Below are 144,179 nucleotides of genomic sequence, written 5' to 3'. Positions count from 1 at the left end.
CCACCAATAAAGTCTCAACGTTATTTTAAATAGCAAAATGCTAGCTATAATCTGAAAGTCCTTTAATATGGGTTTCATTAATCAGTTCATTACATTCATCCAATGGACTGTTGTACACCTACTTTGCAAAGATTAGTTTAAATATAATATTATGAAAAATTAAGAATGAAAATGTGGATTTCCACCCTGAGCCATAATGAAGTGATAGAGAATAGACGGCCCCTCCATCCTTCAACAATTGGAAAACTGAGGAAATTTCTCTGGCAGTCCAGTGGTTGGGACTTGGTCCTTTCACTGCTGGGGCCTGGGTTTGATCTTTGGTCAGGGACCGGAAATCCCGCAAGCTCTGTGTTGGAGCCCCCCTCCCCCGCAAAAAAAAAAAAAAAGAAAAGAAAAATGAAAAACTGGAGAAACTATGTGAAACAATGGTTTTCAGACCACAGGTAGACCTCAGATCATACACAACTTTGATCCTTGAGAGAAGGGAAACAAATGGTAGGTGAATCCTGAGTTCTTATTTTCTGTTGGAGGTAACTTTCAGCTCGCAACACCTAGAGATTTTACTGAGTTCAGGAGGCAGAGACCATAGTTTTATAAGGTCAAGGTGATTAGAATTTACAGTCAGGGTACCAGAAAGAAAGGAACTACACAATATCAGTGCTCCAGATATCTGTAGCTGGATGTCTTTAAGTTTGGTTGAATACAAACCTATACATCTACAAGAAGACATTTACCCAAGGGTGGGGAGGGAACACCTGAAAGGCAATAAGCTTAATAATTCTTGGAGTTAGTATGGGAATGAGTAGAGTTTGTGATTTCAGCAGCAAAGTGGAAAGATCTTTTAATATGTGGGGGATTTGGCAGATTTTCCCTACTTCATTCATGACATACTGTTCATGACCATGGTACAGGAGGCAGTAATCAAGACCATCCCCAAGATAAAAAATGCAAAAAGGCAAAATGGTTGTATGAGGAGGCCTTACAAATAGATGTGAAAAGAAGGAAGCTAAAGGAAAAAGAGAAAAGGAAGGATATACCCATTTGAATGCAGAGTTCCAAGGAATAGCAAAGAGAGTGATCAAAGTGATCACTTCCTCAGTGACCAATGCAGAGATACAGGAAAACAATAGAATGGGAAAGACTAGAGATCTCTTCAAGAAAATTAGAGACACCAAGGGAACATTTTAATGCAAAGATGGGCACAATAAAGGATAGAAATGGTATGGACCTAACAGAGGCAGAAGATATTAAAAAGAGGTGGCAAGAATACACAGGAGAACTGTATAAAAAAAGATCTTCATGACCATATAACCATGATGGTGTGGTCACTCACCTAGAACCAGACATCTTGGAATGTGAAGTCAAGTGGGCCTTAGGAAGCCTCACTACGAACAAAGCTAGTGGAGGTGATGGAATTCCAATTGAGCTATTTCAAATTCTGAAAGATGATGCTGTGAAAGTGCTGCCCTCAATATGCCAGCAAATTTGGAAAACTCAGCAGTGGCCACAGGACTGGAAAAGGTCCATTTTCATTCCAATCCCAAAGAAAGGCAATGCCAAAGAATACTCAAACTACTGCACAATTATACTCATCTCACACACTAGTAAAGTAATGCTCAAAATTCTCCAAGCCAGGTTTCAACAGTATATGAACTGTGAACTTCCAGATAGATGTTCAAGGTGGATTTAGAAAAGGCAGAGAAAGCAGAGATCAAATTGCCAACACCCATTGGATCGTCAGAAAAGCAAGAGAGTTCTAGAAAAACATTTACTTCTGCTTTATTGACTATGCCAAAGCCTTTGACTGTGTGGATCACAATAAACTGTGGAAAATTCTTCAAGAGATGGAAGTACCAGACCACCTTACCTGCCTTCTGAGAAATCTGTGTGCAGCAAGAAGCAACAGTTAGAACCGGACATAGAACAACAGACTGGTTCCATATTGGGAAAGGAGTACATCAAGGCTATATATTGTCACCCTGCTTATTTAACTTATATGCAGAGTACATCATGAGAAACGATGGGCTAGAGCACAGGCTGGAATCAAAATTGCTGGGAGACATATCAATAACCTCAGATATGCAGATGACACCACCCTTATGGCAGAAAGTGAATAAAAACTAAAGGTCCTCTTGTTGAAAGTGAAAGAGGAGAATGAAAAGTTGCCTTAAGACTCAACATTCAGAAAACGAAGATCATGGCATCTGGTCCCATCACTTCATGGCAAGTAGATGGGGAAACAGTGGAAACAGTGAGAGACTTTATTTTGGGGGCTCCAAAATCACTGAAGATGGTGACTGCAGCCATGAAATTAAAAGACCCTTGCTACTTGGAAGAAAAGCTATGACCAACCTAGACAGCATATTAAAAAGCAGACACATTACTTTGCCAACAAAAGTCCATCTAGTCAAAGCTATGGTTTTTCCAGTAGTCATGTATGGATGTGAGAGTTGGACTATAAAGAAAACTGAGCACCAAAGAATTGATGCTTTTGAACTGCAGTGTTGGAGAAGACTCTTGAGAGTCCCTTGGACTGCAAGGAGATCCAACCAGTCCATCCTAAAGGAAATCAGTCCTGAATATTCATTGGAAGGACTGATGCTGAAGGTGAAACTCCAATACTTTGGCCACCTGATGTGCAGCACTGACTCATTTGAAAAGACCCTGATGCTGGGAAAGACTTAAGGTAGAAGGAGAAGGGAACGACAGAGGATGGGGTGGTTGTATGGCATCACCGACTCAATGGACTTGAGTTTGAGTAGGCTGTGAGAGTTGGTGATGAACAGGGAAGCCTGGCGTGCTGTTGTCCCTGCGGTTGCAAAGAGTCGGACATGACTGAGCAGGTGAACTGAACTGATACTTCATACTTGGGCTGAAATATCCTAGACTATGAGTTGCTCTGTACCTGACCAAACCTTATAAACAAATGTCAAAGTGGGTACAAATGACTCTAAATAAGTTAAAACATGCAATCACAAAGCCAAGCACGATTGGAATATAACAACATCTAAGAAAATGAAACATTAACATTCAAAATATATATTGTCCAGTGCAAAGTTACCAGATATGCAAATAAGCAGGAAAATATGACCTGTAATGAAAGAAATCAAGCAATGGTTACAGATCCAGACATAATACAGATGACAGAATTAGGAGGCAAGGGCATTATACAGATATAACTATGTTCCACATATTTAAGAACGGAGAAGAAAGTTGGAACAGGATGAGGAAAGAAATGGAATATTTGTAAGACCTCAGTAGAACATCTACAGATAAAGAATACTATACTTGAAATGAAAAAAATAGATTAGATGGTATATTACTTTACTAAGCCTACTGTAATACAGTGACCTAAACAAGAGAAATTTATTTAGAAGAGGTTAGAGGTCCAAGATCAAGGTGTTGGCAAAGTTGGTTTTATTGTGAGGCCTCGGTCTCTTTGCCTTACTGATAACAAACTTCTTCTGGTGTCTTCACATAGTCTTTCCTCTGTGTCTTAGTTTTCTCTTAAAAGGACACCAGTTATATTGGTGTAGGCCCTCTCTCAATGACCGCATTTAACTTATGTTTCTTCTTTAAAGACCTTTTCTCCCATTACAATCACAATCTGAGATTCTAGGGGTTAGGATTTAAATATATAATTTTGGGTGGGGCCTAAGTCAGTCCAGCCTTCCCTGATGGCTCATGGTAAAGAGCCTGCCTGCCAATGGAGGAGATGCAGGAGATGCGAGGTAGATCCCTGGGTCAGGAAGATCCCCTAAAGAAGGAAATGGCAACACATTCTAGCATTCTTGCTGGGAAATTCCAAGGGTAGAGGAGTCTAGCAGGCTACAGTCCACAGGGTTGTAGAGTCAGACACGTCTGAGCAGGCATGCATCTAAATCAGTCCATTACAGATGGGATTAACAAAAATTCAGACACTGGGAGAAAAGATCAATGAATTTGAAGACACCAATAAAAACTATTTAAAATGAAACACAAAGAGGAAAATGATTGAATAAAATGGACCCAACATAGGTGAGCAGTAGAATGAGGTAAAGTAGTTCAACTTATGTGTAACTGGGTGGGGATATAGAAATGTCTGAAAAATAATGGTTAAAAATGTGAAAACTACAAACCCACATATTAAACACATCCAATGAATCTGAGCAGGAGATCAGATCAAATCAGATCAGATCAGTCGCTCAGTCATGTCCGACTCTTTGCAACCCCATGGATGCAGCACGCCAGGTCTCCCTGTCCATCTCCAACTCCCGGAGTTCACTCAGACTCACGTCCATTGAGTCAGTGATGCCATGCAGCCATCTCATCCTCTGTCATCCCCTTCTCCTCTTGCCCCCAATCCCTCCCAGAATCAAAGTCTTTTCCAATGAGTCAACTCTTCGCATTAGGTGGCCAAAGTACTGGAGTTTTAGCTTTAGCATCATTCCTTCCGAAGAAATCCCAGGGCTGATCTCCTTCAGAATGGACTGGTTGGATCTCCTTGCAGTCCAAGGGACTCGTAAGAGTCTTCTCCAACACCACAGTTGAAAAGCATCAATTCTTCGGCGCTCAGCCTTCTTCACAGTCCAACTCTCACATCCATACATGACTGTAGGAAAAACCATAGCCTTGACTAGACGGACCTTTGTTGGCAAAGTAATGTCTCTGCTTTTGAATATGCTATCTAGGTTGGTCATAACTTTCCTTCCAAGGAGTAAGCATCTTTTAATTTCATGGCTGCAGTCACCATCTGCAGTGATTTTGGAGCCCAGAAAAATAAAGTCTGACACTGTTTCCACTGTTTCCCCATTTATTTCCCATGAAGTGATGGGAGCAGGAGAAAACCACACCAAACATTATAATCAAATTGCTGAAAACAAATAACAAAGAGAAAATTTTGAAAGAGCTAGAGGAAAAGATTCATTGCATTCAGATGAACAAACTACAAATGATTTCTTGCCAGAAATTTTGCAAGACAGAAGACAAAGTAGTAACATCATTAAAATTCTGAGTGAAAAAGATCTGTCAGCATAGCATTTTGTACCTGGCAAAAGTATCTTTCAAATATGAAGGAAGAGGAAATACATTTTTAGGCAAATAAAAGCTGAGAGAATTAATAGTAAATTTTCACTGCTTTTAACTTCAGGTTAAAAAAATTATACCAGGTGGAAATTTGGATTGATTTAATAGAATGAAAAACATTGAAAGAATGTGGGCACATATAATGGACATTTTTCTCATTTTTAATTTCTTTGACAGTTGATTATTTTAAACAAAGATAATAAAATTTTATAACATGTGAAGAAATGTATGACAAGAATAAAAAGGACAGGATGGGAGAAATATACATGATACGGCCTAGTATTATTTGGTGTAGACTGTGATACATGAAAGTTATAAACTAGAACCACTAGAAACATAAAGTAAAGAAGTATATTAATAAGCCAAATGGTAGAGATAAAAATATTAAAGTGCAATAGAGTGTATATTTCTTTTATAGAAATATTATTTTGAGAATATCAGAAGATATTAACTGTGATTATATTTTGAGTAATAAACTGTAGGTGGAGAAAGAGAAGTATTTTTTACATTTCATTACATACTTTTTATTGTAGTATTTTAACTTTCTTCAATAATGAATGTATTAGTTTTAAATTTATTTATTTAGTATAGTTGTTTGCTGGACGTATGAGCCATTTTGATTTTTTTATGCTTTTCTGTCTTCAAAACTAATAATTGTCATTATTTTAAAAATACACATTAAAATAATCCACAGCCTACATTTTACCATAATATTATGACAATGGCATAATTATAATCCTACTTCACAAGTTAAAATTCTGTGCCAGAATAAATTCACTTGAATTAATCTTCGCTCTATATGCATATATTGATCTTCTCCTTATTACTTTTCTTTTTATTAAATACACAAAAGAGACTATAATAGAAAAGATTACATTTAAAATTTAACTGGATAACAAAATATTATTTGTTGATAAAACACAATAAAACTGAATTAAACAAAGTCTACTGGATTACATATGAGATTTTCACTTAGCATTGTGAAGCCACTACTTCTTGGGAAAGCACATGTTTTGAGATGACCATCACAAAGTCTTCCAAGAATTGTGTAATAAAGAAGAATCTCTTTTATTCCAGGTTTAGCATTCAGTAAGGGAAAAGTCACAGTGGGGATTCTGGAATCTAAATTCCATTCTAATGGGAAGAATATTGACTTGGGCATATTTCATGCCTTGAAACCACATCTAATTTTGATAAGCACTTATCTTTTGTATCTACATCTACAGTGAAGTCTAAACATATAATACAAAGAAACAGGGTTTGATTCATTATAATACTTTACAATAACAAAGTTTTTATGATTATCTCATTGCATCACATGACTGCAAATGGACATAAGTATGTGAAATGCTATTTTAATAGACCAAAGTATAAATGCCACATCATTATAAGTAGAATGCCTTCTCCATTGTAAAGCACATAGCCACCTTAATTTTTCCCTTTACACAGAAAATACATTTTTGTCATTCTTTAGTTTCATCATGAGAGTGCTTAGAGAGGTATGAATGTTGACAGTGGACAATTGATGTGTAAATCTGTTTCTGGATCTCCTTCCCCGTAAAGTCCTGAGGGGAGAAAGCTGAAAAGAACCGAGTGTAGATAAGTACTGAGCTGACTGATTTCCCTGAGAACAGAACCTCTTCTGGCAGAAATTTCATATTGTGGTCTCAACTCCTTCCTGAAACAAAAGAGACGCTTGTACATTGAGGGGTGGGTAAAGAGAATAGGGCTTAAGAGACCCAAACAAGTCTTCTACCATGTGTGTGCATGCTCAGTCATAGCCAACACTCCTGTGCCTTTTGGACTGTAGCCTGCCAGGCTCCTCTGTCCATGGAATTTTCCAGGCAAGAATATTGGAGTGGGTTGCCGTTTCCTAATTCAGGAGATCTTCCCCACCCAGAGATCAAACCCATGTCTCCTGCATCTCCTGGATTGGCAGACAGATTCTTTACCACTGTGCCACCTGGGAAGCCAGTTTGTATCATATCTTCTGCAAATACATCTTCTAAGTATAATATGTTCGATTTGCCCATTCATTTATTAATTTAATTATGATATTAGTGACATATTTAATGTAATTAAGTACTTTTTACATCACATTAGGAAGTTTGAACTTCATTTCACAGGTAAAAGGTATCTACCAGTATTTTTTTAAGAAGAAGAACTATATGGTCAAATTTGTTTTCTACAAAGATTCCTCTAATAGCAGAATGGAGATTGAATTGGCAAAAGGTCACTTTAAACAAAGAAGAATGCAATAGGAGAATGTTGCAGTGTTCTAGTGAAAAATATTTAGCCAAGGGCAGTAAGAGTAGAGGTGGAAATAAGTGAATTCAGGGATAATTGGAGGCTAAAGCAACAGGAAATTTGGATGGTACGTAGAATAGGGAGGGGAGATATAAAATAGGGAGGGCCTGGCACGATTGAAGTGACTTAGCAGCAGCAGCAGCAGCAGTGCTCAGTTTTAGTCTGGGGAAATGGGAGACTGGATGGACAATGAGCCTTTCCTGAGACAGCAAAGATAAATAGAAGAGAAGATTTGGGGACAGAGAGAGGATTGATTTAGCTTTATGAGTATATATTTGAAAAACCTATAGGATTATTTATAGAGAAAAGTCTAACATATAGTAATGAGCCATGACCATTCACTTTAAATAGCATTGGTTATTTTTCTCTGATTTTCAAAGCAATATATGTTCTTTGCAGATAGTTTGGGAAAAAATAAGAAGAAAAGAGAAAATAACATTCATCCATAAATTGTCCATCCTGACATGTGATACCTCTCTTTTGAAGTATTTTTTTTTTCTATTGATTTTTTTTCTTCACACAATTGGGAAATACTTTTTTTTCTTGATTTTAAATGAAAACTTCCCATATAATTAAAGATTCTTCCAAACACATTATTTTAAAATATTTTATTAATTATATACAATAAAAATCACTCATTCTGATGCTCAGTTCTTTGAGCTTTGATAAATACAGAGTTGTGCAACCACTACCATAATCAAGATACAGAGAAGTTCCCTCACTACCCCCAGGAAATTCCCTATGCCTCTCCTTTGAGGTTAATCTCTCCATCAGCCCCCAAACTGGCAATCACTAATTTATCACCAGCCAGTAATTATCACTTTGTCCTGGTCCATAATATCATATAATGGCATCATCTTAGAGTTACCCATGTTGCTGCCTTTTTATCGCTGATTAGCATTAGATTAAATGAATGCACCAGAGATGGCTCATCCATATATTAAATGAAGCACATCTGAGTTGCTTCCAGCTTTCAGCAATTATGAACAAAGATACTAAAACATTTATATAGGTTTTTGTGTGAACATAAGTTTCATTTCCCTTGGATAAATATCTAGGCGTGGGATTGCTGGATCATTAATATTTAGATATATGGCAAACTGGCAAGCTGTTTTCCAAAGTGGCTGTGCTCTTTTTCACTCTCACAAGCAAGGTATGAGTGTTTGGGTTGCTCTCTATCCTCATCAGCACTTGACAGTATTTTAAAACCATTTTAATAGGCATGTAATGTATGGTTGTAGTGTTTTATTATGTGCTTATTTGGATCCATATTCTACTTGGGTGAAGTGTCTATTTAAGTTTCTATCCCAGTTTTTAAATAGGATTTTCTGTTTTCTTATTATCAAGTTTTCAGAATTCTTTAGCTATTCTGGGTCAAGTCCTTCATCAAATATGTGATTGGCAAATATTTTCTCCCAGTATGTGGCTTGTTTTTCATTCTCTTAAGAGGGCAAAGTTTATATTTTGATAAGGTCAATTTATAACTTTTCTTTTATGGATTGTACATTTGGTGTATCTAAAATTCCTTTGTCTAATGCACAGGATAAAGTTTTTCTCTAGCATTTTCTTCGGTGTTTTATAATTTTAGCTTATATATATAGGTCTCTGTATTAATTTGAGTGATTTTTTGGTCCAAGGTGTGAGGAATGTATTGAGTTCAGTATTTTGCATATGTGGATCTACTTGTTCTACCACCGTATGTACAATAGGCTCTCATTTCTCCATCCCATCAGCTTTGCACTTCCGTCAAAGTCATTTGCCCTTAGGCAGATGGACCTATTTCTTCACTCTGTATTCTGTTTCATTGACCTGTGTCTCTGTCTGTCCCCCAACACTACACTGTGTTTATCACTGTGACTTTTAAAATAAATCTTGAAATCAAATCATATATTAACTTCAATGTTTTTCTGTTTTTTAAACAAACTTGTTCTTCTAGTTCCTTTGCTTATTCCTATAAATTTTATAATCAGCTTGTCAGTATCTGCAAAATATCCTGCTGTGAATTTGACTAAGTTTGTAATTATCTTATTGATCAGTCTGGGAAGAATTAACATCCTAATGATATTGAGTTCTCCAATCCATGACGAACATGATTTATCTCTCCATTGTTCAATCTTTGATGCTTTCTTTAGTGTTTTTAGTTTTGAGGGTGCTAATCCTAGGCATTTTTGACTTTGTATTCTGTGACTATACTAAACATAGTCTGTGCTTAAACTGTGTTTAGACTGTGACTAAACTAATACTTGTTAGTGACAAGTGCTGTTTGGTCAATTCCTTGATATTTTTATGTAGAAAATCATGTGTGAAAATAAGGTTTTATTTCTTCTTCCCCAACCTGTACTCTCTTTAATTCTTTGTATTAGTTTATTGCATTACCTTGGACCTCCAGTATGATTTTGAATAGGAGTGGTGAGAGTGGACATCACCTAGTTCCTGATCTTAAAAGCAAGACGTTCTAACTTCACCACTGAGTGTTATGTCAGCCATAATTTTGCATGTATATATGTATGTATGTATGAATGTATGTATGTATGTATTTTGGTAGATGATTGTATTAGTCAGAGTTCTTCAAGGAAATAGAATCAATAGGAGGTATAGATATATATCTCACATATATATGGGCTTCCCTTGCGGCTCAGCTGGTAAAGAATCCACCTGCAATGTGGGAGACCTGGGTTTGATCCCTGGGTTGGGAAGATCCCCTGGAGAAGGGAAAGGCTACCCACTCCAGTATTCTGGTGTGGAGAATTCCATGGACTGTATAGTCATGGGGTTACAAAGAGTCGGACACAACTGAACGACTTTCACTTCATATTTCTTTCACTTCATATATACATATATATATATATGTTTGTTTATTTATTTTGGAGGAATTAGCTTATGCAATTATAGAGGCTGAAAAAAATTCCATGATCTTCTGTTTGAAAGTTGGAGGCCCAGGAAAGTTAGTGGTGTAATTTCAGTCCCAGTCTAAAGGCCTCAGAACCAGGGGAGACAGTAGTGTAAAATCCAGTTCAAGGGTGGGAAGAGACTGATGTCTCAGCTCAAGAAAACAGGCAGGAAGCAAAAAGCATAAATTCCTCCTCTTCCACGCTTTTGCCCTATTCAGGCAGTCAGTGGAGTGGATGATGCCCACCACATTGGGAGGGGAGCGATCTACTTCACTGAGTCCACTCATTCGAATGCTAATATCATCTACAAACACCCTCACATCAAACCCAGAATGATATTTAATCTGGACATCCCTTGACCCAGTCAATGTGACATGCATAATTAACCATCACAATGTCCTTTATCAAACTAGGACATTTTTTTTTTTTTGTAATCCTTACTTACTGAAATCATGAAAGTATGTTGAAAATTTTAAAAGGCTTTTCTAGCATTTATGGAGATGATAATATATTTCTTATATGTTAGAATGTTGATATGGTTCAGTTCAGTTCAGTTCAGCTGCTCAGTCGTGTTCAACTCTTTGTGACCGCATGAACTGCAGCATGCCAGGCCTCCCTGTCCATCACCAATTCCCGGAGTCTACCCAAACCCATGTCCATCGAGTCGGTGATGCCATCCAACCATCTCATCCTCTGTCATCCCCTTCTGCTCCTGCCCTCAATCTTTCCCAGCATCAGGGACTTTTCAAATGAGTCAGCTCTTTACATCAGGTGGCCAAAATATTGGAGTTTCAGCTTCAACATCAGTCATTCTAATGAACACCCAGAACTGATTTCCCTTAGGATGGACTGGTTGGATCTCCTTGCAGACCAAGGGATGCTCAAGAGTCGTCTCCAACACCACAGTTCAAAAGCATCAATTCTTCGGCTCTCAGCTTTCTTTATAGTCCAACTCTCACATCCATACGTGACTACTGTAAAAACCATAGCTTTAATGAGACAGACCTTTGTTGGCAAAGTAATGTCTCTGTTTTTTAATATGCTGTCTAGGTTGGTCATAACTTTCCTTCCAAGGAGTAACCGTCTTTCAATTTCATGGCTGAAATCACCATCTGCAGTGATGTTGGAGCCCAGAAAAATAAAGTCTGACACTGTTTCCACTGTTTCCCCATCTATTTCCCATGAAGTGATGGGACCAGATGCCATGATCTTCGTTTTCTGAATGTTGAGCTTTTAGCCAACTTTTTCACTCTCCTCTTTTACTTTCATCAAGAGGCTCTTTAGTTCTTCTTCACTTTCTGCCATAAGGGTGGTATTATCTGCATATCTGAGGTTATTGGTATTTCTCCCGGCAATCTTGATTCCAGCTTGTGTTTCTTCCAGTCCAGCGTTTCTCATGATGTACTCTGTATATAAGTTAAATAAGCAGAGTGACAATATACAGCCTTGTACTCCTTTCCCGATCTGGAACCAGTCTGTTGTTCCATGTCCAGTTCTAACTGTTGCTTCCTAACATGCATACAGATTTCTCAAAAGGCAGGTCAGTTGGTCTGGTATTCCCATCTCTTTCAGAACTTTCCACAGTTTATTGTGATCCACACAGTCAAAGGCTTTGGCATAGTCAATAAAGCAGAAATAGATGTTCTTCTGGAACTCATTTGCTTTTTCAATGATCCAGCAGATGTTGGCAATTTGATCTCTGGTTCCTCTGCCTTTTCTAAAACCAGCTTGAACATCTGGAAGTTCACGGTTCACGTATTGCTGAAACCTGGCTTGGAGAATTTTGAGCATTAGTTTGCTGGCGTGTGAGATGAGTGCAATTGTGTAGTAGTTTGAGCATTCTTTGGCGTTGCCTTTCTTTGGGATTGGAATGAAAATGGACCTTTTCCAGTCCTGTGGCCACTGCTGAGTTTTCCAAATTTTCTGGCATATTGAGTGCAGCAGTTTCACAGCATCATCTTTCAGGATTTGAAATAGCTCCACTGGAATTCCATCACCTCCACTAGCTTTGTTCATAGTGATGCTTCCTAAGGCTCACTAGACTTCACATTCCAGGATGTCTGGCTCTAGTTGATTGTGAGTGATCACACCATCATGATTATCTTGGTCATGAAGATCTTTTTTGTACAATTCTTCTGTGTATTCTTGCCACCTCTTCTTAATATCTTCTGCTTCTGTTAGGTCCATAGTATTTCTGTCCTTTATTGTGCCCATCTTTGCATGAAATGTTCCCTTGGTATCTCCAACTTTCTTGAAGAGATCTCTAGTCTTTCCCATTTTATTGTTTTCCTCTATTTCTTTGCATTGATTGCTGAGGAAGGCTTTCTTATCTCTCCTTCCTATTCTTTGGAACTCTCCATTCAAATGGGTATATCTTTTCTTTTCTCCTTTGCTATTCACATCTCTTCTTTTCACAGCTGTTTGTAAGGTCTCCTCAGACAGCCATTTTTTCTTTTTGCATTTCTTTTTCTTGGGGATGGTCTTGATTGCTGTCTCCTCTTCAGTGTCATGAAGGTTGGTCCATAGTTCATCAGGCACTCTATCAGATCTAGTCCCTTAAATCTATTTCTCACTTCCACTGTATAGTCATAAGGGATTTCATTTAGGTCATACCTGAATGGTCTAGTGGTTTTCCCCACTTTCTTCAATTTCAGTCTGAATCTGGCAATAAGGGGTTCATGATCTGAGCCACAGTCAGCTCTCAGTCTTGTTTTTGCTGACTGTATAGAGCTTCTCCATCTTTGGCTGAAAAGAATATAATCAATCTGATTTCAGTATTGACCATCTGGTGATGTCCATGCGTAGTGTCTTGTCTTGTGTTGTTGGAAGAGGGTGTTTGCTGTGACCAGTGCTTTCTTTTGGCAAAACTCTGTTAGCCTTTGTCCTGCTTCTTTCTGTACTCCAAGGCCAAATTTGCCTGTTACTCCAGGTGTTTCTTGACTTCCTACTTTTGCATTCCAGTCCCCTATAATGAAAAGGGCATCTTTTATTGGTGTTAGTTCTAGATGGTCTTGTACGCCTTCATAGAACCATTCGAGTTTAGCTTCTTCAGTGTTACTGGTCAGGGCACAGACTTAGATTACCGTGATATTGAATGGTTTGTCTTGGAAACAAACAGAGATCATTATGTTGTTCTTGAGACTGTAAATTATACTAGTAGATTTTCAGATGTTTGCCCAGCCTTGCATCAAGACAGATACCACTTGGTTATGATATATTATCTTCTTCATATATTTCTGGATTCAACCTGATATTATTTTGTTTAGAATTTTTGTATCTATGTTTGTGAGGAATATTGGTCTGTAACTTTCTTTAATTATTATTGTCTGGTTTTGATATATGGATAAACATACTTTTTAATAGTTTCATTATAATCCACCTTACAAATATTCTAAAATTTAGAATTGTTTTTCTATTTGGGAACATTTTGGTTGATTTCATTTTGGGGGAGTTTCATCTAAAAACATTACAGAGAACATTATTGAAAACAAAAATTTCTCTACATATCTGGTTATTTAAGAATAAGTTCCTTTAATTTTATTCACTAAGTTGAAACATATAAGCATTTTTACTGCTTATATGTTTTTACATTTTGACTTTATCTTGCAAATGATGGGACACATGTGCTATAGTGACTTTAGCTGTTTTGTGCTTTATTCAAAACTCTCTGGTGGTCCTGTGAGGAATGGGCTGAATGGGAAGGAGCTGCAGGTAGGGGGATCATTGAAGGGTCAGTTACAATGCTTTGAGTTAGAAACTCTTAAGTGCATGAACTATGGCAGGTGAAGAGGAGGAGATGGCCTCTGAAGTTATTTTCGAAACAGAATTTTGGTGACAGAGAAGACAGAAACTTAAAATTAGTCAAGAATGACCTGGGCTTTAGATGACTCAGTGAGCCAGGGAACAGAAAGCAAGAAGAATAAAATGTGCTTACTTGGAAAATTGTTGAGGGGTGTGGTAGTGCTCCAAGAAATCCAGGTTTCAGTAGCGATGAGGCCATAAATGAAATATTCAGTGGAAAAATTTCAGGGAACTATCATAGAAAATCTCTTTAGAATACCAGGGCATGGTGGTAAGGAATAAGATAAACATCTTTAAGGATAAAGCAAAAAAGCAAAAGGAAGATCTAAACTAAATGGAAATGAGGCTATGAGGGGAGGTGAGTGACTAGAGAATGAAGTTTGGAGATAGAAATAAGATAGCAAAATCTGAAAAATCTCCATTACTCGGTAGATCTGTGGTCAGAGGCATTTCCGGTGATTGCCACTCTGTTCCTCAGATGACTATGAAGGCATTAATCCCTCCGCAAGGAGTCTGCCTCAGCTTTGTGGTTAGGTCACTGGCAGTTTGCTGCTGCTGTTAAGTCGCTTCAGTTGTGTCCAACTCTGTGCGACCCCATAGACAGCAGCCCACTGGGCTCCCCCGTCCCTGGGATTCTCCAGCAAGAACACTGGAGTGGGTTGCCATTTCCTTCTCCAGTGCATGAAAGTGAAAAGTGAAAGTGAAGTCACTCAGTTGTGTCTGACTCTTCTCGACCCCATAGACAGCAGCCTACCACGCTCCTCCATCCATGGGATTTTCCAGGCAAGAGTACTGGACTGGAGCACTGGCAGTTTATTTGTCTCTAAAAATCCTACCTGGTAACCAGCTGGTGACTACTTCTGGTTCCCGAACTTGTCTCCCAAATTCTGTAACCTCCATCCTCACCCATATGCTGAGACTTCTGTCACTGACAAGCTATTTTTTTTGGCACTTAGAGAACTTAAACACTGCACCTGGCAGGTTGTGTGACTTGAGCACATTGCTCAGCCTCCCCCAGGCACAGCTTCCTCAGCTGTAAAATGAAGAGGCTGGGCTAGATGATCTCAAGGTTTCCTTGTGGCTCATTCTTTAATTATATCCTTAGCATAATCATGTGTGTGAATCTGTTTTATATACATTTGGAGAATATAAATAACACAAGCTGTTTAGTCAATTACGCATCCAGTCCTTGATCATGAAACCATTTCATATGCATTATTACCAGACTCAGCAAAAGCTTGCAGACTGAAGTATGAATATTAGACAGATGTCTCTCATGGACAAATGGTGGGTGAGGAGTTGTGGATGGGGAGGTAGAAGCTGTGCTAAATCTTTCCAACCCAAGCTATATTCACCAAACTGATGCCTTAAGCCCTGGCAGCTAATAGTACTTGTTTTGCAGTTAACTAGTAGTAGAGGCAGGGTGCATGAAATTCTGAACCTTTAATGCCTAATATAAGGGCAAATCAAACACAGGGAGCATTTAGGGAGTGATTATAATAGATGAGTAGGAAATAAAAATCAACATACTGATATGGAAGTAACGCAGTTATTTGGGTTTTAGCAAAGACCCTCTAGAGGTTCTCATGAAATATTTCTCATATCTACACCAGGAATGACATTTAGGTGTGGCTCAACTGGATTTAGAAATATTGAGATACTTTCAGGTCTCCTGAGAGCCCTCCCAATATCCTGGTTGCCTGGGTCCCCTATTGGGATTTTCTGAACCTCCTTATGACTGAGCAGCTAAAGGTGTAATGCCTGGAGTACTCTGCTCCCATGCTGTGGGTGACACTGACATCTGTCTGTCTGGATTATGTAGGTGATTGATGGTGTAGAGTCACTAAATTGTGTCTGACACTTGTGACCCTGTGGACTATAGCCCACCAGGCTTCTATGTCTGTGGAATTCTCCAGGCAAGTATACTGGAGTGGGTGGTTGGTGTTCAGTTGCTCAGTTATATGTGACTCTTTGCAACCCTAAGGACTGCAGCACGCCAGGCTTCCCTGTCCTTTACCAACTCCTGGAGCTTTCTCAAACTCATGTCCATTGAATCAGTGATGCTGTCCAACCATCTCATCCTCTGTTATCCCCTTCTTCTCCTGACTTAGATCTTTCCCAGCATCAGGGTCTTTTCAAATGAGTCAGCTTTTCACATCAGGTGGCCAAAGTATTGGACCTTCAACTTCAGCATCAGTCCTTCCAATGAATATTCAGGATTCATTTCCTTTAGGATGGACTGGTTTGATCTCCTTACAGTCCAAGGGACTCTCAAGAGTCTTCTCCAAGACCAAGTTCAAAAGCATCAATACTTTGACGCTCAGCCTTCTTTATGGTCCAACTCTCACATCCATACATGACTACTGGAAAAACCATAGCCTTGACTAGACGGACATTTGTTGGCAAAATAATGTCTCTGCTTTTTAATATGCTGTCTAGGTTGGTCATAGCTTTTCTTCCTTGGAGAAAGCGTCTTTTAATTTCATGGCTGCAGTCACCATCTTCAGTGATTTTGGAGCCCAAGTAAACAAAGTCTGTCACTGTTTCCATTGTTTTCACATCTTTTTGCCATGAAGTGATGGGACCGGATGCCATGATCTTAGTTTTTTGAATGTTGAGTTTTAAGGCAGCTTTTACACTCTTCTCTTTCACCTTCCTCAAGAGGCTCTTAAGTTCCTCTTCACTTTCTGCCATAAGGGTGATGTATCTGCATACCTGAGGTTATTGGTATTTCTCCAGGCAATCTTGATTCTGGATTGTGCTTCATCTAGCCCAGTATTTCACATGATGTACTCTGCATAGAAGTTAAATAAACCGGGTGAAAATATAAACCTTGACATACTTCTTTCCCAATTTGGAACCAATCCGTTGTTCCATGTCCAGTTCTAACTTTTCCTACTTAACCTACATACCGTTTTCTCAGGAGGCAGGGAAAGTGGTTTGCTGGTCCCATCTCCTGAAGAATTTTCCACAGTGTGTTGTGATCCACACAGTCAAAGGCTTTAGTGTAGTCAATGAAGCAGAAGTAAATGTTTTTCTGAAATTCTCTTGCTTTTTCTATGATCCAGCAGATGGACAGCCATTCCCTTCTCAAGGGGATCTTGACCCAGGGATTGGCCTATGTCTCCTGCATTGCCGGTGGATTCTTTACCACGAGACACCAGGGAAGCCCTTGTAGGTGATTACATATTCCAATTTTAACTCCTGTCCATACTTAGAAGTGTTTTGTTTTAAACCTTTTAAAATGATTTGCCAACATTAAAACATTAGGATATTTCATATAAAATTAGGATTTTCTATTTTTCTTGATAAATCAGAAGATCTGTTAAGACTAGATCTAAATCCAACATGCCAATAATTAGAGGAAAGTACATAATTACTGCAGTCTCCAGATCAATAGAGCATTCCCAAACTCCACGCCTAGACAAAACAGACATACTTGTGCTTTATTTATTTATGTTATCTGCTTTTCTCCTAAGGGATTGTGACCACATGTCCTGGTTTGCCTGCATAGTCTTAGTTTATCCCTGTTGATCTTTAATTCATTAATATTATCTGCTTTGCTATAAAAAATCTCCTGGTGTGGATGAACAATTATATGGTCATGTTATTCAGAGGGATCTGAATCTGTGTTCTCCGACATAAGAAAGTGACAGAGTTAACTGTTGGGAATTTGTATGCTTAAATAATATTCTTATTTTGGATATAATCTTTTATATACAAATGTTATTAAACACCTACTGATAAGCTGCTGTGCTAGAAGCTGGGGATAGTGTAAGATCAAGAAGAGACAGGTTTTCTTTTCTCATAATATATGCTGCTGCTTCTAAGTCACTTTAGTCGTGTCCAACTCTGTGCGACCCCATAGACAGCAGCCCACCAGGCTCCCCCATCCCTGGGATTCTCCAGGCAAGAACACTGGAGTGGGTTGCCATTTCCTCCCCCAGTACACGAAAATGAAAATGAAAGTGAAGTCTCTCAGTTGTGTCCGACTCTTAGCAACCCCATGGACTGCAGCATACCAGGCTCCTCTGTCCATGGGATTTTCCAGGCAAGAGTACTGGAGTGGGGTGCTTTTGCCTTCTCCCATAATATATGCACTGTATTGGAAAACCTAGAGAATTACCTAAGAATTAAAATAAAGTCTGATGAGTAACTTAGAAGAAATACAGGGGACTATAAAGAAGAGAACCTAAACTTATCTACACAACAAGGAGAGGCTTCCAGAAAGAAGCAGAGATCTGAAGGATGTTAAGGATTTCTTAGGTTGGAAGAGAGAATGGGAGAAGGTTTTACTAAAGAGTGGAAATGACATACATGGTCTCACCATGAGAATGTGTCAGGTCAAAGAGCAAGGAAAAAAGTATCTCTGTCACTCTAGGCTTGTCTAGAAGGTAGAGATAAGGAAGGAAGCTGGAGATAAAGGTGGGAACTTGCAAGCCATGTTTAAACAATTGATCATTTATTATAAAGGCAGTGGGTAAGGATTTTGGCAGTAGAGTGAAAGGAAAGGTTGTTCTAAAGCAAGTTAAGTAGAAAGGAGAGTTAGGTAGCTGTTGCAGTAGTTCAGGGAAATAGTGGTGATATAGCCTAGAATAGGGAGAAGGCAATGGCACCCCACTCCAGTACTCTTGCCTGGAAAATCCCATGGTTGGAGGAGCCTGGTAGGCTGCAGTCCATGGGGTTGCTAAGAGTTGGACACAACTGAGCGACTTCACTTTCACTTTTCACTTTCGTGCATTGGAGGAGGAAATGGCAACCCACTCCAGTGTTCTTGCCTGGAGAATCCCAGGGATGGGGGAGCCTGGTGGGCTGCTGTCTATGGGGTCGCACAGAGTTGGACATGACTGACACGACTTAGCAGCAGCAGCAGCAGCAGCAGCCTAGAATAGAGATGGTGAGATGGAGAAAAATGAGTATCCTACTCAGTATTTAGGGGATTAATTGGCACTATGTAGTGGTTAACTGGGGCCTCCCCAGTGTCTCAGTAGTAAAGAATCCTCCTGCAGTGCAGGAACCACAGGAGACATAGGTTCGATCCCTGAATCAGGAAGATCCCCTGGAGGAGGGCATGGCAACCCACTCTAGTATACTTGCCTGGAGAATCCCATGGAGAGAGGAGCCTGGTGGGCTACAGTCTGTAGGGTTGCAAAGAGTCAGACACAGCTGAAGCGACTTAGTAGCAACAGTAGTGGTTAACTACTAAGTGTGGGGAGAAATAAAGGATAACTCCTAGGTTTCTGGATTAAAAATGAAGTGGGTGGAGCTGTCTTTCATTGAGATAGGAAAGACTTGAGGAAAGAAGTAAATTTGGGGTGGAGATGATGAGTTAGTTTTGGACAAGTTGAGTGTGGAGTGCTATGAGGCACCTAATAAAGATATCCAATATGTAGTTGGAGACACCTTGGATTGGATTATAGGGCAGAAGGACAGACTGGGACTATAGATTTATGAACCACGTATGGATGAAAACAGATACATCATATAGACAAAAACAATCATAATGTAATGTGATAAGGGTTAAATAGAAGAATGCATCAAGTAGTAGCAGGACATTATTTCATAAGATAAATACATATTATTTACCATGTATAAAACACAGAGAAAATGTTTTCAAGGAAAGTTAGCTATGAAAGGTAAGTTTGGACAATCAGTAGAGGAGGTTGTGAGATTGAGAGGGCTTTATTTGCTTATTCGTTTTAGACAAACAATACACTGATCATGTTTAAATGTTGATGGAAAGACACCAATAGGAAAAAAAAAAAAAAGGTGAAGAACCTGGTGAGAAAGCAGAGAGAAGAACCAGGTAAAAGATGGATGAGAGGAGTTGAGAAAGTAGAATCAACAACTCTACATATTGAGTTAAAATTCTTTTCTTGATCCAGAGGGACTATCTCCTGTTAATTGTGAATTATGTGATCAGCTTTTTAAGTAATATAACAAATGCAAACAAATCTAGTGCATTTAAAATCCATTTACAAACAACCCATTCCCCTGTCAAAAAGACATTTTTTCATCTGAGCTTGTCTTCTGGGTCACCACATTGATGACATCTTCAAAGCTTTATAAAGTTAAATCCATCCACTTGGAACATAGATGGCTTCATTAACAGCTATTTTTCCCAGCTCCCCCTCTTTACCTCCTATATTCTTGAAAGGTAACTCTCAAATTTTGTCAGGACAATCTCTCTAATGCTCACATCACCTGCTCCTACCACTATTTTCTGAATTCTTATTAAGTTAATCTGACAGTGCATACATGTTCAACTTATGGAAATGAAATCAAAACACCTTTCTTTTTTTTCTGGAAGCCAGGAGGTAGAACTTAAATCATTAACTGACCTCTATTTTTATTTAGGCATTGAAGGGTGGCTTAATTCTTCTGGAAATGAACATAATCAAGTCTCAGTCAGCTTAAGCAAGACATCAAGTTAAAGGAAGGAAAACAGAGTAGCATAACTTTTATACTTAGTCTTTATTTTTCCTCCAAGGAACTCAAGGGGCATCACATGCATACACTCATTAACATCTCAGAATTTTCTTAGTCTGTGGAAAGTATTTTATAGTTACAGCAAGAAGCTATTTGAGTAGTCTTAGGAAAGTTTGCCAGAATAATCCAAAGTAGAATAATAATTCTTAACTTCTTTGGTGTTTTTTTTTTTTTTCTTTTTACTGAAACATCACCGAGTCATTGAAGAATAAACTACATTTTTGTAATTTGCTAAGAATCTCCTGCTACCAGCATACAAATAGTTTCTGTTTTTTGGAACAGTCTGCTCTCATCAGATCCCTCTTTTCCTATCCAGAAGGGGATGGAGGCAGGTTCTGGAATTAGAGACATGAGGATTCCATTCCCAGGTCAGTAACCACAGGATCTTGAATGTTTTATTTAATTCTAGTTCTTTAATTTGTAAAATGGGAAAAAAATATTCTCTCATATGGTTGCCATGAACATTAAATAAATTATGATAGGGCTTGACACGGGTAGAAACTTCATATTGATATGTTTCCTCCTTCTTCCCAATGGAAACTAAATGTTCAGACTAATGCACTCTCTCCTCTCCCTGCATCCTCCCATCCTATTATGCCCCAGATAATCACTATTCTTTACACATTCCCATACCCATATTCTCTACTCCACCTCTAATTCTTTCATCTTTCATAAAAGCATCTGAATAAAGAAGAGTAGGGAATGTTACCTTTAGGAAGCCAAAGCCCGATTTATAGAAACTGATATCTTTCATGTTTCTAAAATATTTTCAGCAATAGAAGGACAAGCCACACTAAGTTACACCAGGTCAACAAATTAAAGAGAAAATTTTGGTTCAGAATTTGAAATTTTTACAGAAAAATTATATAATACTGTATTTGTTATGCTAATTTGGCAATTATTTTAAAATCTGGCAAGTAAAATACATACATAATAATTCAAAGATGAACTTTTAAATTGTTCATTTTCTCTAGTTTTTTCCCCTATTGGACTGTGGAAAATTTATACCAAAAAAATCCCTTTCTGGGTGATTCCAAATTTCTAGAATGATTGCTTTCATAGTTTTCTTCCTAACTTATAGTTAAAGGTCCTAATTTTATTTTTGAAATGTGGTATCTCTAAAGGTAGAAAACCAGGTAACTAAGAAAAGGAGAGGAAAAGAGGGTTTCTTTCTCTTTAATATAAAAATCATTTTCATGAATGTTGGAATGGAATGGAAGGCAGAGCTAGTCTAGTGATGATTGTTCGTTTAACTCCCATCAGACAGATTGATACTGATCCACATCATTGCTGTTATGTTAGTGGATTGTTTTCAATACCCACATGTCATAAAATTGCATACCAAGAAGAATATTTTAAGCATTAAGGTTTTATTTTAAGTTTTCATTATCAAAAGATTTTTATCATTTTTTTCTTATACTGGTAAATCTTATAGGAAATATCAGATTATTTAATTCTTAAGTAATTAACTATCAGTTTAATTCTTCAGTGATTGGACAGTATCGCTCTCTTACATGCCTACTAGAGCGAGAACTTATTAGAGAGTTAGACCACCATAAAGAAGCATGAGCGCCAAAGAATTGATGCTTTCAAATTGTGGTGCTGGAGAAGACTCTTAAGAGTCCTTTGGACACCAAGGAGATCAAGCCAGTCCATCCTAAAGGAAATCAATCCTGAATATTCATTGGAAGGGCTGATGCGGAAGCTCTGATACTTTGGCCACCTGATGCAGTCAGTTCATTGGAAAAGACCTTGATGCTGGGAAAGATTAAGGGCAGGAAGAGAAGGGGATGACAGAGGATGAGATGGTTGGATGGACTAACTGAGTGGACTAACTAACTCAATGGACATGAGTTTGAGCAAACTCTGGGAAATGGTGAAGGACAGGGAGGCCTGGCATGCTGCAGTCCATGGAGTTGCAAATAGTTGGACATGATTTAATTACTGAACAACAAAGAGGATGAGTTGATTGAGATTAAAAAAAAAAAAATCAACTCTACATCATTTTGGGCTCCATAATTTTGCACTTATAAGCATTGTTCAATAAATATTTGGTGACTGAATGCATAGATAAATGAATAAGTGAATGAAAGCATTAATGATATTAATACTGAATATTTACCCACCAACTTTAAGAATTCCTGATTGTCAGGTGACTATTTTTTCTGGTCATGCCAACTTATTTGATCTCTTGTTCTGAGGAAGGGAAAGAGGGAGGGAAGAGACAATTATAGTAAAAACAGAACCAGCAAAACCTTGGAATAGCTTTACATTTCATGGAGCCGTCAACTCTTACTATTGGTCTTTTCCAGAACAAAAAGTGTTTAAAACTAGCTGTACTCACTACAGCTGTTATTGCAGGGTAAGAAAAGAGGCATATTTCTACCTGAAACACCTGTTCATCCACTCGGTGTATTGTTGAACTTATTCCTAAAATAATCCTTTTGAATAATTTGAAATCATTGCTTTATTTTTGAGGCATATGCAAGCATTTAATTATAGTGAGCAGTGACTTGGGGGTTTTGTTTTGGTAAGTGACTTCCAATCAGGGGATGGAAACCTGAAAATTTATGTCTCAAATGGTTTTATAGTGTGGAAAAAAGACTAATTTATAAGAAATGTTTACAACAATTATACAAACACTTGACTTAGTAATTAGTTTCAGACAACTGTCTGCTTTAAGGAAACATAGATTTGTCTAATTTCTCACCAGATTAACAAGACTACATAGTCAGTGAATCAAAAAATAAGGGCTGTAAACGATCTTAGAAATAGTTACTGCTGCCTTTTCTCAGGCAGATTGTTCTAATGTCTATCTTCAAATGCTTCTTTGAAAAGAACATCTTTTCTTAAACTTGCATTAAATAAATATGGACTTGAAAAAAGAAATGTGCACAGACTAAACTATTGACCAACACTGGGGTTAATCCAAATATAATTTATATTTAGTCCTCTGTATCTTCAGATTCGTCTGTGTAGTACTGTGTGCTAAGTCTCTTCAGCCGTGTCCGACACTTTGCGACCCTACGGACTGTAACCCACCAGGCTCCTCTGTCCATGGGATTCTTCAGGCGAGAATACTGGGGTAGGTTGCCATTTCCTCCTCCAGGGGATTTTAGCAACCCAGGGATTGAACTTGAGTCTGCTGCATCTCCTGCATAGGCAGGACTATTCTTTACCACTAGTGCCACCTGGGAATCTATTTACTTTTTAAAAAGTTCCATATGTAAGTAGAACCCTGCAGTTCAAACCCATATTGTTGAAGGGCTAATTGTACTTTGTTAGATTTTTATGTAATATCTATATAATCTGTATCTGTGTGTTTATATGAACATATAACTAATATATGGGTGTGCAGATGTGTGTTATTATGTGCATCTGTGTGTATTACACCATCGAGATCATCTGGGTCGTGAAGATCTTTTTTTGTACAGTTCTTCTGTGTATTCTTGCCACATCTTCTTAATATTTTCTGCTTCTGTGAGGTCCATACCATTTCTGTCCTTTTCTGTGCCCATCTTTCATGAAAAGTTCCCTTGGTATGTCTAATTTTCTTGAAGAGATCTCTAGTCTTTCCCATTCTATTGCTTTCCTCTATTTCTTTTTGGTGATCACTGAGGAAGGCTTTCTTATCTGTCCTTGCTATTCTTTGGAACTCTGTATTCAAATGGGTATCTTTCTTTTTCTCCTTTGCTTTTTGCTTCTATTCTTTTCACAGCTATTTGTAAGGCCTCCTAAGAGAGTTATTTTACTTGTTTGCATTTATTTTTCTTGGGGATGGTCTTGATCCCTGTCTCCTGTACAATGTCATGAACCTTGGTCCATAGTTCATCAGGCATTCTGTCTGTCAGATCCAGCCCCTTAAATCTATTTCTCGTTCCTACTGTATAATCATAAGGGATTTGATTTAGGTCATACCTGAATGGTCTAGTGGTTTTCCCCACTTTCTTCAATTTCAATCTAAATTTGGCAGTAAGGAGTTTATGATCTGAGCCACAGTCAGCTTTCAGTCTTGTTTTTGCTCACTGTATAGAGCTTCTCCATCTTTGGCTGCAAAGAATATAATCAATCTGATTTTGGTGTTGACCATCAGGTGATGTCCATGAGTAGAGTCTTCTCTTGTGTTATTGGAATAGGGTGTTTGCTATGACCAAGTGCATTCTCTTGGCAAAACTCTATAAGCCTTTGCCCTGTTTCATTCTGTACTCCAAGGCCAAATTTGCCTGTTACTCCACGTGTTTCTTGACTTCCTACTTTTGCACTCCAATTCTCTATAATGAAAAGGACATCTTTTGAAGATGTTTTTGGGTGTTAGTTCTAGAAGGTCTGGTAGGTCTTCATAGAACCATTCAAGTTCAGTTTCTTCAGTATTACTGGTCAGGGCATAGACTTGGATTACCATGATATTGGATGGTTTGCCTTGGAAATGAACAGAGATCATTCTGTCGTTTTGAGATTGCATCCAATAATACACAGAAGAATTGTACAGAAAAGATTTTCATGACCCAGATAATTATGATGGTGTGATCACTCACCTAGAGCCAGACATCCTGGAATGTGAAGTCAAGTGGGCCTTAGGAAGCATCACTATGAACAAAGCTAGAGGAGGTGATGGAATTCCAGTTGAGCTATTTCAAATCCTAAAAGATGATACTGTTAAAGTGTTGCACTCAATATGCCAGCAAATTTGGAAAACTCAGCAGTGGCCACAGGACTGGAAAAGGTCCGTTTTCATTCCAATCCCAAAGAAAGGCAATGCCACAGAATGCTCAAACTACTGCACAATTGTACTCATCTCACATGCTAGTAAAGTAATTCTCAGAATTCTCCAAGCTTCAGCAATACATGAACCATGAACTTCCAGATGTTCAAGCTGGTTTTAGAAAAGGCAGAGGAACCAGAGACCAAATTGCCAACATCCGCTGGATCATCAAAAAAGCAAGAGAGTTCCAGAAAAACATCTATTTCTGCTTTATTGACTATGCCAAAGCCTTTGACTGTGTGGATCACAATAAAGTGTGGAAAATTCTTCAAGAGATGGGAATACCATACCACCTGACCTGCCTCTTGAGAAACTTATATGCAAGTCAGGAAGCAGCAGTTAGAACTGGACATGGAAAAACAGACTGGTTCCAAATAGGAAAAGGAGTACATCAAAGCTGTATATATTCATCCTGTTTATTTAACTTATATACAGAGTACATCATGAGAAACGCTGGATTGGAGGATACACAAGCTGGAATCAAGATTGCCAGGAGAAATATCAATTACCTCAGATATGTAGATGACACCACCCTTATGGCAGAAAGTGAATAAGCACTAAAGAACCTCCTGATGAAAGTGAAAGAGGAGAGTGAAAACGTTGGTTTAAGACAACATTCAGAAAACAAAGATCATGGCATCCAGTCCCATCACTTCACGGTAAATAGATGTAGAAACAGTGGAAACAGTGGCAGACTTTAATTTTTTGGCTCTAAAATCACTGCAAATGGTGACTGCAGCCATGAAATTAAAAGACACTTACTCCTTGGAAGAAAAGTTATGACCAACCTAGACAACATATTAAAAAGCAGAGACATTACTTTGCCAACAAAGGTCCATCCATTAAACGCTCTGGTTTTTCCAGTAGTCATGTATGGATGTGAGAGTTAGACTATAAAGAAAGCTGAGCACCAAGGAATTGATGATTTTGAATTGTGGTGTTGGAGAAGACTCTTGAAAGTCCCTTGGACTACAAGGGGATCCAACCAGTCCGTCCTAAAGGAAATCAGTCCTGATTATTCATTGGAAGGACTGATGTTGAAGCTGAAACTCCAGTATTTTGGCCACGTGATGCGAAGAGCTGACTCATTTGAAAAGACCCTGATGCTGGTAAAGATTGAAGGCGGGAGAAGACCAACAGAGGATGAGATGGTTGGATGGCATCAGCAGCTCAATGGAGATGAGTTTGAGTAAACTCTGGGAGTTGGTGATGGACAGGGAGGCCTGGTGTGCTGCAGTCCATGGGGTTGAAGAGTTAGACAGGACTTAGTGACTGAACTGACTGACTGACTGTGTGTATCAACTTTCTATGTCGGTTATCTACTTTTTTGAAGAAGTGACTCATTTTTTTGATTGAGTGGTGTCTTTGTTTTAAATAGCACCTTTCGTGTTTTTTTATGGGATTCTTGTCCCAGAAATTGATAGGTTGTATTTAACTATTGTAGCAGTTAGGTAGTTCTGAAGGATGTGGAGCACATTAAAACATACTTTTCTATATTTATGATTGTATAAATTTCCTTTGATATGTGTACTGCTGTATTAAGGCATGCTATGGAGATTTATTTTAAATATTTATAAGAGAATTACTTATTTTAACTCATAAGGAAACAATACTTAGCATAGAAATTTGCAAGTTTTCCTGGGGAGATGAGGTGAACAAAAAGCAAAGTCGTTAGTGTGAGTGCAACTCCTTGTTTTAAAGCAGTTGTGTCCAAATCTTTGCGACCCCATGGACTGTAGTCCTCCAGGCTCCTCAGTCCACGGAATTCTCCAGGCAAGAATACTGGAGTGGATTGCCATTCCTAGGGGGTTTTCCTGTCCTAGAGTTTGAGCCCGGGTCTCCTGCATTGCAGGCAAATTCTTTACCATCTGAGCCACCAGGGAAGCTCCCAGCTCTTTATAGAATAGGCAATAATTCACTTTGTGTGCGTGGGCTCAGTGGGTCAGTTGTGTCCGACTCTTTGCAACCCCATAGACTATAGCCTGCCAGACTTCTCTGTCCATTTGGTTCCTTGGTGAGTCTACCCTGTTTTTCTAAAATAGAAAATTGTAAACAATAATGTGGATTGTGGAGCCTGAAGTGAGGTACTTAATCAAAGTACAGAGCCCACACAGACTGCAGAACAAGGCCTTCTCTTCCTCAGACACATAGAACTTTAACCTCCTTTTGCATTCATACTTCCTGACTCCATCTGAGCAGCAATCAGAGCAAAACTTCCTTTACATTAAGGAAGAGGGCTAGGGTTGGGGTAGGGTACAGCCAGATTCTCCATGATAACCCACTCTGCAGACTCAAGACTGTTCTTCTCATTGCCCACAAAATAATCTCAGAAAGTCTCAGTTTATGCAGTTCAGCTTTCAAGCATTTATACCAAATGTTTACTGTTCATGGCAATTATTATGCAACATATGCATGTGTGCTGAGTCGCTTCAGTCGCGTCTGACTCTGCGATGCTATGGACTGTGGCCCACCAGGCTCCTCATTCCTGGGATTCTCCAGGCAAGAATATTGGAGTAGGTTGCCATGCTCTTCTCCAGGGGATATTCTCAACCCAAGGATCAAACCCACGTCTCCTGCGTCTCCTGCATTCCAGGCAGATTCTTTACCATTGAGCTACCAGGGAAGCCCTATTATGCAGCATAGTAACCAACAGTTTCATATATCCCAAACAATGGACCATACAATTTGCATATCATGTTCTAGCATTGAAATGATACTGCATATGATGAATTTGTTAAATAAATATTACTTATACTATGATTTTTGCTGTTTCTTAAAGCAGTATTTGTATCCACCTAGTAATCTTAAGAGCTCTTTTATTCATAAGAAGTTGCCTTTTCCTTTTAAAATATTAGGAAATAGAAAAATAAAAACCCACGTGCAACTTTTAATAAAAATAAGTTTTAAATATAAATATTTTTAAAAGTTAAAAATTAAATAAAACACCATTCAAGAGCTCTGTTGTCATCTAGTTGGTATATTAACCATATATTTTGTTTCCTTACTGTTTATTACCATTTGTTTTCTTTAATTTGATGCTTTGCTATCTGGGGCCTTGGAGAAACACCCTCTCCAAGGGTTAACCAATAGCTAGAAATAATAAACAATTCAGCTGTGAGTGCACTTTTCAAATACACACTAACAATTCAGAGTTCACAATCCAACCACTTCCTTTATTGAGTTCTCACACTCTGGACTACTCTCCACTTGCCCTATTCTCCCAGCTACCAGATAGCTAGGAGCAGTCCTTATACCTCACAGCCATGGAATTATTCAAACTCCCCCAGCCTATGCCTGCTTACTCTGTGTTACCCCCTTTCTTCCCGTAGAAATCATGATAAAGATTCTTGCTCACAGTTCCCAATTTTCCCTCTGCCTCCTAACCAGCCCTGCTGCTTCCCCATTTGGCCCTGCATGGTGTATTGTGCCCCTTGCTCTTGGGAATTGTGAGCAATAAACTGTTTTTTTCAATGACAATATTTCCTGATCTATTGGCCCTAATACAACTGAAATTTTCTATTAATATCCTATATTTTAAAACAGTTGACAGTGTAAAGAACTGGTATGGTGCTTCCAGTCCCCAGTTTGTATCCTATACAAAGTGATTGGGCCCTTGGCTCCTTCTTCTCACTCTGGTGTCTGAGTCTTCTATCATGTTTCTTTCTGAACCAAATTTCTCCAATGGTGGGGATTTTTCTTACTCCATCCACGCAGGAGAAGAGGACAGAAAGAAGGTACACTGTGTCTCCTTCATGGTATAATGAACAGAAGCCTCCTAAAGATTTTCAGAAACATATGTACCTCTAATTAAAAGCAATTGAATGTTAACCATCACCAAGAAAACTGATATTAAATATTGACAATTAGAAGGAATTTCATGCCAGTAAGGAATATAATGGTGATTCACTGGTGGCTCAGTGGTAAAGAATCCCCGGCAATAAAGGGGATGTGGGTTCGATCCCTGGGTCAGGAATATCCCCTGGAGGAGGGCAGTGTAATCCACTCCAGTGTTCTTGACAGGAGAATCTCATGGACAGAGGCACCTGGCAGGCTGTGGTCCATAGGGTCACAAAGAGTTGGACACAACTGAAACGACTGAGTAGGCAGGCATGCAAGGAACCTAGCAGAGTGAAGAAGTTGTCAGAGACATGATCACTCAACACTGGATTCAAATGAGGATTGGGTTACATAAATAAGCAAAAAATTATGTTGGTGAATAGAACCAGATAAAACCCCAAAGAAGAAAAACAATAAGTCAACTTCAAAGAGGAGCTACTTGCCCATGGAGGAAGCTGCTTTTATGTTTGTCCTTCGTAGAGATCATCTTTGTTTTAAAGTACTATGTGGGCCTACACTTTCAGGGATGGAGAAGTAACATCTGTGGAAAGATTAAGAAAAATTAAATATTTATGAAGATATAGTAACAGAAGCAGAACATGTTAAGAAGATATGGCAAGAATACACAGAAGAACTGTACAAAAAAGATCTTTACGACCCATATAGTCACAATGGTGTGATCACTCACCTAGAGCCAGACATCCTGCAATGTGAAGTCAAGTGGGCCTTAGGAAGCATCACTATGAACAAAGCTAGTGGAGGTGATGGAATTCCAGTTGAGCTATTTCAAATCCTGAAAGATGATGCTGTGAAAGAGTTGCACTCAATATGCCAGAAAATTTGGAAAACTCAGCAGTGGCCACAGGACTGGAAAAGGTCAGTTTTCATTCTAATCCCAAAGAAAGGCAATGCCAAAGAATGCTCAAACTACCACACAATTGTACTCATCTCACATGCTAGTAAAGTAATGCTCAAAATTCTCCAAGCCTCAACAATATGTGAACCGTGAACTTTCAGATGTTCAAGCTGGATTTAGAAAAGGCAGAGGAACCAGAGATCAAATTGCCAACATCCGCTGGATCATCAAAAAAGCAAGAGAGTTCCAGAAGAACATCTATTTCTGCTTTATTGACTATGCCAAAGCCTTTGACTGTGTGGATCACAATAAAGTGTGGAAAATTCTTCAAGAGATGGGAATACCAGACCAAATGACCTGCCTTTTGAGAAATCTGTATGCATGTCAGGAAGCAACAGTTAGAACTGGACATGGAACAACAGACTGGTTCCAGATCGGGAAAGGAGTACAAGGTTGTATATTGTCACCCTGCTTATTTAACTTCTATGCAGAGTACATCATGAGAAATGCTGGGCTGGAGGAAGCACAAGCTGGAATCAAGATTGCCGGGAGAAATATCAATAACCTCAGATATGCAGATGACACCACCCTTATGGCAGAAAGTGAAGAACTAAAGAGGCTCTTGATGAAAGTGAAAGAGGAGAGTGAAAACGTAGGCTTAAAGCCCAACATTCAGAAAACAAAGATTATGGCATCCGGTCCCATCACTTCATGGGAAATAGATGGGGAAACAGTGGAAACAGTGTCAGACTTTATTTTTTTGGGCTCCAAAACCACTGCAGATGGTGATTGCAGCCATGAAATTAAAAGACACTTACTCCTTGGAAAGAAAGTTATGACCAACCTAGATAGCATATTAAAATGCAGAGACATTACGTTTTCCACAAAGTCTGTCTAGTCAAGGCTATGGTTTTTTTTCCAGTAGTAATGTATGGATGTGAGAATTGGACTGTGAAGAAAGCTGAGCATCGAAGAATTGATGCTTTGAACTGTGGTGTTGGAGAAGACTCTTGAGAGTCCCTTAGACTGCAAGAAGATCCAACCAGTCCATCCTAAAGGAGATCAGTCCTGGGTGTACATTGGAAGGACTGATGCTAAAGCTGAAACTCCAATACTTTGGCCACCTGATGCGAAGAGCTGACTCATTTGAAAAGTCCCTGATGCTGGGCAAGATTGAGGGCAGGGGGAGGAAGGGATGACAAAGGATGAGATGGTTGGATGGCATCACTGATTCAATGGACATGGGTTTGAATGGACTCTGGGAGTTGGTGATGGACAGGGAGGCCTGATGTGCTGCATTTCTTGGGGTCACAAATAGTTGGACACTACTGAATGACTGAATTGACTGAGTGAGACTGATTAATATAATTAATAGGCAGCTAAACACTTGTTCTGAAGATATTGCCATTGGGTCCAAGTATTTTCCCTCAAAATACTTGCAATGATAACAAGACCTATTGGGTAGATTCTCGAAGCCTCCAATGTAGGATTTAGAAAAAAATATATTGTTGTTCAGTCGCTCAGGCATGTTTGACTCTTTGCATCCTCATGGACTGCAGCATGGCTTCCCTGTCATTCACCATCTCTTGAATTTGCTCAAACTCATGTCCATTGAGTCAGTGATGCCCTCCAACCATCTCATCTTCCTTCTCCTCCTGCCTTCAATCTTTCCCAGCATCAGGTCTTTTCTAAGGAGTTGGCTCTTCCCATCAGGTGGCCAAAGTACTGGAATTTCAGCTTCAGCATCACTCCTTCCAAAGAATATTCAGGGTTGATTTCCTTTAGGATTGACTGGTTTGATCTCCTTGCAGTTCAAGGGACTCTCAGGAATCTTCTCCAGAACCACAATTTGAAGGCATCAATTCTTTGGTACTCAGCAATCTTTATGTTCCAACTCTCACATCCATACATGACTATTGGAAAAACCACAGTTTTGACTATATGGACCTTTGTTGGCAAAGTGATGTTTCTGCTTTTTAATACACTGTGTATGTTTGTCATAGCTTTTCTTCTGGGGAGCAAGCATCTTTTAATTTCAAGGCTACAGTCACTGTTTGAAGTGATTTTGGGGCCCAACAAAAGAGTACATAATAAAAATATATAATAATGCCTTAAATAAAGTTTTGATTAAAGTTACCAAATGTAATGAAAAAGTAAAGGATAACCAGATGACACAGTGTTGCACATGCAGTAGGTACTCAATAAATATTTCTTTTCAGCCCGACTGTAATATTAACTAGCTGTATGACAAAGAGTAAATTCCCTGACCTGTGTGCCTCACTGTGTTCAGGGTAATAATAGAACTCAATTTATAGTTTCTTGTGAGGACTATATGAAGTAATACATGTAAATTTGCTTTAAAAATACTTCTTACAAATAGTAAATCATGTCCACGATATATTTATTTCCTTCTTTTGGAATTGCCTTCAGAAATTGTGGTACATTCTTTTAAAAAATCTGAATGGTTATCTTTAGAAGTGGATCAGGATATTTCTGGGTAGACAAATGTTACTATAAAATGTCTTAAATATTTGTACAGCTTATACCAGTTTTTAAACTGGGAGATTAAAAGGCTGATACTAAGAGACAACTGTGAACACAGGTCTAATAGGATAATAAATCTTAGCAGATTCTTATACCACAAAGTATGTAACTTAGAAGATGTGTAAGAATGTTTAAAGAGGAAAATTTGGGTTATTAGCCAAGTGTTTTTTTGTTTGTTTGTTTGTTTTGTTTTTTAAAGATAAAACATTGAAAAGGACTGATATGCCAATTAGGGCTCAGAATTTGGAGGCCAGAGGAATTTTTATGACTGTCTTCCCAGTGTGCATTATCGGGGGAGGGAGGAAAGGAAAGGACACCCAAGTACTGAGTGCAGGATAAAGGTCTCCTGTGTTTCCCCTCATATAGTTTTCTAAGGCTGCTGGAATAAAGTATCACAACCACATGACTTAAGCAACAGAAATTTATTGTTTCACATTCTGAAGGCTAGAAGTCCCAACGTCTAGGTGTCAGCAGGGTTGGTTACATCCGGGGGTTGTGAAGGGAATGTGTTTCACGGTTTTCCTAGCTTCTGGTGGTTTGCTGGCAATTTTTAGTGTTCCTTGGTGTGTAGAAGCATTTCTGTGCTTCATCTTCAGTCTCTGACTTCATCTTCACACATGTCCTCCTGTGTATAGTCTGTGGCAAATTTCCCCTTTTACTCAGGAATTTGGTCATATTGGATTAAGGCCCACCCTGATAACCTCATGTGTGCGTGGTGCGTGCCACGTCACTTCAGTCATGTCTGACTCTTTGCAACGCTATTGACTGTAGCCCATCAAGTTCCTCTCTTCGTGGGACTCTCCAGGCAAGAATACTGGAGTGGGTTGACATGATTTCCTGCAGGGGATCTTCCCAATCCAGGGATCAAATCAGCGGCTCCTGCATTGCAAGCTGATTCTTTACTGCTGAGCCACTGAGGAAGCCCCTAGTAACCTCCATTTAACTAATTATATCTGCAATGACCCTGTTTCCAAATAAGATTACATTCTGAGGTAATGGGGGTTAGGACCTCAATGTTTGATTTGGGGATGCAGGGGACACAATTCAACCCATAACACCCCTGTTTAGGGAAAATTAGTTGGTGATGGTACTTGGGGTCATTGGAATGTTGAAATTAGGCAGGAGATAAGCATAAGACCTCAAAATAGAAACCAAATGAAGGTCAGTGCTTACAGAAGATAAGCTTGCATTCTTATCTCCCTGGTTTCTCACAGGAAAAACACCCCCTGTTTTCTCCTTCATCTGAGTTCTGTCTTTTAAAGCTGAGAACAATTTCCAACTTCTTCATGAAGTCTTGTTAGAGCACATAAGCCGTTTGTTTTTTTCTACCACCTTTGAATACCTACTGCTCTATTGTTAGGAGATCTTACTTATTATGCATGCGAACCTGGTTCAGCCATATGAAATTGATGGTATTAAGTCATTTTTGACCAACAAAAACTGCAGTTTAATATTTCACTCCTAATACTTGCATTATAATAGTGAAGATCCTGAGACTCTGAAATTAAGTCTATGCCAAACAGTAGACCTAGGACCCAAATCCTGGGCAAGGCAACTATGCCTCAGTTTTTTTAATCTGTAAAATGGAAAGGTTAATATTACCAATCTCAAAGGGTTGTTGGAAGATTAATATGCTAATATCTACATATATCTATCCAAGGGGTCGCAAAGAGTTGGATATGACTTAGTGACTAAACAACAGCTATGACAGTGGTATAATACTGCTATGACAGTCCATAATTGCTAGCTATTATTGTTGTTATTATTGTTATTTAAGATTCATGTTTCATTAAGCATAGGGGTTTTAGTATTATACCCATTTAATAAATATTTGTAGAATGAATGAATGTATGTCCTCTCAATTACATATACTCTAACACAAACAAATATACAATGTAGATAATCATGCTTGCTGAAAATTATTAATCATTAGTACTAATTATATTAATAATAAGAAAAATAAATCCCCAATAAAGCTCTGTATAAATTATAACCCTCATATTTTAATTCTGACTTGTGTTTCTTCACTTTAAAAAATTTTCAAAGTTTAACTCGTAAGTAAAATGTATGCTCTGGATTGCAATCTAAATTAACCAGTCTATCAAGTACAGGCTCTTGGCTCTTCTTCCTTCTGAGATTTCTCATGGTCAATTTTCAATCATCAACAAATAAAAGAACAAAAAAGTCTATAGCCAGTCACTGAGGCACTTTGTAATGGAAGTGCCCCATGAGTTTACTTACCTGCAATGTTTACAACATTCTTGGAAGTTTAACTGGAATCTTTGTCAAATGACTGTCCATAAGCCCAAAACTGATTTATGATTGGTCCCTTGACTCTTTATACTAGTGTAAATCTATCCAAGAAACTATGTACCTGATTTGAGGAAATTTGAACTTAAATTATAATATTTTAAGTGCACATTTCTCTGTATTTTCGTTTTGATAAGAAATCAGGAGTTGATGTCTGAAGTCCAGGCGTCACTTATTTGATCTCATGTCCTTAAAAATGTGTATGCAAGATGCATGCTGCTAGGAAAGAGCTTGAAACAGCGGGAGTAGCCCAGTTTCTTGTATCTATGCAGAGGTAACTATCTTAAGTTCAGAAAACAAGATGGACTCCATCAGACAACTTTTAGAAATCATCTGGCTCAGTGATGTCCGTTCACACATGAGAACACTGAGGTTACTGGTTTGCCAAGTCAGTGCAGTGAATGTGAGAGTGGAACTAGAATTTGGGACTCCAGTGGTTGTAGTTACTCTGTAATACTTTTAGGGCACATCTGTTTCTCAAATGGTTAGAATAAGAGATTCAGACATGGGGTGCTGAAAACTCCCAAACAGAACATATCTCTGAGCTGTAATTACTGGAACATCTTTAGATTATTAAGATGAATGAGGCAATGTGAGGGACACCATCGTGGTGATCTATAATCCAGGGAAGACGTTTAAAAGAGTCCCAGGGAATGCTATAAAATCAAGCACCATAAAAATACTTGTTCATATTTTAATTAGATTTATATAAATATTTTGATAAGTAGAATATAATTAAATTAAAAAGATAAAGATAACTTCATTTTGTGGTCTTTTTAAAACTAAAACTTGAATCCAAGGAAAGTAAAACACAAATATCTTTTGTTACTAAGGCCCTTCATTAGACTAGTTCAAACTGCCAGAGAAAACCTTAATTACAGAAAAAGAAATTGATAACAAAGTACCATGACCCTTAAAACAGTATTTCTAAGTCATAAACATTGAAAGTATTCATTTAGAAATTTTTAATGGCAGCCAGGAGCTATAGGACAATATTGTAATGTTTCTGGAAGATTTTAATTAGACTTACTCAGGAATTACTGCTGTATTTGTCTATTTTAAATAAGCTCTAATAATTTCACATCTGAGAGGCTGGAGGGAGACAATACTGGTGATATCTGATGGCAGAACGGTAGGGGCGTCTGCTAAAGGTTGGGTGAGGTAAGGGATGGGAGTCAGAAGGAAGGGCCATCCATCATCATATGTTTGGAAAATGGTTTGGCTTTATGTTAGCTGGAGGTTTACAAGAGAGCGTGAAATAATATGTGGACAGAAGTAGACTGTTTCTATATATGTTTAGGGGCAATGTTTTCTTTTTAAACGTTCTTAAAGTTTAAGCAATATCTGCCTTAGAAAGCATTATTTTAATTATAAAAGTTCATGCTCATCATATGAAATTAGAGTATTCAGAAAAACTTAAAGAAAATTCAAAATCACTTATAATCCAATCACACAATTATCTCCATTTACATTTTAGCATGTTTTCTTTGTAAATTCAAATTAATGTAACTGAAGATAAAATACACATATAATTTTTGAGATCATTCTTTATAAGATTTAACAAATATTTACCAGTAACTTTATTTAACTCATTTTAGCATATAGCTGTATCCACGTTTATTGAACTACTTAGTGTATTCAATGTTTTGCTATTGTGATTTGAACTGCTGTAAGTCTTTTGACTGCATATCCAGTGTTTTCCTTAAGATAGATTCCTAGGATGGGAAATACTGGTTGAGAGTTTGTAAATATTTTTAAGAGTCTTGACAGATTTTGCCCAGTTGACTCTTCTAACAGGTAAGACTAATTAATTCTCTACAGCAGCCTGTGAAAAGGTCAGCCAATATTGGTAATTGTAAAAGAAGTAATCTGTACAGATTTGAACCAGGCATGGGCAGAGCAGTGCAGAGGCCTCAGGAAAGACAGAGGCTTCAAACAGGAGCATAGAGATGGTCATCAGCCAGAGCTGCGTTTGCGTTTCCAAACCATGGCTACTCAGGGAAAGGCTTTTTTTTTTTTTTTAAACTTTAAATTTCAAAATAATTATATGTTCACAGGAAGTTGCAAAGTAGTATAGAGAAAACCAGTGTATACTTCATGTAGCTCTCGCTCAATGGTTACATCTTACAAAAATGTAGTACAGTATCCAAGCCAGGAAACTGGCATTGATATAATACTTGTGTATAGTTCTATGTCATTTATCAAGTGTTGATTTCTGTAACCACCACCACAGTCAAGAGAGAGAGCTATCCCTTCACCATAAAGATCTTCTCTGTGCTGCTTCTTTCTAGTCACTCTCACCCTCCAATGATTCCTAACTCCTGACTGCACTAATTTGTCTTCCATCTCTATAATTTCATCGTCTTAGAAGTGTTGTATAAATGGAATCACACAGTATTCAACATTTTTTTTTATAAACTTGGAGTAATACCCTTGAGAGTAGTCCAAGATTTTGCCTGTATTAATAGTTCATTCTTTTAGTTGCTGAGTAGTATCACTGGGTGTAGATATACCATTGTTTGCTTAACCATTTACTTTTTGAAAGACATTTTGGTTGTTTCATTCTGGGGCTCTTACAAATAAAACCGCTATGAACCATCATGTAGAGGTTCTTGTGTGAACATGTGCTCATTTCTCTGGAATAAATGCCCAAGAGTGCAATAACTGGACTGCATGGTAAGTGTACGTTTAGTTTATTAAAGAAACTATCAAACCGTTTTCCATCATGGCTGTACCATTTACAACTCCACCAGCAAAGCATGATAGATCCCATGTTCCTGCATCTTGGTCAGCATTCTGTATTGTCACAATTTGAAAATTTTACCTGTTCTCATAGACGTACAAAGTGTTTTGTTTTTTGTTTTTCTTTAATGATGTTTGGGCCCTACACTGGTTTGATATTTAAACCAGAATCTCTGGAGAAATTGGATCTCTCCATTTAAAAAATCTCTTCAGAGGACTCAGATATGTAGTCATTATTGAGCATCACTGAATTAGAGCAGTGGCTCTCAAAGAGTGGTCTCTGGATCGCATCAGCATTTAGCGTTGCCTGGGGACATGTTACAAATGCAAATTCTCAAGCCCCACCGTAGACCAACAGAATGAGAAACTGGGGGTGGGGGTCTAGACATCTATTTTAACAAGCCCTCATGGTGATTCTGGGGCACCCTAGAGTCTGAGAACCACTGACCTATAAGGTGAAAATAAGAATGAGATGAGCTGTTGTGGCAGAAACCATCCTCAAATTGGAAGAAGATGCAAACAAGAGGTAAACATGGACTTGCTGATGTAGACAGTAGCCGTCTGGGATAGGGAGGTGGGGTGTGAGGAAAACATGGAGGAAGGACTATCCCAGTTCTTTAAAAAAAAAAGGGCCAAGGGTTTGGGTTTAGGCAATGTCTTTGGGAACCAATGACAAATACTTACAACTCTGAGGAACACTTGCTTAGATTGGCCATGAAGTATCTAGGAGGGTATTCTTTAACATGGATTAGTTTGTGTATTAAAGTTGAAACAATCTGGAGAACTAAACTTAATTCAAGTGTTATTTTCAACTTTCAACTGCCAGGGTTATTTCAAGGGGCTTCCCAGGTGGCGCTACTGGTAAAAACTCTGCCTGCCAATTCAGGAGACGTAAGAGATGCTGGTTTGATCCCTGGATTGGAAAGATCCTCTAGAGGAGGGCGTGGCAACCCACTCCAGTATTCTTGCCTGGAGAATCCCATGGACAGAGGAGCCTGGTGGGTTACAGTCTGTGAGGTCACAAAGAGTCAGACATGACTGAAGCGATCTAGCATGCATTCGTGCAACCTCAGAAATTCTAACCATCTTTGTTTTATGTTTAACTTGGTATCTATAGTTCATGTAGATCTGTTTCAGTGCAGTTCCTTACTCAGAACAATTATGGACAAAGGTGAAGAAATTAGGCGATAATCAGAGGACAGGAGTAAAGGCCTAAAGGGAGACGGCCTGAGGTAAAAATAGACACTAACTGACCTGGGAAAAATTCTGGCCCAACATGTGGTAGCTGAATGATTTTATGCAAATACATCCTCTCTGTGTCCTGGTCTATAAAATGGGAATGTCTGAGTCTGGCTATGGTGAGATGGTTCATCCACTAGCCTTTAAAAGCAAATTTTGTTTCAGTTCACTTCAGTTGCTCAGTTGTCTCTAACTCTTCGCAACCCCATGGACTGCAGCACATCAGGCCTCCCTATCCATCACTAACTCCCAGAATTTACTCAAACTCATCTCCATTGAGTCGATGATGCCATCCAACCATCTCATCCTCTGTCGTGCCCTTCTCCTCCTGCCCTCAATCTTTCCCAGCATCAGGGTCTTTTCAAATGAGTCAGCTCTATGCATCAGGTGGCCAAAGTATTGGAGTTTCAGCTTCAACATTAGTCCTTCCAACGAACACTCAGGACTGATCCCCTTTAGGATGGACTGGTTGGATCTTCTTGCAGTCCAGGGGACTCTCAGGAGTCTTCTCCAACACCACAGTTCAAAAGCATCAGTTCTTCGGTGCTCAACTTTCTTTGTAGTCCAACTCTCACATCCATACATGACTACTGGAAAAACCAGAGCCTTGATGAGACAGACCTTTGTTGGCAAAGTAATGTCTCTGCTTTTTAATGTGCTGTCTAGGTTGGTCATAACTCTTCTTCCAAGGAGTAAGCGTCTTTTAATTTCATGGCCACAATCACCATCTGCAGTGATTTTGGAGCCCCCCAAAATAAAGTCAGCCACTGTTTCCACCGTTTCACTATCTATTTGCCATGAAGTGATGGGACCAGATGCCCTGATCTTAGTTTCTGAATGTTGAGCTTAAGCCAACTTTTTCACTCTTCATGTCTTTCACTTTCATCAAGAGGCTCTTTAGTTCTTCTTCACTTTCTGCCATAAGGGTGGTGTCATCTGCATATCTGAGGTTACTGATATTTCTCCTGGCAATCTTGATTCCAGCTTGTGCTTCTTCCAGTCCAGCGTTTCTCATGATGTACTCTGCATATCAGTTAAATAAGCAGGGTGACAATATACAGCCTTGGCATACTCCTTTTCCTATTTGGAACCAGTCTGTTGTTCCATGTCCAGTTCTAACTGTTGCTTCCTGACCTGCATGATTCTCATTCCCATCTCTTTCAGAATTTTCTACAGTTTATTGTGGTCCACACAGTCAAAGGCTTTGGCATAGTCAAAAAAGCAGAAATAGATGTTCTTCTGGAACTCTCTTGCTTTTTCTATGATCCAGCGGATGTTGGCAATTTGACCTCTGGTTCCTCGGCCTTTTCTAAAACTAGCTTGAATATCTGGAAGTTCACAGTTCATGTATTGCTGAAGCCTGGCTTGGAGAATTTTGAGCATTAGTTTGCTGGTGTGTGAGATGAGTGCAATTGTGCGGTAGTTTGAGCATTCTTTGGCATTGCCCTCTTTGGGATCAGAATGAAACCTGACCTTTTCCAGTCCTGTGGCCACTGCTGAGTTTTCCAAATTTGTTGTCATATTGAGTGCAGCACTTTCACAGCATCATCTTTTAGGATTTGAAATAGCTAAACTGAAATTCCATCTTTTGTTTATACACTCCTAAAGCTGCCCAATACTTACATTGTCATCTGGACTCTTTGGTTACATTTACACTGCATAACTTGTTTATCACTTAACGTGGTATCTTTGCTAAAATGTTCTGAATGATTCAGATAGAAACAGTGATTCAGATGGAAAGGTATTTAGATGTAAAATCATTCTTATGTGGATGTAAGGCTTTCCTTAGTGTTTCTATGTAAACTCCAGAGTTACTTTGACTTTGTTTGTCTCCATTTAGCTGCAGAGAAGTCAGTTTCATTTAACAGTATGCCCAATACCTACAACAATTACTGGCTCATAGAAATATATATTTAATATATATTTGCTAATCATTAAATGAACAGAAGCATGTCAGAGAATGTTTCTTAGGTAACAGAGTTTACATCTGACTGGTACAGATTTGAAGTTAAACATTATTTTAATTGGAGCCATCCAATGCAGTTCAACCTGCTGATCAGTGTCCTCCCCTGTAACACGGCACTACAACCAGACTTTCAAGTACCTCCTATCAGTTATCATTAACAGGGAGTCTTTGGAAGCTTCTATTTTCCTAATCTATAAAAAAGATGAAGATGATAGAGGCATGGTTTGCTTAGCACTAAAGCTGTTACTTGACCAATGTTCTGGAACCAAGGTGAGCTGTAGGCTTGCCTGTGGGGATACCTAGTTGCAGTTTGCCTCATTGCCTCTTAGACATTGGAGTAAACATTATTCTCTAGCTAACTAGAAAGGTTGCAAAAGGCTAAATATCTTCCTACGTGTGAAGGGAAAACCAACTGTCCATGCTATCCCCAATCCTGGAGCCAGAACTGAACTTTGAGAGTAGCTGGAATTTGAACCATGAGTGAATTTTCCCTATGATAGGTGTGCCTTTGTTGTGATGCATTGAAGAGGCTCATAGACTTTGTCTATCATCAGGAAACATCTACTGTTATTTAGGATTGACTAGGGGATTCCCTGGTGGCTCAGTTGGTAAAAAATCTGCCTGCAATTAAGGAGACTTCCTATAATTCAGGATACTGCCTGCAATGCAGGAGACCGGAGTTCGATCTCTGGGTCAGGAAGATCCCCTAGAGGAGGAAATGGCAACCCACTCCAGTATTCTTGCCTGGGAAATCCCATGGACAGAGGAGTCTGGTGGCCTATAGTCCAAGGGGTTGCAAAGAGTCAAACATGACTTAACAACTAAACCATTACCACCAGGATACAAACCAGTGTGCAAACCTTTTTTTTATTCTTTATCACACAAACTTCTCACAAGTACTAAAAGTCCCTTTCCTTTTATTTCTTTCCTCTTTCCTACTCCTTTCTCTACTTAATCCTATTGCAATCTCCGGTGCTCCATCTGTTAAGCCCTATTTCACGTTGATCCATGTATTTCTGAAAAGAGAGAACATAAGAGATAAAGAAACACTTTGTCTCACTATTATTCATTAGTTCTCATAGAAAGCTTCTGTGAATTATTGAGATTAAATACCCTCCCCACCAGGGGTGAGGCTCGAGTGGGACCAAAGCCTGAAGCAGGAAGAGACCTGTGGATACCATCTCCTGTCTTTTAGACTGGTTAACTGAAATTGTCTTCATGCTCTAATAGTACTTTGTCACTGGCAAATGCCATTTGGTATCACTTCTGATCTCCTCAGATCTTAGTGACTGCTCAAATTTCATGCTGTGTGGAACTTAAAGATAATTTCACCTCTGTGTTTTTAAATATGACTCTCATAGAGGCAGTTATTCTTTAGCTAAATTTACCCACCAGCACATTAATTACTTATGACTGTCTTAACAGGGATATGTTACTAACAGTAAACAGTGGGTCATCAGGACAAGTGGGACACTGAACAGATCGATACTGGAGTTCTCAGGAGCATGCAGCGAGAGGGGGGCCCTGGCAGACTTCTGGGAGCCACTAACATCACTATGTCACATTTGTCTTCCCTTGGGAAGCAGATGAGATGAACTGCCTGACAGCATTGTCATTATTCTTAAATGAGTGATTGCATAGATCTATGTGGTAGGCTCTTTGCAGGAAAGAACCAGGATACCAGAGTAAATGTTTAAGAAATGAGGTACCCAGAAACTGAGTTCTCAGGAGTTTACTGGCTTTCTCAGAGGAGGAAAATTATTCAAATATGGGATGTTCTTTCAGATATTTGATTTAAGTTAAACTTTCTTTAGTGTTACTGTGTAAACTCCAAAAATATTATTTATCTTTTGTCTTTAAAAAGATAGACAACAGGTACATGTATGAAGGACACTGTTGGTTTCTATCTAGCTTTCATTCTTTCTTCTTCCTGAGTGAACCCTTTATAAAAAATCATTTCCTCAATTCACCGACTCTTACTCTCTCCACACTCATCTCACTTCAGCCACACAGGACTTCTTTCTACCCCTTGAGCTTACCAAGTGAGGGCCTTTGCTGTTTCCTCGACCTAGAATATTCTTCCTGGAGATCACTCGTACCTGGTTCTTTCCTTTCCCTCAGATATCAGCTTAAATATTACCTCTCATTTAAGAGGCACCTTTCTCTGATGTTTCCATCTGTAAAAGTTTCCCAGTCTTCCTCTATCACATCACATGCTTTATTTTCTTAACAGTATTTACCACAATCTGACTTCTCATCTAACTTATTGACTTTCTCCTTCCCCTAGAATGCATGTTTGCTGAGAGCAGGAAGCTAGTCTGCTTATTTCATTGCTATATTTCCAGCACCTAGAACTGTGTCTGACACATAGTAGGTACTCAGTAAACAATCACTGAACACATGAATAGGTAAATAAATTCTGAATGGTCCCAACTTTTTTTCCTATATTCATAATTGATAAAGAAAAATAACATTGCTTCTTTGAGTCACAACCTCAAGTTTCTCCAGGAAATCATTCAGTAAACAACATATTCCTTAAGGACAAGGACTGTGCCATTGCTCTATCAGGTCATAAAAAAAAAAAAAAAATCATTTCCAAATATCTACCTCTTCCTCAACCAGCCATGTACCTCTGCAAAAGCTGATCACCACTGCAGCTTTAGTAGAGGACTCATTGGATTCAGGATAGTGATTCTTTGAAGAATGTTTCATGAATCAACCTTGGCTAGTGAACTATTATTAGGGGAATTCTTCTAGGAGGATCTGGAAAGAGTTTTCCTCACTTGTAAGAGAATTCCACAGAAGAAAAACTCTCTCTGAATATTGTCATGTCTGGATATTTTCCTGAAACTGTTGGTTGCCCTACTATTCTATGTCTAAGGATGGAGCCAACTCTTCTGTTGGATCGTTGAGGGTGGCTGAAATGAGAAGAAGAAAGAACTTAGGCTCCCAACTGCTGGATTAACCAGTCTCAAAATCAAATCCAAAAAAAAAAAAAAATCAAATTCAACTGTTGTAAGATACTTTAAAATCCAAGCATTTGGACATTTATTGAGTTCTTTATTTCCTCGGCTATTTATGCAAGAAAAATAAGAAATGTTTTGCTTCTATAGCATTCTTTGTGCTTTCTTTCTTTTAAAATAAATATGCCTTGCAAAATAAATATTTCTTGAATTGAACCAATAAAGATTTGGGAAAATATATCAGGGATATATTAGAGTCTGAATGTTATTAAAATTGACATAAGGAACACATTGTAACTTCTTGTCTTACATCAAATAATACCTATATATTCCACTGCTAATAAGCTTCAGAACATTTAAGGCCTGGGTTAATGGGATTCCCTGATGGCTTAGATGGTAAAGCGTCTGCCTGAAATGCAGGAGACCCTGGTTTGATCCCTGGGTTAGGAAGATCCCCTGGAGAAGGAAATGGCAACCCACTCCAGTACTCTTGCCTAGAAAATTCCATGGATGGAGGAGCCTGGTGGGCTACAGTCCATGGGGTCGCAAAGAGTCAGACACGACTAAGTGATTCCCTTCCCTTCCCTACTCTCTTCCCTGACCCACACTTATGTCTTGTTTCTCTGACTCTCTTACTTTGTTGACATGGTGGTGGTTTAGTCGCTAAGTCGTGTCCGACTCTTGCAACCCCATGGACTGTAGCCTGCCAGCCTCCTCTGCCCATGGGATTCTCCAGGCAAGAATACTGGAATGGGTTGCCATTTCCTTCTCCAGGGGATCTTCCCAACCCAGGAATTGAACCTGGGTCTCTTGCATTGCAGGCAGATTCTTTACCAACTGAGCTATGAGGGAAGCACTTGTTGACATAGCATCTTCGTCTTTTACTCTTCCACTCACTTTCTATGAAATCCAAGTAGGTTATCTCCCCTATTTCATCTTTGAATTTATTTTTGAAATTACTATTCTTTAAAATAGCAGTCATTTCTCTGTTTGAATATAATTATAAAATATTCAAAATATTATTACAAAAGACAATTCTTCATGAAAATATTCTGATATAACTAAAAATTTTAAAGATCTAAACTATGTATAGTATTTCTGTTGCTCAAAATAGTATGTATCCATAGATTTAGTATTATTTTATAGAAAATGTAAGATGCTCTAAATTTTGAAATTAATATTTTCAAAGAGTAGTAAATATCTTGGCCAGATTATAGTTAAGTATAGTTTTAATTTCTATTCCCTAGCAACTGATAGAAAATAATTATAAAAATTTTGATATATTTTAAATGATTGCTTTTACTAGGGATGCTAGTAGAAGTTTAAGGATGGTAAAATATCAGATTTTTTCTCAAGTTCTCATTTATGATACATTTTTTCCATCTTATGCATTTTTATTCTGAAGAATTTCATTTAAAAATGTCACTTTAAATTCTGTAATATTTTATCTTCCACACAAAATTCTACTTAAAAAAATCATTTTACTACCTGAAGAATGTTTAAGGTAATTGAAAAGGAAGCTGGAACAGCATAATACCCTTAAAAAATCATATTTTTGTCAGACTCAAGTGTATTTTGGCATTGAAGAATTTTGTAGTTTTATTTTAAACGTATACATACATGTATGGAAAACAGTCCATGTTGCTTGAGCAGTTTCAAAATGAGTTGCCTCCTTTAGTGATTATGTGTTTTTCTCCTCCCCTTCTCTTTTAAAAAAGTGCTTAAATTATACTTCTTGGAAAGCTACCCTGTGCTCAATTTAAATGAGTTCTATAGTCAATCAAGTTGGAAAAATGTCACATACTATTCCCTCTTCATATTAATAATGCACGCCATCATATGAAGAAGTTTGGGGATCCCAGTAGTAAAGACATTTGTTTCATCCAGCCTTTAATCACGGGACCATTTCTTTCTGTCACAGCTCTGAACATGCTTTGAAACTAAGGTATCATTTAACACACTTTAGGAGGTATCATTCTAAATAAGTCTTCTGTCAATCCAAAGAGTCAGTGGAGCTTCCCTGGTTGAGAAAACATAATTTGTGTAGCCCTTGAATTGGTTTAAATTTTAAAAATGTTTTAATTGGGGATTGCTGTCTCATGTTGTCATGGGAATCCTTGTTGACAAAGCAGCACCGCAGTGCCACAGTTGATATCCCAGCCCCGGAAATTCTGAACTTGATTGGTTATGGCATTCTTTTAACACAGTTTGCTAATTTCCTGATTGCATTCCTTGTTATTGACTTCATATGGTAGGGAAGCATGAGGTCTGCATTATCTTTTCACCTATGGCAATTTTTTTGCTGGATGTTTAATACATAGGAGTAGAGAATTGGCCACATGATTAGTATAAACTGAATGGTAACGATAATTTCAACAAAGCCAAGGGAATTTCCCCCTCCCATGCCAGAGGTCATTTTAAAGCTTTTTTTCCCCCTCGCATTGTTACACATAAAACATTCTAAGGTTGACCGGAGATAGGAAATAAAGAACACAGAGCCACATGTTGACCTTCCTGCAGCCTTGAGATTCTGAAGATGTGTTGTGTGTTCACATGGGCTGTCATCGCATGATCTATTGCTTGATAAAGAAAGAGTCTCTGTTCTCTGACCCCAATTCCTTCAAGCCTAGAAAAATACTTCACATTAGAAATTTTAAATCGACTTCTCAAGTTACCATTAACTTGCCCTGTTAATTTGGGAAATATTTCTCATGTATTTTAAAGAAAATACTTAGATGTTTCTGTTTCTTTTTTCCCATACAAAATATATGATTAATTTTGTTACTTTATGTTTCTAATACTTTTCTGATGTTGTGCTTCCCTTGAGAGAATTTTTCTTTTTAAGATTCAGATTCAGTAAGAGATATTGTTAATGAGTTTTTTAAATTAAAATCACTGTGTGGCTGAAATCAGAGAAATTTTATAGAGATACATAGATAACTAAAGGAGCATTTTCTATTAGGATGCTAGGTGTCTGATTTTTAGAGGTATGTTTTGAAGTGAATCCTGTCAAAATATAAGGTGTACTCCAGAGATTTAGTTTTCTGTTTTAACCTTTTCATGACATTTTATGATTACATTTAAAGGCATAGAAAAAAGAGAGAAAATTGAATTTAAAGAGAGAATTTTACCTTCATCCTTTCATAAATTTGAAAATATAATTATTTACTTGTTCACTTATTCATTGATTCACTGATTTATGCACATTTATGAGGACTTGACTTTCTCAAATAAACTTCCAATGTAATTGGATAGATCTATTACCTGTCTTGTGCCTCCTGGTCCTGGGACTGAGTCAGTCATTTCTGCCCTCAAATTTTTATTCCTGTTATTGTCTTGGGCTATAAGGCCTTCCTTTCTGCTCTGCTTGTTTAAACTTTATGCAAGATCCAAAGAGCAGTTCCAATCCCATCTCCTTAGGAATTCTTCTCTGTCTCACTTAAGCAATTATTTAATAATCTTTCATCTGAACTCCCACAGCACTTCCAAAATGAGCCATATAATTTAGTACTTAATTATATATAGTCTCATATCATTTATCTATAAGAGATTTGTCTTCCTTGTTTCATCTTTATACTGTATGGTCATAAATGCCAGGATTCCTGTTCTTTAGTATCCTTCACAGCACTGAGAACACACTAGATGTCCAATCAATGAATGGTCATCAATTACTGATCATTTTAATTTGTTTGGAGATACAGTTCAGTTTAAGGAAAGGACTATGGTATCAGACTATCCAAACTAAAATCTTACCTATCATTTACTGGCTGTACTTTTGGCAAATTGCCAAAATAAATTTCTTCATCTGTTAAGTAAGAGTGAAAACAGAGTTCCTGCACACATCACACAGGTTGATTATGAAAATTAAGTGACACAGAGCATGTAAAATATATGCATGGTAGTGCCGGGAACCCAATAAAATTCAATGAACATCAGTAGTGGTATTATTAAGGCACCTAAATCAATACTCTCCTTTTTCATCTGAAATGTATTGCTGGAAAGAGGATTACTACACAAGAATCAGAACTGGGGCTGGGTAGATAAGGTAGGGAAATGGAAACTCTGTTATCCTATTAAATCTCTTGCACATCTAATCCTGTTTTTTAAACTTTTTCTTAATTTTTAATTGAAGTATAGTTGATTTACAATGCTGTGTTTCAGGTGTAGAGCAAAGTGATTCAGAGATCTAATCCTCTCTTGATGTCTGTTTCTCAGAGGACCCAAATTAACATACCTGTCTAACTGGTTGTTTTAAAAAATATTGTTTACTTCTATCTACATATCACATACGTATAGGTTTCTGTACCTCTGTTTGAAAAAATGAAAGTGTGAAAGTGTTAGCTAACTCTTTGTGACTCCATGACTGTAGCCCCCCAGGCTCCTCTGTCCACGGAATTCTCCAGGCAAGAATACTGGAGTGGGTAGCCATTCCCTTCTTTAGGGGATCTTCCCTCCCCAGGGATCCCTTCTCCAGGGGTCTCCTGCATTGCTGGCAGATTCTTTACTGTCTGAGCTACTAGAGAAGCCCTACACCTCTGTTTTCTTCTATGATTTTGATTCAGAACATTCTGTTATTTATATCTTTGTTAGCCATTTTGTAATAAGAGATTTCAGTCAGATTCCCCTTCATGGGACTGAAGAATACATAATTAAAATTAATAGACTGAAGATCCTATTGTAAAAAAGTAATAGTTTTTTCCTTTTTCATGGGAAACAAATGGACTAAGAAACATTAAAGCACAGCAAGATTTTATGTCTCTTGTTACTCAGCAAGAGAATAGGACACGTGATTCTCCCAAAACTCCTGTGAGCAGCACATCATTGTCCAGAAATTCTGCTTCTTTAGAGCTTAATATTTTTACCAGAGAGTGGAGAGGAGCTGCCCTGTCATGTTAGCTGAGGTTTGGGTGTCACATGGAACTCACCTCACATGAAGGGAGAGCCATGGCTGGATATCACCTAAGACTCATGGCTTCTGCTGTTGGGAGGTTAAAAAAAAGAACAAGAGGGAAGTTGACCTCTTCTCTTTGAAGCATCTGCCCTTCATGCACAGGAGCTTGTCTGTGAGTGCACCATTGTGTCCAAACAAGCTTATCAACTTAGGGATCTTGTCACCTTCAGTTGAAGGCTGGAAGCAATGCAAGTGTTTGGGTAGGAAACCAAGGAATAAGAGAAAAATCTTCAGGTCTTTGTCCCTGGATAGCTTAAAACCTTTATTTGGTGACATTAAAAAATCACAGCAAATGCCTAGCCCAGATGGGGGAGTTGTTATTCACTTTAGCAAGGTTCTATGACACCTTGATCTATTTCATTTTTTTAAAAAAATGAGGCCCTCACCTCAATCAGCAACCTTGTAAATACTACTCTTGAATATGCACACCACCTGTTAGACGGTTAGGAGTTTTGGAAGAAGATTGTATGGTTATAACTGCATAAATAATATCACTATGCTGCTTTAGAAATGGAAAGAGTAGATAGAGTTCTCTCAAATGGTTTTGATAAGTTTGTTTACTGTGTCCTTTTTGAAGCATTGGCTTTACTTATCCATGAACCATCCACAGAAGAGGTTGGTTGAGGTTGAATAATGTATCTATTTTTACAATTCTGTGAAAAATATGTAATAAAAATTCTTTGATAATGTGGCAGTTAAGAAGTCTAGGAAGAAAGTACATGGGTATTTTTTTTTTGGTTGCCAATAACTAATAATGATAATGTACTTTAAAGAAAGTGAAGTCGCTCAACTTTAAACCTTCCTTTAAATGATGAGCTGTGTACTTCTTAAAGTAAGCCTGAATGAGATGAAGTAATGAGTAAAATAAAAGTCTATTTTCACAACCTTAATTGATTCTGGGTGCATGTGTGTGTGCAAGGTACAAAATGCTGGTTTGTGTGGCTTATCTCTACCTCAAGGTTTCTTTGTGAATTAAAGAATGATACTTAAATAACTGAATTATCTGAATTTCAACAGTTTGTTCAAAAATAGCTGCAGTATCAAGAGAATATGCACACTTAACTTTGAGAGAACTGCAGATTTATTTTTCTATGCAATGTTTTCCATGAAGCTGTTCAACAAATGTTTGTCAACTGCCCAACATTAAAAAAATTTTTTGAAGGCATAAAACAACTCAGTCATTCCTGTGCTCACATATCTTTGTTTTTTCATTTTACGATTCTTTCATTTTGCTATACTAAAATCTCTATCTGGCATTGGCACATGCTTTCCTGCGAATTTCTGCAGATGGCACACTGATATTCCTATAGAATTAGAGAATGAAGAGAGATCTTATCTAGTTTTCAAGTATGGCTTCTACCTGCCAGCATTAATATCACCTGGGCAATATTGGAGATGCAAATTCACAGGCCCTACCCCAGACCCAGAAAATCCGAGAGTTTGAAAAGTGAGCACAACAGTTGATGTTTTAACAAGTTCTCTGGATAATTCTGAGGCACACTGAAGTTCAGGAACCAATGATAATATCCAATCCTTTCATTTTACAATTAACAAAATTAAGACTGAGACTACCTCAGCTCCTTTATTCTGCGTTCTCTCCAGCTTTCATATCACATGTAGCTTTAGTTACTACCTACATGCAGTTGGCTTCCAAATTGTAACATCTTTGACCTTTTTTCCTAAGACCCATAGCCAACTTCTTTACTTGGTTTGAGTGTTGGTTTGAGTGTTGCAGGTACCTCAGATTTACAGGTACAAAGCCTCTATCTTCTCCAGTGTTACACATCTCAGCAAATGTGCATTCTTTTGCACAGCTGTTCAAACTGGAAGCCTGAGAATCCTTTTTCTCACCTCTCCCTCATCCTCCTTTATTTAATTCATCAAAATGTCAGTTCTACTTCTGAAATAGCTCAAAATAATTCTCTCTCCATCTCTACTGCTACAAGCCCAGTGGAAGTCATCATTATTCTCTTTTACTTCCTTCACCCCTTGTTCCTCTTTTGACCCTTCTGGTGCTTTCTATCAAGAGGACCTAAAGCAATTTTTGAAAACTGGTCTTGTCAGTTCTGTTTAATAACTTTACATTGATCAGTTCAGTTCAGTTCAGTCACTCAGTCGTGTCCGACTCTTTGTGACCTCATGAATTGCAGCACCCCAGGCCTCCCTGTCCATCACCAACTCCCAGAGTTCACCCAAACTAATGTCCATTGAGTCGGTGATGCCATCCAGCCATCTCATCCTCTGTTGTCCCCTTCTCCTCCTGCCCCCAATCCCTCCCAGTATCAGGGTCTTTTCCAATGAGTCAACTCTTCACATGAAGTGGCCTAAGTATTGGAGTTTCAGCTTTAGCATCAGTCCTTCCAATGAACACCCAGGACTGGTCTCCTTTAGAATGGACTGGCTGGATCTCCTTGCAGTCTAAGGGACTCGCAAGAGTCTTCTCCAGCACCACAGCTCAAAAGCATCAGTTCTTCGGTGCTCAGCTTTCTTCAAAGTCCAACTCTTACATCCATACATGACCACTGGAAAAACCATAGCCTTGACTAGATGGACCTTTGTTGGCACAGTAATATCTCTGCTTTTTAATATGCTATCTAGGTTGGTCATAACTTTCCTTCCAAGGAGTGTCTTTTAATTTCATGGCTAAAATCACCATCTGCAGTGATTTTGGAGCCCAGAAAAATAGTCAGCCACTGTTTCCACTGTTTCCCCATCTATTTGCCGTGAAGTAATGGGACCAGATGCCATGATCTTAGTTTTCTGACTGTTGAGCTTTAAGCCAACTTTTTCACTCTCCTCTTTCTCTTTCATCAAGAGGCTTTTGAGTTCCTCTTCACTTTCTGCCATAAGGGTGGTGTCATCTGCATATCTGAGATTATTGATATTTCTCCCAGCAATTTTGATTCCAGCTTGTGTTTCTTCCAGTCCAGCGTTTCTCATGATGTACTCTGCATAGAAGTTAAATAAGCAGGGTGACAATATACAGCCTTGACGTGCTCCTTTTCCTATTTGGAACCAGTCTGTTGTTCCATGTCCAGTTCTAACTGTTGCTTCCTGACCTGCATATAGGTTTCTCAAGAGGCAGGTCAGGTGGTCTGGTATTCCCATCTCTTACATTGTACTTAGGGTAAAATCCCGTTTTTCAGATTGCTTATGGAGAGACAGAGGTTCGGTGTCTCTGCCTAATCCATCTCCCAGTGTTTTCCTCTTATTTCCTAAATAGCAGGCAGTTTTCAGGGCTTTGACAAGTATCGTTCTTTCTGCTTTGAAAACTTTACTCTGTACTCTCTACTCAGCCTCTTCCTACCTTCCAATATCAGTTGAAATCTGTGGTCTCAATCCTTGCTTCAAATTATAATCACTTAGGTGAGATTTAAATAAATGATGCTCAGTTCAGTTCAGTCACTCAGTCCTGTCCGACTCTTTGTGATCCCATGGACTGCAGCACACCAGGCTTTCTTGTTCATCACCAATTCCTGGAGTTAACTCAGACTCATGTCCATTGAGTCGGTGATGTCATCCAACCATCTCATCCTCTATTATGCCCTTCTCCTCCTGCCTTCAATCTTTCCCAGCATCAGGGTTTTTTCCAGTGAGTTAGTTCTTCGCATCAGATGGCCAAACTATTAGAGCTTCAGCTTCAGCATCAGTCCTTCCAACGAATATTCAAGATTAATCTCCTTTAGGATTGACTGGTTTGATCTCCTTGCAGTCCAAGGGACTCTCAAGAGTCTTCTCCAACACCAGAGTTCAAAAGCATCAATTCTTTGGCGCTCAGCTTTCTTTACAGTCTAACTCTCACTTCCATACACGACTACTGGAAAAAGCATAGCTTTGACTAGATGGACCTTTGTTGCAAAGTAATGTCTCTGCTTTTTAATATGTTGTGTAGGATGGTCAAAACTTTTCTTCCAAGGTGCAAGTGTCTTTTAATTTCATGGCTGCAGTCACCATCTGCAGTGATTTTGGAGACCCCAAAAATAAAGTCTCTCACTGTTTCTATTGTTTCTCCATCTATTTGCCATGAAATGATGGGCTCAGATGCCATGATCTTAGTTTTCTGAATGTTGAGTTTTAAGCCAACTTTTTCATTCTCCTCTTTCACTTTCATCAAAAGGCTCTTACTTCTTCTTTGCTTTCTGCTATAAAGGTGGTATCATCTGAGTACTGAGGTTAGATGATGCTACCTGAATCTCATTCTTAGATTCAGTTCCTTTGATCTGGTACATGGTCAAGCAGTCATTGCTTTTAAACCTTCTTCAGGTGATTCTAATGTGCAAAATTTAGAACTACTGGCCTAAATATCACTTCCATAGAGAAACCTTCCCTGATTTACCACTTCCTGTTTGAATTCCTAATTGACTAGTATTTATTTATTTATTTATTTAATTTTATTTTATTTTTAAACTTTACAATATTGTATTAGTTTTGCCAAATATCAAAATGAATCCGCCACAGGTATACCCGCGTTCCCCATCCTGAACCCTCTTCCCTCCTCCCTACCCTACCCTCCCTCTGGGTCGTCCCAGTGCACCAGCCCCAAGCATCCAGTACTGTGCATCCATCCTGGACTGGCGACTCGTTTCATACATGATATTACACATGTTTCAATGCTATTCTTCCAAATCTCCCCACCCTCTCCCTCTCCTACAGAGTCCATAAGACTGATCTATACATCAGTGTCTCTTGCACATTATGTGATTATATTCAGTACTTGTCAGTCAAGCTCAATTGTAAGCTTCGTGAGGGCAGAGGCTCTGTCTCTTTGGTTCATCTGTGTTTCCAGCACTAAATAGTATGTAGGTTAAGATTGGTCCATAAATTATTGGTGAATAAGTCAATAAATTAATTTGGAAGGTTTTAAAGCTAGCTTGTGGTGGAACCCAGTCTAAACCCAACCTGCCCTGACTTCTGCTTCTATAGTTTTAGAATGCAGAGGATCAAGTAGTTCTTTGAATCTAATATGCCCAAACGGAGAAAATTCTAATCTGAAACCACTACCTCCTCTGGTGGAAGACAACGTGAGCTGTTAGTTGTACTCCTCTTAATAGCAGCTCCACACCACATGGCTCTGTTTTGCTTCATTTCTGAGCCCTAAAATCCAGATTGGTCCTAATGTCTCTTGAGGATATCCAGGACTGTCCTAATAAAAGATGTACTATTGAATTTTTATGAGACTTATATATGCTTTGACATGAATTTCAATTTAAATCTTGTGATATAAAGAGCTATCAGGAAATAGTAGCTCTTTGGCAAAGAGGTGGTATTAGAAGATTTAGATAGTTCATGTACTATTTTCCTCTTTAATATGCCACCTGACATTCTATTTTATTTTATTAATATGTGGCTGCAACCAAAGGGGAAAAGAACATTCAGAGAGTTAGACAATGCTCCTCTGGAAAGGTCAAATTCACACTTTTGAATAATAGCCCGCTTTTCCCCCAAATTACATTTCCAGTAGGCAATAGTGGGTTTGACTGATAAGCACTAACTGTGGATATTGATTATTATTCAAGGGCTCTTGTTTTTGTTTTTTTTGTTGTTTTTTTACTGAGAAAGGAGTCTAAGCTCAGTGACAAGCTCCAGGCTACACGGTCAGTTTCTGTTGTATAGATATCCTTACCTCATATTATTTATTCATCTATCTGGGTTGTTGTTCTTAAATCAGATTCACAAAATTTCCAGGATAGTCTTGACTTTAGACACCATACCTTATAGTATCACCAACTCAACAGACATGTAAACTCAACAGCAAACTCTGGGAGATAGTGGAGGAAGGAGGAGCCCAGTGTGCTGCAGTCCATGGGACTGCAAAGAGTTGGGCCTGACTTAGCAGCTGAACAGCAACACCTTACTCATGTTTGAAAACATCAAAACAGCACAGGAATCCCTCGGATTTAGCAATATTAGTGGAATGACTCAAGTCAGAGGTTGAAGAGGAATAAAAGTTAACAAAAACATACAGGAGTTTTTCTGTGCTTTAATAATCTCCCTTTCTTCGAAATGGCAACCCACTCCAGTATTTCTGCCTAGAGAATTCCATGGACAGAGGAACCTGATGGGCTACCGTCCAGGGAGTCACAAAGAATCGGACACGACTGAGTGACTAACACAACACGACAACTCTCTTTGAAAACCTCCCTGATGTTAATGCTAGGGCAATTGTGTTTGCCAGAGCAAGGAAAGGCTGAGTCATTGATTCAAGGTGATAGCAATGACAAGTATTTCCAAGTGTAATTGAAGGCATTTACTTGCCTACATTGCTAGCATTCTTTGAAGTGTATTCAAAAGAAATTATATTTCATATTAATGTCAAAATGAATGTAAAAGTCAAGAAGATGTGTACTTTTAAGGCAACTGTGTAAAAGGAATAGCTCATTTAAAAAAACCAGTAATCACAAGTGATGTGCACATTTTAGAAGTGAGATATATCAATATATTGCTAGCATTGGGAATTTGATATGCTTTTGAATACTCAAATAAAGAAAAATCTATTTTAGGCATTATGAACTTACAGGTAGAAGAAGGGAGATCTTGTTTTCTTTGTAAATTCAAAGATGGTTTTCTTACTTTTAAGGAAATAATCTTTTAAATAAATATGTTCTAAAATTACATTTTAATGAGAGTTTGAGAACAGACTAGGTGAGTGGAAAGACTCTATAGAGCAGAGATAGCTAAGAAGATATAAAGATGTTTGGTATGTGAACATTAGGATTTGAAACACATGCAAAGGAATTACATGGATTCATTGTCTCATTGTTATGTATAAATGCTATGATATAAAGTTGTTTTCCCTAAATAATAACTTTTGAACATCAGAAACAAAACATGTATCACTAAAATGTTTGTAATCAAAGTGAAAAAGTACAGACTTGCCATTTTTTTTTTTTTAGGAGAAAAAGCAATATATAAAATTTTAAAAAGCAGACTACAATTTTTATTAAATCTGTTAAGAAGAAATGGCAATCCACTCCAGTATTCTTGCCTGGAGAATCCCATGGACAGAGGAGCCTGGCAGGCTGTAGTCCATGGGGTTGCAAAGAGTTGGACATGACTGAAATGACTTAGCAGAGCACAGTACATTAAGATATTATCATTTTATAGTAGTGGAAAAACTAACATGACAATCTAATTTTAAGTGATTATTTTATTGAATTATGCATTGCATTTCATATAATTTTATTTTTTCAAAAAATGTTTTAGTCATGTGATTGACCCAATTTTATTTTATTATGTGATCTTAAATATTAATTTAGATATGGAAAATATTTTTAACATGTCTCAAATTTTGTCATGAAACATAGGTAGTAAATAACATGTGATAATTTTCTATTTTGACTCCCTTTCTGCATTATAGTAACTGAATTTCTTCACATTGGAAGTAAGTCTTCTAACTGAAAGAACTTGTTTATCAGCTCTAGGAAATAGTTGTGCTCAGTCACATCTGACTCTTTGTGACCCCATGGATTCCTGCCAAGCTCCTCTGTCCATGGGATTTTCCAGGCAAGAGTACTGGAGTGGATTGCCATGTCCTCCTCCAAGGGATCTTCCCAATCTAGGGATTTAATCTGCATCTCCTGTATCTCCTGCATTGGCAGGCAGAATTCTTCACCTCTGAGTCACCTGGGAAATAGTTATAGAGTTAGGATTTTCAGGCCTTGGTGTCTAGAGTTGCTTCTTAAGGACTAAGTATTGTGTTAAATGTTGAGCCCTCCGGAAATGTCCAGAAAACAGTCCCTTCTGTGGAGATCTCCTCTCATAAAGAAGTTAGTCACAAACACAATTAACCTCATAATTAAGTCAAGTGGTAGGTACAAATAAGCAATAAAGAAAAAACTTTGGGGACAAATACACAAGTAAGGTTAATTCTGATTGAGTCCCAGGCATCTGACTGAAAAAAATATTCTTTCTGTTCCCATGTTGTCTGTACTATGTATTACTCATAGCAGGTGTTCCATTGTTAGGCTGATGTCAAGTCAGTGAAGGCTCTTTAACTATCTGGTTGGGGAGTTGTGATGGAGGAGGCCTCTCGACTGTTTTTGAGATTGGTACCTGCTAGTCAGTTTCCGGAGGAGGCAATGGCACCCCACTCCAGTACTCTTGCCTGGAAAATCCCATGGATGGAGGAGCCTGGTAGGCTGCAGTCCATGGGGTCGCTAGGAGTCGGACACTACTGAGAGATTCACTTTCACTTTTCACTTTCATGCACTGGAGAAGGAAATGGCAATCCACTCCAGTGTTCTTGTCTGGAGAATCCCAGGGGATTCTCCTGGTGGGCTTCCGTCTATGGGGTCGCACAAAGTCGGACACGACTGAAGCGACTTAGCAGCAGCAGCCGCAGCAGCCATAGTTTCATTCGGCTGACTGTATCTTAAAACAGGAATTAAGCTTCAGCATTCACTTCAAGCTTAAAAATTTTAAATGAAGCTTTTACCTAATATTTTTCATCAACAGAGTAGGTAGATCTTGAAATGATGTCATCTGGGAGGAACTGGGAAAATATATAAAATACTTTCAAAAATATATTAAATACCTCAAAAATATATTAAGTACATTTCTCCTATACTTAAAACTCTATGACTGAAGGTTAATTTCTTTGTTAAACTCTCAATTCCTTTTGAATACAACTGTCCCTGGGAATGATCACACATCATTCTGCTATAACATCTGGTTGTGAATCAATAGGCTCCTTTTCAGACCGAAGTTCTGTTCATACAAAGACAGTTATGTCCAGGGAAGCTGCAAACATTCATGGAAGTTAGGGTCATCCAGGTCTATTGTTGTGAGACATTGAGAGACAGTCAAAAGAGGGGAGCAGGGTTTTGAAAAAGAGAATAGAGGAGCCATATTTGCCAAACTTGACTAGGAATTGTCCTAACTGTGAGATGGTGCCACATGTTATGATTGTTTGATAAACCTAGTCACTGCATTCTACAAACCTAAGTCCTTCTAATTACCTTTTTAGCTTGGGGCTTCCCTGGTGGCTCAGACCGTAAAGAATCTGCCTGCAATGTGGGAGACCTGGGTTCCATCCCTGAGTTGGGAAGATCTCCTGTGGGAGGGCACGGCCAGCCACTCCAATAGTCTTGCCTGGAGAATCCCCAGGGACAGAGGAGCCTGGTGAGCTACAGTCCATGGGGTTGGAAAGAATCTGACATGACTGAGTGACTAAGCCCAAGCACATAAGGTTGAATTTAACTTAATTGAAATTAAAATTACTGAAATTGAAATCAGTTGGAGATTCTTCAGTTCAGAGGCAGGTCAGGATCCTTCCTGAAGGTTGGCCTCTGAAATTGTACCCAGACAGCAGTGATGCTGGTTAATAACAAATGATGGGTTGAGCATTCATAGTCTCACTGGAGGGGTCACATTATATAGAATAAGGTGATGCCCCCAAAGAACAAAGGTATAAACTATTTAAAATAGCCCACTTTTCCTATTTTATCCTTTCTTATTACAGATGGTAATTCATACTTTATTTGATACTGAGGATAAATAACAAAATTTATGTAAGCTCATTGTGCTGAGTGTGTGTGCTCAGTCACTCAGTCATGTCCAACTCTTTGCGACCCCATGGACTGAAACAGATGTAAACAGCATTTATTAAACACCCACCTGTGTGAGGCTTGGAGACAATACCGTCATGCAGTGTCCTATTTGAACCAATTAGGCTCAAATCAAGTGACCTAGACTCTCACATATAGAGTTACCATAACATAGGAACAAAATTTCAAAGCAGAACAAAGTCTGATTCAGACCTTTTAATGACTCTGCAGTATCACTTTTGGAAAGGGATGGAAAAAAATACAAGTGGGACCCAGACCTTGCCTCAACTCCATTCTACCTCTATGTGGGCCAATTACTCTCGGATGGCCATATAAATCCAAGAGGCTATATTATGTCTTCAAGCTCAAACAATCCATGCTTCTCTGTACTTTGGCATCTGTGAGCCATGGTAATGGAGTGGGCATTATCTCTGAGGGAACTTTACCTCTTACTTCATGATAAGCACATTTGGCAAATGAGAAGAATGAACCACTTGCTTTCTTGCCCACATGGAGCTCAGTGTTCACGACCTTTGGGCCTCCTAGAGCCTGCTTTTTCTGCAGAGCCCCTTGGCTGCATATCACAGGGCATGCCATTGCCGTATATGGATAGGTCATTGGGCTGCACGAGTTAACTGGGATTATCAACAACTATAATGTTGGTGTTTTGATCCTCAGCAACTTGGCTTTGAAGCTGAAGGCCAGGGCACAGGCATACTTATGTGTCTTAATTTGGTAATAATAGCATGCTTTTCTGATGACAAAGAATGCTGTGAATATCCAAGTTTATACTATGCATACTGTTGATATTTGATATGACATTAAGTTAAACCATGGCTTGCCCATTTGTCTAAATCTTGTCACTTAAACTCCAAACATTTGTCATGAATGGACTTGGGATGTGGTGGAAAAGTAATTAGGAAGACCTTTTACTTTTCTAGCTCGAGTCATACTTTTGTAGCCTTCTTTGGTATTTTCAGATGATTTTGCTTCTCTTTATTTACCCTTAGTTGTTAGATGAAAATAAATATTCATTTGAGGTCTCTTTGATTTGAAGTTACTGTAGTCATAGACAAATATCACCACATGGATTTTTTAGACCCATAGAATATTACTGCTCAAAGCAATCTTTTTAGCAATCATTTAGCCTAGTTCTTTTATCAAGATGTTTCTCCCTATACCTGGAAAAAAGTGTATAGATTATGGCATCAGAATTGCATTCAAATTCTTGCCTTGCCTAATAGCAACCATGGACAAGTTACTGGACCTCTCTTAGGCTAGGTATCCTTACCTGCAAAAAACGGGGTCAATTAGACCTGTCTTTACAGATCTGTACAGACGTATTATGTATTAATAGTTTAGCTTCAGAATGTTAGCTCTACTTTAACTCTACAATAATATTCTTTGTTTGCATTTTAATTTAATTTTATATTAAAATAATTATATCATGAGACAGTTAAATAAGGTTATATATAAATATATGTATATATATTATATACTTCTTTCCTTTAGTATCACAATTTAAGAGTAACCTTAAGATCAGATATAGGGGTCTATTTATATGGAAAAGGAAACTTATGGGAGAATAAAAGAAAATATGCCTTATTTTAAATTCCCAGAGTGTAGAAATAGGAGTAGTGAAGTAAAGGATGGAGAATGAGTTTTTTAAAAATTCCTGGGGTGGAAATAAGAATGAATTTATATTTTGACTGGAAGTATAATTTAAATAATACTATGAAGGGTAAAGATATAAGATAGACTTAATGACAATAAAAATGAAATCCTTTAATATGAATAGTGTGAAGTGGCTCAGTCGTGTCCGACTCTTTGTGACCCCATGGACTGTAGCCTACCAGGCTTCTCTGTCCACGAGATTTTCCAGGCAAGAGCACTGGAGTGGGTTGCCATTATGAATAGTGTAGGCCTACTCAAATTTTTCATATTCTAAAAAACATGTAGGAGAGGATGAAAGCCCGAACTAAAGTAAAAACAGATTCATCAGACATATTGTCTGGAATTAAGTGAAGAAAGTAAATGGCATGTTTTTTCCCTTTCTGTGTCTTTTTCTGGAATAAAGACATGTAAATTGTCAGATTTAGAAACATGATTTAAAAATTTTAAAACATTAATTAATGTTTCTACTTAAAGTTGCTCAGTCATGTCTGACTCTTCGTGACCACATGGATTGTAGCCCGTCAGGCTCCTCTGTTCATGAAATTCTCCAGACAGGAATACTCTAGTATTAGAGTATTAGAGGTTACTCTAATACTCTAGTATTAGTATTAGAGGTTAGCCTTTTCCTTCTCCAGGGGATCTTCCTGATCCAGGAATTGAGCCTGGGTCTCCTGCATCGCAGGAGGATTCTTTACCATTTGAACCATCAGGAAGGCCCCAGTGTTTCTGCTTAAGACACTATTAATTCATTATATGTTCATTCATTATTCATTAATGTGTGCATTCATTACTGTATTAAACAAATATTTTTGAACATCTATTGGACAATCTTTTATGTGCTGGGAGATAGTGGTGAATAAAACCTGCCAATAACTGTTGTTTGTGTATTAACGACCTAGTAGGGAAGAGAAGGATACTCATTATACACATTTGCACATAGATGTAAAATTATGGGGATCAATGATAAATGCCACATAGACAGGGAAACCTAAAGCAGAGGAGAGATCTTGGGAGCAACACAAAGGAGAGGGCTTCAGTTTTAGGCTGTTGTGTAGGGAAGTCTCATGGTTCATGGACTGTGTGTTCTTGAAGGAAAGCTTAGAGGCCTTCCTTGGAAAAGGCAGAACTAGTAGTGATTCAGTATTCATGAAAAATGAGGTCAAATAGGCAATAGGAACCACATAATTTAGGTCCTGTAAGGCGTTGTAAGGATTTTGGCTTTTACTCAGAATAAACAAATAATTTATAATATTTTAAAGAATGGCAGCAAAGAAAATTAATCCACCTAGTTGTCCCAGAAACCCTTCAGACCTATTACCTTCATCTTTTTCTTCTCGTCTGCTTACCTGATCCAACCATCTACCAAGGGCCAAGCTTCCCTTCTCTATCTGCCCTGACACTGTCTTATTCCAGACCCTCATCATCTGTCATCTGGATGCCAGCATTAACCTCTTAACTCCTTTCTCTGCCTCTGTATCACTATTATCTTGAATCCATCTTTCTCACTGTCAGCTGATGTCTTTCAGAAAACACCGAGCTGTTTGTATTGTGCTGCTGATATATCCTTTGAAGTTTACACTTTTTCTAAAGTCTGACTCTTTACAAGGCTCTTGACAATCCAGGTTAGATGCACATTTCTAGTCTCAATTCTGGTGCTCCTCAGTGTGGCATGCTCCCGAAGTAGGTTCTGAGCTTTCACATTTGTGAAACTGCTTCACATTCCTCTGCCTAGAATGCTTTCATGTTTTGAGTGTATCACACTCTAATTCAACCTTGAGGCCCAGTAACAATTCACCATATTGAGGAATTCCAAGCTCTCCTAGATAGAACCAATGAATCTTTCTTCTAAGTGCTCATTGAACTATTTTTTGTCATAGCATGTCTTACTCTTTAATTTGTTTTTATATATATATCTTTCTGCCAGATAATAAGCTCCTGAAGCATGAAGTCTGTCTTATTTCCCTCTGTATCCAGAGTACTTAAGGGCCATGCCTAGTATTTAGGGAATGCTCAAGAATTTTTAAAATAAATACTATATGAATGGGTATGTGTGGGTAGTTGGATATGATTATGTTAAAGTTATTAATATGATAAAAACTATTAATAGTAAGAAAGGACTATAGGCTGTCTTTATTATCAAAGCTTTGGGAAAATTCATCTGATTAAATATATTGGCCTTAGGGTTTTTTCTTTGATAAATTCAGATGGTTGAATTGGATGGTCTTCAAGATCCCTTACATGTCTAAAACACTACTCATTCATTCATCCATGCATGCATGCATTCATAGTTAGGTGCCTATTATGTGCAAAGTATATGACTTCACCAAATCACAAATCATTCTTTTTATTCTATTTTATGTTTTGACTTAGTTAAATACTATGATGAGACTATAAATAAATGTATGGTATTTCTTTCCAGTCTGTCATAAGCTTATAAGATTAGAACATGTTTAGGTGTAACCTAAATACACAGCATTAAGGGAATTCAAGACAGAAAATGGATACGAGAAATTTAAAATAGCATTTGATGCTGATTGACATCTTAATACCACTAAGACATGGAAAAACTCATGTCATCCTTTCTACATAAGATAAAGGGATTCGGAAGAATGTCTTGTTACTATACATGCTGGAACATATCCATAGAATGCTATATTTCAATATTCCAGAACAAATTCTTTACAATTAAAAGATGAGAAGACACACTTATATCTATACTACTTGAACTGAAATCTTATATAGAGAAAGCAAGGAATGAAATTTATAATAGAATTGACTAACCTGAAAATAATCTCCTGAAATCTGTCAGTAGTTCTCCAAAAGTAGAATTTCTTTTTTAAACAAAGAATCCTGGCCTGAAGATGGCTATTGGCATCAGACAGAGGGGAACAAACTGGAAATATTTTCTAGGGATGAATGGAAGTTACTTTATTTTCAGAGTAAGAAATACTAGTTATAGATAATTCTTCCTTTTCTCCTTCGGCTCTCATTTTAATACTATTTTACTCAGATTTGTCAAATAGAAATATGTTATTATATAATACTTATCAAAAATTATTTGGATCCAAATTAGGTATTTCATAAATCTTTCTTTATATTACTTGGTATCACACTAATGCTAACCAAGGAAATGACCCCTGTATTGTTGGCTATGGAGAATTTGTCACCATGTGGGATTTTCTACAGTGGAAACAGTCATGTATAGAAAATGAGGCAAACTCTTGTATGTACCAGAGCTTTTTGGTTTTCATGCTACAACTTCTTAACTCCAGGTCACAACTTCTTGCATTCTAAAGTAGTCCACAAATATTTCATTACTGAGGAATCCCTATAATTCACATCAACCTTAACTGGACATGGAACAACAGACTGGTTCCAATAGGAAAAGGAGTACGTCAAGGCTGTATATTGTCACCCTGCTTATTGAACTTCTACGCAGAGTACATCATGAGAAATGCTGGACTGGAAGAAGCACAAGCTGGAATCAAGATTGCCAGGAGAAATATCAATAACCTCAGATATGCAGATGACACCACCCTTATGGCAGAAAGTGAAGAGGAACTCAAAAGCCTCTTGATGAACATGAAAGTGGAGAGTGAAAAAGTGGGCGTAAATCTCAACATTCAGAAAACGAAGATCATGGCATCCGGTCCCATCACTTCATGGGAAATAGATGAGGAAACAGTGGAAACAGTGTCAGACTTTATTTTTTTGGGCTCCAAAATCACTGCAGATGGTGACTGCAGCCATGAAATTAAAAGACACTTACTCCTTGGAAGGAAAGTTATGACCAACATAGATAGCATATTTAAAAGCAGAGACATTACTTTGCCAACAAAGGTCCATCTAGTCAAGGCTATGGTTTTTCCTGTGGTCATGTATGGATGTGAGAATTGGACTGTGAAGAAGGCCGAGTGCCGAAGAATTGCTGCTTTTGAACTGTGGTGTTGGAGAAGACTCTTGAGAGTCCCTTGGACTGCAAGGAGATCCAACCAGTCCATTCTGAAGGAGATCAGCCCTGGGATTTCTTTGGAAGGAATGATGCTAAAGCTGAAACTCCAGTACTTTGGCCACCTCATGCGAAGAGTTGACTCATTGGAAAAGACTCTGATGCTGGGAGGAATTGGGGGCAGGAGGAGAAGGGAACGACAGAGGATGAGATGGCTGGATGGCATCACTGACTCAATGGACATGAGTCTGAGTGAATTCCGGGAGTTGGTGATGGACAGGGAGGCCTGGCGTGCTGCGATTCATGGGGTCGCAAAGAGTCGGACACGACTGAGCAACTGAACTGAACTGAACTGATGCTAATCCATGGACTTCCCTGGTAGCTCAGCTGGTAAAGAATCACCTGCAAAGTAGGAGTCCCCAGTTCGATTCCTGGATCGGGAAGCTCCTCTAGAGAAGGTATAGGCTACCTACTCCAGTATACTTGGGCTTTCCTGGTGGCTCAGACAGTAAAGAATCCATCTGCAGTGCGGGAAACTTGGGTTTGATCCCTGGTTTGGGAAGATCCCCTGGAGGAGGGCATGGCAACCCACTCCTTGCCTGGAGAATCCCCATGGACAGAGGAGCCTGACGGGTTACAGTCCATGGGCTTGCAAAGAGTCAGACATGACTAAGCACAGCACAGCACAGCACTTGCTAACACATATATATTTTCATCAAACTGCATTAAATGAATAATATTTCATTTTCTCCTTTTTTCAAGCTATGCAATTAGATGGTCTTTCCTCTATTTTTCTGAGCCTATCTTGACAACATTTCTACTCACTCAGTAACTGTCAACTCCACTGTCCTTCTTTTTCTTTGAGCTTGCTAAACTTGTTCCTGTCTCAAAATCTTTGCCCTTGCTCTAACTTGTGCCTGACATATTCATCATCTACATTAGTTGTTCTCAACTGGGCATGATTTTGCCCCCCAGGGGACATTTAGGCAATGTCTGTAGGCATTTTTCATTATCAAAATCTGGGGTGGGGAATTCTACTGACATCTGCTGGGTAGACATTAGGGACCCTGCTAAATACCCTACAATACACAGGACAGCCTTCTTGTCTTTCTTATTTGATCCCAAACATCAACATTTCCAAGATTAAGAAACCCATCCTTAGATTTTCTCATAACTAATTCTTTATAATCATTTAGAAAGAATTTAGTTTGTAATTCATGCAACACCTATCCAGAAGAGGGCTTCTCTAACCATCAGTGTAAATAGTTCTAACCATCACTGTAAATAGTTCCACTCCTGCTCTCACCGGTCCACTCTTTATTCTTATTCTTGAAGTGTTTATTTTTGCTAAGATTAAACTTTAATATACTGGTTGTTAAATATGTTTTTACAGGTAAGGGCTTTATTGCATTCACAATTGTATTGCCAGTGCTTACAGGACTGACTGGCATACGGTTGACAATATTTTTGAATGAATATTGAAAGACCGATGAGATCAGTAGGTCATTAAGGGTTGTGTGTGAAAGTGACTCAGTTATGTCTGACACTTTGAGGCCCTATGTGCTGTAACCTGCCATGCTCTTCTGTCCATGAGATTTTCCAGGCAAGACTACTGGAGTGGTAGCCATTCCATTCTCCAGGGGATATTCCTGACACAGGAATTGAACCTGGGTCTCCTACATTGTAAGCAGATTCTTTACCATCTGAGGTACCAGCCCCTAGTTAAGGGTTGCTGCTGCTGCTGCTGCTAAGTTGCTTCAGTCATGTCTGACTCTGTGTGACCCCATAGACGGCAGCCCACCAGGCTCCCCCATCCCTGGGATTCTCCAGGCAAGAACACTGGAGTGGGTTGCCATTTCCTTCTCCAATGCATGAAAGTGAAAAGTGAAAGCCAAGTTGCTCAGTCGTGTCTGACTCTTAGCGACTTCATGGACTGCAGCCCACCAGCCTCCTCCATCCATGGGATTTTCCAGGCAAGAGTACTGGAGTGAGGTGCCATTGCCTTCTCCGAGTTAAGGGTAACACATATTTAATTCATAAAATTTCAACTCAAAGGAAGAAAACGCACTTTCAGCTCTCTTATGCAACATGATGGCAGAAAAGTTGTATTATCTAAAATTTTAAAACATCTTGAAGAAGTTATGCTTTTAGTAATAGTAGAATAGATTGTATTGGACTGTCTTCACCTATAATAATTATAATCTTTGGTCAAAATAAAAACAAGCAAACACAAAGGCAACAGAGAGTGACAAAACAAATAAAAACAGTGACAAAAGAAACTGTGGCACTGAATTGAATCAATTTGACTTTTATTTGGCTTTTCACCTGAGTATATTCTTCAGTCCAATTCAGTAAAAAGAGATGATTCTAACTAGATGTTAGAAGACAAGGACTTTAAAATCAGCTTTTATAAATATGACAAGGGAATGAAGGAAATCATGATTTTAATGAATGAACAGTATGTGGGATCTTAGTTCCCTGATTGGGAATCGAACCTGTGCCCCCTACACTGAGCACACAGAATCTTAATCACTGGACTGCCAGGGAAGTCCCTGTCATGTAACTTTGATAAGATACAAGACATTGCAAATTTTATCTTGTTAGATGCTGAATATTTTTTGTCTTCATAAAAGTGTTCTTGAACTTTGTTCTGAGGTGCAGTTAAATTACCTGGAAGCAGGCTGATACTTCTGATTCTTGTTTTTAAAATTTATTAGGTGGACCAGAACAGCATTCAATATAGACCTAATTATTTCTCAACTGAAGCAAGACCCTACTCTACCTAATATCCCCATAAAGGTTTTACAATCTGGATAGAGAAAAAGGCATTATTGTCATTCTTACGCAGACTCTGAAGATTGTTCTGTTTTATCGTTTTGGAATAATGTCTCCAGCTTTTTGTTAGTATCCTTACATGCTTCCTTTGATCAGTACTCTGAGGAAATAAACTAGACTTCATCCAATTTAGAAATGTATGCTTATCAAAAGACACATTTAAGCAAATAATCCATATTCACTGGGAAAAATATTTTTTAAACACATATTTCAAAAAGGACTTATACCTAGAATACATAATGAAATTATTGTGATGCAGTTATATGACAGTCCAATAGACAGTAAGCAAAAGACTTAACAGATGCTTCAAAAAGGAAGTTAAATGAATGGACATAAGCACCTGAAGTAGTGATCCATGTCTTTAGCCCTTTGGGAAATGAAGATTGGAACCACACAAGATAATTCTACACACTCATTCTAATGAGTAAAATTAAATGAGCTGACAATACCAAATTTTGTTGATAATTTAGATGAAATCGAATTTGGCAAGAAAGTAGATAGAATGAATGGAACTACAATTTGGGAGACTACAATGATACAGTCACTTTGGCAAAAATGTTCGGCAGTTTCTGATGGAGTTAAATGTATACCTATTCTGTGTGTGCTGTGTGCTTAGTTGCTCAGTCGTGTCGGATTCTTTGCAAACCTGTGGACTGTAACCTGCCAGGCTCCTCTGTCCATGGTTTTCTCCAGGCAAGAATACTGGAGTGGGCAGCCATTCTTTTCTCCAGGGGATCTTCCCAACCCAGGGATTGAACCCAGGTCTCCTACATTGCAGAAGGATACTTTACTGTCTGGGCCACCAGGGAAACCCATACCTACTCTATGACGTAGCAATGTATTTTTAAGCTACTTCTCCAAGACAAACTATGTTTCCAAAACAAGATTTATACATGAATCTTCATAGCAGCTTTAGTCATAAAAGCCCCAAACTGAAACAATTCAAATACTTATAAAAAGAATCGATAAGCAAATTGCAGTATAACAAATATAATATAATCATTCAGCAGAATACTACTCAGGAATAAACTGCTGATATAAATTATGACATGTATGAATCTCACAGAAATGCAAGAAAAAAACGCTGGGCGCAAATATATTATGTGATATATTGGCACACATGTATTGTGTGATTTCTTTTATAAGAAGTTCTAGAATAAGAAAACTAATTTATGGTGAATAGAAGCAGAGAAACAGTTGCTCTTGGAATGGGGGATTGACTTGGAAGGAATACTAGTGATCTTTCTGAGATGATGAAAACATTCTATATATTAATAGGGTTATAGGGTTACAGGGATGTATGCATTTGTCAAAACTCATCAAATTATATACTTAAGATTTATGAATTTCATATATATAATTTTTACCTAACATTCTATACTGTTAGACAAACTCACAACACTAATTAGTAGACTTCCTTTTTGAATTGCTGTGGTTTAGCAACTCTGAAACGACTTTGTGTGAATTCTAGGATTAAGCAAATGAGTAAAAGCAGTGAGAATAATAATGCCAGCTGGATTTTGTGCAGCTAATAACAGATTTACAAGAGTTAAATGCTGTAACGCTTGAATTCATGCTATGGTTTTGGATTGGAATGGGTGAGATCAGTATGAATTCATAATTTTTAATAATTGTGTATATGTATAACATTTTATAAGTTACATATACTTATTTTTCTAGTATTGTTCACTGCTTAGAGAGCCAAGAAAATGATACACCAGTAACAGTGAACACAGTAGGGTCAAATATTTGTTGCTTCTTAAAATTTTCTAACAGGAACCAGGGCTCTTTGGAGAAATAACTTATTCTGGGGCTGGGATATGAAAAGTATTAATGTAAGAGAAGTCTGGAATGTCTGTGTGCCAGAAAGTGAGAAAATGATGAAAGAAATGTGGACATATATTAAAAGAACACCTGATTTCTCTTGAAGAGAGACTCACTAGCCAAACTTGGGACAGTTTGAGCAGTAAAATCAACAATGATAGTAATGGACTGCTGCTGCTGCTACTGCTGCTAAGTTGCTTCAGTCGTGTCCGACTCTGTGCGACCCCATAGATGGCAGCCCACCAGGCTCCCCTGTCCCTGGGATTCTCCAGGCAAGAACACTGGAGTGGGTTGCCATTTCCTTCTCCAATGCATGAAAGTGAAAAGTGAAAGTGAAGTCGCTCAGTCGTGTCCGACCCTTATCGACCCCATGGACTGCAGCCTACCAGGCTCCTCCATCCATGGGATTTTCCTGGCAAGAGTACTGGAGTGGGGTGCCATTGCCTTCTCCAAGTAATGGACTATAGCCCATTAAATAAAATAAGAATTTGTAAGTTCATATTAACATAAATAAGTAATTGATTAAATAAAAGGGGAAGAAGAGAAGGATCTTTCTGACTCTTGAATGGCACTTAATAAATGAGGAGGGAATGATGAATTAGAAATCATCAATGGATGCTAAAATTAGGGAGGGGAAGTTTGATCAAAATAACAACGATAAGACTATCTCCCCACAAATTATTAATTGCAAAGGAAAAAATATTAACTCTGGAGGGAAGAAGCCTGGCATACACCATATTTTTTTTTTTTTTTAGTGTTTTTAAATTAAAGTTGATTTAGAATGTTGTGTTAGTTTCCTAATTTATTCTTCCCTTCTTCTGCTTTATCCTTTGGTAAGCATAAGTTTACTTTCTGTGTCTGTGAGTCTATTACTATTTTGTAAATAAATTCAATTATATCATTTTTTTAGATTCCACATGCAAGTGATATTATATGATATTTCTTTCTATCTGACTAACTTCACTCAGTATGATCATCTCTAGGTCCATTGCTGGGTAGGAAATATGGTGAAACAGATTTAATCAATTAGGTGTAAAAGGAACTCTTCTCTTATTTGCAGCATTATTTTGCCTATTAAAGACAATGTCTTATTTCAGATGGTTGTTCATTCATTTCAGAGAGTATGACAAGTTATTGAAGAGACTTCACTGGGTCTGTTTTATTCTCATCAGTTATTATGTAGTAGACCCCTAAGTTGATTCATTTGACTTTCTGTGATTTATTCATTCATGCAGGCCCTAGTGTGGTGGGCAGGGTACAGTCTTCACAGTCCGCACCACTGTATTTATTGCACAGTGGCATAGCTTTCCATCGTGCTGTTAAGACTTTGTGAGTCAAGACCCCTAGCACATCTGTACACAACATGCAGCACTGCAGAGATGTCAAAACCCAGGACACATACAGCCCCACACTTGACAAGTAGAGCGTTATTAGCATTGGTAATAAGACGACCTGGGTTTGTCTGCAGAGGTCCCTCAGCTTGTGATCATTTACATTCACTGCACACTACATTCAAACCAGGCTCTTAAACGAGCCAGCTTTAGAGAAGACAATAGAAACCCTGACAGTAAGCTGAAATATTTGGGTAGAAATTCATTCATTTTAATTAAGAGAACCTCTCTGACCTGCCTCCTGGCAATTAGCACAGTTGTGTGTGGTCCTTTTATTTGAACCGGCAACCACAATCTTAGGATCCATGGGCTCAGGGAGCCTTCTCTCCTCCATAACTGCACAGTCCAGCTCTCCTCTCTGTAAACAGATTCTCTTTGACTTGCAACAGCAAACACTTCAAACATTTGCATTTCACTCATTATTTGTGCTGCTACAGGCTGAGCATGACCCTGTCATAGAAACAAATCCAGCTGAAAACCACGTAACAGCATTGATTATATAACTATTAGATTTCCTTGAAATATACTTTCCAGGACTAAAAGAAAGAAATGGGATCTTTACACCATGAGATTAGCTTGTTCTGGTCTTGTTTTTCATTTCTCTTAGCAAAACCACTTTCTCCTTAAACCTAAATTATAAGAACTCAGCTCTTATCCATAATAAGATGTCAGTAAAAAGAACATCAAACTTTGTATTAGCACAGTGGGAAATTTACTACAGTTTTTTCTGTATTTTTTTTCCTTGACAATTACGATTTTGATAGATGAAGACTGGAATGTTTAGGAATGGTAGGCAACTAGATTTCTTTATGTGTGGAATAAAAGAAATCTCAAATTGGGTTTCAGAATCTCAGATGTGCCCTTCCTTTGATCTGTCACATTGTGTTACCTTCCATCACAGTACTGCGCAACTCCTCAGATTTATAGGAGCCAGCCTTTGCTTTTTCCAGGTCAGATACTAATTTAGAAATTTGGTGTGAAGTAATGATGAATAATGGATGAACCTGTTTTCTGAATTGGAGTCCCAGATTCTGAGGGACTTGGGAAATCTTCACAGCCAGCTAGAACATGTGAACTTGAATGCCAGTGAGAGAGCCACCTGAAGGAACCATTTGCTTCTCTACCTGCCTGGCTGTCCACTCACTGCCAGCTGGAATTAGTTTTAAGAACAATTCATATTGTCACATGTGAAATGCTAAAATATTTGTGTTTAAATTCAATATGTATCTAGAAATCCTGCTTTCTTAAATTAATTGCTAATACACAGAAATCAGGTTTAGGTTTGGAAAGTGCACCATATTGCTTTCAGGAGTCTTTGTTTGGCCATTAAAATCGTCCAAAATCCATTTCTGCTTCGCATGCTTGATGCTTGTGTAGGCTTCACATTCTTTTTAGAGAAATGTCTCTACTTCTTTGATGAACAAATGACACTGAATTAAGACTTTTTTTCTTCAGAAGGCTTGCAGTAGTGCAAGGCAGTTGAATAAATACAAAATATTCATTCAGAGTATAAAGTATAGGATTATAGAAGTTTGAGCTCTTGAGGTTTTAAAAATTCTCCCTGAAAAGATATCAGATGATTTAGAAATTCCCACCAAATCATAATGTTCATAAGGTTTTCTTGATTCTCTTGTTTCTCCAACTGTATTCCTTCTGGGAAAGGCATTCCATGGTAGCCTTCTGGACAAAATGGAAAAATAGAGTAATAGTATATTTAGAAGATTTGAAATGGGTTATGTTACCCAAAAAAGGGTAATGGAGAGCAGGTTCAAGTTAACCTGCTGTGGGACTTCTTTTAATTTTTTTAAGCCTTGTGTTGTTAGAATTTTTAATCTATTAAAATATAGATGCTGTTTTATTAGATTTATAGATGACCCAAAGATGGGAATGGTATTGAATATGCTACAAATAGATGACAGAATCAGGACTAAAAGGGCCTTTACAGGCTGAAATAAAGGCTGAAACTATCAAAATGAACAAATTTGAGGTTGTGCTTCTGAGCACAAAGAGATCTTCACAAGTGTCAATTGTAGGAGGTGTTCCTTTAGCAGAGTAAAGATGGGATCTCGCATCACTAAGTGCATGTGAGGCAGCAATGCGATGTGGCACGAGAATATTGTGATTTGGATACACTGGTAGATGCACAGTATGAACATGAAGAAAGGGACAGAGTGTTCCTGATGGCTCAAAACACGGGGAGTTCCTGGAGTGATATCTGAAACTGTTTCCCCGCTACATGTACACACAGGGAGAAACAAAAGGAAGAGGCAGGCCACTCTAGATGGGTACGCTGCTGCTGCTGCTGCGTCACTTCAGTCGTGTCTGACTCTGTGCGACCCCATAGACGGCAGCCAACCAGACTTCCCCTCCCTGGGATTCTCCAGGCAAGAACACTGGAGTGGGTTGCCATTTCCTTCTCCAATGCATGAAAGTGAAAAGTGAAAGTGAAGTTGTTCAGTCGTGTCCAACTCTAGCAACCCCATGAACTGCAGCCTACCAGGCTCCTCCATCCATGGGATTTTCTAGGCAAAAGTACTGGAGTGGGGTGCCATTGCCTTCTCCGAGATGGGTAGGCAGTAAGTTTAATAAGCAAGGAAATGGACATACAGGAGCTTGTCTTGTGCGGCCACGAGAGAGTACCCATCTGTCAAAATCTTAAACATTTATAATTGAGGTCATAATGATGGTCAGTCATGTATTCAATCCAGGTGGTCTCAAAAGCACATTGCTCTCTAGGTGCATCTTTGAAAATGACTCTGGCTATGAGAAGAGTGGGCAGGAGATCCCAGGGACAGAGGTAGAGGTGAGGAGACTCTGATTGCATGAGTCCAGGTTATGGGTCAACTGGCCTGCACATCTTCTTAATGATCTCTTCCAACAGTTCTCTTGAGATAGCATTGTATGCATACGTGCTAAGTCACTTCAGTTGTGTCCAATTCTTTGTGATCCCATGGGCCATATCCTGCCAGGCTCCTCTGTCCAGAAAAGAATACTATATTCTCCCAGCAAGAATACTGGAGTGGGTTGCCATGCCCTCCTCCAGGGGATCTTCCTGACCTGCACCTCTTCTGTCTCCTGTATTGGTAGGCGGGTTCTTTACCAGTAGCGCCATCTGGGTCTTCACAATTTGTAAGACAAAGACAAGCTACAGTGTGATAAGCAGCAAGCAATGTGGTATCCTACATGGAAGAGAGAACTTTAACCAGGAGATAAGAACCTTCACATTGATTTGATACCAATGGTGGTGGTGGTTTAGTCACTGAGTTGTGTCCAACTCTTGAGACCCCATGGACTGTAGCTCATTGGGCTCCTCTGTCTGTGGAATTCTCCAGGCAAAAATACTGGAGTGGGTTGCCATTTCCTTTTCCAGAGGACCTTCCTGACCCAGGAATCAAACCCGGGTCTCCTGCATTGCAGGCATATTCTTTACTAACTCAGCTACGAGGGAAGACCTTGATACCAATTCCTGTAAGTACGGAACGGAAGAAGGATCAGACTTCCTTAAGATGACTTCAGTAAGTTGAACAAGGAGCAGTGGATGAAAGTTACAGGGGGATGGACTTATATAACTTAGAACAATACATGACTTTCTGACAGGGGTGGCAAAAGACGAACAAGCCACCTTGCTGGAAACATTCAAGCCAAAGCTAAATTCTTACTTTGAAGAATTCTTGTAGGGTGAATTCAGATAACAGTTGAATCTAATAGTTGGTTGTGGTTCTTTTTTTCCCACAAATTCCTCATTATTCATCTGATAATGAACACATCTTATGAATTTGAACTTTGGTGACAAATTACTGTCCATTATACATAAGAGAAAGTTATGAAATAGAGATGTTAGGACAGTAATCCCAGCAAGTCCCTGTTCTTGAAAATAAGAGAGACAATTACTGGCTTGATTTAGAGAGTTTCATAGTTAAAGACTGGCATCTGAGGCAGTTAGTTTCTTGAACCATCTATGGTTATTTGTGTACCAGGGATCTATATCTTCTCTTTAAAATGGTTGTTGGTCAGACCTTTTTCTACAAACCTTTAAATTCACTGAACCTTGTAAAATTTCACATTGTGACATGGAATGGTCTTCTCATAACCTTCTGACTCACTCCAGGCAGAGTAGAAAGCATGGTCTATAATCGTTTGTTTCCTCCTCCTGTGGTGCTCTCTATGTCTTCTTATCTTGAATTGCTTCAAAGATGTGTTTTAAAACACACCATTTGATACTTACTATATGTTCTATCCATTAGAAAAAGATCTCCATAACTCTAATATTAAGATTCTTTGACATTACATGGTGAGAAGGAAATAGTGATAAAATTATTCCTACAGCATAGACAACGAATTTGAATTAAACTTATATGTTTTTGGTTCCCTTACCTTGATGTGTCCATGTTGAGAGAAGGGACACCAGGATACAGAATTAAGGTCAGGGAGGGTTACAAAAATGTTCAGTGGCAGTGATTCTGAATTTACTGATCATCAAAGTTATCTGGAGATTAAAAGTTCTCCAGAAAAGTTTCTGATTGAGTAACTTTGGAATGGGGCTGAGGAAGCTATGTTTTTAACAAGTGTCACAGGGGGTTCCTATGATTATACAAGGAGGATGCTATTCTAGACAATCTCAAGTTATAGTTCAAGCAAGGCAAGAACTATAGATGGGCAGGAAGCTGTAATAGAGCAATCTCATATATAAGCTGAAACAAGGCATAACTGTTTTCCAACAAGATGTTCAGAATTGATTTGCTCATTTATGCAAGTGGCACTACCTAAAAACTTAACGTTTAAGTCTTTAAATCATAAAATTTTGAATTGGATCATGTATTCTACTCCTGGCAGAACATTTCTTTCCATGTGCCTTTTGTAAAGAGTCTCAGGTAAGCTATTTGCCTTGCATAAATCCATCTTGTTACTTTCAAAACAAATATGTTTTTCTTTTTTTTTCAAGTAACAACCAAGCCACTAGCAGATGATTTAATGAGCAAATGTGCCTTCTCCTTGTGAAAGAAAACAAAGGGTATCATCAGCTCCTAACTGTGATGTATGGGAGGAGATTTAGTCAAGATTTTCTCCTCTGTTCTTACCAATTACCTCTCATGTCCTGTTCCTTCCTTTCCCTTGTTTTGCATAGGCTGGCCATTTGGTGCTTTTCCTTCTTAATTCAACTCCTCCCTTATGGGCAACATTATAACATTCAACTGTGCTTGTGGTGGCTGCTAAGTACTTTTCGCTTTAGGATAAAATTTGAGGCAAAAACTTGAAATGTGAAAAGATACATCGTGAAAATTATATTTTTGTTAATGCAAATTATCTTCCTCTCTTTCCTTTTCTCACAAAAGTACCCATAATCATTATGAAGCAGACTTTCTTTAAGTATCTTTTTAAATGTGTAGGTGTGACTTCCAGAGCAAGTAGAAATGTTATGAACTCTGGATGACAATGAACTCTCCACCAACAGTTGTTCACTTCTCATGAGACTACTAAATAATGTTTCTCATTTACTCAACTAAGCAGATCATTATTATGGACAAGTATCGATCGTCACCCTGACCACCATGCTTTGGGCTCTGAGAAACTCCTTAAATTTTTTGTATGTAGATGCTGTGGCCCGCTAGGAGCACAATCCCCTCATCTTTGGAGGAGTTTATGTGCAGCATCTAAACCACTGTTCCCTTATTAACTAAAACAGCTGTGGGCTTTGATTTTTTTCATACTGTCCTTGGACCATATCTCATAAAATCTTTTGAATTAATGAAGATACTTCAGAGTTTCCTTTCTGCAAAATGAAAACAGGATTCAGTTTGGCTGAGCCAAAACTATATCTCATCTAGGTATCAGCCCGTGTTCTCTTCTCTTTGAATAACTATTTTCAAATAGCATCCCTCATATTTTACTTAGAACTGAGTATCTGTGCTATACTTTTCTAAACTCTTTCCTTTGGCCTCACTGCATTATTCCCCTCATTCTATGTACCTTTCTTATGCCTTCTTCTAACTTTGCCTGGTAGTACCTATTTCCAGAATCAGCTCCGCTGACCTCATTAAGCTGGGCTCTTTTTAAGTTACCAATCAACCCATTTGGTAACACAGAGACATAGTACTTTTTTTCTTTCTTTTTATGCTGTACTCTCTTGCCTGGAAAATCCCATGGACAGAGGAGCCTGGTATGCTACAGTCCATGGGGTCACGAAGAGTCGGACACAACTGAACAACTTCACTTTCACTTTTCACTCTCATGCATTGGAGAAGGAAATGGCAACCCACTCCAGTATTCTTGCCTGGAGAATCCCAGGGACGGGGGAGCCTGGTGGGCTGCTGTCTATGGGGTCGCACAGAGTCGGACACGACTGAAGTGACTTAGCAGCATGAGACTTTGCTGTTTGGCAAATGAAGAAACTGTCTCAAGGACTACTGTAATTTCAAGGGTTGGCAATAGACAAGAGATCTAGACATGAATGTTAATTTCCTCTTTTCCTACTTAATTTTCTACTTTCATGGAGGAAATATTCAAAAGAAAAGGCTGCAGAGATTAAGAGATTAAATAGGGTGGTTCACACTAAGAAATAGTACAGCAATAACTCATGGAAAATATTTCCAGTAAATTTTCTGCTGTTTGAATTGAAGTTCACATTACTTAAAGTGGCACTTAAAGTTTGAGACTCCTCTGTGCTCTTCCTGACTGTGACATTGCATGCAAAAGACATTATTTTTCTCTTGCTATCTATTTGGTCTTTCTTTTGTTTAAGAACAGAAACTGGCAGCATTCTTTAAAGTTATTTGAAGGTAAAAAATAACTTGAATCTAGCTCTATGAGTCACATTATTTTATAGAATTCTTTTTTTTTTAAACTTCTGTTTCTCACCATGTGAAAATATTCTTTAAATGATTTTCATGCTACATTGTATTCAGTCATATCAAACTGAATATTTCCCTGCAAAAATTTAGTAGCAGTTTCAAGAAGTCTTGTTCAAACCCATTACAATTCATCAAGTAATTTTATTACTTTCCAATAGTGACTTAAAATTATTTGCATTTGATTGCATTGTTTTTAAAAAAATCTTATTGATATACAAAGCTTTTATAATATTTTCTTACAGAAAGTCTAATCTTTCAACTAATATGTATATATTAGTTTTACTATTTATTATCACTTTATGCTTTACATATCAGACATATGGATATTATATATGTAATATAATTATATATTTATATTTGTGAATTATGTATAAAGAGGACAAATACTACACACATATATGCACACATGTTAATTAGATAATACATCTTATAAATGAGTGGCTTGAGATTTAGTGACAGAGGTAAAGTAATTTGTCCAATGTTATGTAGTCAGGGAATGGCTCAACTAGTTCGCAAACTCAGCTTCATTGTCTCTATGTCCAATGCTATCTCTGCTTGTATTATTCTATCTAATGGTAATAGTTATTATTGCTTTTGCTTTTTAACATATTATAGAGCTTATTTTAATTTCTCTTTTGTAATTTATTGGCATTTGTTTCTTTAATTTATCTAATTTTTCTTATAGAGTAAATGAGATAATTTCTTTAAAACTTGTATTTAAGCAATAATCACTAAATTGGTAATTTACCTGTAAGATAATTTAGGTTTGCAACTTAAAAATCAGTTTATTTAACTGTTAACCATTGCTTTAATTAGTAATGCCTAGTAAATCAGATGCAGATGTTTAAGAAAATTAGATAAGGATACAAAAGATCATAAATCAAGAAGCATTTTAGCCTCTTAAGTTCACTGAAAACTTACCAATTTGGATAATGTTGGGTAAAATTATGAACGAGTTAAAATTTCTGAAATACAAAACATTAATTCCCTAAATATTACAGAGCATATAGTATAGCATGATAAAAATATGCACGTTTAAAAATACATGTGATTTTCTCTTTTAAGTGTACTATAAACTGAACTTTCGAAATTGTTTATTGAGAAGTATGTCTGAGAGAGATAGTACAGGGTAGTGGAAAAAAATGGTCTTTCCAGCGAAGTGACCTTTTTCCAGTTTTAGTCATATTTCCCTGGAGGGAAACCTGGGTTCAATCCCTGGGTCTGGAAGACCCCCTGGAGGAGGAAATGGCAACCCATTCCAGTACTCTTGCCTGGAAAATTCCATGGACTGTAGCCTACCAGGCTCCTCAATCCATGGTGTCACAAAGAGTCGGACACAACTGAGCGACTTCTCTTACTCATTCATATTTCTGAATGCAGATCCTTTCTTTATAAAAGATGTTTAACAATACCCACTCCACAGAGTATTAAACGAGATCACATAAGTAAACTACCTATCACAAAGTCTGTGATCAATTGCTTCCCTGCCCTTGTTGGTTGCTTTCTCAGCACTGATCTGAGATACAGCAAAGAGAACAGACAGGCTATGCTAAGTCACTTCAGTCATTTCCGACTCTGTGCGACGCCATAGACAGCAGCCCACCAGGCTCCCCCATCCCTGGGATTCTCCAGGCAAGAACACAGGAGTAGGCTGCCATTTCCTTCTCCAATGCATGAAAGTGAAAAGTGAAAGTGAAGTCCCTCAATCGTGTCCGACTCTTAGGACCCCATGGATTGCAGCCTAACAGGCTCCTCCGTCCATGGGATTTTCCAGGCAAGAGTACTGGAGTGGGGTACCACTGCCTTCTCCGAACATACAGGCTACAGACTGCAATTGCTGTATGTTAGTTGACATGCACCTTTTTGATAGTATACCCCTCCATACTTCCTTTTTGTTTTTCTTCATTCATTCATTTATCTATCATGTATACTAAGTACGCATGATGTGCTGGTACTGTGTGATGAATGGAGGCAGTAAGGAAAACATGCTTGAATTACTGGCTGGGTTCATCAAGTTAGTTTTTCTGACTCCAGTCCAGGCCTTTTTTCATTGCACATGGCTGTACAGCAAGGAAAGCAAGAATCATACAAATGAGCCACGAGTGAACTCTTATAAAAAAGTATGTAATTAAAATCCAAATTGTTACCTATAAATACTTGAGGAATCTCAGCAAGCAGACTGACTCGTCAGGCTGGAGGTGCTATAGTGAGGGTAGGAGGGGTGCCAGTGGGCTTTGAGGGGTGGGAAACACAATATGTTCCTTGCAAGGAAGGCATGGAGGCAAGAAATCACACATTCCTATCTAACGTTGAGGTGCTCAGCATAATGAATGGAAGTTCATGTTATAAAGTCATCTGAAATAAGATTATTAGGCTGAGATGAAATGTGATTCAGGGAACCTTGAAAAATAGACAGGTACATCTTGTTATAATAATAATTGCTAATATTTATTGCACATTAACTGTGTACCAGGCATCGTTCTAAAGGCTTTAAATATATTAACCTGTGTAATCCTTGCCACAAGACTATGATATAGTTATTATTATTATCATTTTACAGAGGAGGAAACTGAAGCCCAGAAAGTTTGACTCACTTGGCATAGACCTTACAGTGGAGATGTTGCTGAGCTGGGCTTTGAATTCAAGCAGTCTGGCTCCAGAATCCATGCTTTTATTATCTTTGTTACCCTAACTATCTCATAAAGTCTGGTGTGGGAATGAAATGACAGTTTTTGATGAGGGAATTGACACAATTAAAGCTATACAGTAAGGAATGTGTACTGGGGAAGTGTAAAGTCAGAGACCCCAGGTGGCATTCCATTAATGAATCAGTGGATCTATAGCCTAGAGTAAGGTTATTGAAATGGAGAATTTGAGAACTTACTTCATGTGAGCTATGAGGATAAAAGTAATTCTAAGTTGCTCCAAGTTATTAAGACTGATTGCTTGGCAGAAGGATGTTGTCATTGACAAAGATAGGGAAATTAGGGCAGGTGGCAGGTTTGGAGAAATACACAATGAAATTGGCTTTACACACAGGGATTTTGATTTAGCTTTTGAACTTGTGAGGCTTGGACTTGGAAAAGATTGAGAAACAGATACGTAAGTTTGGGAGTCATTAGCAAAGAGGTGATAGTGAAAGTCACAAGAATAGATGCACTCACTCTCCAAGGGAGAGACTGTGAAGAGAAAAGAGCAGATGGCAGAAGGAGCAGGTTAATTAGTAACATCCGCTAATGGCCAACCAAAGGTTGCCAAGCAAAGAACCTGCCAGATTTGTTGAAACAATAGTTTTCAAATTGTGTTTACAGTAGTAATTTGCTTAGCAAACCCTGTCCTCCACATAGTTTGTGGGGAACAGGGCACCTGTGAATCAGTTTCAACTATAAAAAAATTAGAGCATTGAGGGAGCCAAATAAATGAAGTTTGTACTAAACACACCCGCCCTTCCCCATCCTGACCATCACCTTTCTTCTCTAGCTTAGTATATACCCCTCATCTTCCCAAAGGAATCACATAATTCTCACATTGAATTCTTTCTTTCCTGAAAGCTTCCTTTATTTATTTTGTTTTACCTGCAACAATTAAAACAAATTCAGTGGCTCAGCATTTTGTCCATCATGGATTTAATAGTTCTAATTTATTAAGGAGCTTACATGGACTCTTTTTCTTTTTCCCCTTAAAATATTTACAATAATCTATTACTCATTCTGAATTTTAAATTGCTTAGCTTTCTCTGGAAATAGCAATTCATTTTATGCATCAATTTTTGTTTACCCCCATTTTATCCTTCATTCTCCAGCCTTCAGACAAAAAAAAAAAGTTTACTGATACTTTTTGTACTTCCTTTAGAAATAGAAATTGTTTATACTCATATATTATGCTGTTTTTCCAATGTGTGATTCTTTAAAATGTGCCTTGTCCCAACTGACTTCCCTGAATTAACTGTGCTCTATTAATCAAAGCTTAATTTACTAAATGCCACCCTAAACTGTTGTCTTCAGACAAATTACATTGTAATTCCTTCCTTTTAAAAAAACTGAATGTTAAATCCTTCCAAAATAATCATTCTGTCTTTTTTTGGTAACCCTTCACACAAATCTTTGATGATGCTCAGTTATATGACTTGATAATTTTGTTAATAAAGAAAAATGATAATAACAATGCATCATATTACCATGGTTTTGAACTTAATTATGAGCAGTGTACTGTATATTTTCATTCTTTCGAATCTTCAAACTGTTAACTTCTTTTGGTAGAGTTGTAGCCAAACATCTGCCTCCTCATAATCAAATTGCCTATAGTTTCCATGTCATTTGTTTCGAGATGGTGAGGGTTCTATTGTGTCCACTTCTTCCGAAGAACTGCCTTTGTTTCTCTTAGACTTCAGATCTTGGAGGCGCTGACAGTAAGGCCATCTTAATGGAGTGGTGCTACCGTTAGTACTTCTTTGCCTGCTGCAAATCTCTGCAAACTACTGAGAGACAGGTTGGGACAGAGCTTGGATATCTATGAGCATAGGCTTGAAATTTCTTGGTGGATCCTGGTTGATATCTGGGACTCTGTGGTTTATGGTAGCATTTCCCAAAATATATTCTTAAGTGCTATAGTGTACGAATAAATGTGACAAAAAGAATTATCTAGTCCACTATGTAAAATTCTGAGTTTATCAATGTTAAGAAGTTGTCTTTGCTCTCTGAATTCTCAGAGCCCTCAAATACACTAAGTATCACTGACTTCCATGAGGGAGGTGTTGTGTCTTCTACATCCCCATCTTCTCTCCTCTTCTTACATGTTGCAGGAACATTTCATCAGACCACATTTTAGGAAATGCAGGTCTAGCTATAGACTCCAATTTTGATGAAATGATTTGGTTTTTTTCCCATTCATTTTCCATGATTATAGGATCATATTTAAACTGAATATTTTGTCCTAGGACAAAATTTTTTTATCTTAATTTTTGTTTCCCAGTGATACTGTAGACAGCCAGTTTAGATTTTTATCTTTGCAAACTATTTTAAAATTTCATTAATAATTAGAGTAGCCCAGAACTTTTGTTAAGTCATATAGTTTGTTTTCCATAATAAGAAATTACTGTTCTCAGTATTCAAAAATTATCTTTACTGACATGTTTACTAAATGCATTCATTTAGCAAATGTTTACTGAATACATGCACTCAGTCATTGGGTGAACAAACTTCCAGTCTTCCTGGGGCTGAAGCAGGACTTTGGGTGCTAAAACTGGGGCATTACCAGACAAACTGGCACTATTGTGTCACCCTCAGAAATGTAGCCGTGGACAAGGACATTCTAAGCAAAGGAAACAGCATGTATCAATGCCCTGAGGCAGGAACAAGTTCATTTTAGTTATGAATAGGAGCATTAAATTAAAAGCGTATCTGTCAGAGAGATAGGCAGAGGCCAGGTCATATACAGATATATGTTGAGAATGGGATTATGATTTTATTTTAGGGACAAAGGGAAATGACTGGAGGATTTTAGTAATATAATGATATTTTAAATTGTTAAGAAATGGACTGTAAATTTAAAAAAAGGCTATTGTAGAAGTCTAGGTGGTAGAAGATGGTATTACATAGAAGTAACTAGGAGAGTGATATAACTAGGAAATATAATTGACTGGAATTGCTCAACGATGGTATCTGGGGTGCATTTGAGTTTTAGGACAAGTATAAGTGAATGGATGGAGGTGTCATTTACTGAGAGGGAGAATATCAGAGTAGGTACAGCTTTGGTAGACAGAATGTCCTGGATCATGATTTCTGGTTTGGAAATGTAAAGTTGAGTTGCAAGGCAGCAATCAGACAGAATTGTCAAGCTTAGAGTTGGATATAGAAGTCTGGCTTTATTGGAGAGATCAGACATAGAGCAATATATCCATCAGCACATAGACAGTATTTAAAGGATGCGACTTTATGATAGAGAGTTTTAAAAAATAAAGTAAAAAGTCCCCATGACTGAGCCTTGGTGTGTTCGAACAATTCAGATGTCATGCTAATTCTTCTGAAGAAAAGTACTCCCTCAGTCTAGACTCTGAAAATATTCTCCAAAATCTATTTGGAATGTCTTGGAAAGAGTGCATTCAAATTCCTGTTCACCAGCCTTGGTCTTTAAACAGAATTATCTGTAGAATAGAAGAGGTTACTCATCAGGCTACAGCAGCTAGATAAAAATTCCTTCTGAGCATGAGGCATTTATTTACTTTGTCCTTATTTGATAGGTAGGCTTCCCAGGCGGTGCAGTGGTAGAGAGCATGCCTGCTAACGCAAGAAACACAAGAGATGCAGGTTCAATCCCTGGGTTGGAAACATCCCCTGGAGAAGTGCAAGGCTATCCACTCCAATATTCTAGCCTGGAGAATTCCATGGACAGAGGAGGCTGGCAGGCTACAGTCCATGGGGTTGCAAAGAGTCAGACATGACTGAGTGACTAACACACTACTGTTTAATAGCTACATTCTGGAAAAAGAGAATTGTGGTCCCAAGTGAGTCTGAGAGAGCATCTATGAAGTCATGAAAGTACCACATACCTACATCTGGAAAGACCTACCTTCATTATTGATGCTTTCATGTTTGCCTTGCTTCAAACATAAGCTATTTAAAATAAATATATTTAAAAATATATATACCAGTCTATGAAATATATGTGGAAGAGAAAAAAACATGCTTTAAAAACATGTAGGTTCTGTATCCAATATTATCAGGTGAAAGTCAGGGGAGGGCTTCCACAAGAAGGGACCTATGGGATCTCTCACAATCATGGCTCTTCTCTTGATAGATGTATCTCTTCTGTGGAGAGAAATGATTCATCAGAATGTACAGTCTGATGAAAAATTCCTTACTGAAGTGTCATTTCCTATGTTTCAGTTTTGTTTTCACTAACAGCTGTGGAAATTTATTTAGTTTTCTCATGTAGTTTTTCCCAGTGGGAAGAGACAGCATCAATGAGCAGTATATTTCTCATAGAAAATTGATAAATAAATAGACAATCTTGTAGAAATTCATCTCTGGGGCTCAAAAAGTATGATAAATTTTTCTCAGGAGGAGTACACAGGATGGTGTACTCCTGTGAACCAAAGGTCTAAGCTTTGGACCTGAGAGAAATGAAGGACCCATCAGGGAATGGCAGAACTCAGCAAGGGAGGTTATCTGAAAGAGCTCAGTGTGTGTCATGGCTACCTTCACCTCACAGGCTCAGATGAAGTCTTTTTCTTCCTTGGCATCTGCTTCAAAATCTGTTTTGAAGATTTGCCTTCTATACCTGTTTCTTCTTTATGGTCTGTGATGTGCGGTACGTTCTTTATTCTGGCCATTTCTTTCATATTGGACCACCTTTTCTTTTTCTTTTGCTAATGGAGACACACTCTCCCCACCTTCTCACAAGGATCAAAACTGTCGCCACTCAAAGCAACTCCACCTGAATTCTAGAGCTGCCTCTCTCTCACCTCTTGTCTTCCTCAGATGTCTTAAGACTCAGCACAAGACTCCAGGCAATGTAGCCCTGAGGAGGCATCGTTAACATCATCTTGCTGGAGTTTTCGAGGGCTCACTTCGGTTTTCTAGAAATTAGTGAAGTCTCAAGAGAGCTTAAATAATATGAGCCAATTTCTTTGAAATTTAAATCCTTTCAAAATGAGCAACCCTTGAAGTGCTGAGTTTAGTAGGTATACGTGCTTCCTAGGGCTGTCATAACAACAACAGAAAAAAAAAAAAAAAAACCACAAGCAGAATGACTTAAAGGAACAGAAATGGATTGTCTTACAGTTCTGGAAGTGAGAAATCTGAAGTCAGTGTGTCAGGAGGGCCATGATCCCCACAGAGGCTCTGGGGAAGAACCATTCCTGCCTCATCTTAGTTTCTGGTAGCTGTCAATTGCTGCTATTTCCCTGCTTGCAGCTACAGTATATCGATCTTTGTTTCCATTATTGTATGGCCTTCTCCCCTTGTGTCCCCAAGTTTCCATGTCTGTTCTCCTCTTCTTATAAAGACAACAGTCATTTGGGATTAGGGCCCACCCTGATGACCTCATTTTAACTTGATTAAATCTGCAAGGATCTTATTTGCAAATAAGATTTTATCTAAAGGAGATCAGTCCTGGGTGTTCTTTGGAAGCAATGATGCTAAAGCTGAAACTCCAGTACTTTGGCCACCTCATGCGAAAAGTTGACTCATTGGAAAAGACTCTGATCCTGGGAGGGATTGGGGGCAGGAGGAGAAGGGGACGACAGAGGATGAGATGGCTGGATGGCATCACTGATTCGATTGATGTGGGTCTGGGTGAACTCCGGGAGTTGGTGATGGACAGGGAGGCCTGGCGTGCTGCGATTCATGGGGTCGCAAAGAGTTGGACATGACTGAGTGACTGAACTGAACTGAACTGAACTGAACCAGGGCAATGACTTTATCAAAGCTTCCTAGGGAGACACAATTCAATCCCTAACATTTGGTGTAGAGACCAGACTTCAGATCTAGAGTAAGTGATAAGAAAACATTCCATCATTATCTTGACATGAAGATATGGACCTGGCTCCTCTGACTGCAGGTGTTCCCACACATCCCCCCTTTTCTCAAAGAGGACTCTTTTTCTTAACATTAAAGCTTCATACCATTATTTCATTGGGATATCAAGACATAACACATAAACTCCCTAACTAGACAAAATAAACATTTATTGACTGACTTTAGAGCCCCAGAAGTTAAGGACCTTGAATAAAACAATAAAGTTGGAAGAATACTTCCTGACACAATTTTTTTCCTGCACCAGTGGAGGTGAAAACTCTATGATTTGGAGAGAAAGGGAAGAGCTCTTGAGGAGAGTAATATAAATAGTGAAACTGAAGGAATAAAAACAATAGAAGGAATTGCTGGGATGGATCCCTGTGTGAAGACCCTACCTTTGTCTCCTTGGGTTAGAGAGAGCAATAGAATTCTTTTACAGATTTAGGATATGAGAACAGGGGGAAAGGACCCTGTTCTGACTTGTTATCTGGGAGCCTTGGGCATGGCAGTGTCTCAGACATTCTTTTGCATTATCATAATGGCAAATTTCTATGAAAGAGAGCTTCATAGACTACTGAACAGAGAGGTCTTAAGATAGCCTTAGGGTGGGTCAGCAATATATTTTTGTAAATCTGGGAAGAGTGTGAAGGATAGGTGAGAGGGTGGGCAGACTTGGGAAGGATGACTGAGCAGCTGGATATCAGAGGCAAGGTGGGTGACCCTGCAGTTGTTGATGTTAAGAACACAGCGATGGTGGAGGTGACAGTATGATAGTAACAACTCCCAGGGACAAGACAACTCTCCCGACCAGATAGCTTAAGGCTCTGAGGTCCAGAGAAGAAAATGAAGGGAAAGAGCAAAGGAAGAGACCTTGAGATGATGGAGAGTTCACACCAAACTACCAAGATTGCCTTTTCACTACCTGATGGAATGAGGTCTCAAGACAGAAACTAAGTTCACTTATAGACAAATAAGGTTACCTCCTTTTTTTGCCTCCTGAGTCTGTGGTTTGAAATATACCTACTACAACATCTTTGTAGTAAACAGATGAGTAAGTACATATCTTACTCATCTTTACTGGAAAAAAGTAAACATTTTTTCCAGTAAACAGATGAACTCCAAGGCACTCTGCAAAGAACATACCTGAAGATTAGAGAGTAATCCTCCGGGAGGACAGGGTCAGTGTTTCTGTCATGATTTTATCTCTAGTGTCTAACACGAGGTGCCCTGATAGAGGGCATAATTGCTAAATAGCGAAGGGGTGATTCACTGTTCTTTAGGTCCAGAGAAATCCTATGGCATGGTAAAATGAAGCATCACATATAGGAGAGCATGTAAGGTATGGACAAAAGAAACTAGTGATCACCATTTTCCTTCTGGCAAAAGTAGCCAAGCCTGGAGTTTTGTAAACACTGGCTCAAGGAATAATAAAATGCCTTGAGCTCTTTCTCACATATATCACAGTAATAATTTCATATCTCTTTAACTTCTAACTACCTAGTTGTTAGAGATAATAGATTAATAACTAGCATTTAAGATAAGCACAAGTTTGCTAAACTCAGCTCTTTGTGTACTTTATCTTATTGAAGAGGCACAATAATTCTATGAGGTAGTAATTACTCATTCTCATTTTGCAGATGAGAAAAGGAGCCTGAGAGAGGTTAGGTAACTGACTTCTACAGGACACAAAATCTGAGTTTGCTTTTAGCCATTATACTATATTGCCTTCAGGCGATGGAAAATGTATTTGGAAGCCATTTGTGTTTTAGATTTTTATTTATTTATTTATTTTTTCTAATTTTATTTTATTTTTAAACTTTACATAATTGTATTAGTTTTGCCAAATATCAAAATGAATCCGCCACAGATATACATGTGTTCCCCATCTCGAACCCTCCTCCCTCCTCCCTCCCCATACCATCCCTCTGGGCCGTCCCAGTGCACCAGCCCCAAGCATCCAGCATCGTGCATCGAACCTGGACTGGCAACTCGTTTCCTACATGATATTTTACATGTTTCATTGCCATTCTCCCAAATCTTCCCACCCTCTCCCTCTCCCACAGAGTCCATAAGACTGTTCTATAAGTATCAATATTTAATGTTTTAAAAATACTGTGATATCCACCTGCTTCAGTAGTTGCGGCACCCTCCCTTTTCCAGCCAATCTGTATGGCAGAGAGCTTAGAACAGTCCTGCCATGGAGATAGCTTCAGACCACTGAGTTGACTGAAGCCATTTAAGGCACAGAGGAAAACTGCCAGGACGGGACACTGACATTCGTCTTTGACTGTCCTTCTCCAGTGATTGCAGAGCTGGGTCTTGGTGACCATATTTGGGCTACAGCAAATGCTGAAGAAATCATATCCATTCTTGCAGAACTCCCTGGGTCACACTAGTAGCTTAAGGGAAGTATGAAGCAAACATGCCTTTTAGCTCTTGTTTTCAGTTCTTCTAGGGCTGTTGGGGGCAGTGACTCCAGTGGTGTGCCTGTCTCCACTTCATCCTTATCACATCGTATTTCAGGTGCCATTAGACACTAAATTTCTAGTTTGCTGAAATGGATGGAATATCGTCTCAGAATACAACTTCCTGCAGTATTTATACCCTCTTTTCCTTCCTAGCTCAAAATAGGACTTTAAAATTGCCTACTGCATTGTTTTTCAATTTCACCTTGTGAGATTCCCTACCACTTTTCCCATAATGTAGAATTCTCAGAAGTGCTATAGCTACATCTGTTTGTCAGACTTGTATCTCCTCCTCCATTAGCGTGGTTCTCTCTATTTCAACTCCGGCCTGCTGAAGTGACCACTTTCTTTCTGAGCTCTTTCTTCCATGTCTTTTCTGAGGGAAAAAGGCAAGTTCCTGTGGTGAGAATTTTGTTGGTAGACTGAAAACCTTCTCAGACTGTGATGCTGATGCTTTGTGACTTAGCAGCCAATAGTGCAGCCAAGTTTTGGGTTCCTCCACACATTGCAGTTCCTCCTTCCAAATCTCAATGCTGGCTGTGTTTGCCAGAGATGGTCTGTCTTACCAACCTGCCCCAGCCCTTTCTTAAGTAGTCTCTCCTGCTCATAGTATAGCTATAGTCCAAGGGTCAGCACACTATAGCCTGTAGAACAGATCTGGGCCAACATCTATTTTAGTAAATACACTTTTATGGGAACACAGCCACACCCATTCATTTATGTAATCTGTGATTGCTTCTGTGCTACAATAGCAGAGTTGAGTAGTTTTACAGAGAATAAATGGTTCCCAAAACCTGGAATATTTACTTTATGACCTTTCACAGAAAAAAACTACCAACTCTTCTGTAGGCTATTTTGTTCAGTTACTCAGTTGTGTTTGACTCTGTGATCCCAGGGACTGAAACATGCCAATGACATTATTGTATATTATTTCTATAACCCCAATGGCCAACACTCAGTGTACAAAGAGAACCAATCTGGAAGCTCGTCTCCTCCATTCATATTCTCTCTACAAGGAATCTGTGATGACAATAGTCAGGGGTCCACTTGTAAACAGAAATTAGGAAGTCAGTCCATGTCAAGATTGAAGAATGAAGCTAATCTGCAGAGAGAAAAAGTTAGATCTTGCTTCCCAGAGGAAACAAAAATGTTGGAAATAGCAGCTGTGCTGGCTCCTACAGACTTTCCTGTTCCTGGTTCTAGTCTCTCACAAGGCCCAGCTGCATATTTTGACCTTGGATTTCAGGAGATAACCTTGTATGCTTTCAATAAATTTCCCTTTTCTCTTAAGCTCATTTTGTGACCAAGTCAGTGAGTTTAGGCTTTAGGTATGCATAAGGTTTTCATTCAACATCCTTTCCTTCATAAAGCTTGCTTCATCTTCCCTTGGCCGCACAATTCCCCTCCTAAACATTTAAATCCGGTCCTAGCATATCTGACAACAACATTAATTAGAAATGGGAAACTGATTCCTGTGGGGGAAGGAAGGATGCTGGTGGGAGAATAGGGTTAGGAAGTGGTCAATTTGTGATGATTTGGGACTTTTTCAAATTGTATGCAGAGGCATGCAGAACATTTCACTCTCCTTACTTTTGTGCTTTTGTGAAAGTTCAGATGGAAAATACTTTTTATTCATTTTGAAATAACATGGCCTTGCTTTTTTCCACAAAAGTTTTTGGCCTCACTAATCATTTTTCCTTATTTTAGTACTATCTGGATTTTTTAAAATGTGTTTCCAAAAATATAGGGAAGAGAAAAAGTTTCTGGGCTTTTTGGAAGGCTTCTCCAAGAATCTAATTAGCATCATAAACAGCTAAAATGTAGAATGATACTTTGATGGAGTCAGGTAGGTGTGTTGATGTCCTCTTGCCAGCTCCCCTTGTTTTGGCATTGACTTTATTAATTTTTCTCTGTAATCTGGGTCTCATGAACTTTTAAAAAGTAGAGTAGCAAACAAACAGATAATAATGAATATGATCACTGTTTGGCACAGTCATCAAAATCCCTCTTATTGATTATTGATCCTTTAAAAATTGGGTGTTGTTATCTTTTGTTCCTAGATGTAGGCAGACATATGATGATGACACAGCCTGAGAAGAAAGTGATAGAGTTTAGGGGTATAGCTCTTATTGATCTCTGGGCACTTTTGAACTTTTGTGGAATTTATAAAATTTGTAATTTTTCTTTTCTGTAACAGTATATGGCCCTACTCTCCTAGAGCACTCTAAGTATGATTAATGATTTACTTAAAAGGTTTAAAGCAATTTTTTATGGGTTGTTGGAAACATTAAACTTAATTTCAGAGAAGTCACACTGACTATATAAGGAAGCATGAGGATTTTTGAATTGTATCCAATAGAATAATTTTTGATACAATATCCTAATGACTAAAAAATGATAAACCTCTTGTGCCCATATCATTTAAAAGTTTCAAGAATTTGAGGTTTCCTCCATATTACTTAATATATTTCTACAGATAATATATCTGTATTTATTATTTTGCTTGGACTTCTCTTTATGCTTGGTACTTTAGGTAACATTTCAAAGGTGTTTTTATGCCTTATATTGTATGCTGAATTAATTTTATCTCTTTAACAAACCCAAGTTCTTTCTGTATGTGAGACACAGTGGTATATAAGTATTTTAAAAAGATAGCTCATTTATACCTCATGGCCATATGAGATGAGTGTTATTATCTCTGTATACAGTTGGGGAAACAGAGGCACAGATTGATTAAAGTAGCCTGCCTAAAGTCACACAGTCAGTAAAGTGCATGATCAGGATTTGAACTAAAATTATCCAGTTCCAGAACTGATATTTATAACCACTCCTTTGTATTAAATGTTAGCATTCACTCATTTTGTAGAGAGATACAGATTTTACCCCTCAGGAAATTACCTCTCCCAATACTTGTTCTGTAGAGTTGGACATAGGATCTCCTTAAACATTTTAAAAAATACACTTGTAAATCAGTGAGCATTCTTGCTCAGATTCAGCCATCAAATATTTCCAGCCACGCCACTCTGTCCATGGCACAGCAAGAGAAGAAGCTGGGTGACAAAATCATTGCCAAAGTCAATGTCCATTCAAAACACAGGGCAATGCCAACTTTCTTCTGTTTGGAGGCTTAGATTGAGGTTAGGACAAAGTGATCAGATGAGCAATCCTCTATTCTAAACTACTTCTATGGGCCTGAAAAAAGGTAGATTTGTTGCAATCATCCCAATTGTCTTGCATTATTACAATAGGTTCAAGTTGTCATATGAGTTAAAGGCAACTGTGCTCAAGATTTTTAAGGAAAAAGTTTGTTTCTGAGAATTTTCTTTCTTGGCCAGCAACAGAAATCGCTTTGTTTCATTCATTTTTTTCACTATTATAAATTTAAAAGATTATTTGGCTTAAGTTTGAATTGAGCATACTATTTCCTATTTACCATTTCCCAAGAAAAACATAGATACTGGAATAATCTCACACTTTTCTCTCTTTTTACCTTCTTTTTCTTCATTCCCTTTATATTGAACTCCTTTCAACGTTAGGAATAACAAGGTGATTTAGGTCTTAATGCCTGCCCTAAGGAGTTCAGAGTCTCACAGGAGAGATAGACACCAAAACAAAAAATTATAAATCAATGAAATGAGCACCATAATGGGAATATGCCAGAGTGTATGTCAGAGACAAGCCCCTTAAAACCACGCCAGGAATCCATATTAAAGAAATGACCGTCAAATGTAGAAGCTGGTGGGAGCCAAGAGGAGAGCAGAGAGGGAAGATATCGCCAGTGTCTGAAATCAGAGAGGACCCAGGAGGGTAGTAGAGCAGGCATCACCCTTAAGATCCTGAAGTGATCCAAAGAAAGAAACCATTAAGAATAAGTGGAGGAAAAGTGTGTGGAAGATCAATTTTAATTCTGCTATAATGAGTCTTGCTAACATAGGATCCTTTTTTTTTTTTTTTTTGTATCCTTTTAAAGGAGCAGGAGTGATAAGGCTTACTCTATACAGAATTTCTGTTTGCTCTATGGATACTGGGTTGTATGGGACACCAAAGGAATCAGAGAGGAGGGTAATTCATTTTACCTCCAGGGACTGAGGAAATGTTGAAAAGAGAGTTCATTGCTTGAGACTGGCATCATAGACTGATAAATAGCAGTTCTCCAGGAAGAGGGTTGGAGCTAGAGGTGAAAAGGGGCAAATAATAGAAGCAAAAGAAGGCATGGAAAATTTGAAAAAGGCTATCCAATCCTGTTCACTGTGGTTGAAATGTAGAACCTACATCAGACTGTTGTTTTGATCTGCCCCTTACTCCCTCTTTCTCCTACTCCATAGTGTCCTGTGTTTCTGTCATTCCCAGTACTCCCCTATTCCCCCATGGGAACTCATCAATGATGCAGGCATAGCCAATCACAATTCCTTTCCCTCTGGCCACAGTGATTCCTGTAGCTATGCTTGGATATCAGAATCTGCTTTTAAATTCTGGTCCCTCCATTTCTTACTGCAGCGAGTTACTTGGACAAGTTACTCTTTTTATGCTTCATTTCCCCATCTTCAAACTGGGTTTGATGATAGGGTTTTTGTGAGGACCAAATCACTTAATATATATATATATATATATTGTATATTAATATATTAATATATATATGAAGTATAACACTCACACATATATATATATGTATGTATATATATATATATATATATACATGTAGAGAGAGAGAGAGTATGGAGGAGTATGGAGAACAGTGCCTGGAACATGGTACACACTCTCCATGGTAGCGTGTACTCACTTAGAGTGGAGGATATTGTGCTTTGCATTTTTGGTTAAGTGATTAGAAGAAAGTGCAGTGGGGACTGATGGTAGACATTTATTCTGCCATGTGGAGCAAGTCTGTCTACATCAAGGATGAAAATGGCCAGCACCTAAGGAGCAACAGAATCAAGATAGCCATCTACCCACTGTGTATGTGTCTATCTCTTTATCAATATTTATCTATTGTGGAACCAATAAATTTCTTGACTAGTCACTTGCTACTTAAAGAGACCGATATGAATATTGGTCTCTCCAATATGAATATTGGAAAGCTTGGAGAGAGTTGAGGCTGAATAGGATTGGTTGGACTTCATCCTTTAAACTATGGTATAACATTAAAGTTTTTCAACATAGAATGATACAATCAGAGATGTGATGAAAAAAACAAACAAAACTCTGGTTACTGGGTGAAGAATAGAGTGATATTCAGGCTTTTTATACCTGGAGCTACACTTCTAGCTTATAGCATTTCACAATTATACTATAGAGGTTTATTTGGCAAATGATTACTCTAATGAAGAGAGTTATAGCCCAATGATTTTTTATTCCAGAGGTAATCACCATGATTCTGCATTTGATTCTCTTTAAAAGTAATAATGATGAAATTGGAAGCATAGAGGGTTAAGACTTGACTTAAGAAGGAATTGCCTTTTACTTGCAAGAGTGGTTAGCATTCCCGTGAGAAACATTGAACATTTCCACCATGTTTTGCTACTCAGCTGAGCTGCTTTGGAAGAATTTGGGGGGTTTCAGCTCCTACTTTAATACTGCAGTATACTTCTAACCTAACTTCAGTTCCTCCTCTGTTTTAGTTACTCTTCCAGATGGAGCCTCCTAAAATAGTACTCTGAAAAAGCATATCACTTCCCCTACTTAGAGATTTCAGTGACTCTTGTCTATTAAGGAAAATACAAAATCCTCAGTCTGCTTTTGAGGTTACAGTCTGGTTCTTAACTGCAGTTAGTAAGCAAATATTTTATTGAGTACCTACTATGTGTCAAGAATCTCTAATAGATATATAATGAGTCACATATATAATTTTAAAATTTTTAGTAGTCATATTAAAAAGCTAAAAAGAATTAGGTAATTTTAATGTAAATAATACATTTTATTTAATTCAATATATTCAAAAATATGTTGTTGCTGATTAGTCACTAAGTCATGTCTGACTCTTTGTGAGCCCATGGACTGTAGCCCATCAGGCTCCCTCATCCAGGGATCTCCCAAGCAAAAATACTAGAGTGGGTGGATATTTTCTTCTCCAGGGGATCTTCCCGACCCAGGGATCTAATCTTCTACTTGGCAGGGGGATTCTTTACCTCTGAGCCAGCAGGGAAGACCATACACAAAATATATAAAATATCAAAATATAATGGATACTGAATATTACTAACAAGATACTTTATGCTCATTTTTAAGAAATCTCAAGTATCCAAGGTATATTTTATACTTACATCACATCTTAATTCAGATGACAAATTTTCATTGATAATCCTTAATCAGTAATTAGAATTCCTAAGGTGTACAGTTGAAAAAGCAGACTCATATTTAGGTTGTTCCAAACATTCTTGCAAATTTTCGGTAAGTAAGCTGGGTATCAGTTTTTAGATTTAAATTTTAATTAATTGAAATTGAATACAATTTGAACTTCAGTTCCTTAGTCTCGGTAGCAACATTTTGGCAGTTACATGTGTCTCATGGCTGCTGTATTAACCAGTACAGTTCCAGAAGCATGGGCCTCACACTCATGAAGTGTACATTAACTCACCTTTCCAGCTCTATCTTCTGCTGCTTCTTTATAATGTCAGATAGATTAAATTTGTCTCAGACTCTATTCAGGTTGTTCCAGGTAAGCTCATTTTGTCCTTCAAAAGATGTTCTTCTAAATTATTGAACTCTACTTACCTTCAGCGATTAGCTCAAATGTTAACCCACCTAAGCAAAACCTCCTTGATCATGTAGGCAAGAAGTTTTCCATATTTTCTATTAATAAACATTTTCAGAACTTTGATTGCACCTTTCTTTTGACATTGATCTCACAATACCATGTGGTCTTTGGAATCAGGTTTGATCAAACCCAGGTTTGAGATCTGGTCCTACCGCTCATTGGCTATATGATCCTGAGTCACTTCCTTTATTTTTCTATTTCATCATTTTTATTTCATCATCTGAAAAGTGATGACAACATTGTCCACCTGATGAGATTGTAGGGTGAGATAATGTGGAAAAGATCAGCACTTAACCCATTAGTGTGTGCTAAGTCACTTCATTCGTATCCAACTCTTTGCCACCCCATGGACTGTAACCCGTCAGGCTCCTCTTTCCATGGAATTCTCCAGGCAAGAATACTGGAGTGGGTTGCCATTTCCTTCTCCAAGGGACCTTTCTGACCCAGGAATCTAACCTGTTTCTTCTGCATTTACTGCATTGCAGGCAGATTCTTTACTCACTGAGCAACATGGGAAGGTCATAGATATTCCTTATCTCTCTTAAATAAAATGATTGATAAACAACAATAATAGTAATATGGTAATAGCAATACTAATAAGCTTGTTCTAGTTCCTATTCAATTGTTTTATAATATCTAATCCTCCAAACAATTATTTTATCTTCATTTTACAATTAAGGAAACTAAAGCAGACAGAGATTAAGTAATTTGCATAAACTAATGTCACATGACCAGGAGAAGATACAGTTGATTTTAAATAATAGATTGAGTGAACTATAGTTTGAATACCTTTCATTAATATTTTCTCTGTTGTAGTTTGGAGGTGAGGTAGAGGAGTTGGCAAAGGAATTGGAATCAGATTCGATACCGAATGCTAACCCTGTCACTGACAAGGAATCTGTTTCTGGGAAACCCACTTAATCTCTCTGAACCTCAGGTTCTTGCACTGCAAAATGGAGGTAATAAAACCTAGCAGGAAGTATATGGTATATAGGTTAGGTTCAAAGTGTCTGCTGTTAAATTCAAATTTCACCTTTAAAATTCCTAGCTTTGCAACATTTAGAAAGTTACCTAATTCCTCTACTGCAATTTCCTCATCTAAAAAATGGGAAAGTTAACACTATTAAGCTCATAGATTTGTTCTAAATATTAAATGATGCAATCCACATAGACACACAGAATTATAACCAGATATAGTAAACACTCAGCAAATGTTAGCTATTATTATCATCATTATTACAAGGCAGGGCTTGGTATAGATAGAATACTGAATTGGTTTAATTAAATTCCCATTTTTTTCTACTTCTCCTCCTCTTTATAGTTATATTCTTATATTTGTATCCTTTATAGAATATGATAATAAATCTTACATATACTGTGTACTCTATAAACATTCAACTGAATAAATGGATGTCTCAACCAGACTTTTATATTATTTGTATTTTACAGAAGTACATCAATATTATTTTCAGAGAATGTAAAATAATTGCATGATAGTAAACTAGTTTCTAGTACATAATGTTTTATATTTCCCTTGGGCTTGCAGTGATTTTAGTTATGTTTGAGGCATTCTGAATTTCATATGCATAAAACTTCCTATTCAGTCAGTATGGTCCTCTGTCCAATTCTGATAAACTTAAATTAGAATATCTTTCAAAGTCAACCACAGTACCAGACTGTACTGAAAATGAATTCATAAAGGAGGCAAATATTGTCATAAGCAGTTGATAAAAAGATTTGAATAATGTAAAATGCTGCAGCAGAAACTGTAGAGGTGTAATGAATATTATACATACAGTGCTTTGTTTCTAGTTCTTAAATATGACCTTCCTCTCATTCCGAATCTCTTCTATTGTGCTCCCAATTTCATTTGCCAGTTGTTATGATCTGTTCAATCTCTGAGCAAAATCATTCTCCTCATTTTCAAAAACCTGAATTTCTCTAGTTCTCATTAGGTCTTTATTTGGATTCAGACTTTCTTAAATTAAAATTATGTACATTGTGTTCATGTCTTGTTCTTGTGCATTGGCAAGATCGGAAGTTTTTAAAAACTCAGTACTCACTTTTTTGACCATAAGTAAAATGTTTAGCACTGTCCTAGGCATTACAGACCAGGAAGAGGACAGTCCCTCACAGCTTGGAATATACAGTCTTGTGACAGTGACATTACATGCACATATAAATGTAAAACAAAACAGATGACAGTATACTATCATAGTAAAATAGTTTTTTTGAAATGTGGAGAGGGAGAGAGGGGTTCTACTGGTTGTGAGGGCAGACTTCTTAGATGAATTTAACTGGGTCTTGCTTAGCTAGTAAGTCTTTCACCTAAGAGGCAGGCTGAGGGAGTCCAAAGACACATAAAATGGGAAGAGAACAGTAGTAGAAAAAATAAAGCAGAATGCAATTGTGGAAAATATTGTCAGACTGTAGTCTACGATTTCTTTTGATGTATTGAGATACCATTGAAGATTTCCAATTGCTTGAATTAAAAGTGAAGCTTTTGAAATATTGAAAGTTTTTAATTTGTTCCATCACAATTTACCTATCCATAATTAAAATCTGCATACCACTTAATTGAAGATATTTGTATACATTTTAAAAACTGAAAATGCAGGTGATTTCAAACCTGTGCAGCTTTGATAATTTTATTTTTGTTTGATATTTAAATTAAAGCTCTGACCAGGAAGAATTTTTTTTATTGGAGTATAATTAACATATGACATTATATTAGTTTCAGGTATACAGTAAGTATTTTACATTTGTATACATTGCAAAATGACAAACAGATAACTTTAGCTTTCATCTGTCACCATATTAAGTTATAAAAAAATTTAATAACAGTATTCAACATAGAAAATCAAGTGATTATTTTGAAAATCTAATCTTTTCCTCTGTTTATTATATTCAATATTATTATTATTTTAATTGAACATGTACAGCATTTCTGTAATATGCTAAAATGATTATATTAGTTTTCTGTTGCTGCATAACACATTATTACATACAGTGGCTACAGAAAGATCTATTACTTCACAGATCTATAGGTCAGGAGTCCAGACACAGAATGGCTGGGTCTTCTGCTCAGGGTTGTACAAGGCAGAAATCAAGGTGTCAGTTGATTACATTTTCATTGGGAGTTTTCTCAAATCATTCAGGTTCTTGGCTGAGTATCCTTCCTTGTGGTTGTAGGAATGATGTCCCCATTTTCTTGCTGGCTCTCAGCCATGGGTCATTCTCATTTCCTAGAGGCCACCCTCAGTTTCTAGCCATGTGAAAGGAATTGTTCATTCTCACAACAACAGCACATATCTTCTTACTCATCAAGGAAAACCACTGTACTTTGTAAACTTCAGATATGTGCATGCCTGCTAAGCCGCTTCAGTCGTGTCCAACTCTTTGCCTTTCTGTGGACCATAGCCTGCCAGGCTCCTCTCTCCATGGGATTCTTCAGGTAGGAATGCTGGAGTGGGTTGCCGTTTCCTTCACCAGGGGATATTCCCGACCCAGGGATCAAACCTGTATCTCTTACATCTCCTGCATTGGTGGGTGGTTCTTTACCACTAGTGCCACCTGGGAAGCCCCGTATACGTATATGCATGTGTGCTAAGTCACTTCAGTCATGTCCAACTCTTTGTGCCCTTCAGCCCTCCAGGCTCCTCTGTCCATGGGATTCTCCAGGTAAGAATACTGGAGTGGGTTGCCATGTCCTCCTCCAGGGGATCTTTCTAATCCAGGGATTGAACCTGCATCTCTTAAGTCTCCTGCATTGGGAAGTAGGTTCTTTACCTCTAAGCACCATCTGGGAAATCCTTATATATATGTATTCACAAAAGTAAGATCATATAATTCATCATAAATATTTTATGTTCCAATAAAAACATTGAATTATTTTTAATGACTAAATAGTATCCTATGATATGGTTGCACTATAATTTATTTAGCTCTTTTGTTATTGTTGGATATTTACTTTGCTTTAAACTTTCAATATTATAAACAAAGGTGCAATGCACATAGACACTGTACCTATGCCTTGGGTATTCCTATAGAATAGATTTTAAAGTCTTTAAATGCCAAATTGACTACTGCTGGTACGCACTACTGAAGGTTATAGTAATTATCTCATTTAAGGCATTCGCTATGTTAGTGTTGAAACGTGTTGCAATATAACTCACAATACTTCTACACATCTGTTAATGTTGTTAGTAAAATCAGCAATGTGGGACAGTGGCTGAAAAGGATCGATGATATGCTAATGATTCCATACATCTAACGTGTATAATGGTTAATTTTATGTGTCAACTTGACTGGGCCACAGAGTGGTCAGATGTTTGGTCAAACATTATTCTGTGTATGTTTGTGAGGGAGTTCCTGGGTGTGATTAACATTTGAATTAGTAAGCTAAGTAAAGTAAACTGCTCTTTCTAAAGTAGGTGGGCCTCATTCAATCAGCTGAAGGCCTAAGTAGAACAAAAAGACTGAAGAGGGAATTCTTTATGCCCACTGCCTTTGAGCTGAGACATCAGTTATTTCCTGCCTTCAAACTTGAACTGAAACATAGTCTCTTTTTTTTAAGTCTCAAGCCTGCTGGCTTTAGAACTGGAACCACACCATTGTTTCTTCAGCTTGCTGACTAGAGATCTTGGAACTTTTTAGCTTCCATAACTGCATAAACCAGTTCTTAAAAAATCTCTTTCCATTCCATGTCCACCTGCTAATGCAAGAGACAGGTTGGATCCCTGGGTCGGGAAGATTCCATAGAGAAGGAAATGGCAACCCACTACAGTATTCTTGCCTGGGAAATCTCATGGACAGAGGAGCCTGGCAGGCTACTGTCCATGGGTTCCTAAAGAGTCAGGTATAACTTTGTGACTGAGCATGCAACACACCTATTTAAAAATCTCTTCATCTATTTATCTATCCATACTATTAATCTTGTTTCTCTGCAGAACCATGATACGATGGGTTTTATTTGTGGGTGGAATAGGTTTTTTTATTGGCCATGTTAGGAGTCTCATAGGCAGATAGAAGTATAATACAGTACAGTCAGAAACCTTTGGTTTTCTTTTGTTAAACATGGGTGAAAATCTATTATTATGTTTTCTGAACAGCTTGGGTTCTCAGTTTCCTTATCTGCTAAAAAAGGGGCTTAGTTGTAAGGTTTAAATGAGATTATTTCATGGATCGTGGTGCATGGTAAATACTTTACAGAATACTAGTACTTTTTTCCTCCTTCTTAAGAATCTTAAAAAGCAAGCAGATTGACTGTTTCTTGTGTGCTCAGAAGCTGAGCCTCGAGATTCCTTCATTAGAAGCCATGTTCACTTGTGTGCCAGCGGTTCTTCAGAGTGAAGTTATACTGCCTGCTGTTACTGAGTTATTTTTTAACAATATCTTGTTGGCAAACACATGGGGTGGTACTGAATAACTGCCTCAGAAGCTAAAGATGACTCTCTTCAATATGAAGAGAGTTTTATTACTGTAAATATGATCTGGCTTAACCTCAATCTAAATTACCATAGCACATAAGTACAGGAATGCCAGAAATACATTAATGCTAACCCTAAAGTGCAGGCTTCCCTGGCATTTATGTATAATGTAGGAACACAAGTCAGATTATTCCTACTTATTAATTTAAATGAATGTATATTTTTAAGCTTCATCCCCCCAAAATAAACGGAATGGAGAATATCTCTATTACATGTTCAGCACATATAGAAAATGATTCTCAGTTTGATTGAATTAAAAATACTTTTCTATATCTTAAAAAATGGAATGCAGAATTCTTATTAAAAGAGTAAAAAAAAAATTTTGAGTATATTTAGAATTCTACTTGTTAAAGTCCTGGAAGAGTTAATTTCCAGATGCTCTTCATCTTTAGAATTTTAATTTGATTTTGATTTTAATATCAGATCAGATCAGATCAGTCACTCAGTCGTGTCCAACTCTTTGCGACCCCACGAATCGCAGCACGCCAGGCCTCCCTGTCCATCACCAACTCCCGGAGTTCACTCAGACTCACATCCATCGAGTCAGTGATGCCATCCAGCCATCTCATCCATTTCATCCCCTTCTCCTCCTGCCCCCAATCCCTCCCAGCATCAGAGTCTTTTCCAATGAGTCAACTCTTCGCATGAGGTGGCCAAAGTATTGGAGTTTCAGCTTCAGCATCATTCCTTCCAAAGAAATCCCAGGGCTGATCTCCTTCAGAATGGACTGGTTGGATCTCCTTGCAGTCCAAGGGACTCTCAAGAGTCTTCTCCAACACCACAGTTCAAAAGCATCAATTCTTCAGTGCTCAGCCTTCTTCACAGTCCAACTCTCACATCCATACATGACCACAGGAAAATTATTTAAATTGGTCTTTGCCTTTTAATTATCAACACTTGTTAGAAATGTCAAGTATTGTTCTTGTAGTACTACTAATGCCTCTTTTTGAATGATCCCTTCGATTACATAATAATGTATGTAGGCCAAATAAATGGGCTTGTGCTTATTGACAGGTACTCAGTGATCAGTTGTTCATGAAATGCTGACATTCGCTTCACTTGTTTATATATTCAGTCATCAATCAAGTACTTTCTCCTTTCTTTGGGGAGCTGGCAATATGATACAACACTGAAAGTAAGTCAAAACGATTTTTAGTCTTCATACATCTGGTTGTTATAATCTAAACTGGTCTTGCTTCAGTCCTACACAAGGCTCCCAATAATGGTCCCAATAAAGTGTCTTCACTTTATCTGTTGTAGATGCTAAGATCTGTTGACAAGAATAAAAACATTGTAGAGTGGAAAGAGCATGGATTTAATTTAAAGACAATCCTGGATTCAAAATATGAGCCCCACTTCTAGGGTAAATTCTATACACTTCTAAATCATGTGCTTCTTAAACTATAAAAAGGACTATAATATATCCTGTGAAGATTTTGTTGAGTATGAGAAAAGTATCTATCTCTCTGTCCATCCATCCATCCTCCATCTATCATCTACTGTAGCATAGTAGCTGATAGTGTGTAAGTATTTGACTCAAACTATGGGCAAGTTGCCAAAAGTTTTGCCTAGTCTCAGTGATTTTTAAATACCTCAGAAGAGTCTTCTAAATGAGGATCTATTGCCCAAGTGCTGCTTGAGAAGGAGAAAGTAAAACTTAGAGATCCAGAAGTAGTTAACATCATCAGTATTCCATTTTTCCCAAGAATGACCAGGTCCAGCCTAGGCATTCTCTTTTCCCAGACTTCTTCCAAGTATACCCTTCCTCAGCTTCTCTTGCCTTTTCTTGACTCCCATCCTCTCAGCTTCATTCCATATTAAATTTAAGGAGCTGCTAACAGAATGTACTTTGCTAATTTCTAGTCCTTCCAAAATAACGTATATAGAAACCTATTTTTCTTTAACGTAACCATTGATATGATTGTATTTAGGTCTGCTTTCTTACTATTTGTCTCAAGTCTTTTTGGTTCCTCTATTTTTCCTTTCTTGCATTTCTTTATATTTAAAAATATTTTATTGTATATTTTAGTTTCTCTTTGGAATTTGTTGCTATAAGTATATATGTTTTCATTATTTGTTGTTGATTTCCCTAGGGATTGTAATATATGTGTTTAACTCATTGCAGTCTTCTAAGATTTGATGTTGTAGGTTCTGGGTAAGATGGAATAAATACATGTCAATCTTCCTCTCCATTGCAACTATGAAAACTTGAGAAATTATAGGCAGCTTTCCTGAAAGGAAATCTAAAAAGTAAATATTGACATGTAAATCTGGCTTGAGGAGTAAAACAGGGAAATTTTAAATCTCAAAAATAGTGGGGAAAATACCCCAGTGTCTCAGTCCTTTTGGGCTGCTGTAACAAAAATAGCATTAGACTAGTGATGCAGTGGAAAAGATTTCACCCGCCAGTGCGGGAGACACAAGAGACGTAGCTTCAATCTCCTGGAGTTGGAAATGCAACCCACTTCAGTATTTTGCCTGGAGAATCCAATGGATAGAAGAACCTGGCGGGCTACAGTTCATGAGGTCACAAAGAGTCAGATGTGACTGAATGACCAAGGACGTGCACACAGGTAGCATATACACCACAAAAATTGATTTTTCACTGCTCTGGGGGCTGAGAAGTCCAAGATCAAGGTATCAGTAGATTTGGAATGATGAAAGCCCTCCTTAAGGCTGCAAACTGCTGACTTCTCTATCCTTACATGGTAGAAGGGGTAGGAATCTCTGGGGTCTTTTTTTAAGGATATTAATCCCATTCAGTAAATCTTTAATCCAATTTTCTATTGATGGCCAGAGTTGTATTCCCTCTGTGTTATTTGACCTGAGACCAAAGTATGGAGGAGGTAATGAAGATAATGCCCACCTCCTTCAAAAGGTCCCATGCATGCACTGCTGCACTCAGTGCCCCCAACCCTGTAGCAGGCCACTGCTTATCCACACCTCTGCCAGAGACTCCTGAACACTCACAGGCAAGTCTAGGTCAGTCTCTTGTGGGGTCACTGCTTCTTTATCCTGGGTCCTGATGCATACAAGGTTTTGTTTGTGCCCCCCAAGAGTCTTTTTTCCCAGTCCTGTGTAAGTTCTGGTGGCTCTGTGGTGGGATTAATGCAACCTCCTTCAAGAGGGCTTATGCCATTCCAAAGTCTACTGCACCCAGAACCTCTGCCCCTATAGCAGTCCACTACAGACCCATACCCCACAGGAGACACTCAAACAACTTCTGTCTCAGTCTCTTTGGGGTCTCTGGGCCCTGGGGTGCCCAAGGTTTGTTTGAGCCCTCTGAGCATCTCTGCTGGGTATGGGGTTTCATTCTAAACATGATTTTGCCCCTCCTACCACCTTGCGGGGCTTTTCTTTTGCCCTTGGATGTGGGGGTATCTCCTCAAAGTCATTCCAACACCACACAGCCACGACTCCAATGCCAACCATCTTGCTGGGGCTTCTCTATCCTTGGACAAGGGATATCTCCTCAAAGTCAGAACAAGACCCAGTTTCCCCTTCAGTCAGTATCTCCCATCAGGAAGCTTCTTGAAGGATAAGCCTCTTATTCTTCTCAACCAGAGGGCAGACAGAATGAAAATCACAATCACAGAAAACTAACTAATTTGATCACATGGACCACAGCTTTGTCTGACTCATTGACACAATAAGGCATGCCATGTAGGGTCATCTAAGATGGACGGGTCATGGTGGAGAGCTCTGACAAAACATGGTCCATTGGAGAAGGGAATGGCAAACCACTTCAGTATTCTTACCTTGAGAACCCCATGAAGTATGAAAAGGCAAAAAGATAGGACACTGAAAGGTGAACTCCCCAGGTCAGTAGGTACCCAATATGCTACTGGAGATCAGTGGAGAAATAACTCTAGGAAGAATGAAGAGATGGAGCCAAAGCAAAAACAACACCCAATTGTGGATGTGACTGGTGATGGAAGTGAAGTCTGATGGTATAACAGCAATATTGCATAGGAACCTGGAATGTTAGGTCCATGAATCAAGGTAAATTGGAACTGGTAAAACAAGAGATGGCAAGAGTGAACATGGACATTTTAGGAATCAGTGAACTAAAATGGACTGAAATGGGTGAAGTTAACTCACATGACCATTGTATCTACTACTGTGGGCAAGAATCCTTTAGAAGAAATGGAGTAGCCATTATAGTCAACAAAAGAGTCTGAAATGCAGTACTTGGATGCAGTCTCAAAAATGACAGAATGATCTCTGTTCATTTCCAAGGCAAAACATTCAATATCACAGTAATCCAAGTTTATGTCCTGACAGATAATTCTGAAGAAGCTGAAGTTGAACGGTTCTGTGAAGACCTACCAGACCTTCTAGAACTAACACCCAAAAACACCCCAAAAAAGATGTTCTTTTCATTATAGGGGACTGGAATGCAAAAGTAGGAAGTCAAGAAACACCTGGAGTAACAGGCAAATTTGGCCTTGGAGTACATAATGAAGCAGGGCAAAAGCTAATAAAGTTTTTCCAAGAGAACACACTGGCCATAGCAAACACTCTTTTCCAATAACACAAGAGAAGACTCTACACATGGACATCACCAGATGGTCAACACCAAAATCAGATTGATTATATTCTTTGCAGCCAAAGATGGAGAAGCTCTATACAATCAGCAAAAACAAGACCAGAATCTGACTGTGGCTCAGATCATGAACTCCTTATTGCCAAATTCAGACTTAAATTGAAGAAAGTTAGGGAAAATCACTAGACCATTCAGGTATGACCTAAATCAAATCCCTTATGATTATACAGTGGAAGTGCAAATAGATTCAAGGGATTATCTGATAGACAGATTGCCTGAAGAACTATGGATGGAGGTTCATGACATTGTATAAGAGGCATCCCCAAGATGATCAGGACCATCCCCAAGAAAAATAAATTTGAAAAGGCAAAATGGTTGTCTGAGGTGGCCTTACAAATAGCTAGCTGAGAAAAAGAAGAGAATCGAAAGGTAAAGGAGAAAAGGAAAGATATACCCATTTGAATGCAGAGTTCCAAGGGATAGCAAGGAGAGATAAGAAAGCCTTCCTCAGTGATCAGTGCAAAGAAATAGAGGAAAACAATAATGATGGGAAAGACTAGATATCTCTTCAAGAAAATCAAAGATACCAAGGGAACATTTCATGCAAAGATGGGCTCAATAAAGGACGGAAATGGTATGGACCTAACCGAAGCAGAAGATATTAAGAAGAGGTGGCAAGAATACACAGAAGAACTATACAAAAAAGATCTTCATGACCCAGATAACCATGATGGTGTGATCACTCACCTAGAACCAGACATCCTGGAAAGTGAAGTCAAGTGGGCCTTAGGAACCATCAGTATGAACAAAGCTAGTGGAGGTGATGGAATTCCAGTTGAGCTATCTCAAATCCTAAAAGATGATGCTGTGAAAGTGGTGCGCTCAATATGCCAGCAAATTTGGAAAAGTCACAAGTGGCCACAGAACTGGAAAAGGTCAGTTTTCATCCCAGTTCCAAAGAAAGGTAATGCCAAAGAATGTTCCAGCTACCACACAATTGCACTCATCTCACACGCTAGCAAAGTAATGCTCAAAATTCTCCAAGCCAGGCTTCAACAGTACATGAACCATGAACTTCCAGATGTTCAAGCTGGATTTATAAAAGGCAGAGGAAGCAGACATCAAATTGCCAACATCTGCTGGATCATTGAAAAAATTAGATTCCAGGAAGACATCTACTTCTGTTTTATTAACTATGCCAAAGCCTTTGACTGTGTGGATCACAACAAAGTCTGGAAAATTCTTAAAGAGATGGGAATACCGTACCACCTGACCTGCCTCTTGAGAAATCTGTATGCAGGTCAAGAAGCAACACTTAGAACTGGACATGGAACAACAGATTGGTTCCAAATTGGGAAAGGAGTATGTCAAGGCTGTATATTGTCACCCTGCTTATTTAACTTGTATGCAGAGTACATCATGAAAAATGCTGGACTGGATGAAACACAAGCTGAATTCAAGATTGCAGGGAGAAATGTCAATAACCTCAGATATGCAGATGATACCACCCTAATGGCACAAAGTGAAAAAGAATTAAAGAGTCTCTTGATGAAAGTGAAAGAGAAGAGTGAAAAAGTTGGCTTAAAACTCAACATTCAGAAAGGTAAGATCATGGCATCTGGTCTCATCACTTCATGGCAAATAGGTGGGGAAACAATGGAAACAGTGAGAGGCTTTATTTTCTTGGCCTCCAGAATCACTGGAGATGGTGACTGCAGCCACGAAATTAAAAGACACTTGCTCCTTGGAAGAAAAATTATAACCAACCTAGACAGTGTATTAAAAAACAAAGACATTACTTTGGCAACAAAAGTCCATCTAGTCAAAGCTGCTGTTTTTCCAGTAGTCATGCATGGATTTGAGATTTGGACTTTAAAGAAAACTGAGCACCAAAGAATTGATAGTTTTGAACTGTGATGTTGGAGAAAACTCTTGAGATTCCCTTGGACAGCAAGGAGATCCAACCAGTCAATCCTAAAGAAAATCAGGCCTGAATATTCATTGAAAGGACTGATGCTGAAGCTGAAACTCCAATACTTTGGCCACCTGATGTGAAGAACTGACTCATTTGAAAAGACCCTGATGCTGGGAAAGATTGAAGGTGAGAGGAGAAGGGATGTTAAAAGATGAGATTGTTGGATGACATCACCAACTCAATGGAGATGAGTTTGAGTAAGCTCTGGGAGTTGGTGATGGACAGAGAAGCCTGGCATGCTACAGTCTGTGAGGTCGAAAAGAGTTTGATATGACTGAGTGACTGAACTGAACTGAACTGAATCCCATTCGTGAGGGCTCTGCCCTGATGACCACATCACCTCCCCAAGGCCCCATCTCCTAATACCACTACCTTGAAGGGTCAGATTTCAACATACAAATTCTGGACGGACACAAAGATTCAGGCTACAGCACCCAGTTTTTTCCCCTCCCTTACCCTGTTATTGGGCTTCCCTTGTGGCTCAGCTGGTAAAGAATCCAGCTATAATGAGGGAGACCTGGGTTCAATCCCTGGGTTGGGAAGATCCCCTGGAGAAGGGAAAGGCTATCAACTCCAGTATTGTGACCTGGAGAGTTCCATGGGCTGTATAGTCCATGAGGTCACAAAGAACTGGACATGTCTGAGTGACTTTCACTTCAATTTACCCCATTCTCAAATCTTTAAGACCAGGCCATTGTGCAGGGCAGTGGCATGTCAGGAAAGCAGCATCCTCCTTTTTAGTGAAACTGTGACTATGAAGGCATGACCTAAGCTGTTGGTTTTCACTTTCCTGTCTCTCTATACTTATACTTACAGGAGTCTGATCTTTACTGGCATACTAATGACTTTGAGAATCAAGATAAAGACATATATCTGTCAAATACAGTTGTTGTTGTTGTTATTTTTACTTTGGGACATAAGGTATAGATCATCCCTGGATAGCTAACACTTAGGACAAATTCCAATAATCTACAAGTAAGACTGTCAAACTATTGAATGGATAGTCTGCAAATAGTCCAACAGTCTGCATATAAGACTGCCATGTTTGGCAAGAAAAATACAAGATTCCAGTTGAATTTGAATTTCAGATAAACTGTGTGTATATATATATATATATATATATATATATATATATGTATATATATATAAATGAAATCAAATAAAAATACAATACTTGAGTATATGTACATTTCATGAAATATTGGGTGTCCTATCTGCAAAGGCATCGATAATTGGACCAACTTTGAAACCATAGGCCACTGAAGATGGATTGGAACCTGTGGGATGAAACTAATCAAGTCATGTGCATGCTAAAACAAAAATATCAATATTCTCCATAGGGTTTAAACAACATATAGGTTCTCATAAGGAAATACTCAAAATATCCAGAATTCAATAGAAATTATTCTGCACACAAAGAATAAGGAAACAATACTGACTTTCATGGGAAAAGATGATTAACAGATGCCAATGGCAAGATAGGAATTACCTGACAAAGACTTTGAAGCAGCCATCATAGAAGTTTTGAAAGTGCAACTGCAAACATTCTTAAGACAGTATAATTAGAACTGAAAGATCCATAACAAGGAAATATATAATATAAAGAAATGGAAATTTTGATCTAAAAATATATAAACTGGAAAAACTTAGAACATCAAGAATAAACAAAGAGAAAAAATTTATACTTCAGTGAAGTATAATAACTGTGTCAGTTTTTCTCAGTGTTGTAAGCCCAGTAGTTAGCACAGTGCCTGGCACATTGATTGAATGAATACATGAAATGAGTATTCTGAATGAGGATACCTCTCTCATTCTGACCTTTTAAACACTTCCTCAAGTGAAAGCTTTTTCCTTTCCTCACGCCTCTGTCCACGCACACTCCCCTGCCCCCCGCCCCCATATCCTTGGTCAAAGACTACATACTTCTGAGGTCTGTAGTCTCAGTGCTCCTATTGCAGTTGAGGAGGAGTCTCCCTATGTGGCCAGACATGTTCTTGGGATTAAGGTATGTGGCTACCATTTTTAGAGCTCCTGTTGGGATTTGATAAAATATTTTTGGATAGGATTAATGATGGCCTAGAACTGGACATGGAACAACAGACTGGTTCCAAATAGGAAAAGGAGTACGTCGAGGCTGTATATTGTCACCCTGCTTGTTTAACTACTATGCAGAGAACATCATGAGAAACGCTGGGCTGGATGAAGCACAAGCTGGAATCAAGATTGCTGGGAGAAATATCAATAACCTCAGATATGCCAGTGACAGCACCCTTATGGCAGAAAGTGAAGAGGAACTCAAAAGCCTCTTGATGAAAGTGAAAGAGGAGAGTGAAAAAGTTGGCTTAAAGCTCAACATTCAGAAAACTAAGATCATGGCATCTGGTCCCATCACTTCATGGGAAATAGATGGGGAAACAGTGGAAACAGTGTCAGACTTTATTTTTGGGGGCTCCAAAGTCACTGCAGATGGTGATTGCAGCCATGAAATTAAAAGACGCTTACTCCTTGGAAGGAAAGTTCTGACCAACCTAGATAGCATATTCAAAGGCAGAGACATTACTTTACCAACAAAGGTCCGTCTATTCAAGGCTATGGTTTTTCCAGTAGTCATGTATGGATGTGAGAGTTGGACTGTGAATAAAGCTGAGCCCTGAAGAATTGATGCTTTTGAACTGTGGTGTTGGAGAAGACTCTTGAGAGTCTCTTGGACTGCAAGGAGATCCAACCAGTCCCTTCTAAAGATCAGTCCTGGGTGTTCTTTGGCAGGAATGATGCTAAAGCTGAAACTCCAGTACTTTGGCCACCTCATGCGAAGAGTTGACTCATTGGAAAAGACTCTGATGCTGGGAGGGAAGGGGACGACAGAGGATGAGATAGCTGGATGGCATCATCGACTCAATGGACATGAGTTTGAGTGAATGAGTTCTGGGGCTTGGTGATAGACAGGGAGGCCTGGCGTGCTGCAATTCATAGGGTCACAAAGAGTCGGACACAACTGAGTGACTGAACTGAACTGAACTGATACTCCCATTTTTCTATAAAGTGGCTAAACTCAAATGCTCCTTCTACCTGCCTCCTACTACACTCACCAACACACATACACACGTACTTTCTTCTGACCAGCTTTTTTAAACTTTAAAGCAGTTGATCTGGAAGAGAGAGAGAAAGAAAAGGAATCTAAGGAAAGAAAAGTTGGAGAGAAAATAATTTTAAACAAATTTTTAAAATAATTTTTTCACAAATCTTTCATCTAGTATGATTGGCTGTGACATATAAATTCTAGAAAACTGCATAAAATCTTGTGCTTGATCAGGACGTAGTATTTTTCAGGAAAGATAATTGTGTGAAGCAGAAGGTCCTGCCCTCTACCAGCATCTACTTAATTATTGGTGATTAGTGTTAAAAGGATTAATTTAGGCTTGAAAAGTCTCAAGTTAGTTTGGGATATTATTTCCTCCAATCTTGAGAATATCTTGTTTGAATGATTTCTGAATTTTTAAATTCATTATTTTTCTATGATAATTTTATTTTCTAAGATAAGTTTATTTAATTTTCCTCCTGCCTCACTTACTTACTTCCTCCTGTCTTACTTCTCAAGAACCCTAAATAAATAAGTCCTGTATAAAATAAGTAAATACTAAATAAGTCCTATACAAATAAGTAAGTCCTATATGAATAAGTAAATACTAAACAAATAAGTAAGTCCTATACAACACAAGGGTTTCCCTGATGTTTAAGTTGATAAGAAATCTGCCTGTAATGCAGGAGACCTGGGTTTGCTCCCTGATCAGGAAGATTCCCTGGTGAAGGAAATGGCAACCCACTCAAGTATTCTTGCCTGGAGAATTCCAGGAACAGAGAAGCCTGGTGGGCTACTGTTGTCCATGGGGTCACAAAGAGTATGGACATGACTGAACAACTAACACATACAAAAAACCCCCCAGGTTTTGAAGAATAGTATAAAACCTGATTTTAGAGTAATGTGGTCCTAAGTCATTTACAATTTAGATATCCTCAGTTGGGAACATAGGGCTCATGTTACCATTTTTACCTCTGCTACCTGATATATAATAACAAAACTGAAGAAACAGGGAAACACTAGGGCAATTCCCTTTGAATTGTAGAATTAAAAAATAATTGAAAAAATCTAACAACATAAGTTCCTTTAAATGCAGTTTATTGCAATTTTAATATTTTATGGTTGCATTTTAACTTTTATCTCATAAATTAAAGATTAACAATCATGCCTAAACTGGAATATATTTTATCCACTTACAAAAATGCATTGACTAATGCTAATTAAATTTGCTTAATCAGGCTTAACAATGCTACATGCTGTTACTCATCAGAAAGTAAGTACCATGCATATTTCCCAAAGTGCTCAAGCTAGAACACCAAGGATTTTTTTCTGTCAGGGTATCCAAGGGTTCAGCCATCTGCTATTTACTCTAATTTTTAATAAAAAGTTATTATTCATCTTTATTGCTAATCATTTGCCTTGCAAACAAAACATATTTTATCATTATTATTATCATTTTAACTCCACCACCGCCAGGGAGACACAAAGGAAAATGGTTTGTACTCAATTGTGCCACATTAATGCTTGCAAATGGTTTAGCTTCTGTGGCAGAAAGACATAGGTATTATGAAGGTAATACCTAATATCAAATTATATGCAGCAGCATTTCATCACGTTGCCCTAATGCCTTCAGCAGAATGAGCTTTTCCCCAATAAAGTAGGAAAATGTGATCACCCTTAACACCCTGAAGGACAAGACAGTGGCTGTGTCATTCTTTACCGTGTATTGCTTTTGTTCATAGCTAATCACATTTAGACAATTTTAACCCAGACCCTGCAGATATACAATAAATCGTACTGATAGAGAAAGACTAAAACCTGTTGGAATTGCCTTCAAGCTATACTGAGCATAGAAAAAAAAAAATCGTGGATTGAGATAGGTGGGGTCAACTTCAGAATGGAAAGAGGTGAATAAAAGTTCTGTGCAAAGAGAAACTGTATGTTAAAGACACTTAGTGGGAAATTGCAGTGCAGCGTCTCCAGTGATAATCTCGACTATCTTGTTGTGAAGCAACAGACTCTAGGATGATGGTATCCAGGAAGGTTCATAATACTGGCAAAGGACCTGGTAACTAAAACTCGAGCACTAAGGGATCAGAAAGAAAGATAATAATAATGCCTAACACTCATCAGTGCTAACTGTATACCAGACACTGCTAGGCACTTGATATGTCATTTCACCTTTGCCTAGACGCTCTGAGTTAACCATGTTCATACAGGTTTTCTTCAGATAAGGGCACAGGCTTAAAGGAGTTAAATAACTTCTCTGCAGTCACACAGAATTGAGATTTATAGCCTGTGAGTCTGAGGCTGGCTTCTTACTTTGTTACTCGAGTGATTTAACAAGGAGAGCAAGTCATTAGCAGGCATTTTCTAAGATTATTGGGGGGAGGCAGCATGTTCCACAGAAAATACCTAATGACTGTGCTCCTAGAAACTGCAAAAGTTAATATTAGTTTAGTAATCTTAGTAAATGTAATATAGAGATTATGGCAAAAATGGAATAACGTGGACTTCTGAAAATAAACAAATTTTACAATAAATGTAATCTATCTTGTCAGGGCCATTGAGTCAGTAACTTCAGTTTCAGAGGTAGCACTGCAGTTTTAGGGGTAACATTTGATATCTGGAATGGTAAAAGCCACGTAAATTCCTCTCATGTGTAACTGCTGTTTAATGAATTTCATTCCCTAGAATGTGCTGCAAGCTATAAGCACAGTAACAGGATGAGGAGGGTGGGAATGGAGAGACTGCCTGCGTGGTTTTCTCTAATGTGTTGGCATCATAAGACAGAAAAATGCATGTAATCATTTCCCTGCTCTTAAGGAGCTGATACCTAGTTATGGTATGGACCTAACAGAAGCAGATGATATTAAGAAGAGGTGGCAAGAATACACAGAAGAACTATACAAAAAAGATCTTCATGACCCAGATAACCACGATGGTGTGATCACTCACCTAGAGCCAGACATTCTGGAATGTGAAGTCAAGTGGGCCTTAGGAAGCATCACCACAAACAAAGCTAGTGGAGGTGATGGAATTCCAGTTGAGCTATTTCAAATCCTAAAAGATGATGCTGTGAAAGTGCTGCACTCAATTTGCCTGCTGGAAAAGGTCAGTTTTCATTCCAATCCCAAAGAAAGGCAATGCCAGAGAATGTTCAAACTACTGCACAATTGCACTCATCTCACACTCTAGCAAAATAATGCTCAAAATTCTCCAAGCCAGGCTTCAACAGTACATGAACTGTGAACTTCCAGATATTCAAGCTTGATTTGGAAAAGGCAGAAGAAGTAGACATCAAATTGCAAACATCCGTTGGATCATTGAAAAAGCAAGAGAGTTCCAGAAAAATGTCTACTTCTGTTTTATTTACTATGCCAAAGCCTTTGACTGTGTGGACCACAACAAACTGTGGAAAATTCTTCAAGAGATGGGAATACCAGACCACCTGACCTGGAGCCTAGTATACAGAGTGAAGTAAGTCAGAAAGAAAAACACCAGTACAGCATATTAACACATATCTATGGAATTTAGAAAGATGGTAATGATGACCTTATATGTGAGACAGCAAAAGAGACACAGATATAAAAAACAGACTTTTGGACTCTGTAGGAGAAGGTGAGAGTGGGATGATTTGAAAGAATAGCATTGAAACATGTATATTACCATATGTGAAATAGATCACCAGTCCAGGTTTGATGCATGAGACAGGGTGCTCAGGGCTGGTGCACTGGGATGACCCTGACGGATGGGATGGGGAGGGAAGAGGGAGGGGAGTTCAGGATGGGGAACACAGGTACACCCATGGCTGATTCATGTCAATGTATGGCAAAACCCACTACAATATTGTAATTAGCCTCCAATTAAAATAAATAAATAAATAAATAAAAGTCTCTAATGCTGGGAAAAATTGAAGGCGGAGGAGAAGGGGAAGACAGAGAACGAGATGGTTGGATGGCATCACTGACTCAATGGATATGAGTTTGAGTAAGCTCTGGGAATTGGTGATGGATAGGGAAGCCTGGTGTGCTGCAGTCCAATGAGGTTGCAAAGAGTTGGACATGACTGAGCTACTGAATTGAGCTGAACTGAACTAGTTAGGGAGATGGAAGATATATAGATTGTATAATAAAACAAGTGTAGGATAATGATGTCAATTGTCCCCAGACTTTACTTAGGGTAACTTTCAAGCCTTGCTTCACTTTTCAAAAAATCACTATCCTCACATTTTAGCTGTTATCAACAGGATTTAGAGCCTCCTCCATTTCTTAGACAATTCACTTTGAGTTCCTGATGTCATGAAGGCTGCTTTTAATTAATTATTTTCTCTATTATTCAGGTCTACATTTTTTTGTTTTATTCTTTCAGCTTTCTGGGAAACAGAGAGCTGCAAAGTGGGGCATTCTTAGCACAGCAGCGCCCATGGTTAGGGACATTAGTTATTCTTGTTTCCCTTTTTCTGCACTGAACCACAACAAATTCAAAATATTTTGGGTCCTGGGTCTCCCTTTTGGGTAGCTGAGCATCTAGTGGGATCTGGAATTGGAGAAAACTCCCCACCTTCTCCTTTCTTCTAATGGACCTGCTAGAAGCTTCCTCTACGATCCATCTAGTTGAAGTCCTGAAATGGATTTTGGAAAACCCTTTTTATCCTTTTTGATCAACCTAATTTGATGGCTAAGAGATTGGACTTAGGAGTCAGCCTGCCTGGATTTGAATTCAGTCTCCATCATTATTATTACCTCTGTCATGTTGGGAAATAACCTCCCTGTGATTCAGTGTCTTGGACCAAAGAAGGACATTTGTTTCTCCTCCTATGTAAGCATTGCTATGGTGTGCTGTGCTTAGTCATTCAGTCATGTCTGACTCTTTGTGACCCCACACACTGTGGCGCACCAGGCTCCTCTGTCCATGGGGATTCTCCAGGCAAGAATACTGGAGTGGGTTGTCATGCCCTCCTTCAGGGGATCTTCCCAACCCAGGGAATCAAACCCAGGTCTCCTACATTGCAGGCGGATTCTTTGCTGTGTGAGCTACCAGGGGGGCCCAAGAATGCTGGAGTGAGTAGTCTATCCCTTCTCTAGGGGATCTTCCCAACCCAGGAATCTAACCAGACTCTCCTGCACTGCAGGTAGATTCTTTACCAGCAGAGCTACCAGGGAAGCCCCTCCTAAAGCATTAAAAGAGATAATTTACATAAACCAATTAACAAAAGTCATGTAAGCATTCTATAGAAATGATCTGTCTGAGATATTATTATTATTGTAGGATATATTACTACATTGATATGAGAGCTGATAAGTCAAAATGTACCTAAGACAAACTGTAGTTCTAAACTTTAAATAGGATTCTTCTTGGTATCTACTTAGTACCCTGTGGAGCTAATCCAACACAACAAATTTCCCCCCACAAAACTCAATGTTAACTGATGCTACTTTGCAGGTAGAACATATTAATTTTCTCCTGCATTTACTTACATGGTTGATAGTACATTGATACTAAGAATAACTCTTCTTGAGTTTCCTTCCACAGCAAATACAGACCAAAATCTGTTAAAATAGGAAAAAAGCCTTCAATGTTTTCTCTTTAAAAACACAACTGCTAGAAATAAAAAGGCTTGTTCTTACCTGATGCATACCTGAAACCATAAGAACATGCAAAAATACAAATATTTATTCCAGAATCCTGACCCTAAGTTCTTTAAGAAATTATGTTTGTGCCTGGAGAAGCAGCATTAGCAGAAGGCAACATTTATAGCAGTGATGTCAGCCAGCCCAGCTGTCATTAACACTTACCATATCATCTGCGCTTAAGCTTTCCTGAGAGCACCTGAAAGTAAGGAGAACTATAATTACATAAATATAATTAATTATATATTTTAAAGTGTACGCATGTCTATATGCATTTGAGCCATTTGACACATGTTGTTTGACACAAACAACTACAAACATGTTTTGTAGTTCAAAACTCAGGCTTCTGAGGCCCCCTGCAACTAAGGTTGATGTAGATTAAAATTAAGTTGCACAGAGTGACACTAAGTCACACAATATGGAATTAAAAGATTCTTGGTCCTTGGGAGAAAAGCTATGACAAACCTAGAAAGTGTATTAAAAAACAGAGACATTACTTTGCTGACAAAGATCCATATAGTCAAAGCTGTGGTTTTTCCAGTAGTCATATATGGGTGTGACTGTTGGACCACAAGTAAGGCTGAGCGCTGAAGAACTTATGCTTTTGAACTGTGGTGTTGGAGAGGACTCTTCAGAGTCCTTTGGACTGCAAGGAGAGCAAACCAGTCCATCCTAAAGGAAATCAACCCTGAATATTCATTAGAAGAACTGATGCTGAAGCTCCTATTCTTTTCCACCTGATGCGATGAGCCGACTCATTGGAATAGACCCTGATGCTGGGAAAGACTGATGGCAGGAGGAGAAGGGGACACAGAGGATGAGATGGTTGGATAGCATCACCCACTCAATGGACATGAGTTTGAGCAAACTCTGGGAGATAGTGAAAGACAAGGAACCCTGGTGTGCTGCAGTCCATGGGGGTCACAAAGAGTCTCACTTGACTTAGCGACTAAACAACAAAACAGGGTGGGTAACAGTGCAAATAAAAATTTCCCAGCATCAACTTTTTATCAAATAATGGCTTTTGTACATGGTCACCTTTGAGTTATGGCCAAAAGGCAGAGTGGAGGCCATTATAAACAAGGAACTGAGGCCAAAGCAAGGATAACCGAGCTTTGCTTCTAGATTGCCCTCTGGAGACTTCTAATCCAGAATTCTACCTGCTTCCAGGAGGCCTCTGATGCATTTCCAAGTAACTTGTGTTCCACTCTGGATTATTCCTTTGATCTTGCTTTACCTGCCCTGTGATTGACACTATCTTTACCACATTCCATTGGAATTGGAAGTCTTTTATACTTGATCTGTTGGTATTTGCTCTTTCTACAACGCTGGGCCCCTCTGACTCACCTACCAGAAATTTGTAACATCTCTACTGATAGTAACTGCCAACATAGAACCTGGGGACTAAGATATTTTTCTTGGTTTCCTATTCATCCATCTACAAAATTGGCTATGGATTATATAGATATAAGATTTTTTAGCTTCCTTGTCCTGAATAAGGAGTAGGGATATGAAAGTGGAGCACCATAAAATAATTATTTGAATGAGATTGGCTCACAGCTTCATTAAGTTATGTAAGCATCTTTGACATGACAAGGCTGTGATCCATGAAGGGGGATAATGCATATAAAATACTAACACAGAACCAGGCACATGGAAAGGTTTCTACAAAGAGGGCATGAAAAGTTTTAGAATAGTGCATTTGGTTGTTTTCTGCTATAATGTTGGGTTTATGAAATGGCAAATATAAGTGAGAGCTGCTAACTTAAATTTGTCTCAACAGAAACACTGTTGCTTAATTCTTTTTGGAGAATATTACATTTTACTATATAGTCTGCTTTCCGCTTCACCTTCCTGTGAAGTCAATTCTTATTTGTCTTTATAGGCGTACATATATTTGCTTTTATCTCATTGAAGCCTGACCAGAAAGATTGGAATTTAAATGTTTGTGTTCCCCTCCAAATTCATATGTTGAAATCCTAACCCCTAATATGATAGTGTTAGAACATTGGGCCTTGGCAGTAATTAGGTCATGAGGGTAGACTCCTGATGAATGCGGTTTAGAGCCCTTATAAAAAGAAGGAAGAGCTTGTTTCTCTCTCTCTCTCTGCTTCCTGCCATGTGAGAACACAACCAAAAGATGGCCATCTGCAAACCAAAAAGCAGGACCTCACCAGGATCAGCTGGTGCCTTGATCTTAGACTTCTCAGCTCCCAGAACTGTGAGAAATAAATAATTGTTGGTTTTTTTTTAGTCACCAAGTCCATTGTATTCAGTTCAGAATACAGTAGCCTGAACTGAGTAAGACACCTGTTTTTATTCTGGGGCATGCTTCTCAAATTTGAATGTGAATATGAATCACCCTGTTCAGTTCAGTCAGTTCAGTTCAGTCGCTCAGTCGTGTCCAACTCTTTGAGACCCCATGAATCACAGCACGCCAGGTCTCCCTGTTCATTACCAACTCCCGGAGTTCACTCAAACTCACATACATCAAGTCGGTGATGCCATCCAGCCATCTCATCCTCTGTCATCCCCTTCTCCTCCTGCCCCCAAACCCTTTCAGCATCAGAGTCTTCTCCAGTGAGTCAACTCTTTGCATGAGGTGGCCAAAGTACTGCAGTTTCAGCTTTAGCATCATTCCTTCCAAAGAAATCCCAGGGCTGATCTCCTTCAGAATGGACTGGTTGGATCTCCTTGCAGTCCAAGGGACTCTCAAGAGTCTTCTCCAATACCACAGTTCAAAAGCAGCAATTCTTCAGCGCTCAGCTTTCTTCACAGTCCAACTCTCACATCCATACATGACTACTGGAAAAACCATAGCCTTGACTAGACAGACCTTTGTTGGCAAAGTAATGTCTCTGCTTTTGAATATGCTATCTAGGTGGGTCATAACTTTCCTTCCAAGGAGTAAGTGTCTTTTAATTTCATGGCTGCAGTCACCATCTGCAGTGATTTTGGAGCCCAAAAAAATAAAGTCTCACACAGTTTCCACTGTTTCCCCATCTATTTCCCATGAAGTGATGGGACCAGATGCCATGATCTTTGTTTCTGAATGTTGAGCTTTAAGCCAACTTTTTCACTCTCCTCTTTCACCTTCATCAAGAGGCTCTTTAGTTCCTCTTTACTTTCTGCTATAAGGGTGGTGTCATCTGCTCATCTGAGGTTATTGATATTTCTCCCGGAAATCTTGATTCCAGCTTGTGCTTCTTCCAGCCCAGCATTTCTCATGATGCACTCTACATAGAAGTTAAATAAGCAGGTGACAATATATAGCCTTGATGTACTCCTTTTCCTATTTGGAACCAGTCTGTTTCATGTCCAGTTCTAACTGTTGCTTCCTGACCTGCATATAGGTTTCTCAAGAGGCAGGTCAGGTGGTCTGGTCTTCCCATCTCTTTCAGAATTTTCCACAGTTGATTGTGGTCCACACAGTCAAAGGCTTTGGCATAGTCAATAAAGTATAAATAGATGTTTTTCTGGAACTCTCTTGCTTTTTCGATGATCCAGCAGATGTTGGCAATTTGATCTCTGGTTCCTCTGCCTTTTCTAAAACCAGCTTGAACATCTGGAATCACCCTGGGGTCTTGTTAAAATGCAGATTCTGATTCAACAGGCCACTGGGGCAGGTCCCAAGTTTCTGTATCTCTAACAAGGGACCCTCCCTTATCCATAAGATGCTGCTGATACATGAATTGCACTCTGAGTAGCAAAGTTCTGCTGCTGCTGCTGCTAAGTTGCTTCAGTCGTGTCCAACTCTGTGTGACCCCATAGACGGCAGCCCACCAGGCTTCCCCATCCCTGGGATTCTCCAGGCAAGAACACTGGGTTGCCATTTCCTTCTCCAATGCATGAAAGTGAAAAGTGAAAGGGAAGTCGTTCAGTCGTGTCTGACTCTTAGCGACCCCATGGACTGCAGCCTACTAGGCTTCTCCATCCATGGGATTTTCCAGGCAAGAGTACTGGAGTGTGGTGCCATCTCCTTCTCTGAGCAAAGTTCTAGAAGATCCTAAACCATTCCAGTGTATGAAAAGTAGGGCAAGTGAGATACAAATATCTCTGCTATGTTGAGAAATTAAAGCATAGACAAAAGTCTTTGGGTATCTAATCTTTAGGAAATAGAAGTAGTAAATTTCAAAGAGTACCAAATATCTCTATACAAAAAATGCAGTGAATATTCTTTGTCTTATTTGTTTAGCATTGTTTGAATACTTCTAAGAAAGAAATCTAAAGTATACTGTAAATTCAGATGAAGCCAGATGTCATTTCTTTAAGTACCATTTTAGGACTTAGATGATAGCCATATAATATTATGCTTCCTATTAACTTTGGGGAAGAAACAAAATGAAACCATTAATTGTGAATCACTCCCAGCATCACAGGAAAAACTTACATGCCAACTCCGGAAGGTAAAACATTCACTGAAATAGAGACTGATTAAACTGCTCTTTACAGGTAGTTCTGAGCAAAAGAATAACCAGTTGCACACAGGCCTTGTAAAACAAGTAAAAATGATTTCCATCAGGTTCACTATGTATAGGGCTACCCTGATAGTTCAGTTGGTAAAGCATCTGTCTGCAATGCAGAAGACCCCAGTTCCATTCCTGGGTCAGGAAGATCCACTGGAGAAGGGATAGTCTCTCTGCTCCAGTTTTTCTTGGGCTTCCGTTATGGTTCAGCTGGTAAAGAATTTGCCTGCAATGCAGGAGACCTGAATTTAATCCCTGGGTTGGGAAGATCCTCTGGAGAAGGGAGAGGCTACCCACTCCAGTATTCTGGCCTGGAGAATTCCGTGGACTGTATAGTCCATAGGGTCACAAAGAGTCGGACATGACTGAGAGACCTTCACTTTCACTTACACTATGGTATAACATGCTTTGCCAAGCATTTCCTTCATTGATTCAAAGCAAAGAAGTTTCCAAAGAATGCTTCATCTTGTGCTTCTGGTCCCTTTCTGCTTATCTCATCAAAAAACATCTGTTTGTAGTAGCTGTATCCTAGAATATTAAGGTTAGGAACAATATCCAGTTTTTGCCAAAATAGAATGTAATTACAATGATCATTAGTGTTCTTCTCATATGAAGAATTAGATCTTTAAAAGGGTTAAGATGTTTCTCTAAGTATATTTGTTCTAGTCATCCTTGAAATGGAAAATCTGTCAGACCTTTCAAATGCTTGAAATTTCCTCTATAGGGATGAAGGAGTGGAGCCGCAGACTAATCCTTCCTGAGAATTGAGGCACTTTCCTGATCTATTCATCTCTTCTGCTTTCACAATTCTGCCCCCTTTACCCCCAGCTTCAGCCAACAGGCTGTGCAGAACTGCAGTTATTTGGAGATCTGACAGCACAGAAATGAATATCTATGACAACAACTTAGCATAGGGGCTGATTTTGTGCTTTTGCTGACCATGGCAAGTTTCCTTATGTGATTCTGATGCTAATGCATGTTCAGTGCCTGTAAAAAAAGACAGGAGTGTACAGGGAAATCTGCTTTTGATGCAACTACAACAAAAAATGGAGCGCAATGAAGAGGCCAACCCTATCATCCTTCTCCTTATCTCAAGGTGAAGCAGGGATGTCTCTGCCAGACAGCAGTGATCACAGAGTTGGATCTACTTGTTTTCTTGATCTCAGAAAACAAAATCAGTGTTTCTGCTTTTCTACAGCTCCTGGCATGATGAAGAGAAGAATCTGTCTGTGTGTAAGGGGTGGGTTTGGGCCCTGAGTCGCTGATGTCCTTTTATTTCTTGTCTTCCAAACAGAAACAGCAATTTCCACTTGTCTTTTTATTTTCTTGATGGTGATTGGTGAATTATTATATGACATTATGCATGTGAAAAGTGGGGTACCTTTCTTCTAATGAATAATTAAATTTCATATCTATTGTTAAGACGTGCCTTTACAATTAAGGAATGTGAATAAAAGATTATGACTAGTACAAGGCAGTCTCACTACATTTGCCCCAGATATGACCATGATAATCAGAAAAATAATATAATAGTGCAGGAAGTCATCATCTTTATTTACTTGGCTATGTCTTCTGAGAGCTGACAATGGTTTTGGACTGAGTCTATTCTCATGCATTGAAAAGGGCTCTGAGATTTGAGATGAAAAGCTCTGTCACTCAGAAGGTTAGGAGAGCAGATGAATTGGGGCAATTTGAGGAAAGCAGAGGAAAATTTCTTTTCCTTCATAAAATGGGAGATAAGGATTTTCCATATAGAGACAATAGAAAGCCTAAATTCAATGATTGCAAAGACCAAATAATTTTCTTCATTCTTTCTTTCCTTTATTATTTTATTTATTCACTTATTCACTCCTTCCAAGAAGTATTTATTGAATGCTTTTATTGTGTCAGATATTGTGCTAGAAATGAGAAAAATTAGGAATGGTTGTTACTTACTAATGAAGCTCACACTCTGATAGAGAAGACAGACATATTACAGAATAATTATATACTACTGTATTATATGTATTTGTATAGAGGCAGCTATAAAATACACAGTATAGGAGAACAGAAAATAATCCTTCCTCTGGGTTGGGGTAGAGGGTCACTAGGCAAAACATGACAGAGGCCATCATGTGTCATGTGAGTCTTGAAGAATGGATAAGAATGTACACTAAAACTTTAGAACTATCCATGTCTTGTGAATTAGCAGTTTTATTGCTTGGATTGTTAGGATAAATATCCTAAGGAAATAACCAAGAATACACATAAATGCTATTACAATGTAGAAAAACAACAATGCACCCACAGTGTAGAATATTAATGTAGCTATTAAAAATTATGTTGTAGAACAAGATAAGAGAAAATGTTTTTTATATCTTAGTGTGAAAAAATTAATTACTTGTAAGTTTGTACATTTTATTTCCAAGCGTTTATATATTATACAGAAGTATATTCTGTGTAAGCATCTTTGGAACAACTTCAATGGCCCTTTGGAAAGATGTGTTTCTGTTGATAAGCATGATGTTTGGCCCTGAGATATCTAGGTCCTAATCTCTGGAATGTGTGAATGTTACTTTACAGAACAAAAAGGACTTTGCAGATATGTTTAAGTTAAAGATCTTGAGATGAGGCAAGTATGCTGTACTTTCTGAGGGAGGCCTATATATAATCACAAATGTTCTTATGAGCAAGAGGAATAGGAGGTTTTCCTACAGAGGAGAAGGTGATGTGATGGAAGCAGAGAGAGATTTTAAGATGCTATGCTTCTGGTTTTAAAGATGGAACGGGGGCATGAGCCTAAAAATACAGCTCTAGAACCTGGAAAAAACAAGGAAACAGAGTCTGCCCTGAAGCCTCCAGAGAAAGCTTGTCCCTGCCGGCATGTTGGCTGCAGCCAAATGAACCTGATTTTAGATTTCTGTCCCTACAAAACTATAAGAGAATAACTGTTTTTTTAAACCATAAATTTGTGGTAATTTATTCTAACAACAATAGACTATCAATAAAACAAGATCTTGTATTTTTCTAATGCATCTCCCTGTTCCAGGGCTCTTTGTGTGTAATTCTTCCCAGGCTGCTTTTTAATCTTGAAATACTAGCCTCCATTCTTCTTTTTTCTTCTCTAAGGAGGGTCCATTTAGATCTTACTTCTTAAGATTCCTTGGAATTTCAACATTTAATGAGTAAAAAAATATAAAGAAAGGCAGAAAGCAGTAGAGCAGAAATGTAGTTTTGTAAGAACTATACATAAAATGAAAAGATTGAATCAAACAACCCTTATGACACATTCAGGTATATTTTTAAATGCAAAGTCCAGCTGTAGTTTTATTCTTTAATATATAGTGATAATCTCTAGTTCTAATCTGTCATGCTAACTTTTGAGAATATTGCTATGTAAACAATTATAAATATAGCTGATTTCTAATCAGTGGATAGCTTGTTTAAAAATATTTTAAAATAATTGTCAGTGTTATGGTTTAATACCAAGAAATTATAATGATGGAAGCTTGGAGATCACAGATACTGGGGATATAATTTGGATAGACTGGTTGTCTTATATTTTGAATATTTCCATAATATGAATTAAATGAACCTGACTTGCATTCATCTTTAGCTTTATCACTCCTTTCCTTTGAGAGCAAGTGTCTTGCAAGAGATTTCCCTGGTGACTCAGTGGTAAAGAATTTACCAGCTAATGAAGGAGACGTGTGTTTGATTCCTGGGTTGGGAAAATCCTCTGGATAAAGAAATGGCAACCCATTCCAGTATTCTTCGCTGGGAGATCGCATGGATAGAGGAGCCTGGTGGCCAACAGTCTGTGGAGTGGAAGAGTCGGATACAACTTAGCAACTAATACAAAAACAGCAAGCTCTGCAAGTATATAGTCTGTGCTTCACTGGGTCTCCATTGCCTAATTTTCATTCACTCTTCAGCTCACCAGTCATGAATTTTTTTTTTTTTTTTTTTCCTGTGGTGGCTACCACAGTGGTTGCCACAATGTAGGTATTTAATAATTGTTTTAAAATCAGTAAAAGCTTTCATCACCTATCTTCCTCCAAGGGAAGAATCCTTTGAGTAATTTGGAGTGTGCCCTTTATTTTTTATTAAAAAAAAATGTCAAGCAACCTGACTTCTAATGAGGATTAAAAACACAGAAAACTCCACTTTTCAGATATTGCAACCACAAACTGTTATCAAAAGTATGCTGAGAATGGTGGTGTTTGAAGGGCACATACACAAGGCATTTCTCTAAGTTTTCTCTGCTCTCTCAAGAAGAGTTTCCATATCCAGAGGACAGAATGTTTTCCTTTTGGACTATTGTTGTTGGTCAGTCTCTTTGGACTATTGCCTTCACCAAATCAGTCAGTTCAGTTGCTCAGTTGTGTCTGACTCTTTGCAATCCCATGGACTGCAGCACGCCAGGCTTCCCTGTCCATCACCAACTCCTTCACCAAATAATGCTTCGTTATTCTTATGTAACTGGCTTTTGTTGAGCAATGCTTCCCAGGTGGCACTAGTGGTAAAGAACCCACCTGCCAATGCAGGAGACAGAAGAGATGTGTGTTTGATCCCTGGGTTGGGTTGGGAATATCTCCTTGGAGAAGAGAATGGCAACCACTCCAATATTCTTGCCTGGGGGTTCCCATGGACAGAGAAGCCTGATGGGCTATAGTGCACAGGGTTGCAAAGAGTTAGACATGACTGAGTGACTGAGCATGATCCTGGAAAATATGAAACCTGTTACATTTATTATATAAATATTTTGAGAATATTGTGTCCCTATAAAAAGCCTACATGAGAAATTCCTTTATAGAAAGAAGTACTAAAAATGTATTGCTTCCTCTTGGAACTGCTTTGGTTTTACCAATGAAACCTATATCAGTTCAGTTTCTCAGTCATGTCCGACTCTTTGTGACCCCATGGACTGCAGCATGCCAGGCCTCCCTGTCCATCACCAACTCCCAGAGTTTACTCAAACTTATGTCCATCAAGTCGGTGATGCCATCCAAACATCTCATCCTCTGTCATCTCCTCCTTCCACTTTAAAACTTTCCTAGCATCAAGATCTTTTCAAATGAGTCAGTTCTTGCCATTAGGTGGCCAAAGTGTTGGAGTTTCAGCTTCAGCATCAGTCCTTCCAATGAATATTCAGGACTGATTTCTTTTAGGATAGATTGGCTAGATCTCCTTGCTGTCCAAGGGACTCTCAAGAGTCTTCTCCAATACCACAGTTCAAAAGCATCAGTTCTTTGGAGCTCAGCTTTCTTTATAAGTCCAACTCTCACATCCATACATGACTACTATCCATATATGAAAAACCATAGCTTTCAGTAGATAGAACTTTGTTGGCAAAGTAATGTGTCTGCTTTTTAATATGCTGTCTAGGTTGCTCATAGCTTTTCTTCCAAGGAGCAAACATCTTTTAATTTCATGGCTGCAGTCACCATCTCCAGTGATTTTGGAGCTTAAGAAAATAAAGTCTGTCACTGTTTCCATTGTTCCACCATCTATTTGCCATGAAGTGATGGGACCAGATGCCATGATCTTAGTTTTCTGAATGTTGAGTTTTAAACCAACTTTTCCAGTCTCCTCTTTCACTTTCATCAAGAGGCTCTTTAGTTCCTCTTCACTTTCTGCCATAAGGGTGATGTCATCTGCATATCTGAGGTTATTGATATTTCTCCTGGCAATCTTGATTCTAGCTTGTGTTTCATCCAGCCCAGCATTTCTCATGATGTACTCTGCATATAAGTCAAATAAGCAGGGTGACAATATACAGCTTTGACATACTCCTTTTCCTATTTGAAACCAGTCTGTTGTTCCATGTCCGTTTCTAACTGTTGCTTTCTGACCTGAATACAGATTTCTCAAGAGACATGTAAGGTGGTCTGGTATTCCCATCTCTTGAAGAATTTTCCAGAGTTTGTTGTGGTCCACACAGTCGAAGACTTTGGCATAGTCAATAAAGCAGAAGTAGATGCATTTCTGGGACATTCTTGCTTTTTCAATGACCCAATGGATGTTGGCAATTTGATCTCTGGTGTATAACTCATTCCATTTTTTGCTTATGCTATTAGGAATGCAAATTTGGGTTGCTTTCCTTTAAGCAGCTAGTTACATCTATGACCAAAGTCAGGGATTGTGAAGAAGTTTCATCTTGCACAGCGATCAATTCCTTTTGGATATCTGGAGCACCATCTGGAGAGTTACGTATGCGGCAGCATGAAAACTTAAAGGGACAAGTGCTATGATCTGTCTCATGGTGATACTATAAGGGAGGAGGCAGGATTTTGTGCATTTGCTGATTCTGATCTAGGTATCCTGTGTATTAACCTCAGTCTTCATTTTCAACTCTATTTAATTTCCCTTAACTCCAAGTTTTTAAATTTCATTTTTGTCATCATATTCATGTAGGTAATTTTGTATCAATTTCTTTAGATAATTTGTTCCATGGTATATTTCTGAGTTATATAATAAACTTTACCAAAACTATGGATAACATTTGAAACAGGGCAAGGAGTGCTTTCACTGTGTAATATTAAGAAGCTTAATTAACAGAAATAATATAATATTCTATAAGAATAAACACTAATATTACATATGGAATTTAATATATTATATATATTACTTGAAATATACCAACTGCATATAGACATTAACAATACCTACAGGTTTTCAGTCTGCAAAATCTACTCGAATCATCACTTTTATAATTAGTACTCTTAATTTCTTTTCCTAAATAACATAGAGCTATTTTCTTTTTTCTTCTTTTTTTTAGAGCTATTTTCTTCACATTTTCCATCCCTTCAAGTTTTCTAGGACTCATAGATATGGGCTGACTTTTCGAGGAATTATTTCTCAGTTTTGTCTGAGTCAAACCAGTCTCATTTTTTCTCACTGTGTCCTTATGACATTCCAGGCCTTGTTCTATGTGCCAGGAATTCAGTAGTGAAGATAGATGTCTGTTGCCCATGCTCTCTTGGGGCTTACAGGCCTATATCCTCTCTCCTTGAGTCAGACCTCTTGGCATTTTGTTTCAGAGAGACATGATGTTGAGTAGCTGTTCCTACTGAACAGAAAAACCTCTGGTACAACTACTATCCCTAATGTCACTGTATTGAGAAGGCCTCACCTCTTATGTTTCTTGTCTCTCATCGTTCTAGCAGCTTATTTTGACTTAGAGGGAAAATTGCTTTTTGCATTTTGTTCAATAGCTAATATATCCATTCAATCAAGCGACACTCTATCTTTGCCAATTATATCCATAAATTTAACATGTTTGTGGTTTGGAGGCAGAATATCAATAACAAATTTTTAATAAATACCTAACATCCTATGGGCATGCCTTTTCTACTGGTATATAACATAGATCTATAAAATACACACAGATCTGCTCAGCTCCTAGAAACTGATAATCTGTTTAGCACAAAGCTGCAAATTTCAAATTGATCTCTTGTCTTTGTTTTTCCTTTTCCCTTTGCCTTCTTTCTGCACTCTTTCTTTCTCTTTTACTACTCTGGCACTAAGCGATATTTACATCAATAGATTAAATTTATATATCCTGTGATATCAAGCCTTTAGCAGAGGATTCATTTTGGTGTCCTTCAGTCACTGTCTGCTTTTGTTCTTACAGAAAAACCATAGAACTTGTTGCCTTACATGATGGTGTCAACTTTTGCTTGAAAATTTATAGTTAGAGCTAATTAATACTGCTGGTGGCTGGAGGCATTTCTCCTCTCATGGCCATTATGTTGAACTTGGTCAATGTGATAGCTGTGATTAAACCAGGAGGCTGTTAAAAAGAAATAACAAAAAACTTGACTCATTAAAACATTTCCAGCCATAAATTTAATTTAAAAAGATGCCTTAACTTCTTATTAAACTTTGATATGCTATTCCATCAGGCTTGGGGATTTATTTTATTCTAAATCTCTGCTGAAACAGCTTCTGAGATATGTTTGATTCAATCTAGGATTACTACGTAAAAAGGGCATTTGGTCTACGATACTTTTAGGAGAGTTGGCTTCTTAAAAGATCACTTTTTTTAGCTGACTGTGAGTTGCTGAGTCCCCCCAAGCCTTCCCAGGTGAGTTACATCTGTTGTGGGACATAAAAATTTGCCAGGCTCCATGAGAAACAGGAATGCAGTTGATGAAGGAAGCAGCAAACCTAAATTCTGAAGGTTAGAATCCTTAGCTGAAGTCCACATCAACTATTTTAAATACCATGACAAGGCTCTCCAGATTGGCTCTTGTAAACTTTGCTAAAGTGGTCTAGGACTCTCCCCAGCTTATTACTACTTCATAAAAACAAAGTCAGCCATACAGGATTCAAGTGCGCTGCGGACTCTCTTGGTTAATAATTGTTCAAGACCACAACTACAGTTTGCTCACTCAACTTCCTACTGTCCAAATTTCACTCAGTGTCCTGTGACACTTGGAGGAAACCTCAGAGTCTTGCCCTTTCCTTTCTCTTAGATGTTTTCATAGTTGGGATCATCAGTGTTTTCAGCTGGAGGAGCAACAGAATGTGAGGTGGCTTTAAGGTTAATGTGCTGTATATGTCAGCTATCTGTTCTCACTATGAACTCTGGCTCAGTACACCCTCTATCCCACTTGCCCACAGCTGTCATTACCACAGTGATGGGAAAGATCTAGAAAGACTGCTTGGCTCAGTTTCGTGCCTTCAGCAAAGTCATGGTCCCACTCTGCAGAGTCCCCCAAGAGCCCACTCTGGAGAAGAAGCCCTGAAGGATGATTTCCAGCAGCAGCACAATTGGCTGAATTGCAATACCAAGGGAATCTTACTTGGCTTTGGGGCTTTTCACTTTTCTCCTGAGACCCTTTCCCATCTTCTCATCTTCCTTTCCTCCATTCCCTATTGATGATGTTCTCTAAATGATGGGAATACATCATTTTTTTGTCTACTCAGGGTCTCCATCGCTATTTCATTTCCTTAAGCTCTATTTTTTTTTTCTTTTTAAAATTTAATTTTATTGAGATCTAATATACTTTTAACATTGTGTTCATTTTAGGCACATGGCATAACAATTTGATGTATGTATATATTATGAAATGATTACCATGGTAAGTTTGGTTGATATCTATCAGCTCATATAGTTACAATTTTTTTTCCTGTAATAAGAAATTTTACAATTTACTCTCGTAACAACTTTCAAAGTTACAACACAGTATTGCCAAGTATAGTCATCATGCTGTATTGTTATATCCCCAAACGTACCTCACAACTGGAAGTTTGCGCTTTTGACCACCTTCACCCATTTTGACCAACCTCTTCACCTCTCACCACTGGCCACCATAACTCTGTTCTCTGTATCTATGAATTCAGTTTTGGTTTATCATTCTACTCCACATGTAAATGAAATCATAAGTTTATGTCTGTCTCTGACTTATTTCACTTAGCTCAATACCCTTAGGATTCATCCATGTTGTCACAAATGACAGGACTTTCTTTTTTTTTTTAATGACTGAATAATATTCTATTGTATGTGTATGTGTATACCACATTTTCTATATCCACGTACTTACTGATGGACCCAGATCATTTCCATGCCTTGGTCATTGTCAATAATACTGCAGTGATTATGAAGTTTTCTATCACTTTTTGAGTTAGTGTTTTTGTTTTCTTTGGATAAATATCCAGAAGTAGAACTGTCAGATCCTACTGTAGTTCTGATAGTTCTATTATTTATTTTTTTCAGTTCAGTGACTGTTTATTGAATAGCTCCTATATGACTATATCCTGGGTTCCAGGGATACATAGATAAATGAAATTCCCATGGTCTCTGACTTGGGCTCTAATTTTTAATGTTAGTATGTATTAAAATCATTTAGAGTGATTGTTAAAGAAATTCAGGATGCGAGTTACCTTGGGAAAGTGTTGAGGGAAATAGAATGCAGAAAAAACATTCAATTTAAAATGGGGGAAAAAAACATACACAGACACTTTACTGAGGAGGATATATGGTAGCTAGAATGGTACTGTCTTCCATAGAAAATGGCTTGGCAGTTTCTTTCAAAACTAAAAGTGGGCTTATTATAAGCCCTGGCAATTGTATTTGTAGACATTTGTCCAAGACAAATTAAAACTTATTTTCACACAGAAACTTGTATACAAATGTTTCTATACACTACTTAATAATAACCCAAACTGAAAAGTACCCAGATGTCCTTCAATGGGTCAGTGGTTAAACAAAGTAGGACATCCACATCATGGAATATGATTCAGTAATAAAAGGAACAGTTTATTCATGCACATGATAAGTTGGCTAGACAGACCCCAAGAAAATTCCACTGAGTGAAAAAGCTAATTTTAAAAAGATAAATACTTCATGACTCCATCACTGTAGTATTTGTGAAGTAATATAATTACAGAGATGATGAACAGACTTTTGCTTTACAGTGACTGGGAACTTGGCAAAAAGGGAATGAGTAGGTCTATACCCGAAGTAACCTGAGTGAGTCTTGTATTACTCCAGCTGAGTATCTTGATTGGGTGGTGACTGTGTAAAGTTATATGTTTGATACAATTGTGAAGCAATAGAATCACAAATGCACACATACACAGTGCATGTGCAATTGGTGAAAATAAGCTCTGTGGACTATACCAAGGTTATTTTATTGATTTTAACATTGAAATATAATTGTATACAATAGTATGAGATAGGCTGGAGAAGTATGCATGAGATTTCCCTCTACATTTCTTTGCAAACTTTCATAAATTTAGAATCTTTTATAAAAATTTAAAAATTAATTTTAGGCTCATTGCAATACAAAGGGAGGATTTTTATGAGTGAGAGCATCAGGAGCTAGAATTCACTGGAGGGCCATATTCAAGTGCTAGTTAGCAGACAACCCCAGAAAGTAATCTCAGATCATCCAATGCCCATTTAACCTGCAGACTTGTCAGTTAAATAAATGCATACCCTCTATGCTGATTGGAGAAGGAAATGGCAACCCACTCCAGTGTTCTTGCCTGGAGAATCCCAGGGATGGGGGAGCCTGGTGCGTTGCAGTCCATGGGGTCGCTAGGAGTCGGACACTACTGAGCAACTTCACTTTCACTTTTTACTTTCATGCATTGGAGAAGGAAATGGCAACCCACTCCAGTGTTTTGCCTGGAGAATTGCAGGGATGGGGGAGCCTGGTGGGCTGCCATCTATGGGGTCGCACAGAGTCGGACACAACTGAAGTGACTTAGCAGCATGTTGCTTAGATTTAGTGGTGCTCGCTAAAAGCATTAATATGAACCATGAAACAGGTAAGATCTATTTTCATCATAAAAGGAATTCCCACTGTGCCTAGTTAAATGTCCAAAGAAGACAAAGGTGATACCTTACATTTATCTGCATTTGCCATGATTTTTGATAGTATGCTCGGTATATGGTGATATTCAGGAAATACTGATTGCTTTCTGAATATTTATAGTTACCAAACTCAAGCTCATTTTGATAAAATTATTCCCAAATCCTTTATCTCATATGACATCAGTAATGTTGAAAATTCCTGATTGTGAGGTAGTAATGGATCTTACTCTTAAAGCTTGGGAACACCCCATGTTGAAGACATATTAATAAATATGACAAATTTGTTCCAAAATTAATGTCCTCATTTTTTCTGATGAATTGGTATACTCTGTGAACATTTTTTTAAAAATGTGAATACATAACCATCACTTTTCCACTTCTCTCTTGGCAGTTATGACATTCAGTGCCAAGTTTAATGTCCAGTAATGCCAAGTTTCATGTGTTTTTGCTACTGAAACCAATCTTCCCACTTACACTATATATTTTTAATCAATCAACAGTTTAATTGATAAATTAATAATTTAAAGTTTTCATGAGTCAATTACATGAATTTCAGAACATACAACACTTTGTTTTCTATTAATGTTTTCTGTAAAGTTTTAAGTAAATTTTTAAAGTAAATTTAACTGAAGGATAACATAGATACAGAAAAGTGCATAAGTATACATCTTAATACATACAAAGAGAGCATTTCAATTAAACTACTATTCTCATCAGGAAATACAGCATTGCAGTCACAGCAAGAATTCATCTTGGTCCACTACCCAGTCACTATTTATCACTCTCCGAAGGAAATCTCTCAAACGTTTTCCCTAATTCTAATCCCACAATTAGGTTTGCATGTTTTTGAACTTTGTATAGGTAGAATCATACTATATGTTCTCATTTTTGACTGTCTTATTTCGATCAATCTTATGTGTATTTGGTTCATCCATGTGACAGTGAATAGCAAAAGCTAATTTATTTGTTATTGTGCAGTATTCCTTTGGAGAAGGCAATGGCAACCCACTCCAGTACTCTAGCCTGGAAAAATCCCATGGACAGAGGAGCCTGGTAGGCTGCAGTCTATGGGGTCGCTAGGAGTTGGACATGACTCAGCTATTTGACCTTCACTTTTCACTTTCATGCATTGGAGAAGGAAATGGCAACCCACTCGTGTTCTTGCCTGGAGAATCCCAGGGATGGGGGAGCCTCGTGGGCTGCCGTCTATGGGGTCGCGCGGAGTCAGACACGACTGAAGTGACTTAGCAGCAGCAGCAGCAGCAGCGCTATTCCTTATAAAGATATGCCATCGTTTGTTTACCTATTATACTTTTAACAGAAATTTATGATGTCGCACAGTTAAGTATTACTAAGAATAACACTGATAGGAACTTTCGGGTACATACTTTTATAAACATATTTTTGAATTGCTATGGGACATATACCCAGGAATGAAATAACAAAATCAAAGTTCAGTTCATTCGCGAAGTTGTGTCTGACTCTTTGCGACCCCATGAATTGCAGCACGCCAGGCCTCCCTGTCCATCACTAACTTCTGGAGTTCACTCAGACTCAAGTCCATCGAGTCAGTGATGCCATCCAGCCATCTCATCCTCTGTCATCCCCTTCTCCTCCTGCCCCCAATCCCTCCCAGCATCAGAGTCTTTTCCAATGAGTCAACTCTTCACATCAGGTGGCCAAAGTTCAGCTTTAGCATCATTCCTTCCAAAGAAATCCCAGGACTGATCTCCTTCAGAATGGACTGGTTGGATCTCCTTGCAGTCCAAGACACTCTCAAGAGTCTTCTCCAACACCACAGTTCAAAAGCATCAATTCTTTGGTGCTCAGCCTTCTTCACAGTCCAACTGTCACATCCATACATGATCACAGGAAAAACCATAGCCTTGACTAGATGAACCTTTGTTGGCAAAGTAATGCCTCTGCTTTTGAATATGCTATCTAGATTGGTCATAACTTTCCTTCCAAGGAGTAAGGGTCTGTTAATTTCATGGCTGCAATCACCATCCGCAGTGATTTTGGAGCCCAATAAATAAAGTCTGCCACTGTTTCCACTGTTTCCCCATCTATTTCCCATGAAGTAATGGGACCAGATGCCATGATCTTAATTTTCTGAATGTTGAGCTTTAAGCCAACTTTTTCACTCTCCTCTTTCACCTTCATCAAGAGCCTTTTGAGTTCCTCTTCATTTTCTGCCATAAGGGGGGTGTCATCTGCATATATGAGATTATTGATATTTCTCCCGACTGTCTTGATTCCAGCCTGTGCTTCTTCCAGCCCAGCGTTTCTCATGATGTACTCTGCATAGAAGTTAAATAAGCACGGTGACAATATACAGCCTTGACTTACTCCTTTTCCTATTTGGAACCAGTCTGTTGTTCCTTGTCCAGTTCTAACTGTTGCTTCCTGACCTGCATATAGGTTTCTCAAGAGGCAGTTCAGGTGGTCTGGTATTACCATCTCTCCATCTTTTTCAGAATTTTCCACAGTTTATTGTGATCCACACAGTCAAAGGCATTGGCATAGTCAAGAAAGCAGAAATAGATGTTTTTCTGCAACTCTCTTGCTCTTTCCATGATCCAGCGGATGTTGGCAATTAGATCTCTGGTTCCTCTGCCTTTTCTAAATCCAGCTTGAACATCTGGAAGTTCACATTTCACGTATTGCTGAAGCCTGGCTTGGAGAATTTTGAGCATTACTTTACTAGCATGTGAGATGAGTGCAATTGTGTGGTAGTTTGAGCATTCTTTGGCATTGCCTTTCTTTGGGATTGGAATGAAAACGGACCTTTTCCAGTCCTGTGGCCACTGCTGAGTTTTCCAAATTTGCTGGCATATTGATGCAGCACTTTCACAGCATCATCTTTCAGGATTTTAAATAGTTCAAATGGAGTTTCATCAGCTCCACTAGCTTTGTTCGTAGTGATGCTTTCTAAGGCCCACTTGACTTCACATTCCCGGATGTCTGGCTCTAGGTGAGTGATCACACCATCGTGATTATCTTTCTTTGTATAGTTCTTCTGTGTATTCTTGCCACCTCTTCTTAATATCTTCTGCTTCTGAAAGGTCCACACTATTTCTGTCCTTTATCGAGCCCATCTTTGCATGAAATGTTCCCTTGGTATCTCTAATTTTCTTGAAAAGATCTCTAATGTTTCCCATTCTGTTGTTTTTCTTTATTTCTTTGCATTGATCACTGAGGAAGGCTTTCTTATCTCTCCTTGCTATTCTTTGGAACTCTGCATTCAGATGCCTATATCTTTCCTTTTCTCCTTTGTTTTCACTTCTCTTCTTTTCACAGTTATTTGTAAGGCCTCCTCAGACAGCCATTTTGCTTTTTTGCATTTCTTTTCTATGCAGAGGGTCTTGATCCCTGTGTCCCATACAATGTCAGGAACCTCTGTCCATAGTTCATTAGGCACTCTGTCTATCAGATCTAGTCCCTTAAATCTATTTCTCACTTCCACTGTATAATCATAAGGGATTTGATTTAGGTCATACCTGAATGGTCTAGTGGTTTTCCCTACTTGTCTGAATTTGGCAATAAGGAGTTCATGATCTGAGCCACAGTCAGCTCCTGGTCTTGTTTTTGCTGACTGTATAGAGCTTCTCCATCTTTGGCTGCAAAGAATGTAATCAATCTGATTTTGGTGTTGACCATCTGGTGATGTCCATGTGTAGAGTCTTCTCCTGTGTTGTTGAAAGAGGGTGTTTGCTATGACCAGTGCATTCTTCTTGGCAAAACTCTATTAGCCTTTGCCCTGCTTCTTCCGTATTCCAAGGCCAAATTTGCCTGTTATCCCAGGTGTTTCTTGACTTCCTACTTTTGCATTCCAGTCCCCTATAATGAAAAGGACACCTCTTTTGTGTGTTAGTTCTAAAAGGTCTTGCAGGTCTTCATAGAACCGTTCAACTTCACCTTCTTCAGCATTACTGGTTGGGGTATAGACTTGGATTACTATGATATTGAATGGTTTGCCTTGGAAACAAACAGAGATCATTCTGTCGTTTTTGAGATTGCATCCAAGTACTGCATTCTGAACTCTTTTGTTGATCATGATGGCTACTCCATTTCTTCTAAGGGATTCCTGCCTGCAGTAATAGATATAATGGTCATCTGAGTTAAATTCACCCATTCCAGTCCATTTTAGTTCATTGATTCCTAGAATGTGGACGTTCACTCTTGCCATCTCCTGTTTGACCACTTCCAATTTGCCTTGATTCATGGACCTGGCATTCCAGGTTCCTATGCAATATTGCTCTTTACAGCATTGGACCTTGCTTCTATCACCAGTCACATCCACAACTGGGTATTGTTTTTGCTTTGGCTCCATCCCTTCATTCTTTCTGGAGTTATTTTTCCACTGATCTCCTGGAGCATACTGGGCACCAACCAACCTGGGGAGTTCCTCTTTCAGTATCCTATCATTTTGCCTTTCATACTGTTCATGGGGTTCTCAAGGCAAGAATACTGAAGTGGTTTGCCATTCCCTTCTCTAGTGGACCACATGACCCGCCCATCTTGGCTGGCCCCACAAGACATGGCTTAGTTTCATTGGATTAAACAAAGCTCTGGTCCATGTGATTAGATTGAGTAGTTTTCTGTGATTATGGTTTCAGTGTGTCTGCCCTCTGATGCCCTCTCACAACACCTACCGTCTTACTTGGGTTTCTCTTACCTTGGACGTGGGGTATCTCTTCACAGCTGCTGCAGCAGAGCGGAGCTGCTGCTCCTTACCTTGGACGAGTGGTATCTCCTCACCGCCACCCCTCCTGACCTGAACAAAATCAAAGGGACACCTCAAAAAATCAGATTGTCATTCAGATGGATTCAGTTTAAAGAAACATTTCTGAGAATTTATTATGGTTGAAACCAAAAATGAAATTTGTATATAGGGAAATTCATGTATAGGACAATTAAAATACAGGGACAAATATTTAACCCAGGGCATTTTCCACTGATGCTCTAAACTTAATGGTTAACTCAACAACAGAGCTCACATTTGTGACTTTATTTACTAGAGTATGATGTTACCACTCAATAGAAAAAAATTGTATGGATAAAAAGGAAAAAATGGAGAATGTAGTGGATTGTTTTATATGGAATTTCTGAGTTAAGGAAGGCTTCCAATGAAGACCAAAATCTAAAACCCTTGGATCTGGGTGTATTGGGATGTAAAGAAGGTAGACAAAGACAGAAAGGAAAGTATAGCTAAAGGGAACATAAGCTTAAATGCTTAAGATTTTCTCTACTTGACCATTTTCTACAAGTTAAAGAAATCTTTAGTAACTACATTTACCTAAGAGCTTTAAAAACTAGAAATGGGAGAAAAAAGTCTGTAATTGCTGTAGCAGGAATCACCAATTAGTATGTCTGTAAGTACCTGCAAGTAGCAAAAAAGTATGGATTAGACTTAGAACAGTGGTGAACTGGAGAAAATATACCCAATAAAATATTTTTCTATGAACCAAATTCAGCTGGTGAACCAACCACTTCCCACTCCCTGCTTCATTTTTTAAATTGAAGAAGAGTTGATTTACAATGTTGTGTTAATTACTGTTGTACAGCAAAGTGATTCACTTATACATATATAATAATAACAAGATACATACATATATAATATAATATAACATTCTTTTTAGAATATTCTTTTCCATTGTTGTTTATCATAGGATATTGAATATAGTTTCTTGTGCTGTACAGTTAGGACCCTGTTTATCCATTCTACTTATAATAGATTTCATCTGCTAACCTCAGCCTCCCACTCCATCCCTCCATCAACACCCTCCGTTGGCAACCACCAGTCTTTTCTTTATGTCCGTGATTCTGTTTCTGTTTTGTAGATAGGTTCATTTGTGTCACATTTTAGATTTCACCTATAAGTGATATCATATGATATTTGTCTTTCACTTTATGACTTACTTCCCTTAGTATGATAATTTTCAGATGTATCCAAGTTGCTGCAAATGGCATTATTTCATTCATTTTTACAGCTGAGTAGTATTCCACTGTATATATGCTGCTGCTGCTGCTAAGTCGCTTCAGTCATGTCCGACTCTGTGCAACCCCATAGACGGAAGCCCACCAGGCTTCCATGTCCCTGGGATTCTCCAGGCAAGAACACTGGAGTGGGTTGCCATTTCCCTCTCCAATGCATGAAAGTGAAGTCGCTCAGTCGTGTCTGACTCTAGCGACCCCATGGACTGCAGCCTACCAGGCTCCTCCATCCATGGGATTTTCCAGGCAAGAGTACTGGAGTGGGGTGCCATTGCCTTCTCCATGTATATATGCTCACATCTTTTTTATCCATTAATCTATTGGTAGACATTTAGGTTGTTTCCATGCCTTAGCTATTGTGAATAGTGCTGCTATGAACATAAAAGTGCATATATCTTTTTGAATTATAGTTTTGCCTGGATATATGCCAGGAGTGGGATTGCTGGATCATATGGTAATTCTATTTTTATTTTTCTGAGGAACCTCTATATTATTTTCCATAGTGGCTGTACCAATTTATATTCCCACCAACTTACTGCCTGATTTTAATAATTATTATTTTATTTTGGAAGAATGCAGTTATAACAGCTATAGATTATTTCTTCTGAGCTGAAGGGAAATCTTCATGGGCATGCTACTATGTAAAATTCAATATTCACAATATTGGAGGCTAAAGAAGGAAGCAGTAAATGACTTCTCTTGTTGATTTACTGCCAAAGTCAGCTTCAGGTAATTTATGGAGTCTTCCAGATAGTCAGATATCTCAAAGATGTTTTTGACTAGACAAGATAAGAGTGTAAGATACTATTTAAAAAAAAAAGATAAAACTTTAAAGACTGGTGTTTTGGGAAGTATTAGGAATACCTGGACTTTTCAAGAAGGTAACTTGGCACCGTTTGACAGTTAACATTCCATGAGGCTGCATTTGAATCAGGTCTGGAAATACATTTGTTTGGCATTCTTGGAGGCATATCCAAGAAAAGAGACCTTTTCAGTTTCGTTTTCTTTCTTTCCTTAAGCAATCTACGGTAGATACATGGACATCTGAGAGCTGTAAATGCTTAGTGCATAATCCAAAACCTGGCACAGATTTTCAAAGAGGAGGTTTTACTGTAAGTACTGAGCTCAGATATTCTTTTGTACTTCCCCAGCTATTCTCCTCCTAATCTGTCAGGTTCCCAGAATAGAGAGGTAATTGCCTGACATCTCTTTTAATTCCACTGCATTCTCCATTTTTTTTCTTTTTATCTCTTTCCTATTATCAAGTTTTTCCAGGATCTTATTGTAAGTCACAATGAAATTAATGGCAAACTTTCTTTTCACAAATGTTTCCTTACAGTGAAAGTTTGAATGGACCCAGCAGTTGTTAATATCACAAATAAAGAGCCATTTGAGGACTTTTGTGAAACGGTATTGTGATTTCCTTGTGTGTATTTGTTGCCTTTGATGTTTCAAATTCTTTTGTATAATATCGATATCTTCACCACACAGTTTTTTCATTGAGTGGAAACATCATACTTTAGTAAATAAAGCCACAGGCCACAAGCATGAGCTGTATTGTTCAATTAACCACCAGTTTAAGAGCATCAGTAGAAAATACCCCTGGATTAAATTCATGACTTTGTATTTTAATTTTCCTGTACCTGAATTTCCCTATATACAAATTTCACTTTAGGTTTCAACCATAAATAAATTCCAAGAAATGTTTCTTTAAAATTAAAGGCATCTGAACAACAAGTATTCTGATGTTTTTTTTTTTTTTTTAAATGTCACTTCCAAGTTGGAAATTTTGATTTTTGGGTGTGAGCGGTGCTATTGAGTATGGGAGACTGTACCATTTGGTGCAGTGATTTTCCATGACATCCCATGGGCCTGCCAAATGTGAAAGTTGTAGTATTCAATATCTTCAGACTGAAAGTTAACTTAGTATTGAGACTTGCAGTACTGGCACTTCAAAAACCCAGATGGGCTGCAGAGTCTTACAAAGTTTAACATTTTCTGACCTTCTGTGGTTGAAAAAGAATTGGACTGGAAGCCAGAATATGTGGGTTCTAGTCTTGGCTCTGTTACTAACCAGCTGTTGTAATTTTGGACAAGTCAATTTTCCTCTATAATCCAGGCTTTTCTCTATTATATAATGAAGAAGTTAGACTAAAATGATTTTGCAGTCACTTCCAATCTAACCCTGTTATGCAAGTGATCTCTGGGTTCAAATCCTAGATTTATTACTTGTCTCAAGCCTGCAAGGGTGAATTAGTTTCTCTGTTCCTCAGTAAATGAGTACTACTGGTAGGTGAGCATGATAATAGGGCAGTGTGATGAGTAAATGAGTCATGTGCAGAGACGCGCACAGTTAGTGTTCAATAAAGGGTGGCTATTATTATTGTGAGTCAGGTCTAGCAAACTGAACACTGAATTTGAATCACATCACTTGTATCTGAGGCCTGCATTCTCCATTGACTGTGTGACCTTCTAAGAAGTCATTTAATTTTGAAAGAAATAACTGCACTTTTTTCAAACTCCCCAACTTAAGATAAATTAGTATCAATAATCAAAAAAATCTGAGCCTCTAGAAGTTTATGTGCTATACAAGCAAAGAAATTATGATGTCATTCCTATCTATGCTATTTTTTTTTAATTTATTGGAGTATATTTGATTTACAATCTTGTGTTAGTTTCAGGTGTACAGCAAATTGAATCAGTTATGCATATACATATATTCATACTTTTTTAGATTCTTTTCTGTATAGGTCATTACAGAGTACTGAGTATTGAGTATACTCTGTAATGATCCTGTACTCCACAGTAGGTCCTTATTAGTTACCTATTTTGCATATAGTAGTATGTATATTCTAATCCCAATCTCATCTCCTAATTTATCCTTCCAAGCTGCTAATAACCATTGGTTTGTTTTCTACATCTGTGACTTTATTTCTGTTTTGTATATAAGTTCATTTGTACCACTTTTTTTTTTTCAGATTTTACATATAGGTGATATCATAATGTATTTGTCTTTCTTTGACTTAGTAGGACAATATCTAGATCCATTTATGCAGCTGTAAATGTCATTATTTCATTCTTTTTTATGGCTGAGTAATATTCCATTGTATATATGTATCATATTTTTATGTTCCCTAAACACATTTCTTCCTCAGGGTTCCAGTATAGCTGAGTCACATTTCATTGCAGAGAGGCTGTGTGGGGGTGGTTAGAAGCACAAATTATTCTATAGATCTTGAAAGTTTTTCTTTTTACTAAATATAGTGGCACTTCTAACTTAAGACTAAAGTTAACTTTGTTTTGACTAAAAACAGAAATCTAAGGCTATTTTTTTTTCTTTTTTTCTTTGTTCTTGTGTTGATTTCTACCCACCTAGCCATGCACTTCAGGTAAATTTTATGACATCTCTTTGGCTCTGAAGAAAGCCTTGGTCCCTCCCTTAGTTTCTGCTTCAATGGCAGATGCCTATTTGGGTTTCTGTTGAATATACAGAGTAAATAGGCAAGGATAGCTTTGAAAAAAATTTAGTTACATGGCTATTTATATGCAGAGAATACAGAACATTTTATAATGGAAAAGCAACAACTTCCTAATCCATCCTTTCCATTCCCAGCTCCACTCCTCAGAAACAACTATTTGTTCCCATTTCTCTACTGAGTTCATCTGGTGATGTCTCTATAATCCTATAACCATGCTACTATACTGCTCAAAATATCGACTTTAGAAATGACTTAAAATTATCTCCTACTATATGAAATGCAAATTTTCTCATTCACCCATTTCTGTCTCCAACTTGTTGCTGATATATATTTTTGCCACTATCCATTTTTTCACTTCAATTTATATTCACATAATTTAAATATTTATTTCTTATTCCATAAATCATATACAATACTTTGTTCCCCACTTTGGAAGAAGAGGATATATTTCACCTGTCTATTCTTATCACATCTATCTGGAAACTCATAATGAACTATGCACAGTCAAGTTTGATGATTTCTGTGATTTGTCCATAGATTGATCTTAAAATTAAAAAAAAAAAAAGTGCTTACATCATTATGAGAAGTATGCTTTGTTCACTATATACCCAAGTAGTTTATAATGATAACATATGCTTTTCTTCAGTTCCAGGCTCACAGCCCTTATGACTCACAAAATAGTCTAATTTGTATGAAATTCAGGTTTTTTTTTAAATATATATTTCACCAATCATTCAAACTCATGCTGCTGTATTACAGTTTGCCTTTTATTTGGACCATGCCTTTTTTGCACAGTTATATTTCTCTTCCTGGAATTCTGACTGCTTTATTTATTTATTTATTTTCAGTTTTGCAATTGTAGGATTTCCCAAAGAATCTTGGATGAATATTAAAAGTCTAATATTCTCTTGGTCAGAAGTATGGGACTATCTCTCAAATCACTGTGTCTATACGCAAGTATGAAAAAAAAAAAAGAAAACTTGTGTTTTACTGCTCTGGTAACTGAATGCTGTGGAAAGCTAGGGAGCCATGTTCAAAAACAATATATGAGAGTTGTGCTTGAACTCTGGACTCTGCTTGAATCTTGTTACCAAGATGACTGAATACTGCATTACTTGCTGTGCGTACCATCACCACTGTATCAAAAATGGCTGTATAACTTTGAGCCATTTATTTCTGAGAGGTTGAAGGTGAAAATAAATTCCAGGAGACACCACTGTGAAATCTTTGGTGCTAGAGCAATTACAATAATAACAAGATTCATAGAGGGCTTGCTGTTAGTTCATGAGGTAGCTGTACCAATATTTTTGTCTCTTGAGACTTTTGAACTCTAATTACTGTGGGCACAAGCATGGGGAGCATACTTACCTCTCATCTATGAGGTCTTTGTTCATCTTGAATCTTTCCAGATTGTCGAATTGAAAGACCTCTGAGAAGAAACTGGTGATGAATTAGATGAAGATCACAGCTGGCTGATGCATAATTGCCACTTGAATATGAGGGACATTTAAACATATTAAAACTGCCAGATGGTATGTTGTTCAGATTGATATGCTGTGGGATCATTGCAGACAAAGACACTGGTTGTTTTCAGACTACAGTAGCAGTGGGTGGGTGGGGATGTGGATGGGCTTGAATATATTTTAAAACTTTTCACAATTCAAAGGCTCAGGCAGAATCTGATCCTACTGACCATAGACTAAAAGATTTTATAGTTTCTTTTTCACAAATATGCTCATAGATGTTCACTGGAAGTTGGAACATGGGAGTTCAGACAATCCTATGCTTCTGCTGAGGGAGAGACTTTGTCTGACGATTTCTACTTCACTAAATGCCTAATTTTGGAAGAAAACATACATGGAAGAGAAAAGTGAAACTGAAAGCCGTTCAATCTTGTCCCGCTCTTTGCAACCCCATGGTCTGTACAGTCCATGGAATTCTCTGGCCAGAATACTGGAGTGGGTAGCTGTTCCCTTCTCCAGGGGATCTTCCCAACTCAGGGATCAAACTCAGGTCTCCTTCATTTCAGAGAAAGTAGAAGAGGAAGGTTTAGCATACCTGACAGTCAAAAAGATTGAATTACAATGCTGACATTGTAGGAATGACAGATAATCTATGCCAAATCATGCTAATACCCAGTGCTTGATCGTAATTTTCATTTTTTGTTTAATTTTAACTTTTTAAAATAAAATTTTTTTTAAATTACATTTTTGTTCAGAAATTTAAAAAAATAGGTCTAAAATGGTTTTAATGTAGTTCTATCAAGCCAGGAAGGAAAACCAATGACTAATAAGTCCTTAGTGTTAAAATGACTCTCAGACTATGCAAGCTACTGTAAATCTGTAGGAAGGAATGTAAAAATGGGTCCTGATTTCACCTAGGTTAGGATAGAAAGTTTTAAAGGTGGGCTTTAGTACCATCTTGGACTTCCTTGGTGACTCAGTTGGTAAAGAATCCACCTGCAATGCAGGAGACCTGAATTTGATCCCTGGATTGGGAAGATCCTCTGGAGAAGGAAATGGCAACCCACTCCAGCATTCTTACCTGGGAAATCCCAAGGACAGAGGAGACTGGCCGGCTACAGTCCATGGGGTCCCAAAGAGTCGGACACAACTGAGTGACTAAACCACCATCATGGACTTGCTATAGTTCACCTTCAAATGGCTCAATTTCATGTAAAAATGCTCTATTTTTAAAAATTAAATGGAATGAAGTTAGGAATCAAATGCCCTAGAGTCTTTTTGCAGAGAAGCAATAGAACAGACTAAAATTTTCTTACAAAGGTGAAGTAAATTAATAATGTTTTCTGGGCAACACATGAGATTATTCATTCTGATTTAGCCTAAAGGACTCAGAACTTATTTTGGGTATTTGAAGGATTTCCTTATGGAAAAAGGACTTGATTTATTATGCGTAGCTTCAGGGAGCTGACCAAAGTCAGATCAATGGTTACCTGTTAGAAATCTCAGGACCAAATTAATATCCCATTTTTAGCAAAAGTACAAGATCAAGTAAAGTCTTTTATGTAATAATTCTTGGTATTACCTTATTTTTCCTTTTATTTTCTCTCATTTCTTCCTTTGTTTAAATTTATTTTGTCCTGTTTGTGTACATTTTTCTAATAATGATGCAGAGCATTGAATAAACAAGTACATAAATAACTAGTGAATGAAACCTGCAGTATAGCAATTTTTCACTCAGTATGAGACGAAAAAAAGAAACTTCTCAGTAATGAGGCAGACGTTGGTTGTCACACAATATATGCATGACCACAATGATACAGGTATTAGAGTTATGCTTTTTTTTTTTGGTGGGCGTGGGGGTGGGATTCAACGATTTAACAATCTCTCTCTCAAGCTGATATCCTATCCCATGAATCTTTGGTATAATGAAAAGAAAGAAAAAAATCTTTTGGATTGCAGAAAGAAACATGAAAAGAAAAGATATACCATCTAGATCTCTTCTTGGACATATCACTGCTAATTTGTTAGTTCTGCCAAAGACTGACTTTTTCATTTGCTTCTAACTGCTTAGATAACAATCACAAATGATTAAGCTTAGAATTTTGAATACAGCTGTTTTACAAGAAACATGTTATACATCAGCTCATTTGTGTTGCAGTCCCAAATTTGAGGCAGAAAAAGTTGAAGGACTTGACCATAGTGGCAGCCAATCAGCAGCCTAGAC

The 144,179-nt window shown here is 38.2% G+C and overlaps 1 long non-coding RNA gene across 1 annotated transcript; it reads left to right on the top strand.

Moving 5' to 3' along the window:
• The first annotated feature begins 37,908 nt into the window (after nucleotides 1-37,908).
• Nucleotides 37,909-138,418, top strand: LOC133254410 (uncharacterized). Its single transcript, XR_009738664.1, has 4 exons — nucleotides 37,909-38,835; nucleotides 95,337-95,479; nucleotides 138,033-138,125; nucleotides 138,353-138,418. It is a non-coding gene; the product is annotated as an uncharacterized LOC133254410 (long non-coding RNA).
• Nucleotides 138,419-144,179: the final 5,761 nt, after the last annotated feature.

Source organism: Bos javanicus, chromosome 1 (genome assembly GCF_032452875.1).
Source record: "Bos javanicus breed banteng chromosome 1, ARS-OSU_banteng_1.0, whole genome shotgun sequence".
In the NCBI taxonomy this organism is placed as follows: Eukaryota; Metazoa; Chordata; class Mammalia; order Artiodactyla; family Bovidae; genus Bos; species Bos javanicus.
This window is presented reverse-complemented; position numbering and strand designations above follow the sequence as displayed.